The sequence below is a fragment of the Neolamprologus brichardi genome, chromosome 20, assembly GCF_056152115.1.
Source record: "Neolamprologus brichardi isolate AB-2024 chromosome 20, ASM5615211v1, whole genome shotgun sequence".
In the NCBI taxonomy this organism is placed as follows: Eukaryota; Metazoa; Chordata; class Actinopteri; order Cichliformes; family Cichlidae; genus Neolamprologus; species Neolamprologus brichardi.
Window position 1 is genome coordinate 29,274,271 of NC_142123.1, and position 144,179 is coordinate 29,418,449.

Here is a 144,179-nt window from a genome sequence, read left to right on the forward strand (position 1 = left end):
CCGGACTTACATTTTAATCCCTCTGTCCTCTAGTATTGCTTCGCTTTGAACGGGTTTCCATTCAATTTAGAAATGAGTGATTTGTATTTCGTGTTCTAGGCTGCTGCCTAAGAAGACAATATTGTAATTACAATAAGCTTCTTATACGCTGATACAATTATTGAGGTGAGGAGTTTATTCTGTTGCGTGAAAGTGGGACCTTATGCTCTTTCAATTTAGAGAACAACACAAGTTTGATGAGGATAAAGAAATTTGATCCCAGAGCATATGCCACGTCTTTGGGGAATTATTTTATGCCAGCAGAGAACAGCTGGCGATACATTTATCACCTTGCTACTGTCTGGGATTATGTGGTCAACATAGCAGTAGTGTAAGAAGTACACAAATCCTTCACATACGTAAAGTACTACAAATGCAAAATGCTCAGTTTCAAGTAAAAGTCCTGCACTGGAGATAGTATGAGTATGGCCCTTTTGACTTATATCTTCATGCTTTTCATTATTAGATAGCAAATGAAGGATATTACTTCTTTTATTGTGAGATTATTAATGAAGAAACAAAGAAAAAACTAAATTCTGCAGCACAAACCTTCTCTTTAAAACGTCTCTTATCCCAGCATTCTTGAACATATCATGGATTTCCAACTTTTTGGACCTTGTGAGCTAGTTAATGAAACATCCCGGATAGTTTCTACTACTAAACAGTCACAGACAACTGAAAAGCATTAAGGGTCCTGAAACAGACACAAGTCTTATTGTGAAAGGTCACAATCTATTTTTGAGGATGTGTTATAAGATTGTTACCTTACACTACACATATGAGACTTTAAATCAACATGTTGTTGATTCAGTTTACAGATTTGACTGTTTTTTAAAGCATCGCGATAGTTCTTTCTTTCTCTCAAATCAGCACGTCATGGAAATAATCGTTGCAGTCCTGCATGTCGTGCAGATGCAGCAGGGAGTTACTGCTTAAACATATCTGCATCAGTAACGCGGCACTCAAAAGTTAACAGTGGGAAGGGACTATTTTTGCATTAAATACTTTAACTTTTAAAACGTCTATCCGCCTAATTACAGTCCCATACACTGGCTTTTCAGCACAGACTTTTGGACTTGTCATGAAGTATCTTAGAGCTCAGTATTAGTTATTTCACTCCAACAAAGGGAGCTGAATGTTTCCTTTTCACCGCTGGCACAGAAAACGCGGAGGACGAAAATGAAGACGTGTGTCTTTAAAGGGTTAACGGGGGGAGGAGGCGCAGCAGCGGTCAGCTCGCCTGGGTGGAGTGAACTTTAGATATGTAGTACAACAAATTAGCCAGGAGGAGAGCGGTGTGGCAGAGTGAAAAACCCCTAAAAGACTAGATTACTCGCTTAAGAAAAACCCATCCTGGCCGGTAAGAGACGCTCCAAACACTGAGCTGAGATGAGTGATGTGAGCGAAGAGTCGCTGCTGGATTATTTCTACTCGGCCGGGGGCGACTCAGGCAGAGTCAAAAATGCAGACATACTGAGGACATTTAAGCCTTTTATTGGGCACAGTGACTTGCAGTTACGTGGTAAGTAACCAGAGGTTGTATCGTGGATTTAACCCCGTGGAAATATTAGGCGGAAAAAAAAAACCGGGCAGATGAAATGAGATGAGGTCGTGCTGCATCATTAGAGCGGGATGGCAAAATACCAACTGACCTCGTGTTAGTATGACAGTCCTCATAGTAAGACTAACATTTATCTTTTGGTTTGTTTGCGTTTTAAACACGCAACATCCCCTTTGTCTGCTTTAACAAACGGCTTTGGGGTCGTTTTCATTGTTTTCAGTTGGAAAGGAGACATCTGGTTTACATTAAAAAGCCCCTCCAATGAATTTCAGCAGGAATTGTGTCATTTCCTCCCTCGCGCACGTTTCTAACTCAAACAGAGGACCCGAGCCACCCCATCAACAAAACATGTCACTATGCAGTGTCACAAGAAGGCCCCGTGGCTCCTCCTCAGAAATGAAAACGACCAGTGGTTATAACTAGTTATAACTTGGCTTTTATGCACCATTTGAGCCCAGGATCAGTGTATTTGCCATAGAGATGGACTTTTTCTCCTGTTCTTCTCCACCCACCTACTCTACAGATGCTTATGCAATCATGTCCTGAGTCACTGCTGACACCACGATTCTTCTGTTATTGGGTTTCTGCAGAAAAAAAGTGTTTGGGAGTAAAGTTGTGTAACTCTATGTACTCATAGATATGCTTAGCTAAAACAACATTCTGACAAAGAACCTTACTTTCATAGAAGATATCGGAACTATAGAGAGAAAGGGTAACATTTTGGCTACAAATTATTTAAAAAAGTTACACCTTTAAGCATTAAAATATACCATATGCCTTTGGCAGACAGAAGGTTTGCTTTAACTGCCTTATTTGGTCTAGTATGGTGATAGCCTATATATAAAGATGGACATAACCAGCATGAAGTCATCCACTGTGTAGTGCAATCGTGTTATGAAGCCTCAAACCCTTTATTATACTTATTTTTTCCATGTCCTTAAGTGCACTTGCTGCCAGATGAGCCACCTCCTACTGGCCATTAAAATATGCTTCTGCATTGGCATCCCTTTGTAGACCCTGTATCCATATCCATGTTTTGTAGACTGTGGGTTATGACTATAATCGGTCCATAATTTAATTGGTATATTGGTATAACTATTTTTATCAGCCATGGGTTACCTTCAACCAATGACATCAATGACCCAGAGAGAGGATGAAGACGTAGTTGGTGCAGTTTTGAAAGGGTTGACTACACTCAGCATAGCTACGTAGTGAAAAATCAATAGATAATTACCTATGTAAAAACTATTTTACATAGAAGCACATTCATAAGCAGTCACTTTCAGAACCTTACAGATTTTAAGCTTCGTGTTCGTTGACACGCCCAAAATACCCATAGCTTTGAACTTATTGGCCAGCAGTTCCTCACAATGGCTTGATTAACATGCAACCATAGACTGTGTGGTAGCACTGGGCAGAGACAGATAATTGACAGTCAACTCTAGCAGAAGGAAAAGAAAATGGAAAGATGGATTTTTATTCTTTTTTTCAGATTTCTTATTTGTTAGATTCATATGGCTGCGTTATAGAAGATTTCACTTCCTGTACAGTGGTCATGAAGAGGAAAATTAGGTATAAATAACAATACCACTTTTGTTCAAGACTGTAAACATGTTTATTTCAGCAGTAAATCGTGGCATTTTAACATATGGGTCTCTGGAGAATGGCTTGCTAAAGCGGCCTCTGGAAGATCTCTTGGCAAATATGATTGGCTTAATTATTTTTAGACTACACACAAAAGTCACAGACAAAAGAAACAGAACTCTATGTAGGTGTGACTAACTGACATACATACCAGCAGGTATATAAAGCAACATCTCATACTGGTTTTGTGTATTGTGCAAACAGATAAAGCAAAGATTTAACAGCTCAGGGAGTTATGAACTAAACAATAACAGGCGTCTGTGTCATAGAGTGGCAGCACCCGAACTAAACGTGCACATCAAACTGGTTTGGTGACATAAACACAGTTAAAGGTGTCACTTGAAACCACTTGAAGTTAGTGGTTATATCAGACCACATGAAGCTGCAGCACGGTGTATCAACTTAATAGCACGTTAAGGTTTATGAATATATTTTCTCTTTTCTCTAACAGGAAGATTGTTTGTTTTTATTTTATCTTTTCAAAAGCTGTGCAGCACATCTCTTTTGTGTAGGCTTGCCTGCTAAACTAACAGCTGCGAGTAAGAGCACGTCTCACAAAGGCAAACAATGAGCTTGTAATGCTGTATCTAGCCCCTGTTCAGCAGTGATTTTACTTTTGTGACTGCCTGGAAATGCAAACATATTTTAACCTTCTCAAATGATTATCCAGAGTGACCTTGTATTGCAGTTGCCAGCATGCACTGTCCAGATGCTGCATCAGCACTGCAGTTGTTGACAGAGGTTTAGAGAGCTGCTTTGATGCTCTGCCATCTGACATCGCTGTCCAATTAGAAAAGTGCTTCCCACACATTTAGAGTCTGTCGCGGCATGCGGTTGCAGCTTTTCCTCGTGTAATTGTGGCGATAGTGTTTTAATCATAATTAAGTCCACATGCATGACTGGATGTAGACCTCTAATGGGGGCGTTTGTGTGTGTTTTTTTTAATCAGACAACAAATCTGGGACAGCTGGTAAAAGTGTAGCAGTGTTTGAGGGGAGGGGGGTACATGAAAGTGAGTTTGTGTGTGGGTTGCTTGTTTTTTGCAGACCTCTGGCTAACGAGTAGCTAGCACATACACGATGTTACCCACTGTGCCATGCAAGGAATTCTTTTGTTTAGGCAGATGTAAGTGGCCACTTCCTTTGGATTTCCTGTTGTTGCGAATGCGAACTTTGCGAACTGTCTCCCTACAAATGTTCTTTCCGTCCACACGAGGAAAAGGAAACGCTCCAATTGTCCCGAGCCGCATGCTCATATAAACACCTTGGCGTGAATGGAATACCTACGTCGGCGAAGCCGTCCTGGCTGCCTGATGATTAGTGTCAGCTTTTAATCACACTTTCTGCACAAGCCTGATATCTGCTCACTGGTGTAAACAAAGGGCAGGAAGCTTTATCTGATCAGCTCGTCACTTTGTTTGGTTCTCACAGGAAAGATTCACTGTAGGTTTTCAAGTGACTCGAGTTTTTGGCCTAAGGGATAAGTTAAATTCTGTTTACATATTTGGCTGGAGGGGAACATATTTTCTCTTTCTTTAAACTGAAGATTGTAAAACATCTGCTCTGCCAGTAGTGTTCTCATCCAAACCTCATTTGTCTTCTTACGTCAGATAAAGTAACAGAACCCAAAAGCTTTACTGGCAGACTTACAAACAACACATCTAGTATAAACACTAGAAATATATTCAGCTCCGTTATTGTGCTGTTTAATAAATATTACCTATTGTGCATCTTTGGGTATCTTAAGGTCTATATACGCAAAACACATTCTTCTCACTTACGTCCTGCATCCACATCACTACAACTGTGTTTTGTGTCCTTTTTTCCATCCTTATTTGACTTTTTGAGTATTGGAAGCACTCGTGTACCACTTAATGTTTTAAAAAAACATTAGGAACTATATTTAGTTTCCTGTTTTTGAACTTATTTCTTCTTTTGCAGCCAAATACCGGGAGGAATTCAAGCTAATCATTGACCGAATCGCTGTGGTGAAGTCTGAGAATGTAAGTAAACTACCCAAATATTTTTACCTTTTCTGGGAAAAGTTATGCTCTCATTGATTTTCCAGTCGTACGTCTTACACAGAGGCCATGCTGTGAAAGGCTCAGCGGAACCATCGTGACTGAACAAGGGGTTGTCCAATCTGTTCAATCTTTGTGTTTTGTAGAACCGTTTGTACCCACTGGTTTCCCCCAGGGGACACAGCTGCAGTTTGTGTTTCTAGACACTATTTCCATGAAGCGTTCTCATATGTAGACTAAAAATTCCTACAAGAATAAACAGTGTAAACTTATCTGAGTTATTGATTTGATGTTTCTTTCTTGAAGAAACAGTTTGAAATGAATAGCACGCTTATCTGTGTGACAAATGTGAAGATACAGAGGGAGGTCTGGACACTTATCTTAGCTCGCTGATCACTCTTTAAAAAGACGCACCTATCAGCAGCTTTAAAGTTCAGTAAATGACAAAATATCAAACCTGTGTAAATGTGCAAAAGAAGACGTTTAAAAACAAATTTTGGTGCTCTAACAATTTCTTTTGGCAAAGGCAGTTGCAAAATGTGAATCCCTGTAAAACAGCAATTACATTTATGTTTATCAGATTTAAACAGACTAGATGTAAAAGGTTATTTAATGGCTTACTGTGGAGTTTCATGCCTTTTGATGGAGCACGGTTGTAATTTTTTGTAAAGAAACTAATTTAGTCCTGGGTTTAACTTTGTACTTAAAATGGCACTAGATCTAATCTAGATGAGCCCTCCTCCTGCAGCTCCCCCAGTCTGTTCTAAACTACACAAATATTTATAGTACAGTACTGACCAGATCTGTTATGAAAAAACAAAAAACAACAATCCAAAAAACGGTTTGACCAAAATCTTCACAACAGTTAAACTTTATGAATCCTGAAAATTGGAAGAAGTGCTGGAGTGTTGCATCCTCTCAGATCACTTGAATCACAGCATGCTAAGAGACAGGGATGTGGCTCATAACTCCTGGTCCTATACATAACAGCCTCTGTGGGCCCCCTTCTTTTCTTGATCCATATTTCTCACAGATCTTCTGATAAAAACTTTTTTAAACAAAGAATAAGCCAACAACTGTGCACAACAATGTGTAGTGGTCCTAAAGATAGTAATCGAATGTTTGTTTATTTATTTTAATAAAATTTATGTCTATAAATCTATATCATTCAGTCCTCATTTCTCACTGTAGTATACAATCACTAATTGTTAAATGAGTTTTGCTTTGAGAGGTCAAAAAGTGATCACCTAGGCCACCGTGATTGTAGAAAATGTGCATATCTTGATAATATCTTTAGAATTTAAAGTAATGAAGGAATGAATGAAACTGTAAAGCTAAAATTGCAGTACCTTGATAAAGTATTAATAATAATAGTAGGTTGAAATGCAAAGTTAGGTTTATGATTTCCTGTTTGTGCTCCTTTTATGTTAATTAAGTACCCAGCAAACATTTAATTAATTCAGAAGCATTGTCATCGTGGCATTTTAAAATCCTGTTTCATCAGCCTGGCTGGTTTCCTCAGAAGGCCTTCTTTACCTCACAGCACAGCTGTTAAAAACAAGCACGATCTGATATCCTCGTGTTGGTGTTGTTCCCAGATCATCATACTAAAGGTTGTTCCAGGATCAACATTGCAAGTGACCAATCAGAATGTTGTGATGTCATACTTTTGCGACTTCGGGAAAAACCGGCGTAAAACAAAAAACTGTACTTAAGCTGCGAGAAACCGCCTTTGTCCGCCGATCAACGGACCCTGACCCTGACCCTAACCCTTTAATAAACGCTAAGCAGAATTGATATTGTCCTTGCAACATTGGAATTTCATAAATGCACGAATGGGTTGGTGCGCAAAAGAATAACGTCACAATAATGTGATTGGTCACTTGCAATGTTGAACCTGGAACAACATTTTCATGATGATCTGGGAACAACACCAACACGACGATATCAGATCATCCTAAAAACAATGGGTCCAACACACGATAAAGGCTAATGCTGCCTTATGTTAGCACTGCTAAGCTTTCTGTTGCTATTGCTAATTGCTATCGATATATGAGTAACTTTTAGTTGCCACTGAACAAGCATATTTTGTGTCAACATCATTTGTTGATGGACTTGTTGCTCTCAGTGGCTTTCTGAAATTAAGTGCCATGCATTTCATGATGGTAATTTGTGCTGGTGATTTTACCCCCACTACAACGGCCTGCTAAGAGATTATTATGGACTTTTTGTCTAATGATGCCAGCTGTAGATAGATGTGAGAGTACTATTGATTTTCCCATCAGAATCTTGGCATCATATACTTTACTAACCTACATAATAACAGTGCTTAGATTCATGTAACCTGGACAAAGTTTTTTTAGTTGATGCTACAGAAAATTCTTTAATATTCCAACAGGATTTATTTAAATAGTAAGGCTGTAGCTAAGGATTGTTGTAAATCAATCTGCTTCGGCAGTAAACAGTGTCTGGGGTTAGTATCTTTAAGTGCTTATCTTCTAGCTGCCCAACAGTCCAAAATCCAACGATTTTCAATACTGACAGAGAACAGCAGCAAATCCTCACACTGAGGAATTAGATTAGATCAGTTAATCAAGCAGCTGAATGATCACCTCAGCTGTAATTCAATGAAGCTAACTCAGCTTTTGAGGTTTAATAATTGGGTTCAAAGGGCATTTAAGATGTGAGGTCCAGCAAAATGATTAAAGACGTACTGATGAGTGTGATTAACACACAAACTACTTTAATGTATCTAATGGTTCTTAGTTAGAAGCTACAGCAAGTGCTCTTAAAATTCACCTGACTGTGTGGTAATACGGTTTCCTGCTTTATTTAACATGGATGTTGTACTGTTTCACTGTCTTTTACAGGGTGAGAAATATCTTATCCTCAAGAAGAAATACAGGAACTTGGTGCAAGAGCGAGAGGCCAAGCATCTTAGGCCAGATGGAGACCGACAGAGACATCTGAGTCCGGCGAGAACGACAGCCTCAGTGCAGTGGGAAGTGACAGAGGCCCCGACATCTACTCATCATGAGAAGGAGGAACAAGATGTGCCAATGTCATGTGGAGAAGCTGACGCCACAGCAGAGGTGAATTTGAAATCAGCTCACTATTCTTTACTCATTGTGAAAGCCAGAAAAACTGTGGGGCAGACAGGGCGTGGTTAAGCTACAACACTGGGTGCTAAAGTGTAAATCGCCAATGTATTTCTCACCTCAGTACTCTGTGGCTACTCTTTATGTTAGTGACACACTTATTTCTAAACAAGGGCGTTGCTGTTCGAGTGCTTCGGGTTTTTTCCCCCCTCTAATCTTAGCAAGTGTCAGCATTCACTGACAGAGCCGCTGTGTGAGAGAATAAAAAGCTGTTTTGTTTTGGCAAATCTAAGAATAAGCAATGTCCAAGGCCTTCTGTCTTTGCATAAAGGGCATCGTTGTTTAATACATACAAGCAACTGTCAACAAACATTATACTCCATAACCTCATAGTCATCATCCAACCATATTGTTCATGCAGTAAAATTACATTTATGCTATGCTGCTTTTAGTATTTGCACACATGACTGAAGTAAACATTATCTGCCCACACCAGATGGTGAAGGACGCTAAAAAGCAAGCAAAATGCTAATTCTGGCTGTTAACCAACACTCGACACGGCTGAATGTTTGGCCTGTAAACACTCAGCTCACAAATTAGGATCACACAAAGTTTATCAGACACTATATCTGTGCTCCTGTAGGACCAGCGAAAAGGTGCAGACCCTGTGCACCACTCTCCACGGCCACCTCCTGCCATCCAGATCCATGAAGCACCAGAGCAAAGCAAAGCAGAGGATGAGCTGGACAGAGATTCTGGGTCAAAGGTGACAGTTTGTTTAACTTAGAGGCACTGTTTGTTCTGGTATTTCCTGGCACAGAATAGTACCATCGGTGCCTTTCACACACCTGCAAAATGCACACCCACTCACTAGCAGAGACGTGTGTGCTGGACGGTCACGTTTCCAGGAAAACTGAGATGCAGTGTAAAAAGAAAATTTTAAAAAATGCCAGAAACTCATTTTAAAAAGTTGGGCATGTTTACAAGTTTGCATTTCTTTTAAAAAAAACACCTTGTAAGATCGCTTCAGTTGTAATATCAAAAAGTTGCCCGTTTATGGTTAATATTGAACCTGTGCTATGTAAACAACACATGCAGGAATCCAGACTGTAAGAGAATTGCTGACAGTGAAGAATTCAAAATAGAAAATGGAAAGGTTATTTTGTGATCATTTGAATTTTATAACAAGAATTTTAATCCAGGTAGAAACCAGAGTCTATAATTCTGTGAAAAAGAGTTTAGACTGGCACTAATACTGCTGGAGAGGCTTATGTCTGTGCATTAGTTCTTATAGACAGTTTTAGGTATCTGATTAATTGGAAACCGTTTGTATCTGAAGATCTTAAAATAAATGTAACGCCCTTTTGATAAAAGCTGCAGGCCTTTCAGAAGGACATTCACTGCAGGTTCATTCTCAACATTTAGCGTCTTTCACTGTACTTTGTCAGAGGAAGGGAAAGACTACAGGGGAAATGGGGAACACTGACTCCTTTCACCCACCAGGTGGTGCCAAGTAAATTAACTAGATTTGTAACCACATGTTAAATGTGAGAGGGAGGAGAACCAGTCGGGGGAGAATCTGCATTTAAACTAAGCCCTCTTATCATGGTAAGCAGCAACACGTTGAAGCTCATTAGAAAAATAATATTCATGTGTCCATTAAAGACATGGGGATTCATCGCAGGGACTTTCCTCGATGACCTGCACGACACGTAGATGAAATGTGTTGATGTGCGAGTGTGTTAATGTAGGACTTGAAGCAGATTAGGTGTGTTTATTTAAGGTGTCTTGATGCATGCTCAATCATCCCGGTAATCCAGGTAAGGAAATCCTAGAAAGTTGATGCTGGACGCTCCGTCTAGACAAATAGAATGAGTCTTATGGTGTTTATTTATGGTGGTAGCCACTACAACCTTTGATATAAGTACACCTATTAAAGTGTTGACAGTTGTTTCATGTTACAGAGACCATCTGCCAACTGTGATATTTGGTTCTTGGATTAGAAAAGAAAAAGATATTTCGATTATCACAGTTCCCAGAAGTATTTGGGAGGAAACCATCATCGCTTTGTTGTCTTATCCACTAAAAAAAAAAATTAACAACATGGTGTTGCGCCACAAAGTTGCTGGGTGTAAAGTTGATGTCCAATCTGATTTTCTTCCCACAGACATTACCCAAATGTCTGTGCTACCTTATAATCTTCTCAGACCTGTTGAAATTTGGCCGGCTACTCGAGAAGCGCTAAGGGAGGAGTGGCTCCACATCAAGAGGTTTTAGTGTGTCATGTGGTTCTCCGTAGGGCAGATCTGCTAAACTCATGTTGGTCACAACGGATTACAATTAGAGCTGAACTGAAAAAGCTGATTTATCAGTGCTGGCATGTGCGTTGGAGAGTTAAATAAAAATAAATTGATAAAGTTATTTAGAAATGGTACTTTCCATTACTTTATTCTTCAGAGAGTGCCGAAAATGTTAGTCACACTATGAATGGCATGGTCGTTGTACGACAATGATCCAGACTGACATACCTGTAAACCCATATTCACAAATTGCACTGCAGCCCTGAGCTTTTCTAGATGCCACCTGACTGAGGTATGCAAATGTTGAAGCAGTCACATTTGATATTAGCTTCTCTTTAACCCATCAGTTCTCTGGTACAAAATCTGTGAGTTGCCAAGTTGCTGGTAATAATGTGTCAATGCACCTCCCTCATCTAAACTTAAAGGAGTATTTTCTAGTAGTGCAAATGTGTGTGAAGACATTCCCTGCTGTGTGGTTCATGTGAGAAAGAACAGTTGTGGAAAATGTTGATTCTCCAGAAATGGTCAAAACTGAATGTGAAACAGCTTACAGAACAATTGGCTCAAACGTTTGGATAGAAATTAATAAAATATAATTTCTAAAAAGAAATATATATTTTTAGATTTAGACATGAATGTAGTCTTGAAATCATTCCCGATGCGTATGTTCAGCACTGTAAACCTGAACAAGTTAGAACTTTAAAAAAAAAAATTAGTTGTAAGTCTTTTTAAGTTTATGAACTTAACCTCCTAAGAGCCGAACTCTTTCATGGCATGCATTTTTTATTTTTCTTTGCTATATGGGCTGATTGGGACCTGATGAATGTAAAAACAAAGAATCACCAGATTTTTATTTTTACCTAATTTTTGTTTCTGAGAAAAATGAGATCAACATATGAGGACATTCGTTTTAAATTTTGATAGAACAGTGGCAGTATAATGTCCTCGTAAGTGGATATCATGCCCTTGTAGAGTAAAATTGGGTATTTTGGTCAAGACAACCCAAAATATGATGTCCACATATGTGGACGCCAGGTCCTAGGAACTTAAAAGTTGAAGCTTATCAGAACAACAATATTTTGACTACATTTGACATGCATATTTTGACAAAAGTTTAAAAAAAAGTTATAATAATTAAATTCAGAAATATTTAGCAAGTAGAACTTAATCAGTGATCAATGGGCTTTGATCAATGGGCCTTGATCAGTAGTTGTTGATCAATGGTCATGAGAATTTGCATATTAATGATGAAGGAACTGACTCACAGCCCATTGTTTCTTTCAATGGTGCTAGTTTCAGTCAAGTTTTAGTTTTTGTGCAATGTGCTGTTTATACGATTGGGGAAACCTGCAGTCAGCTGAGACTGAAGAAGTCATTTTCATGAGCGACGAAATGTTTCTCACACCGAAAACGCTACGCCCAGATAAACAGAATCAACATTTTGGGAACTAGAACTTTCATTTATGTCTCCCATGTGAATAAGTTGACAAAACTTAAAGGGAAGTAAAACAGAGTCACTTTTTAGGTTTACCAAAACTCTGTTTGAACTCCTTTGAAGGTTGGACCTCTGAGTACACATGCATTGGGGGGGAAAAAGTGCAATACAGCAGAACTACTTAGTCAGTTTAAAATTAATTGAAATATGAAGAAGTGATAGTTGTGGCTCTTCTCAATACAGTGCTATTTGTTCAAGTTCCTCCATACTAGTGTAAGAGATACCTGTATGGAGGTATCTTGGAGTATCCAAGAGATACCCCAAATTTTGCCTGCCAGCATGTTTGCTGCAGTGAGAACACATTTAGTGGCGTGGCTAGCATATTTGGTTTGTAGAAATATTAGACATTGTTGAAAAAGAAAAAAACAAGAATTCTCACTTTCAAAAGGTTGAGGTGCAGCAACATCTTCCTCTCAAAAAGCTCATGTCACTTACCTAACAAATACTCCTGCCCTTTTTTATCAGTTCTGAAATCTTTATGAATTCATCCCCTTAAATTTGAAACTTTGTCATAATGTCTGTATACAATAGCAGTTTGTCTCAGCTGCCGCAGCAAACTCAGTCAGCTAACTTAGTGAAGTGGCTCGGTTAGCTTATTAGCCGTTAGCTAACTGCCACTGCAAAGAATAGATTTGCTGACATTTCACTAAAATGCTTTAGAAAAGAGAGAAATCTAAAGAAAATTCAATTACTTACTATGATACAAACAATGCTGTTAAAGGTCAACAATGACTAATACAGAGCCACTTACAGCCAGTGTTTCATGATTTTCAATGAGTCTTCCAATTAAACAACTGCAGACAAGTGGATGGACCCCTATATTTGACAGGAAATGACCCCACTAGTGAAGTCTATTTTAGAAATGAAAAATCTAAATAAAAAGGTCTGTTGACTGTTTTTAAAGCTTGCAGATAAATGCCTCAATAAATTCATTGCAGTAAATTCATTATTTTTAAGTCAAATTGTTTTTTGATGAAAATGTCTATGAAATAATATTTAAAAAAAGAAATAAAAGCAAAAAAAGATAAAAAATTGTTAAACTTTGTCTATAATGTTAGTGCAACAACCTGTGAGCACAAAACACAAGGACATTCTAAATCAATCTAAATCAACCCAGCTGATATACCGACTAAACATGTATGTTTGGGATCAAATTAACCCCAGGAGTCAGATGTCCACCATATAATTTAAATAAATTAGTCAAACTAAATTATATTTTTTTAAGTAGCAGGTATCTAATATCCAAAATAGTTGAAGTTAATTCAAAATAATAAGTTGCATTAACTCAAATGAAAGAAAGTTAGATGAATTAAGCTTTTTGAGGTACTCAGACTGTTTCTAAAAAATGCATTTACATTACTTAATTTATTTAAATACTTTCAGCATTTGGGTTTACAGTGAGATTATAAAAGTTGATGAGCTTTAAAAGCCTTGCAAGCCCGTTCATCCATCCATCCACTACACTAGTCATCTGGCTGGTGTAGTGGCTTTGCCATGATTGGTTCCTCACCCTGTTTTTAAGCGAAAGCCCGGACACTCTTCGAAGGAAGCTCATTTTTTCTGCTTGCATATTATTTGGGTCACTACCCTCAGCTTGTGGCAATAGGTGAGGGTAAGAATGTAGACCGGCTGGTAAATTAGCAGCTTTGCTTTCACACTCCAGCTAATTTTGGTAATCAGTTGGCTTTTTCCTCTTACTCCCATTATGAGGTTAACATTTGTGGAGGCACATTTGTTTTAAGTGAAATATTTTTACTCAACTATGTGAAGATATTTATGTAACAATAACTTCAGGAATTCTTTGAAGAATACTGATATGCTAAGATGGAGAACTAACAATTACCTGCTAAACATACCACTGTAAACATGTAATAATGGGAAGTTTTTGCTCAAAGCATTTCTGTCTTTAAGTACATCCTCAGTGTCTGTTGACTCAGTGGCCTGTTTAACTGTGGCACTTCAATAAATATTTAGATTTTGGACAAATGGTCACTTTTAGAGATGCCACCTGGACCGCTTGATAATAATTTTAAAGGCGAGATGAAAATTCAAACAAAAACCATCATTTTGACAGTGAAATTAATGCGTTAACACCTTAAAACAGTGCTGAAATGGTCTTTGCTGAAACTGAGATTCTTTCATCCTCTTCTGTCTTTCCCTTGAATACACACCCAACAATGGTATTTTGTTTTGCCTGTCTGTTATTACTGGTTGCCAGCAAAAATAGGTAAAAACGCATGTGTGCCAGAGTGGAGTAGGCTGGATAAATATCATCCCTCCACTTTTCGTGTTTGGCAGAGTGACATGTGCAGTTTGTGCCACAGACATGAAAGGGCCGAGTGTTCTAACATGATGTCTCTGTGTGAGCTGAGAACAATTTGCAATTCTCTCACACATAAATCAACCACTATGACACTTTTATACACCGCTTTCATTATTTAAGAAGTTTTCTTCTTGACCTCTTTACACTAAAATGGTGACAAAAACATATGGCCTGACTGCAGGCGAGTTGTTTTTTGGGTTAATTGTTAATTGGATTGTTATTCATTACCCCTTATGTGTGAATGTGTCACCTCTGTCTCGCTGTCTCATTACCTATCTATCTGTCTCACACCCTTTGGTCACATCTCGCCGGCTGGAAAACGTCACAGCAGTGTGACCAGTGTGTGAAAAAGTGTGTGTCCTGTGATCTCGAATCATGTTGTGGGAGTGTTATGACTGAAACAGTAGTTAACTTTTATCAGAGCTCAGCTTTTTGTCACCTCTGAGTAACACTCTTCTGACTTTGTGTTTCAGTCTGAGTCGGAGCAAGACGAGGAGGGTACAGGCAGTATGGGCTCTGCTTCTGTCGCTGTAAGTGCTTCTAGCTCTTTTTTCTATTGCTTTATTATTAATGAAGACATATAAGTGAAGCATTTCAGGAGTAGAGCCGCTGAAGTTTCCTTTTTGTCTCATTAACATGTGTCAATCATGGATTTGGTCTTGTAAATACACATTCACTCTCCCTGTGGTTTCACTAAACCAACAGCAGACGTTAAAATCCAAACTGTTGAAACCAGCGTCATCATGGGCGTCTCCCACAATGTGTTAGCTGGCTGTGACTCAGTAGCATGTAGGAAATGGATTAGAGGTTTGTGGCCTCAGCACTATCAAAAGAGCCCATAACAGGATGTGTGTGTTTGTGTGTGTGTGTCCTAGCTGGATCCTTTAGAGAAGGAGTGGATCTATTCTGCTGCCGGTGCTCGAGTCCCTGACCTCTCTCAGCTGCTCAGACAGGACCGCGCACTGGCAAACAAGAAGGTAGTGCTGCCCTCTGCCTCAGTGCTTAAAGGATAAATCCAGTTTACTATTATCACTGGATTTGATGGGGCAAAAAACACAAGCAGCAAAACAATCAGAAAGTTTCACTTTAACACATAACTCATTTTCCAGACTTATTTAGAAAAGGGGAAAAATGGTAAAACTATTATTGAAAACTGTTTTGGAATTGGGTAACGCTGGTGAAGGACAGATATAATATAACAAAGTGGGCACAAGGTAAATTTTAATGAGGCCTCGCTAGACTGTCAACTTGTTAAGAAGGTATTCCATGAAGAAATCCATGAAAAAAGGTCTCTGATAAATTAATAATACTTCTCACAATCAAAAGTATAAACAAAGATACGAATGTTAATTAACCTGCTAAATTACGACAGGTGAAGTAATAAAATGTATCTTCTCACAATGCAACACGGAAAGAAGATCCGTTTTACATGGAAATCTTGGAATATAATGGTAATCGATACAAACCAAGTGCGCCACGAAGGTATGATGCATCCCATCACACCCTAAAAACGTGACAGATTATGCTAGAAATTCTGTATTATGTAATCTTTTACATATATATTTAGTGTCGACATTTGTCAAAAAGGGTACAAGAGATGTAATAAACTTAAATGATTTGTTCTTACTGAAGCAGATAACACTGATTACTCATTATTAAACTATAATTAAAATAAATATTAGGCTTAGCAGTGGGTCAGTGAACACCCGTTGATCTGGAAAAATTTATATTTCATTACAGTTTTGCTGAGGTTGCTGGCTGTTGCTAGGTAAAATCAGTTGCAAAGAGGTACGCGGTGCTGCAAAGTTGTGCTTTTGAAAAAGTGCAGCAGGGCAGAATTTCTACTCTGAAGGAACAATTCAGTTGGTGGTTGTTGGGCTTATGCAAAGAAGCAGTCTGATAGTGACCAAAGCAAACACAAGAAGGTTTTTGGTGATATGCTCAGCCAGCAACTACTCACCAACCAGTCGGGTGGAATACACATTTTTCCCTCGTGATCGGACATTGCCAGGGGTTTACCAAATGGTCTCGAGCCCTGTGCGACTGAAGTGTTACATTAAAATTGTAGTTTTCAGGAGTTTTTACCTTGCAGGTATTACTTTATAGCAGCATCACCTGACAGACTTTAGCGGTACTTAAAGAGTCTCCTGACATAGCATCACAATCCACACCCTGACCTCCTGATTCATGTTCCAACTAACGGTTGGTCATCACAGTGCAAGAGCTTTAGAGGAAATTTGTCTCCCCTTTGGTACTTAGAGAATAAATACATAACCTTCAAACATTACAATGCCTTCTTTACACAGTCTATTTATTTATTATGTTTACTGTAACAATTAGTCACACAGCATTAATACAGACAACAGCATCAGGGGTTTTTAAAAAACTACTCTTGGTCTCGTCTTTTTAATCCTCACAGTCCACACCTGCTGGAAAATTACAGCAGTGAGCAACAGGGGCTTTAAAACTCTGCTGGTTCTGTAGTTCCAGGAAGTACTTGAGTAAAGATAAAATCTGATTGCTTCCTTGCTTGTGTTTCTGTCCCTGTCAGAATTCAATGGTTATTCTAGTATTAAAGACATAAATAAATGATGACTGAAAAAAAGATGAGTAAACAAAAAGAAAACATATCTAACCGTTTCAAATGGCTGGAATAATATTTAATATTTGTTTTCACTAATACTTGTGTTCTTGTTCTATTTTTGGTGGGGCGGTGAATCCAGGATTTCACTTCAGTGAGTATTTGATACCCTATACGTAGCATGTTGCAGTATTATATCTACTTTGTGTTCGTCGTCGTTTATCGTTCCATGACTATTTCTGACCTGTTGCTTCTCACGTTCTCTTTTTGACACACAATGGCTCCTGGCTGTGACCGTGCCCACCTTTTCCAGGGTGTAAGTTTCACACATCATACTTCCATCTGCATCCTGTAGAAATTCGAAGTTGATTTCCAATGCCCTTTGGGAAAATTCTCAATGCATCTGCAATGACTTGTACTCAGATTTGTCTTTCGCTTTTGTAACGTTTACAAGCTCATCCTGCTGCAATTTTTTTCCCCTTAATAGTATTCTGAGAACCCTGTGTTAAAACATCCAGATCACGCATTTCAAAGGTCCACTATCAAAAGGATTATGAAAGATAGCTTTTTAGCTCCTGTGCCCCCCTGACAACCCAAATCCTTTTATTTGTCTCCCTGTGCGCTTAAGAGATTTTGAGCTCCTGTTTGTTGTCCCTCCCCTGTGTCACAGTTCTCACACCGTCCTGTGGCCATGGCAGACCACCTTCTAAGAGTAGCCTTAAGCCTTTGCCATCTCTACCCGGACAAGATAGCACGGCCGCCATTGAAGTTTAGGGAGATGGGGAGGGAGGGGGGGATTAAGGAGAGTCTTAATGCCCCACAAAGAGTTCACCCACTTAAAGATAATCTGAAAGTAATAGAGGAGGCTGGGATTAATTGTAGAACAATGCTGGTTGTGTCCCTGGGAAGGTGCTAATTCCCCCTCAGGCCTCTTTGATGTTCCTCTTTAGCCTTCAGCCTTTCCCTGCTCTGCAGAGGTAGAAGCATTTCCAGAGATAATGCACAGTGATACCGACAATCAAAAAGTCACACGACTGCTGGCGTCTTTAACACTGGGAATTATTATATTTGATCTTTTGCTGGCTTGATTTTGCTTAACAGAAGTTTAGCCAAGCGTAGCACATGGCAAGCTGCAAATCACACGTTTGAGCAGCACTGAAGGGATTACCCTTCAGTGTCGGGAGGACTTAAGTGTTTCCTGTTCTGACAAAATGTTTGTGAGGATAAGGTGGATTTATAGATATGCTCTTCAAACAGTGGCCTAAAAGTGAAGGCTTAACACAGGTCATCTCACCTGAATGCAGCACTTCTCACTCCAGAGTCTAATGGCCTTTCTCTCTTCCTGTTCTCCTCATTACGTGGGCCTCCGTTCCTGCCGTGATGGACTTCCCCTGCCACACAGTTTGTAAGTACATCATTAGCCCATCACTCCTCTCTATCTTCCTGCACATCCAGGGAAGTGTCAGGCACACAAGGCCTTTGTGTCCCCTGTCGATGTCCTCTTTAGCCACCACTTCCCTCACCGGAGAGCACGTGGTGGGGACAGAGCCGTCCCCGAGTGAGCAGACAGGTGGGGGGTTACCTCAGTGTGCAGGAACGGAAACGAGAGGTGCAGGAGGGAAAGACGCAGCATCCTGTTCAGCCTCGTCCATCACTCCTGCCCACTGAGGAACCCGCTGAGCCGCCTGTCAGAGAGCCCCTCGGCCAATCTGTCTTAAGCTGTGACAGGGGACAGACAAAAGAGATGGAGATACTCCAGCCAGACAGCATCTATCACAATCTGTCTCGCAGACGAGCGACACAGCTACATATGGCTTCCTCTCTGCCTTCAGTGGATAAGATAGATTTTTCTGTGTCCAGCTGTTGAACCAACTTGTTTTGCTATGAGCATTAGGAGTTCTGGACAAAATTTTAAGCACTGGTAGTGTCAGTTTCTCTTGATATTTAAGTCACAGGTTGACCATCAAATTCTCTGAGAAACTTTATCTGGTCCCAACATTTCTAAACATCTACTACATTAAAAAAAAGGTGTTGACAGCATTAATAAGACCGTTTTTACTAGTCTCATGGGTACAGAAGATTCTGTTTCCCATACAGATTGGTGGAAATTACACAAGTTACACAATACGCATATATCAATGCTGACAAATTTGACTGATATAACATTTTTGAAATATTCAGTGTGAAAATGAACATAATATGAGGATTTATTACTAATGGTGTATGACAGAAAAAAGGACAAAATGCTAATATATCCACTTAATTTGTCCAAAAGATTGAATTTTTATACATATTACACACATATGTATATATATTATACACATTTTTTAAACAGCTGCAAGTTTTTTTTTAAAGATCTGAGGCATTCAAAGACTGTCAGGTATTTATTTGAAAGAAAACAGAGATATTTAGCTTTGTAATGGAAGTGTACTGGTGGTTGTAATGGTAATTTATATAATGCAGTGTGCTTCTAATTTGAGAGAAAGAGAAGAAAGCCTTTAAAAAAAATCATCTGCAGATTTTTCGCAGCCACGTGTTTTTATCAAATAACGTCAGCATTTTTTATGTTATGTTGTAGCAGTGAATAGTAGTAGTGAGATCGTTTGATCATAAAATCTCATAAAATCATTACAATAAAAGAGTTTTTTTCATTTTATTTGATCCCCTGTGAAGCTGTTCAGTTAACCGAAGTAAAGAGGTTGCAGGGTTTTCATCTGTCCGCAGTTAACATGTAATTCTGAAATGGTTACTGTTTGATTTGCTCTGTTAAGGGTCAAACTGCTGAAGGGATGGATGTGGTTACTTAGCTGACATCTGCACCTACGCTGCTTTCACCTGTTGATAGCCCATAATTATGCAGCTTAAAGTGTAGGAAAAACAGAGGAGATCACAGTTCTAGTCAGACAGGTGGATACGGTTTGCATGTGCTGCGTGTACACATGCGTATTATTTTCACACCTATGAACATATTTTTGCACGAGGACCTCTCCGTGTATCTCTCAGACTTCTATCATGGGAGCTCTTGTTTCCCTCCTTGACGTGTGCTGACAGTAGTGCGGTGATGTCTGGGTGGGTCTCCCCTCTGCGGGTCACACTAACATCATCAATCTTCCCCCTGGTGACAGGCGGCTGGGCCCCCCAACTGTGGGCACAGGGCTGTGTTGTTTTGTAATTAGGCTTCGTTAGATGGCAGGAAACCATCCCTCCATCTTACCATCTCTCCACAGCCCTCCCCCCGTGCACAGCTGGCCCTCTGAACTCAGATAGCCAATAAGAAGCCCGGCTCACTGTGGACCACTTGTAATAATGCCGAATATTATCTGATCATATTTTTGGGAGTAACAAATGTTTCTCTATTCCAAACAGACAGCTCTGCACTGGGCTGCCAAACATGGCAATGAGGAAATGGCCACACTCGTGGTTAATGCCGGTGGCGATGTCAACATTAAATCAGTGAGTGCATTTTTTTTCCTTAACTTTAGACAATAACTTTAAAAGGGCACTGTTAACGATTTCATGCTTCACATTATGTATTTAAGTTCTAAAAAATGTATCCAAATAAAAAGAATCCCTACATATTCTAACATTCACTTCCCAGTATCCATGTCTTATACTGGACATCCACTAATGTAGAAGTCCTATTTATATTTAACATTATCCAAGTCACACTCGTATGCACAGAAAAGCATGAAACCCTGTTATTTGATTCATCGGTCCAAAACATTTAAGTACTATATTAGTATATACATACTTCTTTGATGATAATGTAAAAGGTAGAAGACGCATTATGGCAGTCTAATGCAAATCTATCAGCAAACAAGTATAAATGCAAGCAACAATATTGCCCAGAGAACTATAAATTGCACTTTAATGAATGGCTGTTTGGCTAGTTTAGCCTGAATGCTTCATAGTTCAGGCTCTTGGCTTACCACCAGAGACAAAGAATAAATTACAGCTGTTTTTATAAGCAGTGTCTCCATCGTGGGTGACCTGAAACCACAGCAGTGCCCTTGTAAATTTCATTTTAGTTATGCTTTAGTGTAAAATCACAGTCATTGTTTTCTTCTTTCTTGCAGCACGTGAGTAACCAGGCTTTTCCCGGGCACGGATGGGTAATGTACAGTAAATTATTTGTCTTGAAAGAACAACCGCCTCGCTGCTGGCCTCTTCTGTTGTGATGTAATGCTCCTAAAAGATCTCTGTGACGATCCAGCTGTACAAATGTATTACAGGAGCACGTGTTGCGGGGCTGCCGCGGGTCTACTCCGCTAATAAATCACGTCATGTCATTTTAATTGTTTCCCAAAACAGTGCATCAATGTGCCAGCATGCACAACTCTACAACTACGCAATTTTCAGAGAATTACATGCAATTATGTTTTTATCATTATCTGGTGTTTCCATAACCTTTGCTAATTTGTATATTCTTTTCCATGCTGTTTTCATTGGCTGTCCTTGGGCCTGGGAAACTCTAGGGGGTAGGTACTTAAACCTTCCAGCACTTTGCCAAAGTTATTCCCCTCAACTCCACACAAAGTCAAAATGTAAATTCGAAACTCTTTTTATGTGTCGGTTGAATGACTGTTTTTGGCGTGTTTGCATACCAAGCGGCCTCACCAAGAAATTACCTTCAAAATACACATGTACGTGCATGTTTTCATTTTGTTTTACACTTATTTTTGCTCTGCAGGGATACACACCTTTACACATCGCAGCGTTACATGGACATCGGCACATTCTTGACCTGCTCGTAGGGACATACGGTAAAAAGTGGTTTTGTTTAACCTACTGGTGCCACAAAAAATGCTTTGCAAGTTTTCGCCACTGAAAAAGAATCTTGCAAGTAATTTAAAGAGTAACAGCTGGTTACCTCATGTAGGTAGATTTGTTTACCTTTAGATTATGTGTCATTCCTTAAAGCTTTTGGTGTAAGATGTCAGTGAAGTATCTGCTTAGGCTTATCTGCTGCTTAGTCTCTGCTTTCAGTCATTTCTTTTTTGTCTTACCAGGGGCTAAAGAAAACTTGCGGGACTACAGTGGTCACCTTGCCTGCCATTATCTTAACATCAAAGAAGCAGAAGGTCCAGATGAAGACTGTGAGCTACGTGAGTGAATGATTCTTCTAGTTTTGCTGCTATAACTATTTGAGGACCTTCCCTGCCGTGGTTTTGTATTTTGTTTACATTCTTTATTTGGAATTAGCTCCTTTGAAAATAGGATTAATACACTTCAGGCTCATCCACGCAAATGTGCACGGTGTGAAAAGAAATATAGGAGAATATGTGCGTTATTCTCAGTCTTATGTTTTTCTTTTCAGACACTGGTGATCAAGTAAAACTGAACAATACAAACAGTGTAACGCATGAGAATTAAATCCCCCGTCCACTCGGTGCTTTTTTGCCAACTGTGTCATCTAACTTCAACATTTAATATGAAATCAACAACATCAGCTGCACAAAATAGAATCAATAATTATAAATAGATATTCAGCTGCATTACATTCCTACATATCAGACTTGCCTGAGATATGTAGTCTGCTTAGATGACAGATGTTTTCTGCTTCGTGCAGAGCAACAACTGCAGTGTGTCGGCCCTCTAATACCCACATCTGCAAACAGGGAATGCCAGTCAGGTTGGGGTTGATCGTTTCACACAGCAGTGTGTGTCTGTATCAGCCCATCACAGCAGCTTTACCATTACAAACAGTGATCATAATTTCTTCAGAGACACCCTGCATAGCAAGAGTTTGCCGCTGCAGGATGCATGTTAAAAATCAAGGTGGGGGATGGATTATTTAAAATATCCTTTTAAAGAAACTTTCCTGTTCACAATAGGAGTGTTTCAAAAAATGTCTGCATCCAGAAGAAGACACAAAAAGCAACAGGTGGCAATATAGAGAAGTATAGAAGTGTCGGCCAATCAGCAGCCTAGGAGGGATAGTTATTAGACAAACAAACACGCCACATGGAAGTACAAAAGAAAATCTGAAAATACAGCCGTATATGCTGACATCCATGTTCTTTTCTTACAGCAATACACACTGGGCGCATGAAGTAAAAACTAATTAGTTCACACATTTGACACTTACCTCCTCGTCCACACATAAGCAGTTTTTTAAAAGTTTTCAGTGACATTAAAACACGGTTATAACTTGACAACAGGACAAAAAGAAAATGATGTCCAAAATACACATGTATGTATGGACAGGCCCAAAATGAATAAGAAACTATTACTAGGACAACATTTGGTTTTGAAAAGGAAACCTTGGTTTATCACAAGTCACTGGGACTGTGTTTGATTTAAGCAGCTCTAACCACAATTTAAGTTGAAATAAATAAATAAATAATAATTTTTTTAGGAATAGCTCAACATTTTGGAAAACATGTAGAAATTATTTAAGCCTGCCTATCTAAATACTTGCATATCACTTTTCTTTAATAACATTTATATATTCTACTATATTCAAATTTATTCTACTAACTGTACACAACAGGTTTCATTTCTTTTAAATAACAATTGATGCAACTGCATATTTATGGACACTGACACTAATAGAAACTATGAATCCCCTGTCACTCCTCTGTGACATTCAGTAACCCCATCCTGAGTCATTTTCCTTTTGCCAAAGGGAAAAACAACACTTGCTCCTCATCCAGGCTTGTAGTGCAGCTACACTGAAGACAGTATTCAATGCAGAGGAAGTGATCAGGTTTTATTGGTTAGTAAATCTGTGATGTTTTGGACTCAAAAACGTACCTAACCGTCTAACCCCCTGCAAGCACTGTGCACTGAAGGATGAAGGATTAAATAAGGAATTTCTGGACAGCGGAACTTAAACTTGGACCCAAATCCAAATTTGAAAAGGCTGTTGGAAGACATCCATAGAAATATGCAGATTTATTTTATCCGCTTCTGTGTTTGAACAGAGGAATGTCACTCTGTCTGCACACCAACTGTGAAGTGGACAGTTACTGTAGTTTTGCATAACTATCTGGTGTAGGAGGGAACAGCAGTGTTCTGTGTTTATGATAAGCTAAGCTATACCACATTGGTGTTTATTTCCTTATCTAAACTCCACAAGACAGAGGAGAGGACTGTTTTCCCAAATGTTGAAATTTTTTTTATGCCATGTCCCGTCCTGAAACACCTCTCTACAGTTTGTGCCCATTAATGGCAATAAAAAAAGGATTTGATTGACTCAGAAATCATTTAACCTTGGTTTCACTACAAAGTTTCACCTGCATTGTTACTATGTATCAGCTACTATTAGTGTAACATCGGACACTGTATAGAACACTGTGGTTCTTTCACTCATTAATGAATTTTGTTTCTTATGCTTTCAGAGTTTCAAGTAACTCAGGCCAGGGAGCGGAACAAGAACAGGAAGTTGGCATCGTTGTTTCACTCCAAGAAGAAGTGGGGGTCAGCAGAGGATCTGGCTCCGATAGAGGAGGAGAGGACAGCGTCACATCAGCTCGCACTTCCTGCTTTTAGACCCAGAAAATTCTCCCGCTGAGGGAAAACAAACTCCAGGGTCAACCCTGTTCCCACACTCACTCTGTCACTCACTTTGCCCTTTCAGGCATTCATATTTACACACATGTACCAAGTATTAATGTGTATATTTATTATATGTACACAGACACACACACACACATAGGATTCACACCTGTGCTTACAGATCCAATCCAATGTTTGCCACCTAAACAAAATTAGAGAAACCAGATATACTTGTTCATGCATATAATCCATATTTTTCCTCACAGCTTGTTTAAATATTTTTTTGAATTTTTAATTTTGTTGATCAATGTTCTTCAGTGTTACTTAAAGTGACACACGCCTTACAAGTTTTCCTTAAGCTGAGGCCATGATGGTCAAGCTAGTGATTTTCTCTATTTTTCTTGTTTTCTTGTTTACAGATTCAATGAAAAGACCAAAAATGATAACGTCTTAGTCTCCCTCTCTATACTTGTTCAGCCTTTCAGTGGCTTTCAGATCTCTAACTTTTAAAAAATTGCTCAAGAATGCACATTTTTAAGAGTGACCACCGAATCAAGACTTTTGTATTATTGGAGAGTATTTTTAGTCGTACATCGGCTGGCTTAATAAGAATTTAGGGATTAAAATAAACTACAGTTTTAACGATAAATAATACACCACACTGATCTGTAGTTGGTAGGTTTTCAAGCAACGGCTGAGCATTCTGGCACAGAAAAAAAAAGTCTGACTTTAAGTTAAGAGATAATACTTCTCATTTCCATATATACAAATAAAAGTTACCAGACTCGCCCCTTAAAAGGATCATTTAATGGCTTTTGTATGTTTCGGCCCTTTAAATGCACCATAACTCAAGCTGAACATTGCGGTTAAACTGATTTCCTTCAGTCCTTGACAGCAGCTAACATTAATTATGTGGTAAAAGTATTATTTAAAACTTAACACTCTTAAGGGAATGTACAGAACAGTGCCTCACTGCAAATATAATTCACAAAAACACTAAATTTAACATTTAACCATTTCATTTCACTCTGCTTCTTTAAAAAACTTTGCTCATTGCCCTCCTTTCAACAAAAATAAAATACTAAATCTTCCCTCTTTTTCTCGCGCTCCTCCTCCTCCACCAGCTCACACTCAAATACAGAGTCTATAACACGACTTTATAAATGAGCAGCTGGAAAATTCACCCAGTTATGAGATAGTCCAATCAAAACAAGGATAAAGATTTGTTGTGTCCAAGCTGTCTAAAGCAGGTTTCTTACAAATGACTTTTCAGACAGTACTGAAGATTCGTTTCTTGAGTAAATGAATAAGCGTTTGCCTGTTTGCATAATATTTGGCACCTGTGCTTCTAATTTGTAGTAACTGGGCTAAACATACAAAACTATTATTTTTTTTCTTTTTAGATCTTGAGATTTAGTGCAAAGCAGTATTAGCATTTTTGCCAACCTATATCTCTGCTGTGCCCCTGCTGGTTACTCTCAGGTTAGAATAACTTAACTTTTTCTTAGTTTGGTGGTAAAATAACTCTGAGCACAGATGAGGTCACTCTGTTACTCGATGAAGGATTGTTAGGGAAACAAAAAGTGGCGTTTGCTGATTGTACTTGATTTGCTCACCAGCTGTTTATCAAAATGCCTGGTAACTTTTTTTTGAAAATGCGTTGTTACATTGTGTTCTAAAGATGTTGCCAGCTGCTTTTAATGCTTTAAAAGTGACATATTCATTACTTTCATGTTGTTGGCAAAGATTCTCATTTTGTGTCATTTGTTACAGTTATTTTTAATCTAATTCTAGCCTCAGTTACATTTTTGCACATTATTTATATAATGAAGATATTTTGTAATTAAACTGCCTTTTATATGAAGGTGCGTGTCTTTGAATTTTCTTCCATCAACATTGTTGAGCGTCTACTTATTTGCGACATTGAAATCGACTTGGCCGTTCACACCGCGGCTTCCCTGGCTTGTAATATTGCTTTGTTTTCTCTTTCTATACAATAACCCCGGTTTTTCTTTAAGCTGCCTTTGATCTTACTTCGACTACATGACTTGGTGGGCTACAGATGGAGTAAATATGGGCCCTGCCAACTCGCCATACGGCTTTAGACCTTAATACCTGATTAGCTGAAAAGGGCAGCACTTGCTTTTGGTTCTTGGATATCAGACAACACAGAGGGGAACAGAGGCAAGTGTTTTTGTGCTTCATTTTTGAAGCGGGGATGTTGCGGGGGGGATAAGAGGGAGTTTCTGTAATAGATACTTATCTTACTGCCCTCAAGCCCCTCAAACAAAGTCCCCCTCTGAAGAGATTATAACCCAGGGAGGGCACATTAACTTTAATCCGATGCTTTGAGGCCTCGCACCCCCATACCTCCCTCTGCCCCACTTATTTCAACCCTCCTGTTGTCGGGGGGCTACCTTGTATCTGGTGCATGTATGAGTAAGGCCTGTGGCTACACACGAGGGTTGTGTTTGTGCGCATGTATGTGTGTGAGTCAGGGGGTGGAGCGACTGTTTCAATAGCACGCTGACTCTAATGAAAAGCATTGAGGGGTGCATACTGCTGTGTAACTGATTCCTCTCTCTGAAGAGATTAGGCGCTACATTGTTGGTTCGGTTGCTCATTTCCATGAGAGCGCAGCCTCCCACCAGCGGCTGCTTGGCTTTGTTATTTTGAGTTGAAAAACACAGAGCCCAATGTCTTTGGCTTCCTTGTTACCATTGTTTCACAAATAGGCCAAAATGTAGATGTCACGTCACAGATGCCCAATAACCTCATTAGCTGCTCTCTGTTTGACCATAGAAAGAAAATAATAGATGTGTGAACTTCAGTTTGCTCAACTGGAGAGAATTTCTGCATAGCTCTGAGGTAACAATGCTGTTGAAACTTTTGTTACGCAGTAAATAAAGGAGAACACATTGTGTGCATGCAGTCCATCGTGGCCACTGTTGCACTGATGCTGCCTATAACATAACTTTGAGATGTCATCCTTATTGTTTAACTCTACATATCTACAGGGAAACTGGAGGATGATGTGAGATAACAAATATTAGTAATTAGACAAGACTGTACTTTAAATCCCAGTATTTAGCATTCATAATCAGTTTATAAACTACTTTAAGATACACACCCAGAGAAAAGTGCTTACTCAAGTATTTTAACATAATACAGTAAAGCAGCTAATAAATGCTCCTTTTGTTAACCGTTACATTGTGTCAGAATCCATTTATCAGTTGTTTATTCTGCTTATAAAAATGCAAAATAGGGGCTGTTTTTAACAATATACATGCTTGTAAAGTTCTCATCCTCTCACCCTTCATCTAACTTTGACGTTGTTTTTTCTGTTGCACATGTGTGGAAGAAATTTTCAGCTTTGGTGAAGAAAAAGTCTGCAATCAGCTAACAAGCTGATCTGCAACAACAAGCACACCGGGGAACTGATCTGACTGAGCTCACGGCAAACTGGGCCAGGCCTCTAGCTGAGGGATCCTGGGGGTCCAGCACCCACCTACCGGGGCCCGATGCATGGAGATACCAGCAGCAGCGCCAGCTGTCACACTGGCCGTCACTGTCTAACCAACGCCGCCTGTCACTCACCCAGTGGAGAGCCGTCAATCAGACAACACCCAGGAGGGAGCTGGGAGGCGGGCCACTGCCCGGCCCTAAACAAAGACATACTTACATTTGCAAGCGGTTTCAGCGCCACTACTATTTTGAAAGAATGATAGAGTGGTCCTGATAAGAGCAATGACAAAGGACAAAGAATGGAAGGGGGTCTGGGAAGAAGGGGGTCAGATAGCAAAGAGGTGGGAGAGCTTGATAACATTCACATTTTACTTACATCTCTCCATTTGTGTTGGTGCCCCAGGAAAATCCCATTAAGGAGTTCTGCCTGGAAAGCATTAAATAATTGTTGCCAATTGACCGTCTGAGATTCTTTTTTTTTTTATTCCACGCTTGGATTTGCTGGGATTTTTTTTGTGTGTGAAATGATACAAAAGAAATCGCAAACTTTGTCGTTTCATTTTGCTTCTTTTATACAAATACCTTTCAATATCTTACACGGTAAACTTATGAAACAAAACTGCCATCTTCTGATTCTACAAATCTCTGTCAACTTTCTCCTTTTTCCATATCGAGTGCAGCAAAAATAAACTAACAAGCAAAAGGTGTTAAAGCTGCTAAGGCTTTTATTTAGGCTTTTGTTGTCTTCTTCACACCTACATATGAGCTATTCTAATTGCATGTTTAGTCCCTTTGTCAGCTTGAGGGTATGGGATGGCCTGTAATTGAGGTCACACCTACACCTATTGTCTTGACCTGATCATTAGACCACTTGCACTGTCATTCAGCATTTTATGCTGCCAAAATAAGAAAATAAAGGGGTCTTATTAAACTTCACATCGTGTTTAGTGAGCTATAATATGAAATATGCAGAGGATTTGTTAATAGCAGGAGGATATAGAGCGTTGTTTCAGCACAGAGCACGGGCTCAGATGTTATCACAGATGAAGATGGGTTCATCCTCTCTGCTATCTTGCATTATCTCTCAGGGTACTGAGGACAATCGTTTTCCATTTGGTCACTTTTCTCTCCTGTAAATCACTGACATCCTAACAGCAAACAGTGCAAGCCAAACCTGTCCGAGCAAGACCAACACCTGTATTGTGGCAGAGTTGCCAAAAGAGGAAGAGAATGAAAAGACGTTCTTCAGGAGGGACAAAGGCTGCTGCCCTGAGCTGTTTGTGTTGTGAGATGTAGACTACTGAAGACATAAGCCCTCTTCTCCTTGCTCCCTAGTCAACCCATTGTTACTCTTGTACAAATTTGCTTTAGGCTATGTGGACCGCACCCAAATAAATTCCCCTCCCTCCCCCACCTTTCCTACGTTTTTTTTCCTCTAATGCTACCCCCAAGAGTTCCCACTCTCTTTACATCTGGACCTCTGTTTACATACTTACCCTGTTTAGCAAAATCTTACAAATACCTCTAAGATAATACAGAGTTTACCAAAAATAATAAAAGTAAGAGAGAAAGAACAGAAACATTTAAATTAAGTTTTTCTTTAAATTAATAATAACTAACTTCTATCTAAAATGATAAGAAACTACCAAAGAAATTGCTTCATCCTTTTCCTGCATCGCTTTTCTCTTACTTATTGCTTGAAAATAACCATTAGTTGAAATGCACTTATTTTTTTCTGGCTCCTAGTATCAACATACTCAGCAGCAGAACCCCTCATAAGATCTCTTACACTGTATTTAGCATACACAATAGTATTTACACTCAGAGAAATGCCATTCCTATTCGCTTTTGTCCATCTTCTGTTTTTAGTGTAAACTCCCAACTGTGATGAAACAAGTACACTGCAAGAATAAATACAAGAAGCTTTCAAATAAGTGCAGTGGAGTAAAAAGTTTAAAATTCTTTAATTCTTTAATCTGTGAAAAATATGCAGCATGTTTGCATAGGCAGCCTAGATTAATGTGAAAGATAAAGGAAATAAATACGTAGACAGTGCAAAAAGTGAGATAATTGCTAGAGGTTATTCAGATTTAGAAGAACATTGCGCTGCTACAGAAATGCATCATAAAAAACAAATTAAAGCAAAAATAGCAAAATCAAAGCTGACTGAAAGTAACTAACAAACAAACAAAAAACAACCCAAGAAGCCAAATGAAAACCAAAGAACAACAACAACAAAAATAACAACTTGCAGGTGAAAATTAAAGGTTGTCAATTTAAAATGAGAAGACTGTGAATTTAATCTTTACTAAAGTGTCAGCTCTGCTTGTTTCAACACTTATTTTACCACTTAATACAAGCACTCCTGCTATCACAACCAACACTACACATCTAATGCTGTTAATAAGATAGTCAAATTTATGCCAGATAACAGAGCTGCGCTCCTTTGAACACAAACACTCAGCTTTGCTTCGACTCTTTTGAAGGGCATGAAGGAGGACAGCAGAATAAGAGGTGTAATCTTCACCTCTTATCTCTAACAACCCCCTTACACACACACACACACACACACACACACACACACACACATCTGTTATCTTATAATTATCATATACATTAGTCAACACCTGTTTCACTTAGCCTCGTTTAATTAGAGCCATTGAAACGTTGCTCTGCGCTCAAAACAATGCCATCCGACATGAAGGGCAGTGTCTTATGGTTCAGTCAGTAAATTAACAAATAAAAATCCGTTGCTCCGGGGCTCGAGAGGTTAACGGACAACTATATTTTATGTTCATTTTCTTCATTCATTTTTAATTATTTTGTGAAAGACCTTCAAGAAATCTCTCGTAGTGACACTTTTACTCGTGCGTAAACGTCTCCTTTTGGCTTATTAGCGTAATTTATTGCTGGTGAGATGCTTAATTAAATTCACAAAACGACAGATCCGAAGGCGGTGACGTGTCAGAAGCGGCAATAAGAGACTTGCAGGATGCTGTTAACTGTTAACTGAATTCAGGTAAAAACAAAACAAAAAAAACCCTCTCCATTGATTAGTGCCAGACATGATAAGTGTTAAACTTGTCATAAAAATATATCACAAGAAAAACTAAAATAATGCAAACTACGGATTGAGAGGGTAAGCATTACAACTTAAACAGACAATATTTTTATTTAATTTATTTTTTAGTTTTATTATTATTTTTAGTTTTGCCTTTTTGGAGGCTGTAAAATATAAATAAAAATGACGAGTCACATCGACGAATGAACAAAAACAAACTTTGCTGGACTCTTTGATGTAAAATAAAGTATAAATAACAGATCTTTGCTTGTCATGTAGAGACGAGCGTCTTTAGTCACCTCTCCAAAGGGTCGCATTTGAATTGAAACGTAGGTTCTCTCCAGAAATCACAGCGTTGCGATAAGCAGAACATATTTAGCCTCTCCCCGAAAACGCTAAAAGGAACAGCGGAGGGCTTCTTTGATGGGATTTGTTGCCAGTGAAAGCTGTAGGTCTTTTGAACGTAGCTGTCAGTCAATGGGCTGTCAGTGGGATACCCCCCGTCTCCCCCCTCCCCTCTCGCCCTCCTCCGCTGGCAGCTGGGTGTAGCCTATATAAACAGACCCGGGAGGTTGCATCAAACTCAGACCTCAACAGCTTGGACGCAGAAAAGATGCCCGCATCGCAAACTGGATTTGGCAACTTCTTCTTGGAGAGGAACATCACTATGCCGACTGGATATCAGATCCCGGTGCTGGGCTGTCCACCGGGTGTACAGCAGCAGCAGGCTCAGCATCTGGCTGCGATGGCAGCTGGGATTCCCATACCATACTCAGGACTACAGGGATATAACTTTATACCCTACCCACACCACAGGCACATTGCACACATGGTGAGTTGATAATTTAGAGATTAACACTCTCACTCTGATCTCGAGTAACTAAAACGGATTTGTTTTAAATTGCATCTTTGTGATGCGTAAAGTCAAACAAATCCTGGGTGTGATGCTTGTGACACTGAGTCAAAAGTGTCGAATCTCTTCTTTAGTTCTTATCTTTCTTTTATTCTACTTTTCAGAGCAGCGGGTTTGACTTGAAAGCCGCCTCTCCCTACCATCACGCTCTCTTGGCTCGCAGCGGGGCTTTCTACCCTCCATACCGTCCGGGAGCAGCCGATGATCCCAGTAGGGTGGCCAAGGTGGCCACCCGAGAGAGTACCGGTGCGCTCAAGGCCTGGCTGAACGAACACCTGAAGAATCCGTATCCCACAAAGGGAGAAAAAATCATGCTCGCCATCATCACCAAAATGAGCCTCACGCAGGTCTCTACCTGGTTCGCCAACGCAAGGAGGCGCCTCAAGAAGGAAAACAGGGTCAGCTGGGCGTCAAAGGGGAAATCTGATGAGGAGGATGAGGAGCAAGAAGGGGAGAGCGATGAAGACGAGCAGAAGTGTCATTTGGATGAGCAGGACGAGGCAGAGCCTCAAGCAGAGCGCACAGATGCAGACGAGCAGGTCGAGAGCGCGTTGGATAGCGCGGGACCTTTGGATGCGCGTTTGGAGATACCGCGTCAGGAAGACAAAGAGCTCGGACTTGTCAAGAAGACAGAAAAGCGTGACTCTGACCGCACGCCATCAGTTTTGGAAAGTAAAGAAAACATCGCCAGTCCAAAACCCAAAATCTGGTCTTTGGCAGAGACCGCCACCTCAGAGACTGCGAAGAAACCTGTCGACAGTTTTTACCACCCTGCCGGAAAACTGTGGGAAGACTGGGCTTCAAGAAACGGACTGCTCGTTCCCTCGTGCTATACGACTCGCGAACTCGTCTAAGCCGGTGCTTGTGCACGAATAAAAAGGACACTTTCCCACAGCTTTTGCACTTTAAACTTTCAGACCTCAGGGATTTCCTGAAGTTTGCATTGAAACGAAAATGTGTCGTGAAACCAAAGAATGAACATGTTTGTGTTACTGTAAATAATGTAGATGTATTTTTCCACCAACAAACTGTAAATTATGTTTCCTTTGTCTAATCATGAAGAAATATTTTTTTGCTTAAATAAACTTCGACTTATGGCGAAATTCTGCAGTTTTACTGGTCTGTATCCCTACTTCTTGATATACTTTGCATACAGCTTTGACCTTTTCCGATCACACTGATGACAGCCCACATCAACAGTCTGATAACAGGACCACATTAATCTATCACTTAGAGACTATGACATTAGACTAAGAATTCAAAGAGATTCGGGGGAAATTTACACATCAAAAATACGTCTTTTGTGTCTTTCTCTGTAGGTTTTTTGATAGAATATTGCAAGTAAATTCAATTAAACTTTATTTAAACAAACAAACAAACTAACTATCTCCTTCCTAAATATGGCACTTCCATTTCCTAAAACTTCACAGCAGCGGGGCTTAAGGTCTTCTAGAGGTTCTTAGTATCAATCACACCAGTTTCCATGTACATTCAAAGGGACCTACCTCCATTAATCCACACATAATGAAAAAAGCTCCTGGGAGGAACTGGTCCGAAATGCCTTGTCTTCTGGCCTCAACTCTCTATGCAAATCCCTACAAACAGTAACGCACAGAGGCCAGATTAGCTCCAACCTGACTCCCAGATTTCTCACACAAGCGACACGAAATAAAATTGATATCATGTCATGAACCTTAAAAATATTTGATACCGATAAATGTATGTCTGCTTCGGATATTTACAAACGTCTTTTGCCTCATATTTCTAGTGTCGCACTAAAAAGTTACCATTTGAACTTAAAAACTGAATTTTCAAAGTAGAGTAATCATCTGGCGCCTCTCTGTGGAAATCAAGAGCAATTACAGCACAGTTTAGTCTACTAACCTGCAGGGTTTTAACATAAAGTCATCACTGAGAACAGAGCAGAGGTGAAAAGCACAAATGTACTCAGACACAGGTAAGAGGCAATTAAGGCTCTTTAAACTGTCAGCGATAAAACGCAATTCATGTTTAACTAAGTGCAAATATAGAGGCACAGCACAAACATTTTTAAATTAACTGTGACTTACACTTTCAAAGGAGAACGTAGGCTACCACGTCCATAAACCAATGCAGGAAACGGAAACAAGACGCTCCTTTCATCTCCGGAACTCGGTTGAAGATATCACGTTTTAATATTTTTATCAGCATCGTCACCGTGAGTACATAGACCATGCAAGGCCACGGTTCAGCAACAAACAGTAACAACTAATAACTAATTTGGATACGCTTAAAATTACCCCCGTTGTCAAAATGGCATGGTATAGCCCGCTGAACATTATACTTCCTGATCCCACAAAAGCATTATGGGAATTGTGGGAGGCTATGGTAACCAAGAGCAGGAAACAATGAACAAACTCATCTTATTAAATATCACAAATTTTAATGCAGAAACGGTGAACACTATGCCGTTTTCATGCTAAACGGCACAATTTGAGTACATGCAAATACTAACAAAGCATCTGTACAGAACAAATGAGATCACAGCATCAAATACAAGCTAACTGTAGGATGTAAGCATGCTCAGCATGGTGGTGTCCACTGTGGGGTGTTGTTTTGATCTTGATGGGAGTGGGATTGTGCGTACACGAACAACCCCACGGATTGTTATTTCCACATGTTGCATGTGTTTTCAAATTAAAAAAACAAACAAACAAACAAACAAACAAAACAGTGCTAATCATGTACACGGTAACAGTAGCTAGTGGTCCATGTGACATGTCATAGGAGCAGGACACCTGTCAATACTGTCTTAAAACCACACACACACACACACAAGCAAACAAAAACAAAACAAAAAATAAACAATGCATAACTTAAAAATTGCAACCAACCTCAAAACTAATGCAGGTAAATCACACACTACCCCACACTTTCTTTACACTTTATAATACATCATACTTTACATTTTATTGTTAACAGTTAGACTTATAGCTAGCTACTTTCGGCTGTTCACTTGCCACTAGGGGGCGCACTGGGCGCTTCATTTGGTGGAGATTTAAATCGCATGTCCTTCCTAGCTGGAAACAAACCAGGGACGTTTTGTTTGCCAGATGATAACGTCTACACCACGTGTATATATATAGTGTGTGTGTGTGTTTAGGTTTTTACAATTTAGTGCAAATGAAATGATTTTAACTTCATGTAAACATTCAAAATGAATTAGTAAGGAGACTAATTCATTGATTCTTATTCAGATCAGGTAATTATTTTTTAACTTTGCGCAGCACTTTGGACAATCTGTGTCGTTTTTTAAACTTGTTTGTAAAATTGATCCATTGACTGACTATCTTCTTGAGACTCAAACTGAGACTCCAGCTGAGACTCCTGACGAGACACGATTTCTTCTTTGCCTCGCTCTTGCATCACCTGGTTCCCTTTCTCTGTGAATCCTTCTGAGGAGAGCTCATGGCTTAGTTCATCCTCATTTTCCTCTGGTGTCATTTGATTATTATACGTTGTTTCTTTATGGGTTGTTATGTCTTCTTCACACATCTGTGGTTCAAAATAGCCATGTCAGAGTTAAAGAAATAACATACATTATAATAACGATAAAATCATTTTGATCAAGTCAACAGTTCTGGTGCTTTACACATTTTTTCCTCTCACAGCAAAGCACGTACAACTTTATGCTATAGTTCCTGTGTTGAATTATGCAGTGCATTTCTCTGAAACAGTGTCTAAAGGTGTGAAACAGGATTTAAGGTACATCAGAAATACAGACATGTCACACAATCAGCAGGATGTGTATATAAATCCACTGCAAACCTATTAAAAGGGACCACACAAAATGACCCAAGCTGATTAAACTTGAGGACAAACCTCAGCACTGATTTAAAAGAACAGGCTTTCATTTTGTGCAACTGTTTAATTTCTTTCTTGCTCAAAGTTAAAATCCACATATTGCTTTCACGTGTGTACATTAAAAAAAATGTGTTGATTGCTGTTATATTTTCCTGGTCAGCATTAAAGATTGGCAACAAGCAGTCTTACATTGTGAAAAGACTAAAAAAACAAACAAATATTTACAGTTTAATTTTTTAATGTATGAAATTATTATATTTTTAACAGATCCTTGTAGGTGCACCTCTTATGACTGGATTCATTAGCTGTTGCTTAGCTTAGCATAAAGCCTAGAAACAGCTAGGCTTTATGCTAAACTAAGCTAATCTTTCAGAATCTAAGATATCATCTTTAGTTTACAGATGTACACTGGAGTGCTAAAGTAACATATCTGAAATCGTTTTAGAAATTGATTACCTGGTCAAAAGACACTAATTGATTCTAAATTCCATTATTTCAATTATATACAAACACACACACATATATGTTAGGGGTGCAACAATACTCGTATTGATATTGAACCGTGCTTTCAGTTCAGTACGCATATGTATCGAACAATACAAAATTTGTAATTTATTTTATCAACTTTTCTTCTGACGATACTGTCTGTGTTGAGCGCTCAGTGGATCTGCGTTCGACTACTCCACCTAGGCTGCACTGTCGAGTGCAGATCCACTGAGCGCAAGCTAGCAAGACAGAAGCTAAGCTCGTTGTAACATGGCAACTGTCTCAACGCTACCCGAAATTGAACCTCCCCCACCCTCATTCAGATCTGGCGTTTGGAACTATCTTGGTTTTCATGTGAAGCATGACCCTGAAGGTAAGCGCGTCATGGACAAAAGTAAAACAGTATGTTGGATGTGCCACGCAATGCTCAATTGGTGGGAACTAGTGCGTTAGCTTGTTAACGTGTTGACGCCGTCCAGCCCCACGCACGGGGCGATCCGCGGTAACTTGTTAACGGAGATTTGCCGTGTTGTGGCGTTAATGTCATTTTAACGAGATTAACGCTGACAGCACTAGTGGGAACACAATGAATATGACTGTGCATTTACGCCGACATCATCCTAGTGCAAAGACAAGTGGAAGCAGACAAAAACAACAAGCACGCATGCTACAAACTTTACCCGAGTCATTTAGACAGCCGTTAGCACATGATTCTCCTTATGGGGACCTGATATGTTTAATATGCTGCTGAGAATATAGCCCAGAAGAAGCGTATAGTATAGCTTTTATTTTGGAAAGAGCCATTTCTCTGTAATAAACTCTCTTTTCCAAAGATGAGTGATTTCTTGATCAGATAGATTTTTTTTGTTGTTGTTTCAGCAACATTAAATTTAAAAACTGTACTTTTGAGTTAAAATATATATTTATAATTTTAATAAATGACAAATTAAAAAGGCATGAACATTTTTTTGTATCGAAAAAATATCAAACCGTGACACCAAAGTATCGAACTGAATTTTATGTATCGTTGCACCCCTAATATATGTGTGTGTGTGTGTGTATATATGTATATATATATATCTCAATCAATGGGTATCTTTTTACTGTCATTAAAAAGCATCTACGTAACAACAAATAAATACATTTTAAAAAGTCATATTTACCTTTGTCCTTTGTTTTATGCATCCTGCTTTGCCGATTCATAAAAAAGAAGAAACACAGAATATAAGTACATAGGAAGATTATTATTATTTATTTGTTTAGAGCTTTAGAGCACAGCTTACCTTGATATACTAAAACCAGGATTACAATAGTGACCACAAAAACTGCAGATAAAATAGAGAAGACGATTGTGTGACCCCGTTGTGTCCCTGCTGGTAGAGAAAAAGAAATAAAAACACAGTTAACATACAACAAGTTCTCTGATATTGTCTAGAACATGGGTATTTGTGCAGACAAAATGTAAAACAAAAGAGAATTTCATGTCAAACACGTAGTCACATTAAACAGAGGAAGCATAAATTCAGAAGCGTTGTGGAAAACTGAAAATAAATCCTTAATTCAGTTGTAATTCTAAAATTAGCAGTAAATTAGGAGACTGTGGAGTCTACACGTCGATACATAGTAAGTGAAAGCTGTCAAAGCCACACTGAAAACCACAGACCAACTAAGATTTATGAGACAAACCTTCTCACAGTTGACATAGTTTCGTTTTGAACAATGCACCGCATCCAACCACACAGCTGCACACGGCAGCAGCGAGAAAGGTGAGAAAACTTTGCAATTCATCTTCCTACATACAACTTACCACATGTGTTGTCGGTGGTGTGTGTTCCCTTTTCTTCAACTTGATATCCCTTTTCACATCTGCAATGAATTTCACAGTATTAGAGCAGAATTCCTGCCTCAGTGTTGCATTTGTTTTTCAATAATTTGTTATTGGTTTGTATTTCCACCTTGAATACCACTATTTACATTTGATTTGTTACCCCTACACAAAGATTAAAGCTTATGTAAGTTACTGTATTTGGGCCTAATGAAAGGTAAGTACGCCAGAGGTCATATTTTGGTTTAACCAACCGGTTGCGTCATGAAACACAGTTTTCTTCATTTACAGAATCTCCTTTTCAGTCAGACTCACACCTTTAATAAATCACTGCTAAAGTTACACAAACTTAAGAAGCAAGTCAATACAATGCCTCAGATTCGCTTTATTTTTTCATGTTGACAGATTTAGATAACACAGCTCTACAAGGTCTTCCTACATCAATAGTGAATAAACAATGGTCTCCGGGTGTCAATTACAAGCAGCATTTTCTATCATTGTCAGGAAAAATATAATCTATGGCACGGCTCTTCAGAAGAACTGAAACAACCACCTGATCCCTGTTTTTGAGAAGAAATTCCTGTAGAAAATTCCAGATTTTGTGGCCAAACAGCTCACATCAGCTTTTTAAATTCATGATAAAAAATTAAGGTGTTTAAATTGTATGTTAGTGCAGTAACTTTGCGGAAGGAGCATATAACCCCAGTTTTAACCTGGTTCCCTGTTCCATACAAGATCCAATTTAAACTCGTACTTTTTTTTTTTAAGTCACTTAACGGCCGAGCCCCTTCTTTTCTGTCTGAGCTCCTATTTATGCTCCAGAAAGAACCGTGAGGTCCAGGTCGAAACTAACCGGAACTATTCCACGGACTAAACTCAGTCTTGTGGCGACATCCTTCTCTGTGGAATAGTCTGACTCTTAATATTAGATCAGCACAAACACTCAAACATTTTAAATCGTTACTAAAGACACATTTTTCATGGTCTGGCTTTTAACACACTTTGACCTAAACATTTTGGTTTTAACAGCCTTAGTTGTTTTTATTGACTTATCTCGTCTACTTATTAGTTTTTTCTATATTTTGCTGCATCGTTATTGATTTGCATTTTATTTGTTTTAGTGGTATGCTACATTGTTAAGCACTTTGTGCAGCATTGACTGTTTGGAAATGTGCTATATAAAGAAACTTGACCTTGACCTATGGTGGATATTCTGCGGGACTATTTGTTGGCATATTCACAGGAAGAAGGAAAAATATTCTTGAAACACATAACTAAATTCAAAAGGTGAACAAATTATAACAAAATAAATGTGTACTTACTCTGTCCATTTGCGGCACTGAGCATACCACGACGTATTATTGTTAAATGTCCCGTCTGGACATTTTTCACACTCTGTGTCCTGTGAGTTGTTGCCTGAATATCAAAAATCATTTTCAAAAAAATGAGACTCAATCGCATAATAATAAACTTAAAACGAATTAAACAAATGTTCAGTCACAAGGATGTTGGTACCTATGACTTTAGCTCCATATCCTGGTTGACAGACTGTGTGTTCCACACAGGTAATACATTCTTCACTGGAGCAGTGGAATCCCACTTTACACTTGCAGATGGATCGCTCTGTCTTGCTTTTTGCGACTTGAGCCTCAAAGTTTTTATCTAAATGACAAAAAAGGTTTACGCTGTAAGGTGAGCAACATTAAAGAGAAGTCTCTCTCTGTCCCAGTATACACAGACTCACTATATCGGAACAGTTTGAGGTAATTCGTCACAATTTCTTACTTCTATCACAGTAAGGCTGCTTCAGACACTTGTTTTCCCTTGTGTATTTATCCTGGTAGTGATTATCCAGACAAGGTTGACATTGAGGATTCTTACAATCTTCTGTAGACATGCTAGTCCCTGCAAAACAAGATATGCATAGTTAGAATCAAGTATATTATTTGCAAGTACTTTATTTATCCTGAGTAATTAGTAAATTGGGATTTCTGAGTCTAGGTAATCAATGGACCTTTTAGGGAAATATGACAAAGTCAAGTCAACTAGGTGATGGTTGGCTTATCTGGTTCTAACAAACCCTAACACCTTTTAATCAACACGTTATATTTGGTTTGTTTACATGCTTCACATTGTCTGTGGGATTACGAGGGCCCCTTTTCCCAGTAGCAATTACTAGGTTGTTTTTTCTACAAGCTACTCTATTCTGAGATGTTAAAATACCAGGATCGCAACTTCTCAGTGTCTCTGCTGTCATCTTAAAATGTCTTTTGTGTTCCACCAAAAGTCCATAAAGCTGGAAGACACTCACACTGATAATAAATTAAAGAAGAGTAATTACTGTCGTTTGGAAATCTCAACCTAAAGTAATTCTCCTCAAAAAATGAATGAAAGGGTCTTTTGTCAAAATGTCTGCCTCCAGTGTAAGAAATCAACAGTTTCAGTTTCGCCTTCTTTTTATACAGACACATAGCACAAAACAGGAAAGATGAATTCTCACTTGGTGCAAATATTCAGTTTGTTTTAGTTGAGGGTGCTTCTAGTACAGACCATGAGTGAGGCATGACTAAAGGCAACATCTAGCTTGTTGGAAATGCACATTTGGCTATAATATGTATATCTTTTGAAATGTTTGATGTGCATGTTAGCCTTTTGTCCTGAGGAACATTTTCAGAGCTTGTGTAAAAGCAGCCAAAATGAAAGCAAAAGCAAAGCTTTAGTAACAATGATCATGCTGTCTGAAAAAGTTATCTACCACATGCTTCCTGCTGCTAGGTTTCCTCTTAAACATGCTACTTTAAATGTTTATTACTTTAAAAAAGAAAGATTGGATGCTATTAGTACAGTTATGCCTTCGATATGGCTCTTAATCTTGTATTTGTTGTTTATGTATCTGTCAAGTTCAATTTGGTGACAATATATTATAAATAACAAGAAAAAAGATGTTTTATTTTAATTTTGTGTTTTCGTACCTGGCTTACACATGAGACAGCACTGACCCCCCTTTTCATACTGTGTTTCTGGGTCACAGCTGGCCTGAGCAACAGTCATTCCCTGCAAAACAAAAGCATGACATTTAAATAAGAGGTAGTTAGCCCTTGTGTGATCTCGAGTATCGGTTGAGTTTCTCTATGTTGATAATGTTAGATTCACTTCCTCAGGGTAGACTGCGAGGGGCGTGGTGGAAAGTCCCAGAGATTCAGCCAAATGTTAACTGCTAAACTAACCGTGAATGCACGCAGCCAGGTGTACCGCTGTTCGTAACGTTACTAACAAATATTTGCAAATCAGGATACACATAAGGTCACGTCTTTGTCCAAACCCTCCACTGCCGGGAAATCGAAAGTGAAAGCACCTCATGAAATGTAACTGTAGCATTAGGTTTTGACTTGGCAGGGGAAAAGCAGGATTTTGACAATAATATAACATAGTAATGTAACAGATGGATATGATGATTAGCACATGTTATAGCGTATAATAACACGTTAAGAAGAAATAATCTGAAATCGTGCTACTTTAAGTTGTCGCAGGTCAAAAGCGATCCCTGTAAAAATAAAAACATAGCATTAATCGACTCACCATGAAAGACCCGATCAGTATAAGCAGCGCTATAAACTTAAAATCCATTTTGAATAGCGTCGAGTACAACAGTCACACCTCTGTAAGTGCACACATACGCAGACTGCGAACTTAGGCGACGTGTTGTGTTTATACGGCGTGGGAGGGGCTACGCGCGGTGCTTTTCCTTGACCGTTTCCTGTAAAAGCACGTGAAGCTTGTACTCCTCTTCAGCTATTTTCTAAAATACCCAGAAGTAGTACTAAATCCTCTTTAAATAGAATTCCTCTGCGACAACGCGTTGTTTCACACAACAGGAAGCACGCTTGACTGGCACATTGTTTGCACAAATAAAGAGTGGGTCTTTTTCTGATGGAGTAAGAAGAGCTACTCTGCTGCTTTACTCCAGTTATATTAAGTATAACTGAAGTATTAAGTATGTCTGAGTATTAAGTATGTCTGAGGACAAACTAAGGCAGTTCTGAAAGTAAAAGTAGGTCCGACCCAGTGAAATCATCGCAACCATTTGAAGATCACGCCTCACCAAACCCCCTTAGAAATAACAGAAAGAAATTAGAAAGCACAGTTTATTGGAAAGTCACCCATCTGTGCATGTAGAGGTTTGTAGCAATCTTTATTATTTTAAAAGCTTCCTACGTCTGGCATTTAAAAATTGTTCACAGCTGAACAAGAACAGTGCATTTTATGATATTTGGATTTTTGCTTCTTTGACTCAGATTGACATGTGACTTCTTGTGAGCATTTCTTCTCCAGTCATGTATTTATATACCAATACAGCTTTCTCTCTCCCACACTTTGCATCTGTTCTCTCGGTCTTTCCCTTCACCCGTTGCAGCACATGGCAGTCCCTGCTTGAGCCAGATTTAGTTTTGTTTTGGGGGGATTTTTTTTTCCCTGTTAAAATGATGTTTTTCCTGTTAAAAGGGATCATCTAATTGTTGGGGGTTTCTCTGTAGGGTCTTTACCTTTGCCTGTCTATATATCATATATAGACTGTAACAAATTTCCCTTTTAAATTACAACAAAGTGGCTGCAACTTTATTTCCAGTTTTTGATTTCTTTTTTACAGCCCAACTGTTAGAAGAACTGTTTCTTATTCTTGAGGCTGATGAAGCAGAAAGTACTGTTCTATTATACAGCAGCTGGCTGTTTTTCCCCCATAAAGGCATCAGCTTTTCTGTGTATGTACAGCCATTTGTAACAGGATCTGTACAATCCCCAAAAACTCATGTTTAGGATTCATGTGGCTGGGATCTATTCACAGACGTACCGATGTTACCATTACTTTTTCCATTTGTGTATTACCTGTGTATAACTCTCCTTAAAATCAGTGCTAATAGACAAATAATGCACCAGTCAAGCTCAGTCATATTGCAATCACCGAGTTATTTGCAGGGGGTGATACATTGTGGGTTAAAGCAGCTGCTTTTAGTTTGTTTTGGTCTGCATTTTATAGCTTTGAATCTTCCAGCATTTAGGGAGGGTTGCATTCCTGCCCTGCTCTCAGTGCGGTGCCAAGGTTTGGTCAATCAGAAGTGGTAGATGACACACTCGTCTGCTTTTACTACCCTCTGCAGATCATTCCAGGTTTCTGCCGTACAACTACTGTGATGATGGCTACTAATTATCAGTTGTTGCAGGGAGGTGGTCCTGTTTGAGAATTCCCAGGAAGAAGAGTTTCTGCTGAGCCTCTTTGAAATCAGAGGTGTGATGCGAGGAACATGTTGCACTTAAATCTCTCAATTTGCCCACCATGTTTACAGATAGCAGACACACCTTGATATTTTGAAGTGAATTACCATCTTTTTTTTTGTTTTTGAGATGTTAAGGTCCAGGTTGTTACAGGAACACCACTCCATCAGTCTTTATTAAAGCTTTATTTTAGGTAGCACAAAGTGGAAAAAGAAACATGTACATTTTTATTGAAAGATCTGTATTCTATAAATCTTTCAAAAATGCAATAATTTAAAAAAAGTATTGATGTCTCATATATGACATCCTGTCCTGATGTTGGCATGTGCAATGTCCTTACAACTGTTTCACACAACGTAATAGCAGTACTTTCAGATGAGCACCTCAGATTTTCGGTGACTTCCAGGACACTTTCCACTCCTTAGCAGGTGAATACAAAAACAGACTTCTATCACATTCTGAATAATAATAATCGGCACGTTGAAGCTCAAACACTCTTTATATGTTATACATATGATGCATGTGTTATGTTATATATACATATAAGCCACATGTATGGTACTGTTTTACTCATAGTAGTCATGCAGTATTTTGAAATGATGAGATTATTATTGTAAGGAAATAACAATGATTATTAATGGACTTTATATGCATCTAACAAAAGTGGAAAGTACAATGACTTTTGTTGTTTTGTTCGTTTTTGACCACACCTACTCTGTGATAGTTTCTTAAACCCACCACACCACCACCAGGGATTTCCCTGTAAGAGTTTCGTGAGCGGGCTTTCCCCAATGCAGCTGCTGTTGAACATTGTTTGTCTTAAAAGGCTGCTTTTCTCTGTTATATATAGATGTAAAATATTTATATGTAACGTTTTTAAAATATCTATGACCAACGCGAGCTGCTTCTTTGCCAAATCGAATGAAACAGCAGCAGGTGTCACATTCTGTTGCGCTATACTCTTGCAATTACGGTACAGGTACCGTAAGCAGCCAAAAATCATTGCGACGTCACCACGTCTCACAGCACTGCGATTTTTGGAAATTCCAGTACAGATTCTCTTTCAGTGTCCTGCTTTGTTCCCATTTTAAAAATGTCATCACTGTCCTTTAAATTTCTGAGGAATATGAACAAATTAACATTAACAAAACTAAATCTGGAATTTTTTGAAAGGTACTTTCTTCTTCTTCTTCTTTTTTTCTTTTACCCCATTTAGCTAACTCGTTTTACAGATTTCAGATTTACTAATCACAGAATATCTATCCATAGCAAAAAAGTACTTCTCATGAATTATACTTTAAGATACTATAACATGAAGGCTTTGCCCCCTTTTTTCCTATTTAAATGCACGAGGATTTGTGTGCCCAGAAAAAATCCCTGTACTTGCGCAACCTAATCATGTTCTGTATTCCAAATAGCCTATTTCACTGGTGAAGTGATGAAGCTCTAGATACTGTCTTATCTATTTTGCCATGTATCCATTTATCTGTTTTGAAGCTTTTTTCCCTCTCCTAAACTGACTATAATGGATTTTCTTCATAAAACTTTGTTGTAGATAAAGTCAATGCGATGAACTTCATTACATACAGTTTTTTTCAGTGTGAGTATACTTTCAGCTATCAATTAAAAAAGTAAATATGCAGTAAAATAACTCTATTGTACACTAGCTCTCAGATAATAATTTATACACAATACATACAATACAATAACTTTATTACATTATTTCTGATCATTTCATGGTCGGAAAAAAAGAAATTGTGACGGTGATCACCTCCATGCACGAAGTTAGGCTTATGGTCTCTGGGTATGAATGTGAGATAGCTGTCTACCTCTGTATGTTTATCCTGTGACAGATGACCTCTGACCTCTCCAGGGTGCTGTTACGCCCCAGTCTAGGGGTACAGGAACGTAACATAATAGTTGAAAAGATTGACCCCGCCCTGGTCCCCAAAACCATACACAGGGGAGAAACGATTTCTTAGTGAACAGTGGTTAATTGTTTAAACTGTAGCGTGACTCCAGGTTGAACAAAAGCCAACATAACAAACAAAACCAGCTTAATCAGTCAAGGAGGTGCTACCTAAACCCTACGTGATGAAAAGAACAAACAAAAGACAAATGCCACACCTAACTCCCTAACCGAATAAACAGAAAACAACAAGGCAGGTCACCCTTTTGGCTTCAGTGACTATTTACAAGATGCTATTTACAAGAGAAGGTTAATTTACACACTATATACAAGCTCAATAGGTCACGAGAATCACAAATATCAGGGTTTGGAGGCCAGGGTCAGGTCTGCTGCTGCTGTCAGTTGCTGCCCCGGGACAACTGCTGTTGAGGGATTTTGAAAGCAACCGCATGAAAAGGGGACCAATTAGCAGCCGTCAGCTAATCCAATCAGGGACCTGCAGAGACTTAAAGGCAGAACAAGAAACAGCCACCAAGACACATTATGGCCAGGGCCATAACAAGTGGACCCTGCCTTTCACCCTGTGACAGCTAAGACCGACTCCAGTCCCCTCCCTGTGACCCTGAACTGGATAAAAAGAGGAAACTGGATGAACAATGGATGAAAAAAAACAACACCAAAAAAAGCAATAAAGATTTATGAAGATTCAAACAATAAAAAAGGAACTTCTCAGATGCAATCTCTATGAAAAGGAACTACAAAGAAAAAAAAATGGAACAAAATGACATAAAATTGATGTACGCAGCAAATAAACAGTCCTCAAAGTTAGCTTTTAAAACCACAGTATAATGTACGCAGTGCAAAAAACACAATAATCAGCAGAGAACTAACCGAAATGTCTGTCCTGGTGCACATCCCTGCACTTCAGTTATTGAGCGTTTGTCACATAAACTGCCACATACTCAACATAAAGACATGTGTACAAACCTATGCAAGAAAAACACCTCACACTATGAATCCCAACCAGATGTTTACAGTCTTTGCACTGTGTGATTTGGAACTGTAAAGTTTTAAATCCTGTATATCTCAGAATATTTTAACTTTTAAATTAATGAACACATATTTTCAAACCTATGCTATAATAATTTAAACAAAGTAATTCTTTTTTTGAAAAAAGGAGATACATCTTTAGTACTTTTATTGCATTTCATATGAACACTCAAAATTATGGGTTCCCTAGCACTCTCCAATGGATAGAAAAAACAACAGAAGAGGTAAAACCATGTCCTGCCAGTTAAGACATGTAACCTGCCCTGAAATGTATGCTGTTTGGAGATAAAGTCTTTGTGCTGGCTGCTGTAGGTGTGGCTAAACAACCTAAGCAGGAACAAATTTAACCCGCGTTGAAAGTGGGCGGCGGTAGAAGGAATCCTACTAATCATAGCACATTTCTTTTTTTTCCTCAGTCGTCAAGTAGATCTCTGTTTAGGCTGCATGACAAACAAAACAAGACACAATACTGTGAATCTATATTTGCAGTAAAGGAGAAACGTCTTGCTGAAGTGAGAAACTGTAGCATTTTGTAGATAATCTAAACCAGCTAGGATGCCAACTTTAGGATCAAAGAGAAAAGACAACCCACCCAGGATGGAGAAGTACACTGGGGACATGCCACAGGTAAGAATCAACTTATGAATTAAGGAAGTGCCAAGCTCTTTCTGCAGATGAGTCATTAAATAACAACAGCTTTACTGTAATATGATTCTACAGAATAGCTGCCTTGCTTTCACTAACGTCACATGTGCAGACAATGCTCTGTTTTAGCACACCAGTGTCTCTTTAGCATTTTACTTCCTCAATTTTACTTGACTTCCTTCTTGATAGAAATTTCCCAAAGATAGGAGCAGACATTACTCAGAAGTGTGACAGTATGTTCCTGGAATAGACCTTTTAAACGGTTTCTGATAATGTTACAACACAATGGCTTATCAGTGTGGTTAGACAGACAGATGTTGGCATTGCTCATACTGAGATGCTGAGAAATCAGTGCCATCTTTATGCAAATCTAAAGGAAAACTTAAGCAGTGCACCTGTGGATAGTGCTTATAGTGAGAACGTGACAGCTCTTTGCAGTGATATTAAATAATTTATTTTTCTGTGGTCTTTAAATATTGTCACTTTTTTAAAATATGAAGAAATAAATCACACACAGAATGCTTGTTTTGAGATCGGGATGACCTTTGAAATGTGGGTGAAAAAGGAAAGAAAATCAACCAGACAAAGATAAAGTCTTCATCTTTTTACATTTTTATGTTTTCAGTTGAGCAATGAGATGCAACTAGACATCCTGAACAAGGTGAAGAGTGGACAGTTATCAATCGACGACGCTCTGCAGCAGGCAAGGATGGACAGAGAACAGAAGATGACAGATGACAAGGTAACCCTCATTTTTACTAAGCAGGTACACGGTTTTCATGGTGACTTCAGTTTGAGTATGACATGGGTGTGGTTTCAATGTTGAAAACTCAAAAAATGAAAAAAAAAAGAAGAAAAAAAAGGATCTTGTGGATAGAATTTGCATTGTTTTGTATTATGAGTCATGTGAAACAAGCTTTGACCATAATGCAGTAACATAACACAACACAAGATACCGTAAACAGGATCTGGGGTTCCCCATGTGTCCAGACCACCAGTATGTGACGAGATGGAGAGTGAAACCTGCAGGTTTTCAGTTTTCCCTGAAAGTGTTTAAATATTCACTATATGTAGATATGTGTAGTTTTATTTCATGCGCTCAACACTAAACAGTTCCAGATGAGTGGGGGATTTAGTGGAGTGTGTCGTAGTTAAAGCTAAAGAAAAATAACAGTCAGTTGGGAATTTAAAGTAAACTTTCCAGGTTGTTGCTCCGTTTATGTTAAGTGTATAATTTCATAGGTGGATTTTTTTTAATAGCACAGATAAAGCTTAAATTCTCACAAATATTACAAGAAGTAAACGATCCATTCAAGACAGCCAGATATGGTTTAAAAGCAAACCCAAAATGAACTGTCTAATGTCTAATTCACCCTCTAATGTCTCTTCTTCCTGGATAATTTCGTATGAGTGGACAACAGAACAAACAATATTCCATGTACTGATCTAACTAACTAAACTGTTATAGTCGACATGTCCCTGCAAATAACCAACATGCGACAGACACAGGTAAAGGAATGTAATTTACATGTAGATATCCTAAATGCACCACCAGAAACTTTGCAGATGGCTTTAAAAGTCTGATGCTGGAGTTAACCTGACTATATATAGTACTGCATCTTCGTCTGCTATTTATAAACGTGTTTTGCTAATAAGCTGCAAAGCCTGCTGGATCAGTTCAAACACAATTTTGTGGTAGGTAGTCCAAGGGCTCAGGAAGAAACAATAATCCAGTGTCCTTGTGTAATCCAGTATAGTGTAATCTAGTGATTCTACATTGTCCTTAAGTGGTGATTTCCTTCTAAGTATTCACATATGAAATGTTGTTTATTTGTTGTTTTTGCAGGAACTAGAATCTCAGTACAACTTTAGCGTTCACAAGCATGGCCGCTACAGGTGGCAGAAACGGGTTTTACAGGTGAGTTCAAAACAAAAGCAAAAAACTCGCTGTAGGCATTCAATTGTATAACAAATGAAACAGGAATGTAGACCGTGACCTCAGGCTTCAGGCTGCTCTTAGCTCTCTGAGGTGACAGAGCAACCCTTAACATGGTCAGCTGCGTGCTCTGGCTGTACTCCACCCAAATGTTGTTGAGAGGCACCAGAGAAGGAATCTTTAAGGGAGGGGGGCCTTAAAGAGAACAGGGGCTGAAGAAGGCACAGGTACAAGATAAAGAAGGATTATTTTACACTTTGAAACATGCAAAGCTCCTCTGGCAGAGTGCAGTAGTAAAAAATTTAACAGGCAATCCAATTAAATGTAAAGTTCCAGATTCTCTCTTTCACACACAAAAATGTTAGCATTGCTAACTAGCACTAAAGATAAAGTCAGGCTGGGCTGATGGGAATTGTACTTGTCGATTTGTGTAATCTAATGCAATGACCAAATTAGATTTTTTACATCACGATGGTACATTACTGAAATCAGATTAATCACTAAAGCGTGGCAGTAATAAATGTTTTAATGCCACACAATGCACACTTCAGACATGCTCATTTAATCGCTCACATTGTGAACATCCAGATTGATTTCAGGACCAAAATGTTGTGCAGCATAGAGAAAGGAATCGTCAAGCAGCAACTTCCCTTCTCTATTGTCAAGAGTTGTGATGATGGAGAGGGTTCCAGGTACTCTATTTCCTTTAAAGGACATCATGATTATGAATTGGAGGCCACGTCGCTGGAGGATAAACATAAGGTGACGATAAGATTGTTTCACCGAGGCAATTTCTGCGGAGATTTACTGAGATGTGATTATTGCTCTTTGAATTTAGACTCTTGATTGCAAACACTTAAGCTATAAAAATAAATGCAAAGCAGCCTTGCTTTTACTTTTATACCGTTTCATATCATTCATTGATGGTTTCACGGTGACTCTTTTCATTCGAGCAGATGATGGAGCTTGTCAATAAGATCATTTATAATAACATATACAATGATGATGGAGAAGAAAATGCAGAATCCCAAGAGCAATCTCAGGCACCACAGAGCATTCGAGAAGGGATGTTGTTGTTGCACAGAGGAGGCTTGGCAACATTTAAATGGATGAAGTATGTATGTCCGCTTATTATTGAAGCATCGCTCTCACAAAACAGCCACAGGACAAAATGAGAGTTTTGTTAGTCGTGAGAAGTTATTTGTCAGTAATATTTGTCGACTACTAGTGTAGAAGTCAACAGCTTAAAACATTAATTTGGTCTTATACTGGGCCTTGACATAAACCCTGAGTGATCTCAACCCAACAGAGCTCGATTTTCACTTTAAACTGTACAGAGACAGAAAAGCAAAAAGCCTCAGTTGATGGTGTCTGAAGCATCTCAGGTGGAAACCCAGCATTTAACGATGTTCATGGGCTCTACATTGACTCCAAAGAATTTTCATTCAAGTATTTAAAAAAATCCTCATAATAATAATAATGTGAGTTTGGACAAGTACCTTTGAGCCTTCAAAAGAGGGGGACTTTGTATAAGCACACTATGTGTCATTGTCAATAAAGTTATGGATATAACTGTATATGTGTGGCGAGGCGTGATTGCAGATGCCGCTCAGGTGCGTCCGCCTCCCCTACAGCGGCACCACAGACCACGCCCCACCACTTTATTTTATGGAATAAAATTAATGTACTGCATAATTGATCCCTTTTAATAGACTTTGAATCCTTGTGGCTCATGCTACAAGCTAATTCTACGATAGTTTTGAGTTTCTTAAGTTTACTTGAGTTTTATTTCAGTTTTACAGTCATACAAAATGATTACAATACTTCTGAAATGTTTATCCAACCAATTCTAGTCCACAATCCTCCATTCCCCCATTGCCCAAGAACGTTGGATCACTGCATATGCAAATAAAGTTTAATCAAAATCATATTTGCAATTGCCTTCCTCTGCCCTACAGCAGCGGAATGAAAAATGAATCCTTTTGTGCCAGAATCCAGACATATGTATGCTGCAAAATAAAGTCAGCGCATTCAATTAATCTAGGAATAAGGAGAACATATTCATTACCAGAGAGCAGTTTTAAGTGCATTCCTGAAAAATGCTTTCATTTTGATTGCTGATGGAAAATTGATACAATCTTTGAGCCAGGTGTTACATTAACCCGCTTCTTTTCTCGAAAGCCTCTTATCTGTTATCTTCAGTTAGAAAAGTTCCTCTAACTGAACCTTTCCTGGATTTGAGCCTACAACTGGCTCCTCCTCTGTGTTTCTTCATACATGACCCATTACTAGAAGGTATTAGCAGTGAGCAGATGAGCTTATCTTAGAATACATCCAGGCTGGGTATTTTATATTTCTAGCTGCTGTTTTATATTTTTTATATTTGTATTTCTTCAAAAACAGTAGACACCGGTAAATTGCATAAAGCTTACACATGACTCCTCCATTTTATTCCAGATATGAGGCCCGGCTCCATCCAGGACAACTAACGCTAGTCCCGTTGAGGTGCCGGGGCACCATAGATGGCGAGTTGACGCTCTCGGTGCCTGTTTCCACCGTGATTCACCTGTCAGACGGTGACACCAGAGTGCAGAAATGTAACGACTCTGACATTTTCAGTCTAATCACCCACAAAAATGAGTACCAGTGAGTGAGTTTTATTAAGATGTTGAAATATAACAAAAGCAAGCAGCTAATGAACTCTGTCACACCAGTTGTATTTGTTTGTGGGGCGACTGTGACGCTGGGGGTTGGGAAGCGCATCTGTAACCGGAAGGTTGCCGGTTCGATCCCGATGGCGCGATATGGCAGCCTCGCTTCTGTCAGTCTGCCCCAGAGCAGCTGTGGCTACAACTGTAGCTGCCTCCACCAGTGTGTGAATGTGAGAGTGAATGAATAATGGAATTGTAAAGCGCTTTGTTAATTAATTATCTGCCTTGCACAAGTGGGTATTCTCGATCAAAAGTCTATTTGTGTAATGTGTTCATTTTTACTGTAACAGTTTGAGTGATAATATCATAAAAGGAGTCTGGGACTGTTAATTACCACACTTTTGTCATCTAAATAAGAAATGCTAGTTAGGTTTTGCTTATTTATTGCAGGTTCAAGGTGCCAGATGAAACAGTTGCTCCGGGGACTGTGCAAAAGGAACGGGACGCATGGGTCAAAGCTATTGACAAACTGTGTTCAGAGTGGAAAAGGAAGTCCAAGATGTTCATGGAACAAATGTCCTTTAGACGCGTGAGCATACCCGAAGACACAGATGACAACGATACAGATCTCGAGTCCAGTGGTGAATTCGGTGCTGGCATCACTTATCCTCCAGCTGATAATAAAAATGCAGATCCCCCCCTGAGTGATGGAGATAATTTATCAGCTGATCACACAAAGCCTATTCCTAAACCTCGCAGGAGGAATTCTCCCCAAATAATCCGACCTCAGGTCTCATCACCGCCCTCTCCCAGTCCGACATCTCCCACCTCCCCTCCACCCAGTCTCCGTGCTATCCTTCACCCCCCTCCCGCAGTCCCAGAGTCTCCTGCCCAAGAAGCAGGGCCTCCCCCCCGAAACATCCCAGCTCCTCCACCGTTACCCCTCAACCTAAATTCAAAAAAAGCATGCACCAAGGCTTTCCACTGGGATCTTATTGGCCCAGACAAGGTAAAACTGTATCCATTCATTACAAGTCATTGAATTATCATATTTTCAGAGCCAAGTATAGCATTTACAAAGGCTCCCATTAGCGTGAGTCTTTCATATTTAAATGACATGTTTTATTGTTTCGGCAAAAACAGAAAGGTCAGTTTCAGCTTGTTTTTTCTTCATTATTGCTGCGAATTGTTCTTTGTTTTGTCTGTCAGTTATTTCTTTTCAAGTGCTGTTCTTTTGTAATATTAACATTGATTTCCTCATAAAATTAAATTGTTGCAGTACTGAATTCATTTGTTTGTTGGCAGATTGCAAAATCGTTCTGGATACAGGAACGCGTGGGGAGGATTGAAATCGACACATCACTCTTACACAAGCAATTTGCCGTTAAAGATCTTGGGACATTTGGTGTCGTTGAGCCAAATAATACCCAGCATATTATGCTGAACCAGAAGATTGCACACAACTTCAGTGAGTACAATAAATATGTCTATGACTTTTGACGTGAAGCTGCTCATAAATATTGCCAACGGAAACGTATAATTTTCAGCATTTTAAGAAGAAGATTAGATTTCCTCTGCGAAATAATAAGTATAATTTCCAAGCTGTAATGAAAAGCCATTCTTCCGGATTAAGTCAAATAAAGGAGCTTATTTCTCCAGTGAATTAGAAATTAGAACATGTGTTTACACAACCACCAGAGGGAAGCACTACACAGAAAGAGCAGCTTCTCTGCAGAAACGGCATTATTGTCAGGAAGTCCTTTGAATTTTTTATAAATTCGATTTTTATTAAGAGAAAGCTGACCTGACAACTTTCTTTTAGGGTTAAAAATGCTGCGAGTATTCTCTCTTCAAACAATAGTTGAGACACATTTTGTGCAAAGCAGATATATGATTTGTATTTGTGTCTGCAGGGGGCAGTATGTCACCAATCCAGCGGTGACATGACTGCCCAATGCAGAGTGATTGTGGACTGGAACATATTCTATTTCTCATCTAATGGCCTTTCACTTTTGATTAACTGAGTGTATGTGGCTTGTATATTTCAAGAGCCATGCCAGGGGAGAACATTTCAGAAGCTTCCTCTCACAGGTCCTCCAAGTAGCACAGTTACCGCGAACCGATACAGATGTGGTGGTGGGCTGCTAAATGGAATCAGCATGAATGTGCAGACTGGCAACATAATTAGAGTTCACATATTCATAAAATATGGATAGGGGATCTGAGCGACAACGGCAGTGATTTCCTGCCTTGATACAGAATACTGTATCAAGGGCTCCTCCCTGACCTGGAAACTTTGATTCTGTCAGGCGCAGAAGCTGAGAGATGAGAGCCCGAAGGCAACTCAAGGCCATGCATCTTTTTGCTGCCAGCTTTAAAAACATTTGAAGAACAAGGAAAAGCATCTTCCTTTCAGTTCCTATTTATTTGGTCCTATTAATACCACCAATGAAAGTGGAATTTTTACTACAAAACATTAAAAAGTTCAAAATGTCACTTATGTGAAAGGCGATAAGTATATTCTCAGGAAAGAAAAGTGGTTGTGCATGTGTGTTTTAGTTTTCTGTTACTGGATTATACTTATTAATACAACTATGCATAAGTGTAGAATATATATGAAAGACTGCTGTAGCCTTCATTATGTTGCATATTGGTTTGTGAAGCCTTGATTTGAAACTGTCACCAGAAGTGAGCACGTATGGAGAGGAGAGTGAAAATAAGATACACAGATACCTGCTAATTAGTGCTAATCAGTTTTGGTCAAGCTACTTTGAAAAAGTAATTAGTTATAGTTGCCAGTTACTTCTTCCAAAAAGTAACTTGTTACAAATGAGTTACAATATTATAAAAGTAACTAATTACCAGGAAAAGTAACTTTAAAAAAAGTTTAAATATGTAAAATAATTTTGATCCCATCTTAAGTAAAACACTAAAATATAAATTAGTAAATATACTTGAACATACTAAAGTGCATATTCAATTCTTTATTATAAAACTGAATATATAATTGAAATAAATGGGCCCTTTAGTCGAAGGAACTAACAGCAAACACTAAAGTATCTACATATTTGGAAAAAGTCTGCTTGGTGAGCTTAACGCTCCTTGGCAATAAGAGACTTAAAGAAATCTGACTATACTGTTGATAAAGGCAGCATGTTCTCAACAACATACTTGGCTATCAGTCTTTTTAACTCAGTCTGTGCTACAGATGTTTGCGGAGAAGAGAAATCAAGCTTAGACTGTTAGATGGCGTCGCTCCATCTCTGTTATTTGCTGAGCTCACGATAGCCTCACCTGGGTTTGGTCTGCGCCTGCTAGCATCAACACTGTCGTTATGGGTGACTAGCTTTGTTGCGGCTTTGACATTGAGAGGTGCAACAAAAGTAGCCGAATTGCTTACAGCTGATGTGGAAAAGCACTTTGTTCCAGGACATAAATCCCATTTCTCATAGAGATTCTTGACGTTTCTCTCTTTGAGAGAAAAATAATGTCTGGACTTCCACTTAAAAAAATGCTAAATTTGAACTAACTGGGATCTCCATGACTGTGCCTCTGTCTGTATATGTTTGTATGTGAACACTCGCCCAAGTCGTCCTCTGGTTGGTTTACCATGACTACTTCACTCTTCATCAGCAGCACTCATGCAATTGTTTGCCCCCCCAGCTCCCAGTAAGAGGAAGACAGCTTCAACCCATTGTGTGCTAAAAAAATAGTCATGTGTAAAGATAACAGCATTGTAATAATAGAAAAAGTAATTAGTTAGATTGCCCATTACTGAAAAAAGTAATGTCGTTTATTTTAATGAAATTATTCCCATCACTGGTAGCCAGTATGGTAACCACTGATCTATCAATCCCTCCATTTTCTGTGCAGTTTAAGCAGAGATGCCCCACATAATTACCTGAAAAACAGTTGAGAGGTACAGTTCAGTAAATACACTATGAAACTTTATTAGATGCACATTATTAGTCCCGGGTTGGACTTCCCTTTACCTGAAGATCTGCATAGATTCGACAAGGTTGCTGGAAACATTCCTCAGACATTTTGTCCCATATGTACATGATAGCATCACACAGTGGCTGCAGGTTTGTCAGCTGCACATCGATAATGTGATCCATCACATCATGAAGCGCTCTATCAGACTGAGATCTGGCGACTGTAGAGAGCATTTGAATGCAGTGAACTCACTGCCATGCTCAAGAAACCAGTTTGATGTTATCTAAGCTTGGTAACGTGTATCATCTTGCTGGAAGCAGACTGGAAGATAGGTGCATGGTAACATGCACCTATCTTCCCAAGGAATGGGCATGATCAGCAACATTCCTAGTGTGGGGGTTAAACATTTCTCGGTTGGTACTAAAGGATGCTCTTCTGCATATTTATGTTGCACCGAGTGGTTATTTTAGTTACTGTTGCCTTTTTATCAGCTCAAAGCACTCTGGCCATTTTCCTCTGACCTCCAGCAGGAACGAGGTATTTTCTCCTTGATAACTGCTGCTCACTGGATATTTTCTCCTTTTCAGACTATTCTCTGTAAAGATTGAGATGGTGCTGTAAACCTTTTTTGAAATACCAACAGCTATGCCATATTTAAAGTCACTTAAATCACCTTTTATCCCCACTCTGAAGCTCAGTTTGAACTTCAGCAGGTCGTCTGGGCTAAATGCATTTAGTTGCTGATTGTGCAAAATTTTAACCTTTATAAAACTCTAAAGGGTGACTTAAAAAAAAATCACCATTTTTTATTTGGTAAATGAAATGTAAGAAGAAATGTGTTTATGTAACTGCAAAACATTATTTTTTTGTGCTGTAACTTTGGTTTCAGTTTTATGACTTTGCTTTGGCTTCATCTCACAACACTGGATGTTGTGGCTCATCTGTAAATAGTATTTTATGGTCGCAGTGGGCCACGGTGGAGCCAAATTTGACACTTTGGATATATATCAATGCATTTAAATTATTGTATTGTGTAAGCCTAACATCTGAACTGCAGTGATATATGAGTAACATAAAATGCTAATACCGAAGAAAGAGCATCTTGAGAAGTAATGGTTAATTACCTTTGCTGCACTGCTGCGTTTTGTATCTGACTTTGAGGCAAATTTTAAACACTGAGTTTTGTTTTTGTAATTTAGAACAGACTTAGTCCAGAGGTGATTTCTGCCTGTTTAAAAACACATGATCTCCACCCAGATACATAAAACGGAATAATTTGGGAATCAGACTTCTCTTTCCTTCTGTCCCTCTCTATCCCATAGCACCCGTTCCTGCCACCCCCGACACACATGCACACATAAGCGACATGCCCCTCCCGCTCTTGTTTGCATGCTTATCACCTGCCTAAATTCCTGCTGTTTATTCGTCTCATATCTCATTCTTCGCCACACTATTTATTCATCTGATCCCATTAAACTGGGAGCCAGTGTGCATGCAAAGTCTCACATTCTTTTTACAAAGCCAGGAACACCTCACCTCAGTAGACAGTGAGACTCCACCTTAATATAATAACATCACAGATATGTGATCAATAATTAATTAACAAACCCAGAAGTGATAATTAGCATCAGACATACATTGGCTCCCTTACTGTATCCACAGTGCCTTTAAAAACAGTGCAGTTACGCACTGAGGCAGATGGAACTAGACAGCTTGAGCAGGCGGTTGTGTTACTATTGTTTTGTGTTTTTGAGGGGTTTAATATGGTAATCAGCATGATCCTTATGGGCAAGCCGGTACATCAGCTGCATCAAGCGTGCATAGAACAATGCTGCATTGATCTGTGTACTTGTGCACTGCATTTAAGTACTCTACAGAAATTCAGTAGACCCTTCACAGCAAGATTGCAGCTCATATTGATTTTTTTTGCATTCTTTTGAAAACTATCTTTAGAGCAGATGAAGGACGCCGATACAAGGTTTGTCTGTGAATGTGTGTTAGGAATTTCTGAACGCTAATAGCCGTGACTCCTCTCTGGATGCCACCACAATGTTAAATAAATTATAAAAGATTCTGAATGTTATCATACAGAATGGTTTATTCCCAGGTCAAGTGTTGTTTTTGATGTGAAAGATGGAGCCACAGCTTTCCTTAGGTAAATGTATCAGTACTCTTTGTAGTGTGTTGCCCAGTTGCTCCTAGTCTAAGCACTGATTTGGGCTGAATCAGGAGCCTTCAGCTTTCAGGCCTCCCCTCTGTGGAACCAGCTCCCAGTTTGGTTTTGGGAGACAGACACCCTCTCTAGCCTTAAAGCTTTCAGGTCTAGATCAGGTGACTCAGAATCCTCCCTTATTTATGCTGCAATGGGTTTGTGTACCACTCTGCATTTAATTGTTAGTTGTTAGTAAATGGCTCTCTTCCACAGTGTGTCTTGCGGCAAGTGACCTTAGGGCTGTGCGATATGACCAAAATCTCATATCCCGATATAAGAATTCTATCGTCCCGATAACGATATAAATCACAAAAATGCAACATTTTTGTAAATTCTGTGAATCTCGGGCAGCTCGTCTTGCGTGAAGTGTTTCCTGCTGTGCGTCATGTAGCTGGAGTCCAGTGTTTTAACCGATGTATGAAACGATACATTTTTAGACATAAATTGTAATTGTATTTATTACACGGTGTGCTGCGGGGAAAAGCCTGTTCTAACGTTTGAGTCTAAGGTTTATTTTTTTTAGCTCTTTTTTTACTTCTCATCCGTAAATAATCTGCTCTTTCACGTGATTCAGTTTATTTTGAAAAGTCTCAACAGGATCTTGAGCTTTATTGTGAAAGGTTTATGTGGAACATAAACAAGCGGACACGCGATGGTTTTACCGTGTTGTTGCTAACGACAACGCATAAAAAAGGCGCTTGTCCGTCTGTAGTGTGGTTATATTAAATATAAGAGAAAGAGAGAACTTTAAGAAATTAATATAACCACTACAGTGACCATCAAAACAATGAAAAAATATTGCCGTAAACAGTTTATTTTGCGACACTACGAAACAAACGATAGCGTAAAATGAAACAATAGACGGTTTTATATCATCATCCGATATATATCGTTATATCGAACAGCCTTAAGTGACCTCCTTCTTCCTGTTAAGAAGGAGTTCTTCCTTCCCACTATCGCTCGCTCACAAGGAGTTGCCACCGTATTATAGCAGGTTATTTTCCTTACACTATAAACCCCCTTGAGGTGACTATTGTTGTGATTTGGCACTATATAAATAAAGCTGAACTGAACTGAATCCATTGACTTGAGGGATTGTTGGCTGAATGGTGAAAATAATGTGAAACTGCTTTGTTATGTGCACATTTGGCTTCAAGTGAATATTTGTTAAAAAATAATATTAACTATAAACAATAAAGCTACCAGATACCTGGTCAGATAACAGAAGAGGAGTAAAAAGTGCCATATGAAATGGCGTAGAAGCAGAAAGTAGCATTAAATGGAGATACTCAAAGTACCTCAAAATTGTACTGAATTAATGTGATAGAGCTATACAGTTCCATAATTAGATGAGATCCATTGCAGATTTGTATGATCAAAGTGCAGTTCTGTTTAGATTGTGTGTCCGACTCATATGGTTATTTACCTTGAGAGCCCCACTGCATGCTGCCTATTTAATGACTGAAAATGTCGCACTCCTAATTAAAAGTACACCTGTGGCTTCATGCACCCGATGGGAAACACTCTCCATCTCCATACTCTAATTTGCCAGGGCATTGCCCAGTTTGTCTGAGTGCCAGCCAACAAAGGGCTTAATTTGCACTTGTGTGTGTGTGTGTGTGTGTGTTTCAAGCTAGATGAGACAGCCTAACCCTTACTCACGAGGAAACTAGTAGTTCTTCAAAATAGTTTTGGATGTTTGATGTTATGATTCGTCCTCTGTTGGTCCTGGTAAGGGAATTACTGTCTCAAGTCTTTAATGTCAAGTATTTAGAGACGTGATGATTACAGCTTTGTACCTCGGTGCTCCTCATTTAACATGATGAGCCCATTTTTAATCAGTTTGATGGTTTGGATTCAGCAGTTCAACTACTACTTCGGACTGCAAATGTTGAAAGTCACCCTTTTTATGAACAGTTGTTTAGAGTTACATAAGATTGACACTAGTTGCATCGTATGCCTGCAAGCAGCGGCCTAGCTTATCCTACGACTGGCTACATGCTGGAGGCAGTTGAATAGCTAGCCAAGCTCTCTACAAGCATAACAAGGGGGGCTTTTCAACTTTTCAATTATTGCTTTAATTTGTTATTTTTTAAACATTGTTTTGTGGACTTGGAGAGGGCATCGACCCTGTCCCTCGGGGGGTCCTGTGGGGGTGCTCCGGGAGTATGGGGTGTCTGGCCCATTGCTACGGGCCATTAAATCCTTATACAACTGTTGCAAGAGCTTGGGCCGCATAGCCGGCAATACGTCGGACTCGTTCCTGGTGGGTCATGGGCTCCGCCAGGGCTGCCCTTTGTCTCCGATTCTGTTCCTAATTTTATGGACAGAATTTCTAGGCACAGCCAAGTGGTGGAAGACTTTCACTTGGATGGTCTCAGAATCTCATTTCTGCTTTTCACGGATGATGTGGTTTTGTTAGCTTCATTGGCTGATGGCCTCCAGCTCGCCTTGAAACGGTTCGCAGCTGAGTGAAGCTGTAGGAATGAGAATCAGCACCTCCAAATCTGAGGCAATGGTCCTCAGCCAGAAAAAGGTGGAGTGCCCACTCCGGGTCAGGGACGAGTTCTTGGCCTAATTGGAAGAGTTTAAGTATCTCGGGGCCTTGTTCATGAGTGACAGAAAAAGGGTGCGGGAGATCGACAGACGGATTGGTGCAGCGGCCACAGTGACGCTGTACCGGTCTGTTGTGGCGAAGAGAGAGCTGAGTGTAAAAGCGAAGCTCTCAATTTACTGGTCGATCTACGTCCCTAGGTGAGGGACCTATGGTCACAAGCTGTGGGTAGTGACTGAAAGAACAAGATCGCAGATACAAGTGGCGGAAATGAGCTTCCTCCAAAGGGTGGTTGGCGTCTCCCTTAGAGATATGCTGCTCCTTCTCATTAAAAGGAGCCAGTTGAGTGGGTTCATCTGACAAGGATGCCTCTTGGGTGCCTCCTGGATGAGGTGTTCCGGGCATGTCCCATCAGAAGGAGGCCCTGGGGTAGACCCAGGACACACTGGAGAGATTATATCTCTCGGCTGGCCTGGGAACGCCTCGGTGTTCCCCTGGACAAGCTGGATGAGGTGGCTGGGGAGAGGAAGGTCTGGGCTTCTCTGTTTAGGCTGCTGCCCCCGCGAACCGACCCCAGATAAGCGGAAAAAGATGGATGGATAGACATGTTAAAAGCATAAAATACAATCCAGTATTAAGTGAATGTTAGAGGTAGACGTGTGTGCACATTTTAGAACAAGTCATTATACTAAAGATAAACCGCTGTTGCAGTTTCATATACCAGCAGCCAAACATGAGAGTGGTATCGATCTTTTCTACTGTTGAGAGCAAATGTGTGAACAGACGATCAAACTATTCGGTCAACATGTCTTAAACAACATGATCAGCATTCAGAGTCGAGGCTTTCTGTTACTTAGCCTCATAAAATATTAAATTAAAATTGCCAAAACAGAGCCCGTGCGTCAGACTGGCTTAAGTGAGTGTATTTTATAGAATCCACTGTTCATATTACATACATGTCTGAACGCTGATGCTCATAATGAAGTCTTCTCACAGCTACTGAATTATGCAAAGGCATTTCCTATAAAAAAAAAAAAATCACATCAGCTTTGACTTGATAGAATGCAAATTTGTTCATTTCCCTTAGGCATTTAGAAGAAAGTAATTAAGCAAAGGACCCTTTGTCTTCAGAATGCTTTTTGAGTCATTTCATCGCAGGATAAGAGGACTATCTGTCAAGAGAAAAGCTTTCATGTACCATTGAGTGTGTTGACTTTTTCTAATCTATTGTTCTCCTAGACATTTTTCTCAAAAGTTTTCCGGTGCAACCGGGAGAGCTGAAGGACAAACTGTTCATCATTAATGAGAAAGATGGAGGCCTGTCTGATGAGCACATCACCTCTCTGAGGAGGTATGACTTGGTGCCAAAAAAACGCTGATTTGTATTCACTCCTTATAGTGTCACAACCGAAGCTGAGAGGTGAACATCTTTTTGTGCCCAAGTCCGTGGGCGGTTGATGTGTGTTTTCATTGGCAGAGGTAAAGCCTTTGGAAACTAGATGCTAAACAAATCATCAACGGGGATGTGGGTCCATGTTACTGCCAGGACAATGTGAAACAGGGGAAACCGCTGCCAATTCATGTGAGGAAGAAACACAGCAGTATTCACTGTGTTTTAATGCTAAAGAGCAGATGCCAGAACCTTTTACTAGAGCAGCTCACTGATAAAAGTTTTATCTCGGGTTATTTGCAGAGATGGAAACTATTGACATGCCCTCAGGAATAAAACACAGCAAGTGGGTAAAATGCTTCCTGATTCTTATCTGCAGTTTACTTAGCGACTCTGTGTGCTGACCTCCTAGAAGGCAAAACTGATCTAATGTACTGTGGGGACGGTTTTATATATTCTGTGAAAACATAATATATATTTTAATGCGCGGTGGCGTCGTCCTGAGGAATACAATCTTGAAAGAACCACTCCCAACAGGTGCTGCAATATTGATGACCGGTGCTACTCCGGTGGCACATAGGCTGACTCGTGAGAAGGCGAATGTCTATGGTTTGAGGTCAGAACTCACACAAATGACAGAAGTAGGAAGCCCAGTTTAAGACGAGAGAGAGGTTCAAATTCAGTGCAAGCGAATAAATGGCTCTTCCCATCAACGTCTCACTGCTTTATAGAAGCTCACGAGGACCATCAGCGCTACTTGGCTTTTAATCACTCGCCTTTCCCTTGGCTACTAGAAATCAGTCTAATGGCATCGCTCCATGGGGCCAAGCAAGAAAACATGTGATGTCATACCTGAACAAAGATCAAAAGGGAGAAGTACATATGACAAAAAAAGGAAATGGAACATAAAATTTTAAAGTCAGTCTAAAGGTCTAAATGTATGCGTCTTTTTCTGATGCTTAAACAACGACTGATCTTAGAGATAGCTGCACTTGATGTTTTTTTACCTTTTTTGACATGGCGACACGTCATATTCAATTCTTTACTCTTTTTTAAAGATTAATAAGTTGAAATAATTCTCAGGTTCATACAGTACTACTATTCTTAGTCAAATGTCGCTCTAAATTTCCCACACGGGCCATGCTAACAAATATCTCTATCAAAATAAAAACAAAAGACTGTAAATATGTACAGCTGACACAGTGTTGTTAACCAGTAGAAAATAAATTCATAGCTCCACATACAGCATACTGTTTGAGGATGGGCGCTTTTCCCCCTTAGCAATAAAATATTCACCGTGGCACAGAAAAAGATATCAGTTCTGGGATGAAAATTTCTGCTTTTGATTGTTGCCAAGGTTTTCTTCATTCTTCATTCTTGATTTTAAGTTGTTTTTTTTATTTTTCCATGTTCTATGATTTTTTTTTGTTCATTTTTAATAAGAAAACTATAAACTCTGTTATGTGTGTGATGAACTGTCACCACTCTTACCTAATGCTTGCACTGGGAACTATATATGCATTAGGTGGACATATTGTAGCTCCACGTGTGGAAGACATTAGGGTGTATTTGGTGACAGCACCATATCAACTCAGAAAAAAAAATCTGCCTTTGTTCAGTTTATATATAATTGCTGATTGCTGTCGGTGGCAAGTCAATTTCTGAACATTCATTGACCTTGGACAATGACAAATTACTAAATAAATTGACTTAATCTTCATTAATTACACTTGCCTGTCAGATTTAACCACATAGCTTATCTTTTATCTTCAGCCCCTGAACACATTATGACTAAAAGACAAAAGGCACATAAAAAGCAAACAAATCAAACATCAAATTTTTTAAAGGAATGTACGTGATATGAATGTAGGTGAGAAAAATGTGTAAAATTGATTAAAACCGAGAGGCATAAAAGCCTAACAAGACTAACTGTCCCAGATGACACACACATACAGGCAAATATGAAAAAAAGGGAAATGAACATAGACATCTCATATGACATATGGCATATAAGCCCCGAGGCAAAAAATAAATAAATAAAAAAGAAATCAGACATCACTTTGGCACTGTTGTTTTTCCAGCAGCAGCAGATTTCTACAGGATGTTGCAGCAAGTCTCCCAAATCAGCTGGAACTTATTTCCAACCACATAGGAAAGAAAAGACTGATTGGCAAATTCACATAAAATTGAAGGACCCAGACTATTGCAGCCCTCTAAACGGGCTCCGTATTTATCCACCAGATGAATATTAATGACTAAATAAGCATAGAGTTTTACGAATATATTTAGGTATTACTGATTACAAATTAAACTCAAAAGACTCGGCTAATCTGAAGTATCAGGACTATGTGAGTGTGGTTTGATTAGACCGGACAGACAGAGAGCAGACAAGTGATTGATTAAAGCTCAAAAGAGTATGAAATCACCTTTTCAGAACTAAGCCTCAGAGGACAAAGGAGGGGGGGGGGGGGGGGGGGGGGGGATAGCAGGACAATGATATACTCAAAAAATGTTTAAAACTGTTTTTGGCAAGAAATGTTCATTGTGAAACCATATGATTGGTTATTTTAACAGGTAAATAGCATCTGTATGTTAAAGGACAGCAAACATTTTCTTCTTATTTATTTATTGTTTTATGTTTAAGGTATGTCCCCACCATGGAAGATGTGGAAATGTACAAATCCTACAAAGGACCTGTAGCTGAACTGCATATTGTGGACCAGTACATGATGGAGGTACAATTTTTAGTTACATGTATCATCTTCATATGCAATTAAAAATTAGGTATACAAGCTCATAACATACAAGCTCGCTAGCATAAAACAATAGAAATGGTTACAATAAGGTGCAGGCCTAAAACATCAGTGTTCATTAAAATAAACTTCTAACTTGTAGCTGATCAATACACTCACTGCATTTTAAATTGTACAAATGTTACCACTAAATTCATTACAAACCAGTTTTTTGACATCCTGCACTGACACTAAGCGTGACATTGGAGCTGCACCAAATGCAGTCTTATTTTATAAGTTGCACTTAAAATTTAATGAGAAACATGGGTTTTGTGCTTCATTGACGGCCTTCTTCATTCTCGGTGGCAGGGGAAACTGCAGTCATCAAACTGCTTTTGAGGCGCAGCCTGTTTCATTGCTTTGTAGAAATCCTCACACACACACTCGCACATGTGGATCATTTCTTTCTCTGTTTTCTGCTCTAATGCTGCAACGTTTCAACCACACATTTCGGATTTCTTGATTTTTTTTTTGCCTTTGGTTAAATGGCTAAAACTGAATTTCCACTCACGGGGAATGGAAATGGATAACAAACAACTGCATCAAAAACAGGAATACAGTTGAAAATAGAATATAGTTTATAACAGTTTGTTTTCGAGTTTGCACTTCATTGAACTAATTATAATTTATTACTTTAGGAATTGGGAACCAATAATTAGTCATTTAGAAACATGATATTCCAATATAGTGGCATGATGGTTAGCACTATTGCCTCACAGCAAGAAGGTCCTGAGTTCAGGTCTGCTCGTGTTTGTTTGGGTTCTCTCCAGGTACTCTGGCTTCCTCTAACAATCCAAAGACTTGTAGTTAGTGGGGTTAGGTTAACTGGTAACTCTGGTTACCAGAATGGTTTTCTGTCTATGTCTGTTAGCCCTGCGAAAGACTGGCAACCTGTCCAGGGTGTACCCTGCCTCTCGCTCTAAGATAGCTGGAATAGGCTCCAGCCTACTTACGACCCTGACAAGGAGAAGAGGATGGATGGATATTCAAATATATTAACAAATGAGACATAAAAAGATTTTTCTCACATTTGTTATCTGAAGAGTGTTTAATAATCTTAATAATCTAATCTAATAATAATCTTTACTTATTATTATTTTTATTATTATATTTTATTATTATTATTAATGCTGGGAGACATGCTCTTGGTACCCTGTACCTTAGCAGTGCTCTTGTCAACCGTGACGGGCAGCACCTGATGACTCTGTCCTTTATATTCTGTGTTGGAATAGCAGCCATACTACAGTTATAAAAAGAAGGATTGGTTATGCAAAAAAAAACATGACTTTTATTTAACCCGGTTTGAACTGGGATAGTCTAAAGCACTGATTTAGAGAATGATAAAGCAGGCTGTTGGCTATCCCAGCTGGTTACTGGGTAACCAGTTCATCACAGACCAAATCAGACAGAAAGAAAACCATTCACACTCAGATTTACACCTACAGCAATTTTAAAATCACCGCTAAACCAGTGAATGTCTTTATACTGCGCCCACGCGGGCGGAAGAACGTGCAAACTGTAAACAAAAAAGGGCAGCAGGATGAAAACCAGAACATTCCTGCATAACATAACAGTTAACTAACTGCACTAATTCTACCCTACCAGAATTACAATTACAAGAATTTAAATAGCAAATTTCAGATCTCACGATTAAAGCAGCATCCAGTGCATGCTCATTTAGCACTTCGCTCACGAGAACTTGTTGAGTCACCTGCCCTCTCAGTCACACACCACGGCTGTCATGGCAGGCATCATCTGGTTATCACTTTCCAGCAAGGTTGGCAGTGATATGGTGGCTCGAGGTTGCAGCAGGGTTAGCAGATGAACAGCCAAAGCAGCCCACACTGCCACACAGGAATATTTGACAGCGTGTTTTTTTAAAATGGGATTTCGTATGCAAGCCTGGGTTGAGTGGCAACACCTTCGTAAGCCTCATGTACTTCTGAAGGCTCTGAAGGCTCAAACCTCCATGCAGACAGGCTGGATTCTACTAAATAAACAACAAAATCAGTTCTATTTATTATTGTCAACTAACAGGTATTCAAACTAACATACCATTAACTAATGTTCTGCGGGATTTATTCATTCCAGACATCCACCCCATAAATCCATCCATCCAACCAATCTCTTACGCTTATCCAATACAGAGTCATGGGGAAGGTGGAGCCTATCCCACAGGGGCACAGGGTACACTCTGGATAGGCCAAAAGACTGTGGCAGGGTTCACACAGAGAGAAAAGCTACCATTCGCTCTCGCATTCACACCTTTAGCCAATTCACTGGGGCGACTGTAGCTCAGGGGGTTGGGAAGTGCATCTGTAACCGGAAGGTCGCCGGTTCGATCCCCGGGCTCTCTGTCCTGGTTGTTGTGTCCTTGGGCAAGACATTTTACCCTACCGCCTGCTGGTGTTGGCCAGAGGGGCCGATGGCGCGATATGGCAGCCTCGCTTCTGTCAGTCTGCCCCAGGGCAGCTGTGGCTACAACTGTAGCTGCCTCCACCAGTGTGTGAATGTGAGAGAGAATGAATAGTGGCATTGTAAAGCGCTTTGGGTGCCTTGAAAAGCGCTATATAAATGCAATCCATTATTATTATTATTAATTCAGAATCACAGGTGAACCTAACCTAAGGCCAGAGTACCCATAGAGAACCCACCCAGACACAGGGAGAACATGCAAACTCCACACAGAAAGGCCCCAGCAGCTTCTTTCTGTGAGCCAAACCAATCTAAACTACAGTGCCATCCTAACACAATTTGAACATGTGTTCTATGCAAGACATGGGATAGTCAGTATTTATGCTTTTGCACCACACCTTGTACACACTTTACAACATGTGTGGTCTTCTGGTGCTTTATTGTATTTCGAAACTGAACATTACGTTGGAACCTTCAAGCAACTGTTTAATTATTCTCTGTTTACGGAGTATCAATAAAACTACTTATTGGATACAGCTGGAAGCAACAGTTTGGGAACCCCTGAGCTAATTTGCTCAATTTGTTGATTTCTGAAGCGAAAAGAAAATTCAAGCCCTGCAGCAAGCAGACATTAAAATGGAATACTGTTTGCACTGCTGTTATTTTATCTGTGAAACTTCAGATCAGTAATTTTGGTGCATAAAACAGGCACCTTTTGAAGCCAGTCCTTCTGTACTGAATTAGGAATTCCTCTTACCTTTCTTGAATAGCTTATGATGGATTAACAGTATGTTGGATTTTGAAGTATGCAGTGTCTTGAGTGACTGCAGGACATCTGCATTCAGAAGGCACTGGTATTTAGTGAAATCCATTCTTTTCTTTATCCCTGCATTACTTCTTGAAGCAGAATTTTCTACCCAGTGTTTAACAGCTGACATTTCTCCCCATCAGAAACTGTTTAGTTTAATTTTTCTACAAACATAACATTGGCGATTGTGGCCAACCCCCCCCAAAAAACAAAAAAGCAACCCAATACAAACCCCTCAGTAACTAACTCAATTCTAACATCACTTTTTCTTCAGGCATTGACTTTTGTGATTAGTGTGTGAGTAAGATTTCCCACTGAAAACTCTTTCATACACAAGCGGTTTGTTCATCAGTGCTGCGCTGTGAAAAGAGGGCATTAGCACTATTGTGCCAGCATGACTCTTCCACAGTCATTGTTCCCAATCATGTATTGACCTCTGTCGTTTCCCTTAACTGACATTTCCTAATGGCGCTTTAAACAGCAGAAACAGGCTGCCGCAGAGATGACGTATTTTTTACAGTAACCTGGAAGTTGGAATCACCTTGATAAAATGATAAATTAGATTTTCTTTTAAAATAAATAACAAATGAGCTCTTGTGTTAACAGCAAAATAAAAAGTTCTGTGGGAGAAAAACTGTTTTTGATGAAACTTTATCAAATGTAAATAAGGTGCTTTTGGCTGCTTCCTTATTTATTAAGTTGTTGCCACAGTGGATGGATCTGCAGTTTGATTTTATACCCTTCTTGATACTATCTTCACATTTATTCCGCTTTGGGACTGGCACAAGAAGTAAGCCAGCTTATGAAGCTGAGCTTGTTTCTCTTTCCAATCTCAAACCCTTGATGTGTTAACCACTACACCATTAAAACATTAATATTAGGGGTATGTCATGGTTTGCGGGGCAGACTGTGTGGGGTGTGTGTGGAGGACCCGGGTGCGGACACAGACGAGAAGACAAACTAAACTTAAACAAAAGGCGAGCCATTTATTTTGGCTGATAAAACATGAATACAAAAGTAAAGTAAAGTAAAATTTTATTTATATAGCACCTTTCAAGATAAAACCACAAAGTGCTTTACAAAGGCAGAAAACAGACATTAAAATCTAAAACAAAACAAAATCAACCAAAAGCAAGTTTGAACAGATATGTTTTTAACTGCTTTTTAAAAGACATGACTGAGTCCACAGATCTCAAACTCAAAGGGAGCGAGCAAAGGCAACAGGCAAAATAAAGCAAAGGCAACAGCGCGTAAACAAACCTAAAAACTATCCTGGGAAAATTAAACTATGATAACCGTGACTGAACTGTGAAAACTATGGTGACAGACATGAACATGATTCAACCCAAAAACTATGAACAACAATAACATGAACCATGAACACGACCTGAGCAGAACCATGACATACATGGAACTTGAGGTAATATGGTGGGAGGAAACAGACAATTCATCACAGACTGAATGAAACAGAAAGACTATTCAATTCAATTCAATTCAATTTTATTTATATAGCGCCAAATCACAACAAAAGTCGCCTCAAGGCACACATGGATGATTAGGGAAGTGGAAACACATGAGGGGAAACAGCTGACACACATGAACCTAATGAGGGGACGGGAAGTGAAACTAAATACAATACACAAAGATTACCAGACTCTTTCAAAATAAAACAGGAAACATGAAGGACGGAGTCATAATACTAACTTGACAACATGAACCAACAAGGGCGACTGGAACAGAGTTATAATAATATAACTCAACAAATACCAAAATGAAGATAAAATGCTGGGTCACAGATCCAGGATATAAACAAACTACACTGTGGTCACATGACTTCAGCATCTCTTAACCTGGTAACCCATCAAAAAATAGCCAGAAAATTCAGATTTTTTGGAACTGACATGTTTATTAACCCTTACAACAAAATCCTTTTTTTTGCTATATCATGTTCTGTATCATATATTTTTGTCCGTAGCATTTTGAAATTATGGCAAGCATTGATCATGTTGATGAGATAGAGGTCTCAGAAACTCATGTATCAAATATGATACAAAGGGCATTAGACGGTTAAGCTTCTGTGTTGGATATGATGACAAACGTGCCTAGAAACTTGTGCATTTAACAAAACTGCTTTTTTTTGCCACACCCAACATCTGGTAGAACAACAGAGCTAAGAAGCACAACATCTTTTACAATCCTTACACCTTTTCTAGGATTCAGTTAGTTTAGACCTTCTATCCACTGTTTAGATGTACCCACAGCTGCAAAGTTTTAAGCAAACATTATGAATGTCTCAATTGTCATCCTACTAAGTAAAATGAGGCCAGAAACAACATCAGAGAGAGATGGGGAACCTAAAATCTATGGAGAATTTGGAAACAGCAAAGATGGAGGTAGAAAAACATTAATGGGAAAAAAATGCCTTTTAAAATCTTATTTTGGGGCAAAGACATCAAAGCTTTGAAGTCTTTTTATATCAGATTTGGATTTTGTGACATTTTTATATTTAATTGACCATTTAAATTAAAGGTCATTTAAATATGTGTGTGAGTAAGTGTGTGAATGTGTGCGTGAATGGGTGGATGACTGGATATGTAAAGCGCTTTGGGGTCCTTAGGGACTAGTAAAGCGCTATATAAATACAGGCCATTTACCATTTAAATATATCTTCAAATAATTGTATAGATGTGTCGAGATGGCTCCCAATGGCTTCTTCTAGAACAGCGGTCCCCAACCTTTTTTGCGCCACGGACCGGTTTATGCCCGACAATATTTTCACGGACCGGCCTTTAAAGTGTCGCGGATAAATACAACAAAATAAAACTAGTACCGGTACTGAAAAAAAAGAAGATTTATTCATAACACACGTGAAAAGACCTTGGAAAACCGACTTAATGATAAAAACGATAACAAAATAACGCTAAAAACCCTGAAAACCATACATTTCACACCCGAGCCTCAACTCTCGCGGCCCGGTACCAAACGATTCACGGACCGGTCCGTGGCCCGGGGATTGGGGACCGCTGTTCTAGAACATCAAATGAATTAATAAAGTTGTACAATCAGTCTTCTTTTAGTCCCTATATATACTGTAGTTAGATGGCAAACAGTGCCTTGTCCACTCTCTTTTTATTGTAAATATAGAGTACGTGCACTGTATAATAAAGTGAATTAAAAGTCTGTTTACAGTATATAGTTAAGTGCCCAGCAAACATTTCCGTGCTGTAAATACAGCTTTACAGAGCAGCTTGCAAAGCAGCAGAGTCTTGTCTTTGCTGTTGACAGTTGGAAATGGTCTGGTTATCTGCCTTACAGCTCTGAGTAATCACTTCCCTCTCAGGATGCTTGTGGACACAAGAGTGGCATCCTCGAAGCATATTTTCCATTGAGGTAAAATATATTAGGGATGAAGCGTAGGTATTTTTCTTAAAATAAATCAAATCCTACTCATGCTGCCTGTGTTGTCATACTCTTATATATAGCAGTCTGTCTCGCGCTACATTATATAGGAGGTTTTATCCGGTGTATGTATGAAAGCTGGCTATTTTTCACAAAGCTAAAGTGTGCTGTCTCACAGTAGAAAAGTTGCAATGTTTTCGTTTTTTTAATCAGATTTGGCGAAGATGAAAATTTCATCTTGTGCGTTCTAGAAAATGTTGTCAAAATACCTGAAAATCTGACAGTGACAAATAAGCAAACACTTTTCGTTTTTAGCCCAGGGTGATGTCCTTTTAGCGGTATTAGATTGACACAGAACCCCTCTAACAGTTAACCTCGCATTTGAAATATAAAACGTGACAGAAAGTGTGAAAAAATAACGAGCCCAACGCTTTCACGTGTGGAGGATGTGTCATCCTCCACAACAGGGGAAATTATTACATGGTATAGATTTCTAACACTAATCCTGATACCTATCCGTAACTGTCCGTCAGACCAGGTGCCCTTTGCCTTTTGGGAGATGGTACCTGAGCATCAGCGAGCCAGTCTGACAATGAAGAATGATTTATTAGAGGTTAGCACAGACACAAAGGTCGACTAGGCAGCTCAGCCAATCGTTTCAAAGTGTCAAGCCTTCAGGTTCTCAGTTAAATCAACCTGTCGACAGGCCTGCAGCTCTCTGCTTTTGCCTGCGGTAATCTTGAATCTGAGAACAAGCCTCAGCCATCCGATGACTGTATCTCCCTGCAGCATCTCCCAGCAGCTCTGCTTTTTAGATAATTCTGAATAATCACATGGAAATAGGCTGTGTGATGATGTGATAATTGCACTCTCTTCTGTATATCCACAGCTCATTACCCTTACATCTTTTCTCTGCTACAGATGTGCAACATCGCCTACCTGAGCACACAACTCGACCTGTTGTTGACTCTGAGAGAGCTTCCGATCAGCATGAACGACCTGCAGCCCGTGAGTTCACTTGATCACCAGCAGAGTCAAATCAAAGGTCGAATTAGATGTTGAGCTGTTTTTAAAGTCTGCCCCATTTCTACAGGCTGAAAAAGGGTAAAAACCACAAGACTGCACAGCACATAATCAAACACCTCCATGCAAATTTATTCTCTAATGCAAATGCTAATGCCCAGATACATCGTAGCTTTAGACATAAATGAAAAGAACATCTGTGCACAAAATACTATTAATACATGAAAGCTTTCCCCCCCTCTTCAGTTTGACTTTTAGGTTTTATGTGGCGGGTGAAGTAGTTTCTATTCTATTTGCTGGAATGTTAAGAGTCTTGAAAACACAAAAGCACGAGAAGCACTTTAAGACACTTTTCTTCATTCGACGGAGAAGAAAAGATGGCTCTTAATCAAATCAAGTTTAATTTTTCTGCAGGTGGTGTAAAACCACCAAAGTTTTAAAAAAAAAATCTTTATCAAAAAACCCAATGAAAACTCACTTTGGAGTTATCACAAAGGAAGAGATGTGGAAAGATTTATGACTTTTTCTTCTTTCTGCAAACTTCTAGACCCACTTCAAAGACATACACTTTAAAATTAATACAGGTAAAATCAAATGGAAAAAAACACACGCACACAAAGTTCCAACTCAAATATATATATATATCTATATCTATATTAATTTTAGTGTCATCTTAACCCTTACACGAGCACCTGAAACGCTTTTGGTTTGTGTAGTTCGAGTATCCAGAGATTCCTGTTCATCATTAGTCAGACTGATCGTTAACACTCTTATCGCGCAGTGTTGTTTATTGGCACTGGGGACTGCAGGGTGTAAAGATATTGCAGGCAGACAAGAATGCCCCCCAGCACCTCAGCCATTTTTCTTATGTGATTCTCTCAAGCTTCTGTTTCTTTCAGCATCAGTGCTTCAACCCTAATCTCTTGTCTGCTGACTGTCTGAGAATGAAGAGAAACAATGGATAAGAATGATGGCACTGTAATCCATTGACTGTGACAGTAATTTTTCTTTGTCTAACACACAGAGACAAACATATTGTGTGCCAGCAAGATGACTCGACAAGAAAGATTAGCAATTTCATTAAGTTTCAATTTACTCTTGGCTTTTTGCTTCTGATATTGTTTACTTTCTATTGTGTTAGAGTTATTAAAAAGGTCATTCAATCAAAAGCTTTGGTATTTGCGTACAGGTACACTGTGACAAAAAGGTAAGGTGCACTTCAGATTTAGGTCTTTCCTAGTACAGTGTGTTCAAACATTAGGGTCCTCGTAGTCGCAACATAGTTGCACATCCTTGGATTCTTCAACACGACAGGCTTCTTAAGGCACTAACATTAAGAAGGATTTACCTGCCACCTGATAGACAGGACTTGAGGAGGGAAAATGGCAAAGTCACCACTGTGGGAATGCTTCTCACCCGTGATGTGCTTGTTGGTGTTTCACTGCAAGGATGACAGCTTTTACTCTGCATTGTGGCCCTAGCTTTTTCTTTAAACATTTGCTGTGCTGTGTGTGCAGCTATTTCAAATATACATATAAGAAATGCAAAGTCGCAGAGCCAGAGCCGTTGATGCAGTAGACAGGGAGGCATCACCTGAAGCTGTGATGTACAGAATGATAAAACCAAATGTAGTATTTTCAGTAGATATATAAATGGTGAACTATTCTAAAACAAGACACAATAAAATCGTGTGTAATTTGACAGAAAGTCTTGCTGTAGTAAAAAAAACACGAATATAAAGAAAGTCTTCCAGACTTCATCTGAATGCACAAAACATCAAATATGAATATGAAACTTTAGCAACTTTAGCATTAAAGAAATGTACAAATGTATACCAGATTGACTTTATCCGTTAAAGGGAACTTATTATTCTAATTTTAACTCCATGTTTTTATTGTTGGATTCTACTAGACTTTAAATGATTGACAACTAAAAATAATCCTTATCACCTTATACTAAAGCTCTTCAGACCACTCTAGTTCTTCCCCCTTTAAGGCTACTGTCCTTTAACTGCCCTTTAAGCCAGGTTTCTTCAGTAGGTGGGCGGGGCTTCTGTGCCTGCCATAGCCATATTTGGCATACCCCTTTTATAACAACATACATCTCCTGGAGCATTGGTTCAAAGGGATTAGTTGTAAATACATTGATCCAATTATATGAAACTAAGGTTTAACGTGGACATTCACCATTGTAACAATGGTAAATAAAAAAGCACAGAAAAGTATAATAAGTCATCTTTTCTCCTCAGAAAATGCAGGGGAAAAACAGAGACAATCTGGGAGGCTCAGCTCTGTTTTTTTTCTTTGAGTTCAGGTTGGGCTAATTGTCTTCTCTTTGTAACTGCGGTTTTCAATTACCAGTGGGTGTTCTTGGCCTCCTTGCTTTTGGAGCCAGCAGTGAGCCTATTATAGCTTGCAGCATCCAAATGAAATAAAGAACATATATTAGAAAACGTATCTAGACAAGCCGCACACAGTTAGGTCTATAAAGTTTTGGACATTTACATAGTTTCTGTAGTTTTTCTTCTGTGCACCACTACAGTGGATTTTAAATCAAACAATCAAGATGTGACTGAAGTGCAGGCTTGCAGCTTTAATTTAAGGGGGTTTAACAAAAGCACTGCATTAACTGTTTAGGAATTAAAGCCATTTTTATACAAAGTCTAACATTTTCAGAACCTCAGGTTTATATTGTTAAATGGTGATTATGAAGCAGTGTGTTTCAGATATTACAGAGTAACATGAAAGCAATGTAACAAGAAATATAACAAATTACTTTTTGCAGGAGTAATTAAGTTATGTACTGCTTTACTTTTAAGGGAAGTGTTCAGGTAATATGTGTAATAATGACTTTTTTGAGTAGCAACTCCAACAGTGATAACAGCAAAAAGGGGAAAAACCTGAACAAACACGCACAAACATTTGACCCACAGCATGCAATTAATCTGCATGAGTGTAATTTCTTTATTGCTGCTTAGCGATGGTGGTGACTCTCAATGAGAACCCAATGACAATTGATAAGAGATTTTAAATTGGTAATCGAATCGATAAGTGATATCGATAATGGAATCGGAATGGCTAAATTCTTATCAGTTTCCATCCCTACTCGAGAACAGAAAGGCCAGATTAGACTTTGCCAGAAAACATGTTAAAGAGCCTGCTTGGTGGGGGAAAAAAGTCTTTGGAAAAGTGAAACAAGATTAATAAATTGTATCAGAATGATAAGAAGAAAGAAACAGATGATGATATGAAGTATATCACATTATCTGTCAAACATGGAAGAGGCAATGTTAACGGCATGGGTATGTAAAACTGTGAGGGAAACCAGGCTACTAGTGTTTAATGATGGTGAGACTGCTGCTAAAAGTAACAGGATGTACTGGGCTATAGTAAGAGTGGATAGCACTTCACAATGCAAATGGATAATGACCCAAACCGTGCTACAAAAGCAACTCAGTTTCTCAAGGAAAGGAAAGGGAATATTCTTGGATGACTACACTATTAAATACAAAACTGAAGGTAGAGAGACCCACAAGCATGCAGAAACTTAAGGTAGCTGAAGTGAGTATCTCAAGAGACACTGCTTTTGGTAATGTCACTTCAGGCAGTGATTAACTGCAAAGGATTTTAATCAATTTATTTAAAATGTATATATATTAAAAATTACTTTCATATGTCTAATTATCTTTGAGCCACTGAAAATAGGAGACTATGAATAAAAAGGGTTGTGATTCAATGTGAAGTGAAGCAATGTTTTTGTTAAACTTCTCGAATTAAAGTCTGCACTTTGCACATCACATCTCGATTGCTTGATTTAAAATCCCTTGTGGTGATGTACAGAGTTAAAAAAGTGTAAATGTCTAGCAACTTATGAGGATACTGTAAATGTGAGATTTATGCTGTAGTAATTTAATTTTCAAACTGTATTTTCTGGTTTTACATTACTTTTCAAGGATGAGAAGTTGTTGATTTGGAAAATGCACTTGAAGTTAACTTCCCCACCTCCAATAGATAACAGCACACAGCTGCTTCCCTTAGCTTTTCAATGGGAAGCATCCACCTCCCACACAATGAAGGAGACTGTATGCAGCGGGGCTAGCCTCCACTCGCTGCTGTTTGCTACATTATTTGATCACAAATTGTAGAGAAAGAAAAAAACAACACATGAGAAAACAATCATTTTTTTCCTTTTAAAAAGTAAACAACTCTTATGTCAACTTTCATGAACACTTCTGTGAGTGGTATCATGGCTATGTTTAAAAAAAAAAATAATAATTTCTGGCTTTAAAGTGATTAGAACATCAAACTGCTCAAGTAACACATTGAAAACACATCAAATCTCAATGGAAAAAATACCATACTGGATATCTATACTGGTATGAACTGGGTAATGTGTTAGAAAAGGATGGGCAGGCTTGTCCGTTTTGCTGAAATTTCTTTGCAGCAGCTCACAATAATATTCAGTATTTTGTACGGCCCTCACACATGTCTGAGAACATTAAGACATACTTCTAATGAGACGATGGATGATGTCCTGGGGCATCTCCTCTTAAACCTTGACCGGGGCATCACTCTGATCAGAAACCTGGCGGCTCAAGTTGAACCAGAGGTGTTCTGTTGGATTTATTATTATTATTATTAGCATTGGGGACAGCCAGTGGTGTCACTTCCTTCATCCTCCAGAAACTGCCTGCATATTTCCACCAACTATTATTGCCAACTATTATTGTGCACCAAGAGAAACCCAGGACTCTGCGTTACTTCGCCTGTAGAGGTTCGTGTGTCCCTCTGTGGATATGCCTTCCCTGACCATCACCAACCCACCACCAAACCAGACTTGCTGAATGATATTACAAGCAGCATAGCATTCTCCACAGCTTCTCAGCACCCTTTCATGTCTGCCACATTGTGCCAGATGTGGACCTGTCAATTCTACAATTCTGAAATTCTATGGCAAAAGGCATCTGACCTCTACAGATCCGGGCATTGAGCACAGGGCTCACAAGAAGACGCTGGGCTCTCAGGCCACCCCCATGAAGCCTGTTTCTGATTGTTTGGTCAGAGACAACAGCGGCCTTCTGGAGGTCATTTTGTAAGGCTCTGGCAGTGCTCAACCTGTTCCTCCTTGCACAAAGGGGCATATACAGGTCCTTCTGATGGGTTAAGGGCCTTCTACAACCTTTTTCCAGCTCCTTAATGTTCTTGACACTGTGCTAGGAGATACAGCAAAGCTTGTCCCATTTGAATGGATCGATGTACCCTCTGCTACGTAACCAACCAGATCAATATCTCAGATCTTTAACTGACGTTAATAATATAGTAAACATAAATAGCGTATATCAAATCAGAGGATCTTCTTAAAACAGGTTACAGTGCACTATGAGTTGGTCTTTATGCCACGGAGCTAATAGTTTTCCATGTTACAGATGGTCCTGTGCAAAGAAGGTTTATATAATATGTTCTGTATCTGGATATCTGCTTTCTGCGTTCTTTTCTCTTGTAACTGAGGTTGTCCCACTGGTAGATTTTGGGATGTTATTCTTAAAACAGGAGCATATGGTGGGGAGTGTTGTTGGCTGGCATGGGCTTATTTAGAGAAGCTAACTCTTTGTCAAGGACTATGATTCCCAGAGCATCAGCTCCTTTTTTCCCTCCAATACATCACTGGCAAAACCTAAAATCCCACTTTAATTTTTTCTCAATATGAATGCATATGCATATTCAACGGGATCTGTTTAGAGATAGTTAGACGCAGAAATTGTGTGATATTCTAGGGGGATATTTGTACTTGACACAATTGCATACCAAATAATAATCTTGCCAAACAACCAGGTCCTGATTATTCATTTTATGAGGTCAAATGAGGTGTAGCGAGATGGCTGTTTATGTTTAGAATATAAAATTGTAAAGCCTGGAGTTGTTTTTTTCGACTCTTTGTCAGTACAGAGAGCCTCTAAACAAGCTTCGGCCTTATTCCACTTTGCATTATTGTTGTGTGGCAAAATGAATGTGAGAGCCTGTATATGGGTGGATTTCAGAACAAATGACTTTGCTCTGTGCCCTTGTGTTTGTCTTCCAGCTGATTAACCAGAAGATCAGAATGTGCACGCAGCTGTACAACTGCAGGTCATTTGTTTCCGTGCTGGAGTACCTCCTCGCCATTGGCAATTACCTCAATGAGAATGCCGGGAAGGAAAAGGCCAAGGGATTCCGCCTCTCCTCCTTAACTAAAGTACGAGTCCACCACTGTTGCCTGACCTTTGATTGAGTTGCAGCACAGAGCTAATAAGACTACTCATTGACATACACAACAGGGCTTCTGTGCATCTTTCAGTTTTTCTCTCAGTCGCTCTGGATTACTCTGGTCTTTGAACATATTCACTCTAACAGTTGTGCGACTGTGTCGATGAATGGCTTCGCAGGAGGAATGAAACTTTGCACAAAATATCGCCTTTAGTGGCTCAGTGTCTTAGAAATGAAAAGAAGTGGAGCGGGATGAAAAGGCTTGAAAAAAATGTAGAGACTCAAATGAGAATATCAAAACTGCAATTTACTGGATATCACATGTATCTGGTAAATAGATGGCAGGAGCTGGTTAGCTCAGGCCTCAGTCACACAGGCCTAAACTGTCACTGGCCGGTGACAATCTGGTAACCGCTGATCATTAGGGGGAAACTGTGTACAGTATTCCTTGACTATTTGGTAGGTGGTTGCTGAAGATTGTTGGGAGTTCCTAGTGTGAAATTGATTGCAAAGAACTGTATGGTACTGCATCAAAATTCAGTTCAATTCACTTCAATTTTATTTATATAGCGCCAAATCACAACAACAGTCACAACGACAACAAGGGGGGGGGGGTTGCTGACCAGTGTCTAGACCTGTGTGACCGAGGCCTTATCAAATGGTAGAAACAGCCTTACTAGCTTTGCCCGAACCTGCCTCCAAAACGTAATTATTTACTTGATGGTTAGAAATATGATTCATCATGTCAGACTAGTGTACCAGCTGTTGGCTGCTAGTGGACAGTATATAAAAGGCAAATGGTAAGTATGTTCTGCTTTAAGCCTGTTTATCACATTTCATTTTTAGCATCCCACTTCAATGGGATCACAGTGAATACATTTGCGAACCATGCTTTTGAGCACTAGCATAGGCTAATCACCTGACACTATCTTCATAAAGAGTTACATTTGGTTCATAAAAACTAAAGTGACAACAACCAAAATGCAGCATTCAAGGCTTTAAAGCAGTACTTTCCAAGCCAGCATGTGCCATGTTGGTTCCTGTATCCTATATGCACTGTCTGTGGCTTTAAACTATAAACAGACGGATTAGCGAAAGGCATCAATCTTTTCATCTAACATGGGAAAGACAGCAAATAAGTTTGTTTTCCAAAAGGATTCCTCTATTAAACTGATGAATGCACAGCTTTTGTCTAGGGTTTGCGACACTGTCTTGGTGGGTTTTTTTAAATTTAGTTTGAATCACTCTTTTGTGTTTATGTCTCTCTGCTGGGAATGTTTAAGGGGCAATGCTCTTGGCACAGAAGTAAAACGTCCTCTGCTCCATTTAATGAAGCCGAGGCCTTGTGTTGCCTCAGAGGTGTTTCCAGGTCTAATTGAGAAAAGTAAACTGTTGCTGTTTCAGACAGACTCTCTTCAAATTAATGGCTGACTGCCTCCAAGAAAAATGCATCGAGGTTATCTCAGATCTTTTTTTGGTTCTTTTTTCTTTTACTTGTGAGCATCAATACTTTGTGCATGTCTCGTATACGCAGTCCTCAGAGGCTGGCCTTGGCCTTAAATTGGTAAACAACATAACCTAAATAAAAAAAAAAAATCACTGGGAGCTGCTTTCACAGGATAAGAGAGGTCGTTCTTGAATTTCAATTATGCGGCACCATCAAATGTAGCGTAGCTTAAATCCGAGAGTCATCATTACCATTTCATACCAACAGCACAATTTCAAAGTAGTCACAGATAGCTAGTAAGCCTCATTCATACTACTACTATTAAACTCCATTCAAAATAATTTCCATAAACAGAAGTGACAACCTGTTAAAACAGGTATTTCATAACAGAGTTTGAAATGGCATCATAAGAGCAAAGTTACACCAAGGTAAAAGATTTTATATAATCAATTCAGGCGTCTGAGTACATATGTTCGATATTAACCTCTTAAGACCCAAACTCTTCCACGGCATGCATTTTTAATTTCTCTTTGATATTTGGGCATATTGGGGCCCAATGAATGTAAAAACAAATTCAATTCAATTCAATTTTATTTATATAGCGCCAAATCACAACAAATATCGCCTCAAGGCGCTTCATAGATACAGAGAAAAGCCCAACAATCATATGACCCCCTATGAGCTAGCACTTTGGCGACAGTGGGAAGGAAAAACTCCCTTTTAACAGGAAGAAACCTCCGGCAGAACCAGGCTCAGGGAGGGGCGGCCATCTGCTGCGACCGGTTGGGGTGAGAGAAGGAAGACAGGATAAAATACTTTTTTTTGTCTTTTAAAAACAAAGAATTACCAGATTTTTTTTTTGCCTTATTTTTGTTTTTAAGAAAAATCAGAGCCACATATGAGGATATTTGTTTAAAATTTTGATAGAACAGTAGCAGTATAATGTCCTCGTAAGTGGATATCAGGCCCTTGTAGAGCAAAATTGAGTATTTTGGTCTAAATAACCCAAAATGTGATGTCCACATATGTGGACGCCAGGTCCTAGGAGGTTAAAAATCCCTATATCCTAGAGAATGCACAACTTTGACTTACAATGGAGATGTGCCTGGAAAAAAAAAAAGTGGAGCTACAGTTTGTCAATGAAGACCTGCAATCGGATGAATAAACACAAACAGGAATAAAGGAATAATATTTTGTGAAAATATGGACACCACACGGATATTTTAGCCACACAATTTTTGGGGGGAGCAAGACTGATATCGTGAAGTGAAAATAAGAAATAAGGTTGACAGGCAGAATTAAACTTTGTAGTTGTAGTTTTCTCTTTACAGATACACAGTCTGCCACTGTAACCACAAAGTAGCCAACTGTAACCAGCTGTGTTCCAAATTTTATTGGGGCTTGCAATATTAATTTGAAGGTTGGTGCTATAAATAGCTCTGCTTGATTGTCACATGCAAGAAATGCTGCTCTGGTGTTGCTGGTGTGTTACTGTTGCTCCAATCTTATAAAGATGTTAGTCGTATTTCCAAGACTTGCAAACATATTTCCTTCCTTCATTTTCACATTTGCTGCAAATCCTTTGTTTACTTTACAACATTCTAAAAATGGGTGTTTTTATATCCAATGGATGACGTAGTGTCTACATATATCCATGGTTAAAGTGTAAAATAGGCTTGTCTGCATGCTTGCTATTATTGAATTTGCATGGCTTTATAAATCAGACAAAGATATTGTAATATACATGTGTCTGCCTTTGTGCTACGTTTTAACCCTGAATCAACACAGTGTTTTATGCATCTGGCCCTGGGCCTTTTGGAATAATGTGATCTGGACAGACAAATAAAAGATAGGATTGCAGACATGCTTTGGGCAGAATAAACAGGTTTTCACAGAAATATCACACCAAGTGTGAGTGATGGTGGTGGAAACACTACGTACTGGGGTTATTTCACCGTGTCCGTGACTGGGCAGCTTGCAGTTATCGATACAACTCTGCATCATATCAAAGGGTACCCAAGGATAATCTGAGGCCATCTGACCAAGAGTCAAAATGGAGCTTTTAACAAGAATTTAAGAGATCAAAAACACACTAATAAATCCACCTAGGAATGGTTCAAAAAGAAGAAACTGAGGGCTGTGTAATTGCTTAGAAAAAAAAAGCCCAGATCTGAAATCCACTGAAGAGTTGTGGGGGAATTTGAAACACCCAGTAGATGCAAGATAAAACCTCTCAAACATCATGCAACAGAATAAAGTCAGCATGGAGGAGTCGTCAGACATTTCAGAATTAGATAACAAAGGCTGGTGAACAAGCCTGCAAATTGCTCACAAGAAGTTATTTCTGTTAATGCTCTCCTTCTGAGACCAAAGGGGCACCTACCTTTCCACAGAAGAATATTACATGTATTGACATTTTTGTTGAACAAATGACTGAAAAAGCTTTTTATTTATTTATTTTTGTTACTTGCAGTCGTGTATTATTATAACCTTGAAACAGTTTCAGATAAAAGTGGATCAAATGTATGTATAGAGACATGTTAAAACAGCCAGAAGTGTCCTTGGGAAATGACTGTAAATTCACACACACACAAACCTCCCATGGGTGTAAACACACTTTATGCATTATCCTCCAATTCTTCATTTTACCTAGAGTAAAAAAGCTGCGTGTTTGCATCAGCACACACAGGCATGGATATAAAGAACATACGTACATGTTGTCCTTTATGTTGGATTCAGTGTGTTGCATGGCAAGGGGACACAGCTATGTTCAGGCCACCTTCCCTTTCTCAATTTGTGTTTTCTCCTTCCCTAGCTCGCCCAGCTCCGTGGGACAGACAAGAAGTTCACCTTGCTTCATGCCCTTGTGGAGCAGATTATGTTGCATGAACCGTGCTTGGCCACTTTTCCCCAGGAGTTGGCAGAATTTGAAACTGTCCCCGGAGGTATTTGCTAGACAAGATTTGATCAAACCTGAAAGAAATCTGCGTGGCACTTTTTTAGTTGAGGTCTGTTAAATGAAACGTGTATTTTCTCTGTGTTTCACTGCCCCCTTTCTTGGATAGCTTCCATCAAAGGCTTGACCGCAGAAGTAGATGGTGAGTAGATCACATTTTACTACTGTGTCACATTTTACTACTGTGTCCAAAGACTGTTAAATTTGCTGAGATTGCTGTAATACTGACCCTCCTTTTTTGTGCCAACAAAGTTATTTGTGAGGAAGTGTGATCGTAACATTTACTCCATCTTCTGTGATTGTAGCTTCAGTATACTTTGTTGAAACGCCATGATCTTATTGTCTAGGGAGTGTAAGGTCTCAATCCAATATATTGTCTATATGATGACTTACGGAAACTTGCCACAAGCCACAAATACTGCACTCCACGAGATCACACAGGAGACAGCATCTGATTTAAAGCAGCTATTTACTTCGGTGCTCAAATATCATGGACGGTAACCAAGACGTGTGTGTGTGTGTTTCTTTTCTTCAGTCCTGAAGAATGAACTAAAGAAAATCACTCAGTATAGAAAAATGTCCAAGAAGAAAAATATAGCAGCTCAGAATCCAAACTTCTTCAAGGACCTGAAGGTAAAGTAGAAAACATTTTGCATACATAAAGATTAAATAATCATTTAAAATACGGCTGACAGTCATTTAAAATTTTAGGCCACATATCGTCCAAACAAAACTAAAAAAAATCAACTTTCTGTTATTGTAAAGAAGCAGAGTTCAATTCTGCAAAGAAAACAAAGTTTAGCTCGATTCTACTCAAGTTTGCTGGCTTATTATCTTACTTTTTGTGGTTTTGCAGGGCATGGATATTGCTTTTAGCAGTAAGAAATCTGTGAATCAGATGTAAGGCTCGGGTGAAATTGATCATTTTGGACGAACTTTCTCATGACATGGTCTATTGTTGACTTGCAATCCAAGGCTATCTGCTGCACAATATAGTCAAAAGTAAAAATGATTATGCTCCTCCTGTCAGTTTTGTTTCTTAATCTTGCAAAGCCATCCTGTGGCCCAGCTCAGATTCTTTCACGGGCTGGTTCCAGCCTACAGCTCATATGTGTAAATGCTTCGTATGTCGCATTATCATGGCAAACTGCTTATACGTGAAATTTCAGACATAAATTGTTCTTGTCCTTCAAAATTTAGTAAACATTTAGAAAATATTTAATAAGCCGACTGCAAACTGTTTGCAGTAACATAAACTTTGGCAACATCATAATTATTCAGCTTACCGGGGTATTTACAAAGGCTAAGGACGTAACTAAAACCACCCAATGAGGATTTTTCATATCAGGCAAACAATGCAGCTCAAAAGAAAGTCTTTTAACTTATTTGGCTTTGCTGCTGAGGTTGGAGCAGTGATGGAAGAGAAGACGCCTGCACAAATGTGTGTGTTCATCCTACAAGAAGAAGGCTTTATGTGAGAAAATAATTCATTTGCATAATGTCATCAGAATGGGTTGAGAAAAGTGTGGGAGATGTTTAGGAAATCTTTTCAACAGTTCTGACTGAATCATTTCTGCGAATGGATAAAAAAATATCTAAGTATTACTGGGTGCTTCAATCGTGTCGCAGTGGACTTGACCTTCTGTCAAACATTATAAGTTAGAAAAATACACAGAAAGACCCTGAGGAAAACCGAGTTGTAAACTTTTGCAAACAATAACATGTTGTTAAATTTCTGTTCACTGCTCTGCTAAAGCAATGTTATTATCTTTTCATTTCAATTTTCTCCCTCGGTCAATGTTTCTGGTAAAAAATTACTGTTTTTTTCCTCAGGTTAAATTTATCATTAAATTAAATCAGGTAGTAACATCTTATATACATTTTAACTCCACCGTTTCCTTACAAATGTGGTTCTTCAGAAAATAAACAAAATTAAAAGATTGACCATATTTAAAAGCATTTTTAAAATCAATATAATTATTGCAATCTAAGTTATAAAGACTACGAAGACAGTAGTTCCAACTCCAGGTTGGAAACTCAAACGTGCATGGAGTGACTAGATCCTCACAAAGGAAAGCTGTTTTTCACATGAACAAATGAAACCAGCCCTTTCTCACATGTAGACCACAGCAGGAGACAGTTTGCACCAGCCATGTGCTCCCTGCTGGAAATACTCTGTTTGTTTAGAAGAGGGTGCTGCCTGAGTAAAGCGCACAAGAGGCAGTACACGAGACGCTCATTCACCAGCTCTGAATCCACTTAACTAATATCTGTGCTGTTCTCACATCAGCACATGCAGAAATCACACAGGCTTTGAACCGGAGAACTGGCAGCTTAAAGCCCCATCTGTCCATGTGGGATATTTGCACTGACACGTGCACCACATTTGGCCAGTGTCTAAAGGTTCAGGGCTGTAGTGCATTTGTGGAAATGGCTTAAATATGTTTGTGTGGGACAATACAGGACACATCACTAATGCTGAGATGCAGTAAAATAAAGACCATTATGCAGTTTACAATTTTGGCCTTTAGGACTTGAAGAACATGTTTTTGTTTGAATGTCACTTTCTCAGCAAACCTGGATAGTCCTCTTCCATTCGCCTGTGTCATTCTTTTTCTGTTCCACTAACTGTCAAAACTGTTGACAGTTACTAGACAGAACCAGAGCTATTTCAGCTCTGGTTCTGTCTAATCTAATCTTTGAGTTTAAGAGGGGATGGATCCATATACGTGCACATCTCATTTTGACCTGTAAGTCACATTCTTCTGCCATGCAAAAGTTATAAACAACTCTGGCAAAAAAAGGAAAAAATATCTCTGTAAATTGCCTCCTGCACTTACCAAAGTATTTTCCCAGATTTTATTTTGCTGCATTCCTTATTTGCGGTAGTTTCCATCACATTCCACTGAAATCTGCATAACATGTTACCTTATTGAGACTTATTGTTGACAGCGAAAGGATGTGGCAGGTTAAGCTGCACTTGACCCATAATGACAGCACACTTTCTTCACAGCCAGTGAATAGAAAACAGACTTTTGTATCCTGCCATGTGCTGGTGTGCAGTCGCACATAAAGTGGGACACCTGGACAGCCTAAATGTGTCTCTTTAAAGCCAGCCTCTTATGCTTTTCCTAATGCTCTGTCATTCATGCACATATATACGCGCTGTTACAATGGTAGAGCCAGTTTTTCTGTTCTCGGCTTGGCTGCGACTACAGAAGTCTTACTCGTCTGCTCTTCAAATTAAGGGGCTACACTGAGGATTATCATGACATAAAGATTAATTTTTTAACTCTGACTGTAGTGAGGTCCATGAATAAAGACAAGGAAATCCACCTTTAATGAATCAACTCATCTATTTTTATATATTATGTACGTATATGCCATTGATTAACAGTACAATTATCCTTAAAAAAATCCAGGTAGCAGATCTTTAGTTTCCTCCTTTTATAAGCAGAATATTTCTAATTAAATGGTTAACGTGAAGACTGACAAACTTACCACCAAGTTCTTGTGCTTTTCCTTATATCCTAGATGGTGATTGAGAAATACAACGCAGATCTTTCGGCTCTGACGAAGACATGCGAGGAGATGAAGAAACTCTACTCTGACATATTGGTAATCCTTGAATTATTATTTCAATATCTCAGCGTCAAAGACAGATGGTCCCCTGTCCCAGTAATGTCTAGATGGCCCTCTTCAATTATTTGTCATCTCATCTTCCCCATGCTACACTGGGAGAGTACATTATTTCAAGAAGTCCACAAGGTTACTTCGTTTGCACCGCGTGTCCTTGAGGGCTTCCACAAGCACATATAATGCATGTGATTTATACCTTATACCAATGATCTTAACGTCGTTTAAAACCCACCACAGCTGATTTGCTGTTTTGGAGTGTTATACCTCCTTCATTGGATAATTTCAGGAGGATTAGTGAACATTGGTTTCCTGCAGGCGGAAAGTGTGAAAGACAAGTTCATCCCGACCCTTAATGTGCAATGTCACGTTGATTTAGGATGCTCTACAAATGATGAAAAATGACGAGATGTTGGAGCACCCCTGGTGGGATTCTCATGTAGTTTTTTTTTGAGTCATTTGTTAGACCTTAAGGGGCGTAGCATAAATTAAACATAGTTTTTGAGCTTCATACTGCTTCGTGACTCTTTGTATTTTGATGACATCTCATTTATATCTGAATGTACAATCCATTCGTACGTGAACCTTTTATGATTTAAGGGCTCTTATGTGTGGACTGGACTCTGGAAACGGTGATGTTCTTTAATGAGAAATGCACCTGCCTTAAAAGCTCTGGTCGCATCGTGAGGTCGACCATAAAGCGAACACCTCTGTCACACATATCATCAGATTTAGTGGAAGCACTGGTCCCTGTGTATTCTTTCATCACATTGTCCATAAAAGAGAACCTTTTCTTTGCTTACTAGCCTGGTTAAATTAGGTTTTCAGAGCTCAATCCCACTTTTGACATCTTAACAGCAGCTATGTCTTTTTTTAAGGAATCACCCACCAAAAACAATCAATACAAAAGCGGCGCCTATTTTCTCACCTTTCTCATATCTCTATGGACAATCCATCATCATAGAGTCCACTTAACCTTCCTGCTGTATTTGAGAGCTGAGATATGACGGCATGAGCTGTGAGCTTTAGGCCCGGTAGGAAATTTTGTTATACTAGAGAAACAATTAGATTCCTGTGCACTCAAATATTTGTTCACAAGTAAACAAAGGTGCCATTCAGCATTCCTCTAAATCCTTTAAAAGAATCATCTGCATCGATTCCTTTGTGTTTGGTGTAGATTTTATAAGAGATGGAAACAAGGGATCATTTAGTGTGTTTTACATGTAAAGGAGTGGTTTAACATGTTGCTGCGTCCTTGCCAGAGCAAGATGAGAAGACCAATACCACGTTCATGTTGTTGTATGGTAAATATGAAGCAACAGACAGCAATTTGTTGATGTAGCTTAGCACAAAGTTTGGAAACAAACAACTCGTCTGGCTGAAGCCGTTGAGTCTGGCTGATTTTGTCTGGCACAGACTCTTTGAAACTCCAGCCAGGCAGATATTGTTTCTCCTTCATTTTCCTTCTGAATCCTCACATTTGTCAAACAGCAGCTATGCTGTGATCACTAACGCAGTGTCTGAACAGGCTGGACAGTGAAAGCAGCACCTTTGTTGTGCAGGTTTTGAAGATACTTACAGCATAAAACACCGCAATAATCCAGTATTTATAATAATGGATTGCATTTATATAGCACTTTTCTAGGCACCCAAAGCACTTTACAATTCCACTACTCGTTCACTCTCACATTCACACACTGGTGCAGAAAAACCACAGTTGTAGCCACAGCTGCCCTGGGACAGAATGACAGAAGCCATATCGCGCCATCGGCCCCTCTGGCCAACACCAGTAGGCGGTAGGTGAAGTGTCTTGCCCAAGGACACAACGACCAGGACAGAGAGAGCTGGGGATCAAACCGGCAACCTTCCGGTTACAGATGAGCTTCCCAACCCCCTGAACCACGGTCGCCCCAGTATCACCAGATCAGACAAAATAAGTAGATGGATCTATACTTTTTCAATTCTATGTTATGTTGTGCGAACAGTTAGCAGCAGAAGGAGAGGTAGCAAATCATTTGCCAGTAGTCTGACTGCAAACAGTGGTCAGTGAGTAGGCAAATATTGAAAGGCACTTGGCTTTGCCAATTGGCTGCTCTCTGTCTTTCATTATATTACATCAGGGTTAACACCTGGCAGGAATTTCTTTTTGTAATTACTGTAACAAGTTGCTGTCAACTTGATTAATATCATGTCATGTCTCCGCTCCGTGTGTGTGAGGATGCAAATACTAGCACACTTTTATATAAGAGCAAAGCGCAGTGAAGACCCTGCAGGGCAGCAATTAGCTTAACATTACAGGGAAATCTTTTACAACCTGATACAAATGCCACAATTGGCACAAATGCTCTTTTTTGAGTACCCTTTTAAAAAATCTCAATTAAAAATTCAAGATCGTAGCAATTTCCAGGGCAGCCTTCAACTCTGGTAAGAAAATATAATTTTTTCAATATTTTTTCAATATAATATTCAATATAATATAATATTCAAGTAGACTTGATTTGTTTCGAATTATGTATGCTCAAAGAGAGGTCACCTTTTGGAGCCTAAAGCTGTGTCCAAATTCAAAGGCTGCATCCTTCGGAGGCCCGTTTGTAGGCCGATTACGTCACAGCGACGCAACGAAGGCTGTCCAAATTCGAAGAATCCTCCAAACGCGGCTGACAAATGCTTCCTCCTTTACCCCAGATTTAAAGGATGGGTCGGGTGTATCCTTCGTGGCCCACCATATCCCAGAATTCATAGCGCGGCCCAGCCAATTCCAGTTTCTAACAATTGCGGCAGCTACTTAGTTTTAATATTACTCTTATTAATCTTTCTGGGTCACAAAATAAACTTAACATATTTTCAGGCGAGAATGTAGCTGTGTAAACTTCAAATATCTGCTCGGGTTTATCAAGATATCACATATTTGCAAAAGTGCTCCAACGTTTTCGGAGCTGTCTGTTACCCAACAGCTCGATGGCTAGCCGGGGTTCAAGGCTCACAAGAGACGGTGAGATCACATCATTTTCAAAACTCCCGCGGTCTTTCGCTACTCAGGTTAAACATGATATATAAGTCACTTAGATAACTTTAAAATGTTATTGTTTGGTTTTTTCAGTGTTTTATTTGTTTGTAAGAAAAAATTGGTTTGGCTGAGATTACAGCTGAATAAACGTCAAACAGAAAACTGATTAAACAGAAGTGGGGGGTGGTAGAGAATTTACGCCAGTGTCCTGTTATATTTTAGATAGCAAGGAGCAAACGGCTGAGTTTATTAAAGTCCACCAAGACAGCTGGTGACACAAACCTGAAGGCTAGACCCTCCAATTTCACAGTCTCGCACTTCCAGCCTTCTCGGTCTTTGGAGGACCGTTGTGGTCTACGTGGGCCGGGTCCTCCGAAGACCAAAAAGGCTGGAAGTACGAGGTGGCCAAAGAATTTGGACACAGCTTAAGATTACTAAGAAGCTGCTATGTGTTCTGCTCAGTTCAGGGTTGTAGTAGTAGTGAGTCAATTATTATTATATTGTCCAAATCTCACCCATGGCTACAAGAAGCTGGCTATTCAAGATGGCTCAACATGTAGAGGTTCTTGTCCATGCATTTGTGTCCTCCTTGATTATTGTAATGCTCTTCTTTCTGGGCTACCAAAGAAAAGTTTTAGAGGTCTACAGATGGTGCAAAATGCAGCTGCTCGCATTTTAACAAGAACTGGGAAATTTGAGCACATTAGCCCTGTACTGAACTCTCTTCATTGGCTACCTTGTCAGGTTCGAGCAGATTTTAAGGTCCTGCTGCTCACCTACAAGGCTTTAAACGGACTGGCACCTTCATACCTCTCCGACCTTTTACATCTTTACGTTCCATCCCGTGCTCTCCGATCTCAGGACTCTGGCTTTCTAAAGGTTCCTAGAGCCAGAAAAAAGACAATTGGAGAGCGTGCTTTTTCTTTTCGCGCCCCGTTTCTGTGGAACACCCTCCCTCAAGATGTTCGGCAGGCAAGCTCTGTGGAGGTTTTTAAAACTAAGCTGAAGACACATTTGTTCACCTTATCTTACAAGTCTTAATTCTATGGCTTTTAATTTTAAAATTTTTACTGTTTTTAACTTGTATTGTGTCTTTTACCTGTATTGCTATGTATCTCTTTTATTATTATTTTTTTAATCTTTTTAGTTTCAAATAGTTGTACAGCACTTTGTTTGAAAGCGCTTTATAAATAAAGTTATTATTATTATTATTATGTAAAGTAGGTAATTTACCTTTTTGAAGGTCAGTGGCCTAAAATAGTAGTTACCTGAACTGGAATTGATGAAAACACAGTTTAAAAATTTCAATTTCTATCTACTTTGTACCAAATTAACAACTCCAGGTGGACAACATACTGAATTAGGGGGAAAGAATAGCGGAGTAGCACGAATACATTATTTATTGATGACTGATGATTTCAAGTTAAGCATGCTGTTGCTTTGTTTCAATGTCATCACAGTAAGTGGGAGTTCAGCTTTTGAATTTAACAATGGGAAAGAATGAGCCAATATCCACAGATCAGGTTACATAAAACCTGTAAAATGTTTTGATTTGATTGTGCTTATGTGGAGGAAAAAAACAGTTTTAATCAATCCAGCTGTCTAAACAAGCCATGCATCTTTTTTGTAAGCTGCACGAACATGGATGACTGGAAAATCAATCTCCAGTGTGTCTCTGCCTTAAGAGAGCTAACTGTTGATGCTCACACCAGCTGCAGTTGATTTGCTCTCACAGCCTCTAGTTTGTAAAGGCTCTGGTCATGACCACTTAATCAATGTGATAAAGGTCCAATGGATTTTTCCAGTTAATGTAATCCCACAACGAAGTTTAAAAACCAATGAACCAGGTTTTCCACAGAGGCGTGCCGCTTCCTGTCAGGGAGGTTAGCGTCTAATTTGGGCAGGTAAGCAGGTCATACTGGAGTAGCTGGTGTAGCTGGATCAAAAGTGCAAAAAGTCTAAGACTAAACTTGTGAAGAATGCAAAATGCATATCATGCGTTTCTAATTTATACATAAGCTCATGTAGAAATTGAGAAACACCTCTTACATACTGATGTAAGCCCAGCTGCAGCTTTTCATTTAATGTGCAGATATTAGAATCATATCAGTATCATCTAAACCTCAGCAAGAAAGCAAATAAGCATATTTTTCTAAATGAGGAACATTTTAAATGAACATCCTTGAACAATAAATCCTGATTTACCTCAATATTATCCTAATCCAATATTATACCTTATTCTTAACATAAATCACTCTTTCACTATTATTAAAAATGTTCTGGTGGTGAATGTTCTGTGGCCTTTTTAAAGTTTAACTAGCTGACCTTTAACTGCATTGTCCCCTTCAGGCAGGGAGTTATATTTTAATCATCAGGCAGTGCTGCTTAAATGTAGCATCATCCCTAAATGTTTGATCAAAGTTTGGAAGCTTGATGTTAAGAATAAGCCACATCTGTCAATCCATTTATCCACCTGTCCGTCCATCTCTCCAATTTAGGGTGAGAGGTGAAGTACACCCTCAAAAGCTTGCTACTTTATTGCAGATAAATAAACTCTTACGCTGTCGTTTTCCCTGGACTTTCAAAATTCAATTCAATTTAGTTTTATTTATACAGTGCCAAATCACAACATCAGTCGCCTCAAGACAACAATCATATGACCCCCTATGAGCAAGCAATATGGCAACAGTGGGAAGGAAAAACTCCCTTTTAACAGGAAGAAACCTTCAGCAGAACCGGGCTCAGGGAGGGGCGGCCATCTCCTGCTATTGGTTGGGGTGAGAGAAAGAAGACAGGATAAAAGACGAATGACTTGTCAAAGTATGGGTTCTACAAGATCTTGCAATGCAACTTGTGGTATCAGGAACAAAGATGTTATCAGTAGATCCTACATGAAAGACTGTGATCTGCAAAAAATATGGCATTTGGAAAATTATCTTCCACATGAATGCAACGATTCCCAGCAGAACACTCCCAGAGTGTCACACTGCCTCTGCTGATGTGCCCTCTGACCATAAGTGCTTTCTCTAGTGGACAGGGATCAGCATGGGAACTTTCAATCAGCCTGTGGCATTGGAAGCCCATACAAAGCAGGCTGTGATAGACTGCATGTTGTAACATCTTTCAATCATTGGCAGAATTAGAATTTTCAGAAATTTGTGCCACAGCAGCTGTTTTGTGGTGGACCAGTGGTGGACTGGACCAGCCTTTTAGCTCTCTGGTCCTTTATTAGTACCTAATTTTCTTATAAGGGGAGGGGAGGAGATAGCTCAGTAGGTAGGATTAATAAAGTATACAAAAAAAATTATATTTCACATGTGTTGGCAGTTGAATAGGTGAACAAAACTGGCAGGAGGCAGGAAAAAGATAAATTCATGAAAAAAAGAAATAACAAAATACAGAGAACAGGGGAAAACCTGTACTAGTGCTGAGCACTAAAGCACTAAGATTTTCTGACAATAGGAAATAGTGGATGAACTGGGGTGATAGATGACTGGACTGGATGAAGGTGTGCCAAAAAACTGAGTAAAAGAAAGATGTGAAACTGACAGAAGGATAAAGAGACCAAGAAACACAAAAAACAAGAAATCTAAGAAATAATTTCACTTGCTAAAGTAAAATGGTAAATGGTCTGTATTTGTATAGCACTGTTAAAAGGGAAAACTGAAGCTGCGTTAATTTAAAGAAGGCAGTTGAAACAGCCTGATCACTTAGATCATTATGCAAACCCATTCTCTCTTTCTTCCACCTTTAATAACTGACTGGTCACTTTCTACATAATATATATATATATATATATGTATATCCCAACCTGTGACAGGTGCTATTGTTACAAGATCGTTAATGTTATTCACTTTAGCTCTCAGTGGTTTTTAAATGGTGGTGCCTTTCATATACCTTATATTTGAAATGTTTTTTGTTGAACCATTCTCAGGCTATTCTCGTAGTCTTCTTTAAATACAAGACCACAGAGCAATCAAGCATCCTTTTTCTTAAAAAAACAAAAAGAAAAGACCAATGTCATTTGAGGATTAACACAGGACAGTCTGTAGACACTTGCCCCACTTGTGTCCCATCCATGCTGGATCATTTTACTGAGTACTAAGACTGTGCCTCTGAAACGTCCTGAAAGTACAATAAACCCCTTCAGGAGCGCTGGAAAAATGATTAAGACTGACTGGGCTGTGGCGTAGTGCAAGGGAGCAGCAGGTTGGGGAAAAGGTGTCATATTTAGTCACATCTTGTCAAATGGGTGGAAGGAGGGAATTCACAATGATGCCCTGAAATAGCCAACATGCAAATGTATTAAACATAGAAGCAGCTCATAAAATTTTGGGGCAGTTGATTTGCGGATGTCCCCAGACACTGGAAGCATGTTTTTAAAACCACTTCAAGTACTAAATAAAAGGAGACATTTTATATAATATGCTATAAAACATGCACTCCAGTTTTTCTAATACATAAAAGCAAAAATAAAAACATGAAGACTAGACGCTATCAGCTGTGTCACATTACCAGGCTCTTTTCATACAATGCACATGTTTAATGCACCATGTCAGTGAGACATGATATGAGAAAATCAATTCCACCTCAGCTTCTGCAGATAAAAAGTTTTAATATTGCTTCTTCGAGCACAGCTCAGACCTACAGGTTAAACATTATCCAAGACCCACCTGTCGGGTGTATAATGAACATTCCTGGGTCTGGTTTTGTAACTTCATTTGTATTAATAAAATCAACAGCAGGCATACTTTAGGTATGTTGATATTTTTATATAAGGATAGTTCAAGTGTTGAGTGAGTAACTGTGATATAGTATACAATTTACAATGTCGCCTTGTAATCGGAAGGTTGCCGGTTCGAGCCCCGGCTTGCGCTGTCTCTGTCGTTGTGTCCTTGGGCAAGACACTTCACCCGTTGCCTACTGGTGATGGTTAGAGGGCCCGGTGGCGTCAGTGTCTGGCAGTGTGCCCCAGGGTGGCTGTGGCTACAATGTAGCGTGCCATCACCAGTGTGTGAATGGGTGGATGACATATTTATCCATATGGGTTAGTAAATTGATTTTATTGGGCCCAGCATGTGTTTGTGAAAATACTCATAAATGTTCAACGTGCACAAAAGACAAGGAAGCGAATCAGCTAAAACACTGTTGAGAGGATTAAACTTCTACACTTTACCAAGTAAAAGAAAGTCTTTTGCTCCAGTTATACATAATTTTGAGCATCCCTGGCAGACAGTGAAAAATGTGAGGATAAAAGTATGCAAATAGACTAATCTGCACATCTGAGTGTAATATTTCATGGTGAGAACAGTGTTAACCATTAGCTAACATCTTCCTTTTGCTGCTGGGGACTTTGCTAAATCTTACACCTGTGGAACTGTTTCTACGAACTGAAAGCACACAGTAATACAAATGCACTGACTGTCAGCTGTCACGCTTTAAGTATTTGGAAGAGCAAGGCTTGTGCTACAGCGCCAATGTCCTCCTTCATTTTTATTCCGAAACAGCAGCCACTACAAATACTCTTTGTCTTTAAATGTAGATCTTTGGATATATTTGCCATGGGAATTTTCTTATTTTAGTCCGAGGTCCTCCTTCATGAAGCTCTCAACTAATCTCAGCAGCAACAAGGTTTCTGCTGGGAAACCTAATTCCCCATCTACATAAATACAAACATGAACATTACATTTTTACATTGTCATTAAATCTACAGTACCAACAAAATAGCAGATACTATGAGCAACTAAAGATGGGATGCTACAGGGAGCTACAAAAACAAGGGCTGGCGTTAGTGCATTAGCAGAGCTAAAGTCATTAGTGTCAGCTCTAATATACATGTTGTACATCTGGGTGAATATTAATGACTGAGTCGGCTGATAGCCACACAGCTGTGAATAAGTGTGAAGCATAAGATGATGCCAATCACATTGTGAAAGCATGAGCTAGCTAACGGTGGCAAATTGTATCATATTCCAACTGCAGTAAATAAGTGATAACAACGGGAAGCTCGCTTTTTCTTAGGCTGAGTGAGAGTTTTACACGCAGAGATATGCAGCTTTGCTTTCGCAGCTTGAAATGTGATATCTTTGATAGTGGCAACCTCTACGTATGGGGGTACACAGTCACAAGGAAAGCGCTGAAACAAACACTAGTAGTATTTGCCGTTAAAGTAAAAGAAAAGGTTTCAAAAGGTGCGACTTTTACTTTGAAGACAAACTTGGATACACAGTTTCAATACTGCGAATAGTTTTTGTCTTCCATGCAAATGTCAGGAAACTGTGGCAATCGGGTATTAATTGAAGGGGTTTCTGTGTAGCATGATATACCTCATTTCCACCAATTTTACCTACTGATTGCAAGTGGCCAGTTCTGCCAAGTGTTCAGGAAACACGCAATTTTCCCTTGCGACCAGTGTTTGCTAGGGGATCACTGGCCAGTCTCTAAGACTGCATGACTGGGGCTTTAGTAATTTCTGACAGCTTAGCACAAAAACTGAAAAGACTTGATCATTAGAAAAGGTAAGAAACTCGCCTTCCAGCGCAGCATGTCTAATACTTAATAATTTGTAATGTCTTTACAAGAGCAAGATGTAAAGGAAGAAATTCAATTAAGATGAAGCCCAACTGTGCTGAAGGCTGTTTCATATTATTAGTGAGCACATCCTGTGTGTGTTCAAGTCAGCTGTTTGGTGTGCGTTATAAGATTTATAGTACATAATATTTGCTTGTAAGTAAGCTTATGGTTAATTTCATTAGAGAAATTACACATTTGTAAAACATAAGAAAAATAATACCAGGAAAGAGTAACAGCATACGGCTTTAGTCTGAACTTTAACCTGCACAGTCAACAGCATGCAGTCAGCAAATTAGTACGTTTAACCACTGTGACCCTTTGTAATAAACTTTGGCTTCAGAATGACTAACATTAGTATGCCAGTGACCCTTTTAACCACCTAGGTCTACGTATTAATTTGGCAGTACATGTCTGCGTCATTGTATAAGGGCACTCAAGGATTGGGATGCATGCTGAGGCAGCATATGAGCTAATTAAATCAAAAGGCTATTGTTAAGAAGAACATGCGCGGGCCAGGCACCACTTCACAAATGAAAGTGATTGCAGTTGTTAATTGTAAAACAATTTTTTTACAAGTCCTGTGGTCATGGAAAATGTAACTGCTACCACATTATTTTCATTTTATTTATTTATGAATCAGTAAACCTTTTTTTTTCTCTTCTGCATAGGTGAAATTCGGAGAACCGGCGGATCAAGACTCTCAGGAGCTCTTTGGCTTGCTTTGTCAGTTTGTGCATGACTTCAAAAGGGCACATGCTGAAGCTGTATGACTTACAGAGTTATTGCACAGAGTACTTACATTAGTGAGGGCAGAGACTGCAGTGTTGCTTACTAAATGAAACTGATCCATCTTTGTTGCGACAATTATAGAAGTTTGAGGTACAGAACTATATGACACAGTGTAACTTAATTCGTTTTTTCAAACTGATGGTTTGATTTAGTTTTGTTTTTAAAAATATATATATTTCCTGAGTTGTACAGATATTTTATTAGATAATGGACAATACATTCATTGTAGCAAATCCTATCCCTGGACAGCCTGACAGACTGACTATGTCACGGAAATCAATTTTGTGAATACAAACTGATTTATGTCACATCGTATCGTATCGTAGATTGGTTTGATTTGTGTTTACTGACATTTATTTTGAGACAAATCAGTAATGAAGGATGTAAAAGCCCTTGGTTGGAGCCAGATGCTGAAGTGTGCTGTGAAAACTCACAGCTCTCTTTGCTGGCAGAAGCACACACCCCCACCCCCTAAAAACAACTCATCAGAGGCCAGCGGAGGTGGGCATTCTTTGGGTGTGTGATTATTTTGAACATTCGGTTGTTCTTTGGTCGGGGACATTGCCTGTTCTGGTTCTCTGTTAGAAACTCCAAGGCTGGCTGTGATTCACATCTGCTATGTGAAAAAAAACCCTAAAAACATGATCAGCAACATACATTTCTCTTTCAAACAGAAGAAAGGTCTTCTTATTGCCAGTTGGAACTGATTGATGTGCTTTTGTGTGTTTGACATTTTAATCAGTTAACAGAAAAAAAACACTGTTTATACCCATAACTGTGAACGGTGGTGGCATAATGAAGAAGACCCCTCGCTGAGATGGAAAAGTTGCATATTTTTCCGTTCTAAAAGGAGAAACCAATTATTTTAATTAAAACGGCATCTGTAGAAACGGGTGATTCATTAGCAGGAAACATACAAAACGGCTTTATAAAATATTTATTTCATGCAGCTTTTTTTTCATACAGAATTGTAACTGGCTTTTGTGTTTTTGTGCTCTTCACATCATGCTCTTGTATTGCATTTGAAATCGAAAAGTGATAAATCTCATAACATTTAGCATATAGAAAAAAATCAATACTAAAAGTTATTTCAGATTATGTGGCCTTCTACTTTGTTGCTCTGAATTAGTTTTAGTTCTAAAAACTAAAAGATAAATATAATAACTATATTTTTTTTCTACCCTTGTTATAACCTTGTGTTTCTGCAGCTTTCATTCATTTAACAGACATTTAACCTGAATTTGGGTTCTGGGAATTGAAAGGCTGTGCAAAAAAAATCCTAACTGATTGGACATTTTTTCCCAACTATTACTCCCTTCAGCCGTGTGACATCTAAGATACAGTAATGTGCAAAACTCTTGAGCCACCTGTTTTCTTCATATTTTGCTTCCAAGGAAACAGATTTTCTTGGATCTTTTTAAAAGTGGCCTTGAGCAATAGCTCTCCAGGCTTTCTGAAGTTCTTTCAAAGCTTTTCTTTGGACAGTGGCTGCTTTTTCCCTCAGTTTGGTGCATTCCTTGTATCTGACAATTTTCAGAGGAATCCTTTTTTGTTTGTTTGTTTGCACTTAACACCGATCTACGAATCATTCAAGCATAAATAAGACACCCAAGTCAAAGGATGAATGAGTGTTATGTCTAAAAAATAAACAACTTAGCAAAGAACTAATTTAATACACTGTTTCTTCCCATTTCTTTGGTTGAATTATATTTCATGTGGTGTACCTCGTGTGTTTAAAGAAATGAAGGAATCTGGACAAAAGTAGTAGTAGTAGTCAGACCTAAAATAACTGTCAATGGAAAATAATGTTTTTAAGAAACATGAAAAATCTTACAACCCATCTACTGTCTAATGAAGCCTCATCAGAAACTGTGTCAGCGGAAGGGTGGCTTTCCAGAAGCTATTTTTAAAGAAGGGAAACAGGGAGAAAAGGCTGAGGGAAGTGTCACAATAGCTTAATTTTTCAGCATAACAATGATCTTAAACGTCTGTTAAGGTTCTCAATCATCCAGATTTAAGTGTCCCCCCCACAGGGCTGTGATTGGGTAGAGGATCATTAGGGGGTCCATTGTTCCTCTTGGGGGGGACACTCCCACAGGGCTTAAATCCAGGACTCTCCACCATTTGACCCTAGAACTGAAGAAGCTTCTCAGATGAGAGGTGAAACTGTCACGGTCTGCCGGGGCAAGCCGTGTGGTAGTTATTTAGGACCCGGAAGCGGCAGCTCAGGTGCAGATGAGTATTTATTTACAAAAGGGAATACAACAGCAATGGCGCGGGTGAAGCAGTAACAGAAAACCTAAACTGTGCAAACTAACAAAACAAACCAGAAACGTGGAAGCAGGGAAGTCCGGGGAAATACACACAGAGAGACGGATGGAGAGACGCAGGGAGACCGAGGGGAAACAACACAGACGAACCAGCAACGACTCTGACAGAAGACACGACTTAAAAACACTCAGAGAACACAGGGAGATTACACACAGGTGGGGGACACAGCTGGGAGTGATAAACGTGACGAGACTAGGGAGGCAAATTGAAAACACTCACATGAGACGCAGACCTTCACAATAAAACAGGAAACACACATACGCAAAGACACAGACTAGGAAACGTGGACTTAACACAGGAATAGATGGCAGAACAGAATACACTAAACAGGAGGAACAGAACCAAAATCACTAACAGAAAACACAAAACGCTGGGTCAACAGGACCCAGGATCATGACAGAAACATCTTCAAGCAGCTTAAAGAAGTCCAGACGCTTTTCTTTCCAACCTACTTAGACAAATGATCTTAAATACACCGCCAATACAGTGAAAACCTACATGGACAGAAAAGCTTACACACTATCAGTCATGTATTGACCTCCCCAGAGACCTGTGGGGTCATCTTGACAGAGAACAAAACAAAAGCAGCCAACACCCAAATAAGAGCTTTGAATAACTATTCCTGAAGACTAAAAGAATGCTTGTTTAAATGAGTTCAGGCTATGTTGAAGAATAAATGTCGTCATACCAAATATTGACTTTCAATCAATCTGTTTTTACCTTACACACTATATTTACACAGACGATTGCGCATGTTTTCCTAAATCACGGGCCTATTTCCCATTTTCTTAGCAAAGTATAAAGAAATGAGGTGGCTCAAGACTTTTGCACAGCGACGTAGAATTAAATTCTGTTTACAATATATATAAGTCTTAAATCCTGGTTTAAGCGAGGCACTCTTCACCTATGAACTTCTGTGGAGAAAGTTCATTAACAGCCCGAGCAGCGCTCGTGTGAAGGTGTTCATTATTCATTTTGTTGTTGCTGCTGCAACAACAAACAATTTGGCAACAGTTTCCCTTCAGAAAACAAAGCTTCACATTTGTTTCAGACTCCGTAGTTTGTACTGCTTGAATCCCTCAGACCTACTTTCTCTCCTCTGACTGTTTCCACAGGAGGCGGCATTGTTACAGAGGTTTGTCCACTGGATCACGGTGACTTCCTCCGTGTTTGTGCGCTGCGGTGACATGGTGTAAATCCATTTAAAATGTTAGCAGAGGCACATGCTGTGAAAATTTGTTTTGTGGTGCCATGTTGGACCGCAGTTCTATTTTGGGAAAGTTGAGTCTGAGTACGCCGCCTGTTTAATTGGCAGCAGAGGGAATAAAACAAATTCGCATTGGACCAAAAGTAAACTTGTTCAGGGTCACATCTCGGCGGCTTCTGTGTACCTGCCTAAAACTTTAAAGCTGCATTAATCAATACTTTATGTTAATACTGGATCAAATGACTTTCTAATGTGAAACGTGTCACTTATATCAGAAACCTTCTGAGAATTATCTCCACAGGTTTTAAGGGCTTACATTGCGAGGAAAATGAGATGTGAGATCAGAGTAACAAGGGAGAGTACAGGTGTGTCTTAGATCAGGATGGAAGCTATGATTATGTGCAAGCCTTTCTTATCAAGAGATTAAAAACTGTCTGCTGGCATACTAATCTGATAACCCATCCCCTTTTGCCTGACAACTTAGCCCCTGGGGACTGTGGCCAATGTTTGGGCTTCCAGTGCTGCCAGTGGATAGATTCCACCATGACTCAGACTTCCTGTTCTGAGTCATGGTTTATGAAAGCACAAACATTTTTTTTTTTAAAGCTCATAGAAAGGGTGGTTCTAAGAAACTGAGAGACTCTGTGTTGGCATATAGTAGACACTTGACACTCCAACACGTTCTCACTACCAAAGCATAAAATTTTATGCTAGGTGACAAATCGTCGATATATTACGCTTCCGGGGACCCAACACATCCCTATATTACGAGATCAGAAAAATGAGGAAACATGCAAACACTATCTAACGTTATTAAAGTGCTGGTAAGGCTAGGGATAAGGTTAGGGTTAGGGTTGGAATACACGTGATTAACCATGGGAGCGTCATTCTACTGGATTTCATCCATAACCCGACGCGTAGCATAAGAATGCGGCCGCGTCCACCTTTTGTGTTCCCCAGAAACGCCGCGGGACTTGACAAATCGTCATTATTTTACGGCTCTGGACACTCTGAGCTGAACACTCACAAAGTATACCTAAAGTTTAGCCTGAATTATTGTCGGTCTTTCAGCAATGAAATCTTGTTGACGTCAATAAGACTTCAAGCCAGTGATTGACAACGTGAACCTATCAGAGAAGCCTTACTGTTGTCACAAAGTGAGAAGCAGGGTCATTTTTGTCATAGACTTCAATCGTGCAATGTCATTTAGTTTGTTTCTTGGGTTATTTAAGCATTTACTCTGTAAGTCATAACACACACACATCCAACATGATGGGGCTTTAACAGCTAAGTGCAATATAGTTTTTTAAAGAATTTCTGCTACCTAAATACACCTGAAAGAAAGGTTAACATTAAAAAAAAACACAGAAACTAGGTCTGTGCAAATGGTAATAACAATAATTTCACTGTGGTGTTAAAAGGTTCTTGTTCTGCACCAAGAGGGACAAAAACTGCGATTATAGGGTTGGGTTTTTATAATGATTAAGCAGCAGGCATCACTGCTGATCAAAGTTATTTTTACCCAAAAATTGTTGTGTCCAATGAAAGCACACGAGGCAGGCACTCTTGAGTCACACGGCCTAAACAAATGCCTGCTAATGATCGAGAGATACATGCCGTGCAGTTAATCACACTTTGATAACAATAAGTGGTTTCAGAGTTGTTGTTTTTTTCTGCATGTTAAAAAAAACCCCACACACCTGAAAATCCAGGTTGATAATAGCATCCCACTTCTCCACGAAGGAGCAACCTGAAGACATTTCGCTGCTACCTTTTAAGTTTACAAGGTTCAAGACTCAAAAGAGCGCTGAATAGTGTGTCTGGCTGATATTGATTTGGAGACATATACTCCTAAATTGTTGATACAACCCCAGAAAAATATCCTTAGACAAAAGTTAAAAGATCGCTGACAGACCCAGGCGGCCTCTGTTAGTGACTGACAGCTCATATCCCTGATCGCCTCTGGCCTGCTCTCTATTTTATTACTTTGAAAAGTGGCATATTTATGCTTAATTAGTTTTATATCATATACAATGACAAATGAACATGAACTTTTCTGAAGAGTAACAAAGTGGTTCCTTGTGTGCGACAGGGCTGTTCAGAAGTGTCAATACAGTAGCTTAAATTCAGACCCACTGGTGGGACTTTTTCCATGTCTGATAATGTGACAATTTAAGTCCCCTATAGACAGCATTTGTTAAAAAGGAAACAATTGCTGTAAGGGACAGGTAAAATATTAATGTGATTTAACCCTATAATACCATTTCTATCATATTTGCTACATGAGTTTCTGAGACCTCTATCTCATCAACAATATATATACTTGCCATAATTTCACAATGTTATGGACAAAACTCTTTTTTGGACTAAAATTAACATTGTTGTTAACAAAAAATTGCCAAAAAACACCCAATGTATCAAATGCGATACAAAAAAATGACGAAACGTTTCTCCCACTGAAAACGCTACATCCAGATGAACAGAATCAACCTTTTGGGATTTACTTACCTGGATGATTGAGCATGCGTAAAGACAAGGGTTAATAAACATCTCAGTTACAAAAAATCTGAATTTTCTGGCTATTTTTTGATGGCTGGGTCTTACAGGGTTAAGCCTTTGTAGAGACATCTTCTCATCTTTAGGGCGAGTTTAGTTGCACCGTGGTCTGCTGAAACTGATGAAAAGTGTTTTAGATTCGTCAGGTTTTTCTAACACTGAATTACTAAAGTTCATCTCTGCCTGACACCGATTTACAACATGACACGTTTGAGATAATGTTATGTGTGCTCCATTGTGAAGGGCTTTTCACAGCAGGAGCACGGCCGTCACTACTGATGGGAACAGCAAGGTCAGACCCAGGTACTCTAATAGCTGCTGGTGATCCCCCCCCTCCAAACATGACAAAGGCTGTATACAGTTATTTCCGAAAAATTTATTCTTTTTCCACAACATTTACACATTCAAATGCTTCTTCAATCAAATTTACAATTATGTCCCAGCGAACAAAGAAAGGGCCTTGAGTCTCTTGACCTTGGAGGACTTGGTTTTGTTCCGCTGGCAGAGACACTTGAAAAGATTTCTCGTGGATATCCAACAAAATATACAATAATTCATTTTCTCGAAAATAATTTAGAAATCATCGTGGCGAGAAAGTGAAAGAAGGATTATGAGAGCAATCATGAGTTCCACTTCTCATAAATAGAAAAATTCTAATTCAAATAATTCACACTGGAGAGGTGACACAGACGTTTCGAACACAAATCTCTGAGAGAACATCCACACAGTCACTTGTGTACACAGCCTGCGCAAAGATAGCTTCAGCTTTAAGCTCGGTGACTGGATGTTTACGTGAAGACTTTACCTTTGGCTTTTTTATTTAAAGAAGTAGATATATTCTGTGATCATTTAACCAGGAGACTTTTCATGCCGATCCAAACTATCGAAGTGATCCAACTGTGAGTCATGTGGCATTGCAAGAAAGAAACATATTGAACATTTACTTCTAGATACAGGCCCACTCAAAGTCACTCAAGTTACCTGACAGTGTTAATGTGGGAATGGAGAGTGCAAACTACAGGAAGCTACTGTAACTCGTTAACTGTGTGTCACCGACATTTTTGTTTCACAATGTGTAAACAGCTTCATAAACAAGGGGCGCTTTGAGGACACTTATGAGACAATAACACATCGGCTTATTTTTAATAAACTGTGTGAACTCGAAATTCCATTAACAAACAAGCCAACAGGTCTCCTTTAGTAAGCAGCCAACAAAATCATTAGCCCAGAGAGGTTTTCTTTTTTGTTTGTTTGCTTTTTTATGTCCTTTGCATAAATTCTTAATGGAATAAAAAGGAGGCGGATATGGATAGGATTTTATTGATGCCAGTGCCATTATTCGTTTCAATCCTTTATTAAGAATTGAAAAGGCATACAAGGCTTTCTGCAGAAACATCACTGCTGTTTCAGAACTACAGTCATTTATAAACACAGTTCCCAATTTTTAGAGGTTCTAATAAATGCAGTTTCTTCCTTCGCTGCAGCAGATCAGCTGACTCCATCTGACCTCATCCTCCTTTTGTCATACCAACCGTCTGTGTGTCCTCCTGCACTACATCTTCTGTGTAATCTGCCTTTATCTAATCATCCTTTATCTAATATATGCACTGCCCGTCTCAGCTTTTCCTTTAACTTTGTTTCCAAACTGCTTAACCTGAGCTGACCCTCTGACATACTCATTTCCAATCCTGTTCATCCATTGGTCATTCCCAATGAAAATCTTATGTTAACCCTTTAAAACTTGAACCATGGAATAACTGCCAGAAATCTTTAATTTTTTCATAATGGAGTGTTTGTTGAACCTTTAGACAAAATATATCAAATTTTAATCTGCATATATGAGTTTTAATTTGTATCACATTTGCTACATTAACCATATTTAAGCAATTTAGCTATTAAAAATATGTCAAATTTATATCATTTTTTGATGATGCAGAAGTCTCAAAAACTATCAAAACTGTATCAAATATGATATGCTTGGCTTTAAAGGGTTAATCCGCTTGAATTAAAGATGAGAGTATGCACTTTCATCAAATCTTTATTTTTTGACATAAAAATAGAGACCTATTACTTTAAATTAAAATTACATAAAGATTAAATTAAATTTAAAAAAAAAATATGGCACCTAGGCAGCTGATCCATCTCTGACATTCAGTATTTGTATTTTTATTAATAATAGTTTGGGGAGAAAGTAGCATGAAATGAGATTTTTACAACATTCACATGCACAGATGTACTTTGAATATTTAGCTCACTGAAGCTTGACTATACACAGCACATTTTCTGACTTTATGCTGATCATTTGTATCTGCAGTTGCTTTTTTCATAATCTCTATAAAAAGACATCTGCATACGAATATTTAGAACTGAGCAACGGAGTACAGAAAGTTTTCTGGTTTCTGTTTATACTCTGAGTTGACCAAACATGTTTAAGAAGGCTTGTAACAGGGCGGCCCTTAGCGGCTGGAAACACAGTGAGATGGACCAAGGCAAGTGTAGTGGAACAAAAAAGCATTTATTTTCTATACAGCTTTCCTTACAACAATTAACTCATCGAGCTTCTTCACAGCACAAAATTCCCCTCTAATGACAACTGGCAGCCTTAAATATGTTCAGCTGTCACAGATTAACCATTATTCCACTCTCAGGTAAATTCTTAAATCCCAACCTTCCACCACAGTATACAATATATCAATAAGAATAAATACATTTCACATTTTCATATTAATAAATAGTTTACACTTTAATGTTACACCAAACCCAGTATTATAAAAACCCAGAAACCCAAGCACAACAAGATTCACCACACTCTCTTTACCAATGGGCTCTACCGGAACCTTTAAATGGTGTCTGGACCCCCAGGGACACATTTGCCCAAACACCTTGAAGAGGACACAGGCAAGAAAGGTGAGTAATCATCATCTTACAAACACTTATTTGCACCACTTTTATTCCTAGATTTCACACGCACATTTGCATTAGTTTTCCTTACTAATAAACCTTAATCACAATCTCAATCACCATTCTTCTCTTCTGACAGACAACCACCACATTCCTTGATGAGGAGCAGCTGTGCAGGATCTGAAATAAGGCTACCAACTGATTTTAAAATTCCCAATAAATAGTCAATAAATATTTAAACTTCTTGTGTGCAAATCCATGCTTAAAGTGCAGTACTTGATAAGGTGCTTTTAATAAAGTGAAAGGTGTGCTCTAAAGTGCTATACAGATAATATAATATAAATAAATATAGTAAGGGAGTCCTGTTCCTTACAAGGCTAATGAAGCTTTATTTTAATAAGTGCTTTTTTCATAATGCATCTACATTTGTTAACAGTGACTGTTGGTTAAAACACAAATCATTTGCCCAAATATCCTGCTGATAGACCGGAAGCCCTGAAATATTGGACAATGCCTCCAGAGACCAAACGATGTTTTCTTCATAATATGATACACTGGAGTTGTATTTCACAGCTCTTTATTAAAATTTTCATCATGCTAAAGTAACCCGAAGCTCCTTTTAATTCATAAATTCACTTCAGGTATTAATGGCTAAAGTTGGAGTCTCGGTCTGTCAACAGAAAATCTGGACAACTTTGCTGCCTAGTGAAAAATTTCAAAGGAAAGTGGTTCTTAGCACATTACAAGCCATCCTCTCCCAGCTCTGCAAACTCCATTGCCATGGAAACATATTGACATGCACGACATTTGGCACGCAACCATTTGTCAGAGCTTGGTGATGACACAAATCTCACACAATGGCAGCTACTACTCAGGTTAGGGTAGTGATGTCCTCAGGTTGTCAAATGGACTGATGCCCCAAATGCCTGACAGGTAAAGACAGATTCATCTGCATTCACAGATCTACAGCTTTCAGTCCAGACAGCAAATATTTCAGTCCGTTTTCAGATTTTAAAATAAAACCCACAGACTGTGTCACCATGCTCTTTTGACAAAACCAGATCATATTTTTTTTCCATTTGTTCCATTGGCAGAACAAATATTATGAATATCAGCTTTTTTCCATGTGCATTGCACCTGAAATCTGTTAATGACAAGCTCTCAGCATGTTCTGTTTTTAAGCATCATTAATATGTTAAACACTTGTCACCATATTGTCTATTAGAGCGGGCTGATTTGTCAGGGTTCAGCTCCATTTGGTTGTTGGATGCTTGCTTGATTTTACCATTTAATCATTTTTAACAGTGCAACCTTGTGATCTCTCATTGTTCAGCCACAAAGATCAAAAAGCGGCTTTCATAAGCGAGGATTTAATGATAAAGCAAATGAAAGCCTAACACCAAATGTGCTTTTTAGAATTCAGGCTTATTTTAGTTTAACGGCACTGTCTACAGCTTTCACTATCTAGCAATTGCACTGTGGTATATTGCAAGGCTACTGTCTGTAATGGTCTCAACTGATTCATTTTCTGTATAGTACTTTATCCATGTAGCTAAATGAATCGGTTTGCAAAGCCTGACTTGAATTATGAACCCTCTCCTCAGAAAAATTTGAAACTAACTGAAACTCTAAGCTATTTATTGTTGACTTTTAAGGTGCAGCAAGCTCAATTAAAACTGAAGGAGACAGGCCATGTAACACTTTGTAAGTCAGAGGAAGGACGTTAAAATTGATCTGCTTTTTTATGGAGAGCATATAGTGACACAAGGACAGAGGTGACGTGCTCACATCTCTAATCTCTTGTCAATATTCTCTCAGGACACTTTGGGTGTCTTGTTGATTTAATGCAGCATACAAAGACAGACAAGTACAATTTTACATCAGATGATGATGAGTGATAAATGTATGAAGCCCAAATCCTGTTATACCAAATCAAAACAGCCATTCAGCTCACAAGAGATGCAGGTGAAATTAGTGAAATTAAAGTAGAGGTCTGTAAGTAAATGGTAAATGGACTGATTCTTATATAGCGCTTTTCTGCTCTCTCGGAGCACTCAAAGCGCTCTATACAACATGCCACATTCACCCAATCACACCCATTCTCACAAGCACTTTATCTATACTTAGTGCTATATTTAACTACATTCACACACATTCATACTCCGATGGATGCATCGGAGAGCAACTTGGGGTTAGTATCTTGCCCAAGGATACTTGACATGCAGACTGGAGGAGCCAAGGATCGAACCACCAACCTTCCGATCAGTAGGTGACCTGCTCTACCTCCTGAGCTACAGCCACCCTACAGTAGGTGTGGAATGTTTTTGCGTGTTGAATTTTTTAAATATATATTTTTATTTTTATTTTAAAGCTGCAAGTAGTGAAGACAAGAACAACATAAAAGTCCCATCAGTGACTTATGTGAAAGATCATAGTACCATGAGTCAAATTCAGCCCACCTGTGCAATGAGATTATGATGAGTCACCACATTACAGTGAAACCTGCAGCCGGAGTGGACAGAAAGATACCAGGGAAGTGAAACTCCTGCTTGGTGACAGATGCAGCGATGTACTTCCATCACAGAGTAATTTAAAACTGTGAAATCATCAGAAATATGTTTGGGGATAATTATTTAAGGAGTTTGTTTCTGGATCAGAGGAAAGGACCGGAGGAACTATCAATATATGTTCAGTGTCTGATCAATTTTCATCATTAATACAGTCATTTCTTGAATGTATACTTTGCTTTGTGGTTATTTAATGAGGAAATAGAGGAATGAAAGCTTTAGGGAATTTACGCAGCGACCGTTAATTATAACTTCTAGCACACGTGCGTGCGTAAAGTGGATGGCTGGGCGCGCACACAAGCAGCATATCACTGCGGGAACAGATATTGTCAGACGTGTTATTTGGAGTGGGAGTGAAGGCTATGGACGATTTATCGACTGATCCCGTCACGCACTGGATGGTCTACTTTTTTCTGATCCACGAGCTTTTAATAAAGTCTACCTGAAAATGAGACGCATAGAAAACAATCGGTGATTTTCGTGTTTTTCATTTTTTTTTTTTGTGGGGGAAGATTTAGACTTTAAAGGGATTCTGCTTTTTTGTTTGTGTTTCACTTGGATATGGCATATCTTTGGATCCAGTAAGCGAATTTTACAGCGTCAGACGCGTCTGCAGCGGGGGAGAGCAGTGGAGGGACACGGAAACTTGTGTGGTGCAGGAGACTGTCTCTGAATCTGCGCTGCCACAGTTGTCACAGACAGAGAAGAGCCATGGTTACTTCACTCCTACTGATGCTCAGCTGGACTGTGATCTCTGAGGTTGTGAGAGCTCAGAATGACACGGAACCGATCGTCCTGGAGGGCAAATGTCTCGTGGTCTGCGACTCTAATCCGACAACGGACTGGAAGGCTTCATCCTCTCCGCTCGGCATCTCGGTGCGCGCCGCCAACTCCAAGGTGGCTTTCTCTGCAGTCCGGAGCAACAACCACGAACCGTCGGAAATGAGCAACAAAACAAGAATAATCTACTTCGATCAGGTTAGGACCGTTTTTTTGTTTTTATTTTTTTAATGAACAACACTAATGACAAAAGTGGTTAAATATATATTAATAGCACTTTCCAAATCTTTCCTGTCTTTCCCATAAAATTTCCCAATGAACGAAGGTACTTGGGTCTATTGTTTTAGTACAAATATTTATCTTTAAGCCCAGTTTTGACTTTGACAGAACATGTTTGCAGCTTTAAGTATAGCTGCAGCTCAGTTTAGTTTGAAGCTGGTTTCTGTTGGCATCGGTTGGCATGTGGACACTGTTCAAGTGCACATAATCACACGCGAGCAGGTTTGAAAGTGACTGGATTATGTTTGAGGGCGGGCATCCTGCAGAGCCTGAACACGCACCCATCATTTTGCCTCAAGCTACCCCCGCCACGCACGCGCGCACTCGACTACGCGCGCCATCCACACACATTCACCTACATAAATACACCCAAACAAATCAAGCAGCAGCGAAAACAACAAGAACTCGATTAGTCATGCATCGGTGGGCAGTGTAAGGTGTTGGTAACCATATCACACAACTGATCCTCTGCCCTCTCATTTACATGACATTACATAACGTGATCTTTTGGTGTCATACTGCACTACCAGAGATATGATTGGTGTGGATCATGCATGCTGTTGCCATGAAAGCAACCCATGTCAAAGGTCCTGGCTGAGTCTTAACAGGTGGAATTCAAGTGTATGAGATTCTGCAGGAGCCTTTCATGCCTACAGCGATAACCCAGTCAAGTTCACATTCCATATTATTTTAAATATTCTATGTTTATATTAATGTAGGATGAAAATATCTCCTTCATATACCAGTGTGTTCATTTTGAATTGTTTTTAACATACAGAAGTAGTCAATGTTATTTCTACTGTATGTATCATATTAGAAGTAGTTTCTCAGTCACTTTAAACCTGAACAAAAGAAATTCTCTTGTTTTTGTTGCTGTAAAGTGGAATTAATCTATAAAATCTGTTGTTGGGTTCCAGCTATCATCTAGTTTACGCATCACTTGTTTTTTTGTGGAGTTGGAAATTCACTTGCTAGGTTTAGGTCTCTCGAGAAGGAAGCCTGGATTAAATGTTTTTTGAAGTGTGTCACACTCACTTTGTGTCTGATCAGGAAAGCGACCTGGTAGCCACAACAGTGAAGTGCGCTTGGCTGATGTCCTATTTAAATATTTAATCCCAAAGCCCATTTGAAATTAAAACCTTTATTGAAGAGCTGAGTATATAAACACCTTTGTCGCATTCTTTGTTTCCCCCCCTCCTTTCACAGGTTCTTGTGAATATAGGAAACTACTTCACATTTGAATCAGTATTTCTGTCCCCGAGGAAAGGAGTCTACAGTTTTAACTTCCACGTGATTAAAGTGTACCAGAGCCAAACCATACAGGTATCACTTTATGTTCATTTTACACATCTGTGCAGTTGACTCAATTGTAAAACCCCATTTCAGTGTCTGGCTGGGACAAAATATCTTTCTCTGGGACAATAAAGAAATTATTTGCGCAGGTAAGCACACCTTACTTCTGGAAAAGGGAAAACAATGAATTGCATTATTATTCCAATTTATTATTTGGACACTACCACTGACTCCAAATCCCCTCACACAAAATCTCAATAGAAAAGCACTGGCACCAACTAATACTACGAACAACTACTAATGAAGGCAAGGTGGACCTAAAATTCAGCTTCATTCTTTACCCAGAATATTTTAAGATAATTATTTCTATTTACTTATTTATTTAATAGATTTTTGCATGTAATCTGCAATAGAAAACATTCAGCGACATTTGAAAAAAAAAAAGCTGTCTCATTATCAAAACCTCATTGATTGGATTAATTGTTTTATTCCATGAATCACCACCACCGCATTTCCACACCCACACACATTAAACAAAAAGCACAAACACCTCATACTGATATGACTTGAAAAAATGTGTTAGGTTAAAGGTTTGAATAAACCTGCTCGACGCCAAGGTTATATTTTCAGTGACTAACTAACAAGAATTTCATTTGAATTTAAAATGACCACGTTGAAATATAATGGCTTACAATACAATTACCTCTGCAAATATTTAATTGTACAAACGCCAAAGTTCATCCGCCTTGAAAAGAATATTAAGTAGCTAAAGTGAAAAAAAAAAAAGAACTAACGCACAGTAGTTGGTGATATGCATCATTGCTGCTCTTGGGTTTCTCAGATACACGTGCTACATTCCCATGTCAGTGCATTTGTTTCATTAGTATCATGAGCCTTTGTATTGGCTCAGTTTGAAGCTTCTTAATAAGTAATTTGCTGTCAAATTCTGATTTTAGGTTAATCTGGATCACACTATCTCACCTAGTGATTCCTCCATTAAAGTATTATGATGGAGAGAGATTTTATCCCCATCAGCACACATGATTTTCTTTGGTGCGATAACAATTTTGCTTTTTTTGGAGGATTCTGATAGGCAAAATTCATGTGTCTATGAGCACATCTGTAACCAATTCGCTTGATGTTATATTCCACAATCAGCTTTAAGTGGCATTATTAAAAACTGGAAGCATTTAGGAATCACAGCAAACCATTTAAATGGCTGAGTTATAATGGTGCCTAAAAGCCACCAACACACTGACTCAGTAACTGCAGAGTTTCAAACCTCGTCTGGCATTAAAATCTGCCGGGAGCTTCGTGGCATGGGTTTCCAGGGCTGAGCCGCTCCTGTAGGTGTAATATGCAGGTAGCCCTCTAATCTCACTAATCAGCATACATCTGCCATAATTAGCATCTTCATATTTAAAGACGATAGACCACAGACAATCAGTGACATTCAGTGGCATTGAGTGATAATTGGTGAAAGAACTGCTGTCAGTGCAAAGCAGACCAGTCCCGAGCTAAACTCTAGAAGAAAGTCAGCTTTTGAATAAAGTTAACTTTATTTAACTTTGCAACAGTTCCTTGATGGTTGCAGCAACTACCATTAACACAAAAATGATACTCCGATTGACACATGACGGGGTGCTAAAAACATTAGAGGATAAAGCGATCCAAAAGGCGAAGTGCTCCTAAAGTCAATTTTGCACTGTTTGTTAGCCACTGTAGCTACCTTATAAAACACATGCAGATATAATCTCATGTACATCTCAATGTTGCCTTTAAAAAACTCACTGCTCCAAAAGGGGTTAAAAAAAAAGGAGAAAAGACTTTATATTCCTCCCTCTTCCACTCTGTACACAGTAAGTGCACTTAAGTGTTTGTATAGTGGGTTTAACATTACCGTCTCCATGTAAGAGGTCAAGTGACATAATTACAAATAAGAAATAAACTATGCTGACCCACATCTTAGATTCCGTTTTTCCTGCTGTACTCTTGCTAATTGTTACTTCTGTTGGATCATCCAGGTGAACTTGATGTTGAATGGGAAACCAGTCATCTCTGCCTTTGCGGGTGACAAAGATGTAACTCGTGAGGCAGCCACTAATGGAGTTCTGCTCTATCTTGAAAAAGAGGACAAAGTCTACCTTAAGCTGGAGAAAGGAAACCTAGTCGGTGGATGGCAATACTCAACGTTTTCTGGCTTTCTTGTGTTCCCTCTGTAAAAAAGAAAAAGAAAAGAAAAAAGAAAAAAAAAAGAAAAGAAGATTGTAAGCTTACTGACTTCTTCATAATGTGTTGTCACAGTATAATCAAAACATTGCTGCTGCATCAGTTGGATCTTGCCAAAATGTTGAAAAATGATAGATGGAAATGGATCCCAACATAGAGAGGAAAATAGGACTTTGGAAATGGTTCACGTTCGCTGGAAGTGCTGTGTCCCCGTCCAGATGAAAGAGAGACTTGAAATGTTCCCTATCGCTACTGTATGTTCCTGTCACTCAAGCAGCCTCAGAGAGGAACACTAAAACATCTCAAAAGTACTTTTCAGACTTTCACTTGTCGGAATATGTTTAGCATACTGATGTTTTTTCCCATGACAACGGTTGCATTCAAAGACATCTGCCTTTTGAGAGTAAACCGTACGCCTGTTACCTGTGTAGCTTGTCATCAACCAAGTATTTGTATTGCTAAGTAATGGGGAATGTCTTTTCTGGAGCTAATTGTTCCAGGATACGTGAGGGATAGCAGTAATGTAGGTCACCGATTGCCTAAAACAATGCTATTGGAAATTCCTTAATCAAACAAAGTAATTTAAAATTGATTTAAAAATTGCTGAAGTGGCCACAAGCCACAACACCTCGTAGGCTTAACCTTCAGAATTTTACTAAACGAGGCCCACGAACACAGAAAATTACCACAAAGGGCTTTAAATTACCATGAAGATAAAAAGATCAAATGATCCACAAAGACATGCACAAAACCACAGTAGCACAAAAAGATACAAAATGAGCACAAAACGTACAAATAAACAAAAACAAACCGATTGAAAGGACACACAAAGAAAATGTGAGGTGTCTGCTTTCAGTCGGATCTCATTCCTGGCACATTGACGCTCGAGTTGTGAGATAAGTACAGGGTGTTCTTTGGTGTAGTGACGCATCAGGTCACAGGAGCTTGTTTAAAAGTGAAACCATGATGTTTTTCTATACCTAACCGAGTTTTGGTACCTAAACTTAATCGATCAACAAGCGAAAACAGAATAAAACAAAACTCTCGTTTGGAACACCTTTGTCAGGGAAATATGATTCATGCCAACTGTTTTAATAGGACACTTTCTTCTCCGTGTTCAGTTACGCCAGGAAGTCAGACTTATTTTAGGTAGGAATTTGGCTTTCTATCTAATAAATCTAATAAAACAATTCTTTTGCATTAATCGTTTTGCTGTGAAACTCTCGTTTTGTTTGGTGGTATTTTGCTTTTGACCCTCTGTAGAAGCCAAAAGTTTTGTGCTGTTTATTTCAGCACAAGCTTAAATTAAGAAACGAGAGCTTTTAGTCAACAATAGGAAGAAGTAAAAGTCCTTAAAGGTTTCTTTAGGTGAGTCAGCAGAAAGACCATTAATGATTGCTTTCAGCTGCTTTTGTCTCCAAGGCTCTCCCAACCAATCTGCTTTCAGCAGTGTGCAGCCGAGGTGGCGGTTGATTGCTTCAGCTTTCCATCACTCTTCCTGTGATTACCGCGCAGATCTCAGAAGGCGCAGAAATCCTCTGCTGCCTGGGCCTTTTGTTGTGCCCTGTGTGTAACTTCTTATATCTTGTGATGGAAGTTTCTGGCCGGTTGCCTTTACAAGAAAGGCTTCATGGTCAAAAACACTCCCTATTCTGTCCTGTAGGAGATCCTGGTATCCCGAACCAACTCTATGCCTTTATTTTTTGTCTTTTATTTGAATTTTAAATAAAGGACTTTTTTTTTTTAAAGTAAATGTTTGTTAAGTTGACCATGCTAAATAGTCAAGATAACATAATAGCATAATCAAGCTGTACAGTTTTGCCTCATCCAATGCGTCAAGGCACCACTGCTAACCCAGAGTTAATGGAGAACCAAAGCAGAGCAAAAAGCAAGAAAGATGGTAGACTTAAATATGTCAGGTGATCAGAAGCATGACTTTAAATGAGGACTAGTGCTGCTCTCGATTTGCTCAATTGTTCAATTAACTGGCAACTGTGTGCCAAAAAGCTCACGAAATCAACTACGATGACGGCATAGGTCAGTGTTATGTTTACAGTGTGTTAGTTTTTCTGCCCACAGGGCAAAAAAGAAAATAAGAACAAAATAGAAAAAAAAAAAAAGAAATTAGATACTGCAGTAAGGGAAAGATTATGGCTTTGGTCAAATGTGAATAAAGTAAATCGTGCTTCATGTCTCTGTTGCCTTTTTCTATCGTGAACAAAGACCATAATCTCTCCCTGACCTTAACCAAATGCTGAGTGCCTCCACACAACCAAGGAAAGTGTTAAGAATGAATCAGTGGCGACTGCAGATATTGTGCTGTGAGAGCGCATAGTACTCGAAAACAAATATGTTTCTGAACCTGCAGATAATTGGATTTGTGTTAAAATACACTCGTTCAAATTTCAAAGCGTAAAAAACAAAATTCCTACATGTGCTCTCCTAATAGATCTTACACAAGTCAACTGGTTTATGGACCTTAATAAAGTTTAATGGGCATCTGAGAACCTTAATTAGTTAACATGCTGATAATAAACAGATTCCTGTCACAGTCTGTGAGCATAAGCCGTTTCCACTGGGTGGCCTGGGATAACTGATGAATTAATAAACTCCTTAATTGTTACTCTCCAGCTCAATGTGCGCTTACAGTATATAATGGTTCCCCTCTTCATCTCTACAGTAGTTACAGCCCTTGCTGCAGTGTGTGCTGCTGGTGCAGTGTGCATCTGCACTGTTAAAAATCAATCGTAGGAGAGCCTATTTCCATCATTATTTCGTCCTGAAATGAAAAGCTACACCCTCATCAGCTTGAGCCTCTCTGAAGTGTTCTAGATGTTCACTTTCACTCTTCGAGCGTACGTTTCTGCCTGTTGGTTGTTCACGTATTATTTGTCAGTGATTGATAACTTTCCCTTGGCATCACTGTCACATTTTGTAACCAGAAAGGGAACATTGAAGAGGACGATTTTTTATCTTTCAGTTAAAGCTAAGAATGAAAAAAGCTCAACAAGGCTCCTGAAAATTGACAGTTACAGTTGTGTAACTGTCATGCCGACAGCTGCACAAGAAAATAATGCCGAAATTAATACTGCAAATATATTCACCGAGAGAGTTCTGTTTAAAAGTTTTTTTAAAAGTACAAGACTGGCAGCATTTATTAAATTCCACTATGTATATTTATTTTGCTGAATTGAAATAATATTTCTGGTGTCTAAATTACATTTGTGTTTGCTCACATTGGTGGAATCATAATGACTGTGGAAGCTGGACTGTGCCCCTGAAACGCTTAAAGCTTCAGTTGGTGATAATTTTACTCCTTAATTTTGTATTTGAACATATAAATGTAAATCTATGGGTTCAAAAGTTTTATCCTGATCATCATTTTTTTTAATCAATGTATTAATTGTATACATTAATGTATAATTAATGTATTGACGAATCTGCCGTTAAATAACAAATAAAAATTGTGTTTTTTTTTAAAAGTCGTAGCATTATTACTTTTTTTTTCCAAAAAAACCTGGAAAAATCTGAGTTTATGCTGCTGTTGCTTGTGATGGAGTTCTGCTTTAAGAAGTCCAAATCTATGGATGCGATGGAAAGACACAGAAGATAAGAACAGTAATAGCACTCACTGTGTATAAAAGATGTGATATTGCCAATTTGTTTGTGAAGTGGGAAGATGAGCGGGTCACGTTTACAATTTTTACTTCTGGAAACCTGACGTAATTGCGCTGACAGAGAAACTAAGGCACTCTGTATGCTCATAGGCATATGATTTATCATAATGTAAAAAAATATAAAACTTCCTGTTGTATTCATATGACTTGAAACTAATGAGCCCATAAACCCATCAGGAAGGTGGACAGTGAGAGCTCTTTGCCATAGACTTCTATACTACCTGGTTGTTCTTTTACAGTGACAAGAATCACCCCTATCTCACCATTACAAAGGATGCAGGCTACACTGGTTTCACTTTTCAACCATGAGTTATGTCCATCATTTATAAACAGTATATGTGAAATAAGTATAAAAGAAACCTCATGTCAATTTTGGATAAGCTTTTAACATCTGTCCACAGAGTCACGAAGGAAATTGAGCTTATCCCAGCTGTTGAGCTGTTGCTAGTGAGAGGCAGGGTACAACACGAACAAGTCACCACTCTACAGCCAACTGAAAATAACCTAAGTTATTCTAAATTTCCTCACAGTCTTTGGACTGTGAGAGGAAGCCAGAGGTCCAGCAGGCGCAGGTAGAACTTGCAAACTCCAGAAAAGCCTCAGACCATGTTCAATCCCAGGACTTTCCTGCTATAAGGTAACACTGCTAACCACCACACCACCATGCTGCTCAATCAATAATGAATAAAAAACTGCACACATGAAATTTCATGAATTTTCATCTAACATGTGCCAGACTCCATAAATACAACACTGTGTGCAATTACTTATTTAGTTTACATGTTTATTTCAGTATGGTATAATAGACTGTACTCATTCTCATATGACCCATTAGATTCTGAATTCCCATTCCCATGAAAATTTTCACCATCTTCATCTTGATATTTTTTTAAGGAGTGGGTTTAACTGTGAAAACTGCATACTTATTGGTTAATGACTTGTCAGTCACACTGGTGGCCATTAAACATGAACGCAGGGTTAAAGAACTTTTTCACTGGCTACACGTAAAACCACAAAGCTAAATCCATCCTTACTTTTACAAAACTAAACTATCTCAGTATATTTAAGTACATTCCATAGATCAGGGGTGGGCAATTCCAGGCCCTGAGGGCCGGGGTCCTGCAGGTTTTAGATCTCACCTTGGGTCAACACACCTGAATCACATGATTAGTTCATTACCAGGCCTCTGGAGAACTTCAAGACATGTTGAGGAGCTAATTTAGCCATTTAAATCAGCTGTGTTGGTTCAAGGACACATCTAAAACCTGCAGGGACACTGGGCCTCTGGGCCTGGAATTGCCCACCCCTGCCATAGATGGTATATTATATAAGTAACGAAAAGGCAGTTGGATGTGGTGTGGTGGTTGGCATCTCACACACTGTGGTTGAAACTAATTTTGTGCCATCTGAAAACTTGAAGGTCATGCTTTCTTTTCCAGGTAAGGCGGGCATGCTAATTTGTGCAGCTTGCATCAGGTCAGATAAGTAAATAGAAATCTCTCTTCATTCTTGTTGCTCTTCAGCAAAAATCTTTTTTCTTCTTATTAAAGGCGGACATTTATTTTGTATCTTCACAGAATTTTCTTGCACGATAACTGTAATTCACATGTTTTTTGAAAGTATTTTACTTTGCCGTTTACCACAAACAGAGCAGTATTGCATTTTTTTTTTGTTCATTCATTCTCAGCAGAAATAGGCTGTCATGTGAATGAATTGCTAGGTGATGATGGCATTTTCTTCATCCTCTGAAACAAGAAAAGCAAAAATGTTGATTCATGTGTGGTTGCCTTTTCTATGGGCTATAATGGCTTTTCCCTCTCAGAGCCAAATCACACAAAATATGATTAAAATATGATTTTATTCATTTCAAAGAACTTAAAACGATGTGAGGTAGGCCAGGGTTATTCACTTCAACCAACGATGTGAAAAAATTGAGCTCAGGAAAATGTCCTAAATCAAAGAGGAATAAAGGAATATTCTAACTCAGGCTCTGTGGAAACTATTAGTCTATCTCTGTATAGTCTAATAGTTTCCACAGAGCTGTTTTTATAAAATGAAATTTTAGTTTTTTCCCTGTTGTATTGGATGACAAATGCAGTGTGGCATTTAAAACACAAGGAATGGTGTAAACATGCTATGAAACAACCACAGGGGGGTTTAAAATTGTCATTTTTAAGCGATTCTCAAATGACGTGAACAACAGCCTATGAGAGGATGATATTTTGGAAATTAATGACACAGTAGAGACAAAATTTCTTTCAAGTGCAACTTCAGAGGGAACAGGCTGACCTGATGAATTAGACCAAAACAAAGAAGATTATATATCACCACTCCGAGATAACACGCATATTCATTAAATAGCTCTAAGTCAGTAATCTGACATGAGTTACATTGTCAGCCAGTGTTGTTTGGTGCAGGAAAAACTGTGCAGCTATATCTCTATGAACAGCAAACCGTTTGAGTTAAAAGAAGATGTGCAAGTCGTGTCATTTGTAATTGTTATGTCGTATGAGTTAATGGACAAACACAGGTTTCAGTGGCCTTTTATCTAACGTGCAATTATTTGAAATTCAAGCGGTGGCAAACATGTTGAATCCTGCTCTCTAACGTTTGTGTTATGTGTTGAAACAACAACAATACCTTCTGCTAATGAATCTGATCCCAAAATCATTTGCAGAGAGATTATCTGCCACTGCAGCTTGATTTGTTTCTGACTGTGTTCAGGCTCTAGATTGACTGTTTACTAGATAATAAATATCCTGCCACAGAGTCAATTTTAGGTAAACTGCATATGTCTCGAATTACATGAATTTCATTAAACAGCAGACAGAAGGGCATCCTGAGAACTTCACACTCCAAATGGTAATTTTATGTTTGTGTAGCTGTGGGACAAAACTGCTGCAGAAAAGAGGATTTAAGGAACACAAGTTGTTGCTTTGCTCAAAGCTATGGTGGCAGGTGTGCTGTGTTGAATTTCAAACCTAATTCTGACCTTTACCGGCATTTCAGAGGACAATATTGAGATGTGATTGAATATACTGTCTCTAAATAGTGTAGCACTTTAAGAAGATTGTTTTCAGCACTTGGGTTTAGATATGCAGAGCACTATTCACTTTGATTGTATCCATTGGGACACATAACCCCTGAACTGAATTATAACTCAGCATTAACCCGAGTAAAACAAAACACGAGCTTCTTCTAAACGTAAAAAAATCATCCTCAGTGTGAGAAAAACCTTTACAAAACAGTATTTTTCATAGGTTTTTTTCCAGTACGGGTCTCTTTTCATAGCTTCACACAATAACAAAGAACGGTGCACATTTTAAACATTTCTGTATGCTACTCTAAGATTTCCTTCCTTATTGAGCATCAAAGTAAAGCAAAGTGCAGACATTGCAAAAGACCTTTAGTTCCTTCTTCTATACTGCCTAGCAGATTTTTCTTCTTTTACGTTCTACAAGCATTCAATTGACAGTTTGTTTAATGCTCCTCCTGGACACAGCTTTCACCAGGCATAGAAAACAATGTGTATGGCCTATAACAAGCAGCAGCATATACTTGTTATGTGAGGAGTTTGGAGAGCATATGGGAAAACTGGCTCTTCTATTTTTACGCTCATTTTAGCAGAAGAAAGCATAATTTTCGAATGGCTCAGTCATGGCCCAAATGCATTATTTTAAAGATATACAAGTAGCAGTAAGAAAAGTCGACAAATATAGATTTTAGAATTGTGATAGCTACTCTGTCATGTGCTTTATTCAATTGGGACAGCAGTACATTTCTGAGACTAAGTGATATGTAACATAGCATCTTGACCACTGAAAGTACTTTACATTATAAGCTGCATCATCTGATTCACACTCTGATTCCTTCTGAACATTTTAAACACGAGCCAACTTAGAGTCCCAGTCATGGAGCCCGAAGAGGCGAGGACTCATGAAGGCATAGGGATCTTCACTAGCTCCCCGTCAAATACCGTATCGTTTTTAAAATCCTTTTGTATACTCTCAAAATTCTAAATAACATGGCACCTAGTTACCTAACCGACCTCCTTGACTTGTATAGCCCTAAGAGAGCACTTAGATCCTCTAACCAACTGCTATTAGTGCAACCTAGGCCTCGACTAAAGACCAGAGGGGACCGTGCTTTTGCTATCGCCGCACCCAAACTTTGGAATAATCTTCCACCTGATCTCCGCATGTCAGAATCCATTGAATCATTTAAATCATGCTTTAAAACCCACCTGTTCAATCTAGCCTTTGAAGCTAATTAGTTCGGACTTCCACCCGGTCTGCATTTGTATTCCATAACTGTAATTGTTACTGTAACTATTACTGTATTTTCTTTTCTTTGTCTATTGTTGTAATCCACACTACGGCACTTGTGCGAAGCACTTTGATGTACTGTGGTCTTTTTAAATGTGCTATAGCAATAAATTTTGATTGATTGATTGATAGGAAGAACGTGCAATGTGTACACAGAAAGGCCCGGAAAAGACTGGACCCAGAACCTTCTTGTTGTAAGGCGACAGAGCCTAGGGCTGTACCACCGTGCCTCCCAAGTATGTTTTTAAAAATAAAGCACATTCAAATTTTATTTTACTTGACATACTCACACTGTGCTAATGGAAACAATTAGCCTGACCTGTAAAATCAAAAACAATATTCTTACTGGTTACATAACAAACTCATTTTTAGCTTGTGCTCTTTGTTGTCATGACTGAGACACCTCATCAATATTTTAAAAAGTCATCAAATCAGCAGTTTAAATTTGAAATGTCCACATCTAGTTTTTTAAGAGACTTACATGCTGTTAAATAATTGAATTACATGGTAAGGGTCTTAGCAGACAGTCAGTTAGCATATTCTTGATGCCAGAGACTCAAATGAAATATAGGTAAGTTTCTTTATTGAAGGTGACTTTTCTGTCCTTGAACCTTCAAGACACTGTATGACAGTACAGCGGTATGACGTTAGGCTTAAAACGTGTTACGTACATTTACATGGCGGCAGTTGTTTTCTCTTTGGGTCACATCCTTGACTGAATCCAAAAAGGACAATCCCAATGGTGTTTTTAAAAAAAGTGTTAATTCCTTATAATCTTCTCCTCTCTATGACTGGAGGCATCACTCAGTTCTTGAATAAGTAAACAGCTTTGGAGATAAGACAGCTATGTGCTTCAGGTAGCAAGAGATGAAGATGAGGGTTACATGAGTCATGAGTAGTATCTAAATCTTTGTGCTGCCTGACTCAATTTGAAGGGGGGTGAATACAATAGCAGGAATAAAGGAACTTGTTAATGCAATCCAATTCAACTGCTCTACAATAAACACTACCATAGAGAAGCTCATTCTTTTGAGAATATAAGAGTAGACATGACCACCTTCCCCTGGATTGTCAACTACCTGACAGACTGTGGGTCGTCTGACTAGGCAGAGCTCTGTCTGATTGAGAAAGTGACCAATACAGGAGCTCCACAGAGCACACAGTGTGCTGTGCCCATCCCCGTTCACCTTTTATACCTCAGACTTTTAGTGTTACTCAGGGCCATGCTATTTGCAGAAGGTTCTCTGATGGCTCTTTAGTTGTAGGATGCATAAGTGTGGGAGGGTTCGGAGGTGGAGTACAGGGCACTAGTAGTGGATGATTTTGAGGAGTGGTCTGGGAAAAATCGTCTGCTCTGAACGTGGATAAGACCAGGGAGAGGGTGATTGTCTTCAGAAGGAAAAGGATGTCTACATAGTCTTTGTGTATTCTGGGAGGCAATGTTAATGTGGCGAAGGACTGCAAGTACCTAGGCATCCACTTTAACAACAGATTGAAGTGTAAGAACACCGAAGCTGTGAGGCAGTGGTGTCAAACATATGACCCAGACATCAGAAACAACCCACAAAAAAAGGTTGTATCTGTCCTTGAATGATTTCTTTTTACATTTTTTAATGAAATGCACTGCTGTTTATTTTGTGTATAAATAAACATTTCCCTGTACTTTTCAGGTAGCTTGCCTCCACCAGTGTGTGAATGTGTGTGTGAATGGGTGGATGACTGGGTGTGTAAAGCGCTTTGGGGTCCCTAGGCGGGACTAGTAAAAGCGCTATACAAATACAGGCCATTTACCATTTACTAATACATGCCGCTGCTACCCCATTGTTTGGTCGGTGATAATATATCAAGCATAACTCAAGTTTGGTGGATCTAAATTAGATGTTAGTGTCATGACTTAAAATTATATACTGCCTTTATAAGATGTTATATGTGCGTAAATGCTACAAATGGGTCACTTTAGGCAGTTGCCTGGCAACATGATGACATGATAAAATCTGATATTAATACCTTTAAAATTCTTTTTTTTTTTTTTAATCTAAAGAACAGAGGAGTTTGGTTTTACTGGTCTGGCCCAGTAAAGAAAATGCTGTATAGAAAAGATATCAACTTAAATTAACTTAGTGTGCTATTAACACACCAATTTGTTAAGAAAATGAGATCTACATGTGTAGAAAAATTGTAAAGTGTTTGATTTTGCATGACCAGCGGAGTTTAACTTCCTGCAGTCATCTGGGGAAGCAGCATCAGAGCCGGCGACACCAACAGACTTAAGAAACTGATCAAGAAGGCTGTCTTTTTGATGACTCAAAGCCAGATGCATTTGCAGTTCTGGCGGAGAAGAACACTTACAAGCTGTTATCCGTCGCGGATAATCCTAAAAAACCTTATCCACTGCTTACGGCGAAGCACAGCTCAGTACAGCTAAAGACACGTGTCGGACAGAGAATATATAGTACTCGTCAAACTTATGAGGCTATTGTATTTCGTGCACTATTATTTAAGAAAACAAATAGATGGACTACTCATTAAGCCATTTTACTATCTATGCTACAGGTATGTTATTTTATTGGGCCATTTTGCTTTTTCGAGATGCTCTGTTTTGTTAATGGTGTGGTGTTTTCTCTTCAGCTACTGCGACAGAATAATCTCCCAATATGGAGATGCAGAAAGTATGTCTGTGTCACTAAACTGTTTTGTAATGGCGTGCGTGCATATTGTAGAATTGTTCCTGGAGTCAAAATTACAATCCTCATTGCTTTAAAAGAAATCGAAGAAAATTCAAAGATGAAATGACCTATTCTAAAAGAAAATAAAAGCCTGCAGTTTATCTCTCTGCTCAAAAATCAGCTGCAGCCAGCCAGCCTTCCAATGTTCATTGTTAGAAATGGTGCCAGGTCACTTGTGAGATTTGAAGGCTTTGATTTCCTCCTTGGTGGAATAAAGACTCACCACTGCACAGCTGTTGTCATGGCATCAGTCTGTAAAATACTTGACTGTTGTGAAGGAAAAATACCACATTACCACCTGACTTTGAAAATGAGTACATGGCAAAATATTCTGAAGATTGTTTTTACAATTCTGCAGTAGTGAGGCAGCTTTAGCGTCACTTGAGTAATAGTAATGTTGATGGCAAACCAGATTTAAAGCAGGTATAATACACATTTATGACTAACTATGTGTTCATAAAGCCACAGAGAATTACACCTGATTCTGCAGTTCCCTTAGGCTTCGCTGAGCTTTATGATGCACTTCAGTTCGTTGCTTATTTGGTTCACAACTCTGCAGATTTGGTTCACTCTTGCAGCTGTCATCTGTGCCATTCTCCCCCCAATAGCAGATGGTAGCTTTCAGTGAAGAAACTCTAATATCCCACTTTGCACTACCTAACCAGCACCAGATGGAAAACAGAGATTTTGTGACCAGTCTGGTAGTCCATCGGCTATCATCTGACGATTCGGCCTCTGGGGGCAACAGCCAAAAATCTCTGGAAGGTGAACATCTTGCATGTGAGTTTTTCATTTATTTTTATTAATGCGGATAAAATTTCCTTTCTTACTCACAAATTGTGTTGCAGTGAAAGCCAGCTAAAACGTGATTGGTGTAGACTACAAGTGGAATACAAGTGCAAAGTGTAGCCTTTATCAGAAACGCCCAATAGAAGTTCATCAAATATTACGTTTGCTAACAAGTTCCGAGATCTATTAAAATGTGTTGTGCTTATTGAGAGATTCTTTATTATAAAAAAAGAGCAAAATTAACTTATTATTATAAATTCCACCTGTTGATGTTCACCAGAATAATTCTGTGATGCCTCCCTCATCTAAACAAATTACCTCAGCACTTCTTATCCTTATTTAACCTTTCATTTTTGTTTCTGTAACTCGTATATTAATAGAATCATTTCCAATTGTATCAGCTTTAGAAAATTTTTCGGTACTCACTACCTTAAAATGTGGCACTGTTCAATCAAAGCATGAATGTTCGGCGGATTCCTTTGCCAGCATACTCCAATCAGATCTGCTAATCTTGGTCTTTAATACCATTGCATTATACATTAGCCAAATCAAAGTAATGGTCATTAAATAATAACGTGTTTTGCCTTCCTCAAATCCAGACAAGATATGCATGAATGTGTGTATAGAACCTCATATCAGTCTAAACTGAGTTCCAAACAATTTCATAGGCATCAAACAAGGCTGCTGTGAAATCTGTACTTTCATGCTGTGCTCATAGGCAGAATATGTGAATATTGTATGCAAATAAGCTTGGAAGAGAATTGCTAGTTTGTTGGGCTTAAAGATTGCAAAGCCACGTTTGCATGCAGTGCAATTTTTCAGAGCACCTCTGTGCCTGCAACATGTCTCATTCTGATTTCTGAATAGCAAATGAAAAGCTCATTTGGTGAGGCTCAGAGGCTGGGGTTAGGGTCACGGGGGCTTCACGGGGGAACTCAAAGTCGCTCTATATGATGAGATTTCAGTTGGTTCATTACTCACATTGCTACCTTTGTATTTCAGGCAGCTGTCAGTATCCAGTGGGACTGAGTGCTGAGGAGAGGATGCTAGATATTTTTGGCAAGGCGTTTCTCAGGAATCGGAAAGCAAGAACGAAAGAGCTAAATAACAATATGTCCATCAGTTCCAGGAGGGGTTTATAGAACTGTGAATATTTGTGAAGTCTCCATGATTTACCAGGCCAGAGAGCAGAACATACAGAGAGTTTTGTGTATATTGCATTATCTACCACTGTTCTTTGCTTCTATTTCAGGCTTTACAAAGATATGAGACATGCTGCCTTTGTCATGGTTATACATCTATTAAATTTTCTATAAATCAGAAAGAAACAAAGCAAACACCCCTGCTAAACCAATGAAAAAAAATAATGTTTAGCATCTGTTTATCTAAAAAAAAAATGTTTAAAAGACTGTGAAATCCAGGTTGTGCACTGTGTGGGCTCACACAGACACCTGAATTGGAGTGGGAGTAGAGCAGCCGCAGAGGATTGTCCCCACAGAATAATATTCTGTGTTTTTTTTATTACATTTTGACAGTATATACACTTCATGTTTCTATATAGGCTATTTTTGAAATTATATTATAAATCTTATTGCAATATGATTTAGCTGATTTAGTTGGAAATCTCGTGTTAAATACACATATAAAACGGACGATTTTGGGTAAAACAGCTCCGTCGTCTTCCGCTTGACTCCCTCTGGATGTCTTGATGATAATAACCACAGATGACATACCCAGCTCTCAGGATATTGTACTTTTCCTCTGAATGCATTTGTGAGCAAGACAGGCCGCATTTCATAAGGAAAGAAGCTGCGCATTAATGGTAATGTGGATGCCACGACGAAGATGAATTGCCATTGTCTCTTCATCTGTCTCCTGTGAAACCCAGAACCCTTGAGGTAGGTGGGTGGTAGACGTTGAGGTGGGGGTGAGGTGGGTACTTACTGACATGGGACTCAGTAATGACTCAAGTCAAAAGTGCATTAATGGCTTTGATGGACAATAAGACTAAAAGTTGTGAAAGGTGGTGAATACATCAACCAGCCTGAAAAGACCAACATTCAGACAATCTGGAGATGGATATATGAGCAAATAGCAATAGCATTCAAACGATGACCTTTAAGACTACGCCAAAGCTGAACAGGATGCAGCCGAGTAAAAGTGGAGCTCGATGTTTGTCCTTAAGCAGCCTAACAACTTTCTAAACTACAGGCCAGAGTTTAACAACTAATTTCCAATTCCTTGCGCCGCATATCATCGATGAAAACCATCTCTTACTCGCTCAAATGACACACATTTAATCTTAAAAATGTAAAACTAAATCTGAATTTTAAAGAGCTTTTATCCAAAGATGCAAACAGGCCCTCTAATTTCTTGCCCTGTGACTGCGTTTCCACATGGTGTCACAGACCTAATTGCAGCATGCTGTGAATGTCTGCAGCAGGTCCTCGACATGATGAGCTTAGAGTGTACTGACACACTGAGCATCTCGACGACACTCTTTCAACTTGAGCTGATTGCAGTGATCATGTCTCAGCTGTAATCTCATACATATTACCAATTTATTTTTTTACTTTAACAGATCTTCGCAACGCGCCGAGATAAAAACTTATGCAACACTGTAGCAAGTGTCATTGTTCCAGTGTCGTCTTTAAAAGATTAACTCTTGATAGTTTTGCAGCATTTAGTTTGTTCCAGTACAAGTGATTCTAATGAACTGATCAATTCTGAATCTCACAGGCTTTGTCCCTAAACATTTTTTGTAAATAATACCCCGTGTGCCTGTTTGAGGTGGTGGGAAAAGTGATACAGTATATATACTTTACTTGGTGTTATGTATCAATACAAAGACACTAAATGTTGATTTAAAAAAATATATATATTAAAATAAGGGAATACCAGGAACAAGAGGGCTCATCTCCTGCATCACCATCCTGACATAACCAGCAAACTTGCATTAGCTCAAAAGCAAAACCATTCAAAGCTGAACACACTTAGCTTGACAAAGCTAACTCCTAATTTAGAGCAAGGAAATGGCTCAATCACACAAGTTGAAGAAGACGACAACCTCTCTGCATCTACAACAAATAAAAAAACAAAACAATAAAATTGGTTGCTGCCTCGAGAGTTGAATCGAATTGTTTTGAACATTTGTGCCATTTCTCTAAAATTAGAAATATCCTGTCTCAGAGTGGCGCTGAAAAACTAGTTCATGCATTTATTACTTCTAGGCTGGACTACTGTAAGTCATTATTATCAGGATGTCCTAAAAACTCCCTGAAAGCCTTCAGTTAATCCAAAATGCTGCAGCAAGAGAACTGACAGGTAGAAAGAGAGAGCATATTTCTCCTGTTTTGGCTTCCCTTCACTGGCTTCCTGTTGAATCCAGAATTGAATTCAAAATCCTGCTCCTCACATACAAGGTCTTAAATAATCAGGCCCCATCTTATCTTAATGACCTTATAGTACCATATCACCCCATTAGAGCACTTCACTCTCGTACTGCAGGCTTACTTGTTGTTCCAAGAGTATTTAAAAGTAGAATGGGAGGGAGAGCCTTCAGTTTTCAGGCCCCTCTTCTTTGGAACCAGCTTCCAGTTTGGATTCGGGAGACAGACACTATCTCTACTTTTAAGATTAGGCTTAAAACTTTCCTTTTTGCTAAAGCATATAATTAGGGCTGGATCAGGTGACCCTAAATCCTCCCTTAGTTATGCTGCAATAGGTGTATGCTGCTGAGGGATTCCCATGATGCATTAAGTATTTCTTCTACAGTCACCTGTTTCACTCACTATATGTTTATACACCTCTCTGCATTGAATCATTTGCTATTATTAGTCTCTTGCTATCTTCCACATCCTGTCTTTTGCCCTGTCTTCTCTCTCGCACCCCAACCCAGTCACGGTAGATGGCCGCCCCTCCCTGAGCCTGGTTCTGCCGGAGGTTTCTTCCTGTTAAAAGGGATTTTTTCCTTCCTACTGTTGCCATAGTCCTTGCTCATGGGGTGGGGTGGGGGGGATCATATGATTGTTATGGTTTTCTCTGTTTTCTTTGAATTATAGTAGGGTTTTTATCCTACCCTACAATATTATTTCCCTATAAAATAGGAAGGTTAAAGCCAAATTTCTCTTAAATGTCTGTTGCTGATATGTGATTTTCAATGATTAATCACTTGTAATTGCTGAATAATCAGAAAAAATGCATGAAATTGTCAATTTCACCCCAATCAGTTGCAGACTGATAACAGCATGACTCTGTCTTATGGCTACATTTAAGTTTTAGTGAGAGTGTTTGCATGCTTGATATTTTCATTTTGCAGCAAAAAACAATCATTATGAGTAAACAGGTTGCTGGTTCTTTTCTTTTTTACATCCACGGCATCATGAATTCATCCATAGTCTCAGTCTCCCATTGCAGAGTGATACTATGTTCTGAACATCCATTGCATCCATTTGAGTTCCCATTATGAACTGGCACACTGAGCATTGCCAGTTCAAAAAAACCTTCTAATTTCATCATCACAATGGTAACTAACAGTGGTAAATGGTGCAGCCATTGAACTGGTGGACAGTTATAAGTATTTGGGGGTTGTTCTTGATAAGTCTCTGTCCTTTGAGTCACATCTTGCTGCTACAGTGAAAAAGGTTTTAACAAAGACTGTACTTTTTAAGGAGGTTGAGAGGTTTTAATAGTTCATCTGAAATGATGACTCTTTTTTATAAAAGTTTTATTGAATCTGTTTTAACCTTCTGTATCATTGCTTGGTACGGTAATATGTCCCTGAATAATAAGACCAGACTTAACAACCTGGTTAAAGTGGCTGGCAAGATTTCAGGGAGGTCTCAGGTCCAGCTTGTGGACTTTTATAACAGGCAGGTGCTGAGGAAGGCAACCTCTGTCCTGTTGTGTTCAGATCATCCTCTCTTTAATGATTTTCAACTGCTTCCATCAGGTTGTCGTTATAAAGTGCCTGCAGTGAAGACAAAGAGACATAGATTGTCTTTTGTACCTAGTGCTATTATCATAGTTAATAACACTAAACCATAAGTGTTGTTGCCATTGCACATTGCACTTTTTTGATGAAAAATCTAGGTTGTTTTCTCAGGCTTAGATTATATTATATTATTTTGGTGAGTGTATGTGATGTGTTGGTTGTCTGTTTGTTTGTTTGTACGGACATACTGCAAATCAATTTGCCGTTAGGGACAATAAAGTTACCATTGACCATTGACCAAGACTATAAGAACAAGTGGTATAGTTTAATATTGTAATGCCAAGTGTATCATACTTGAGTTTTTGTGAGTTCTCTAGTCATCATGAAACAGGAATAAATTGCACAAAAATGCCTGTTATAACTAATATAACACAAATAAGTCATATATGCTTTTTTGTCAAAAGATTCAGTAAATACTGTAATACAGTTAAAAAATCAAAATTTGTGGCAATTGTTTCATGGGTTAGGCTTAGAAACAAAATATGCAGCCATGCCCACTCAACTGATAAACATTTTTCGGATAAATGTTGGGTGATCATTAGTTTGCAAGTTTATGTAAGGTCATATTTTTACAATTTTCAAATATTAAAAAAAGCTTATCCAACTAGTTCTCATAACATTTTTAATTTCTCTCAGTTGATGAGTGTGGTAGTACATGACGTACAACTACTACCGCTGCTCGTGGATTGTTAAGTTGAGGTTGGTAGGAGTGCTCTGACTTTCTGAGTTGGAAATCCATCTTGAGGGGGCATTTTGAATTAATATTCCAACTGGAAACTCAAAAATTCGGACTTCTGATGTTAAATGGACTGGACTAAAAGCTAAAATGTGTGTTGTATGTAAGATTAAATAATGCTACAAGCAAACCGGTCAATTGAAAACTCTGCCAAGTAAAGCTACCATTACGTTAAAATAAGTTTTTTGTTTAGATTAGGGGAGCTCATATCACGGTTACAATACTAATTCAAATTCCTTTACAGCTTGAATAAATATCACTCAAAACTGAGAGCTGCTGAAGTCTGCCGACAATTTACTGACACATAACTGCAGCATCACACAGGGCACAGCACCTACAGTATGTGAGAGTCTGATGGAACAGCATGATTTGGGATCTTTTAATGATGTGCCTTGAGAATACTTGAGCCATGCAAGTAAACATCTGAAACCTTTACCGCAATCTGTAAAAGATGGTCTGCTCTAAAGGAAAGTATTCTTTGAATTTCAATAACAGATTACTCATTCTCCTAGGCTTGGCAATTACCCACACTTGTGTTTGAGAGCTCAAAGTGTCTCATAACCATTCTGAAAATCAATACAGAAAAAAAAAAGTTCAAAAGCAGTCATACATGGATTCCTGTAACGTTTTCAAATCCAACAATTAATCATTTTTCCTCCAAAAATAATTCAACCAACAAAAAGATCTGAAGTTCTAAAGCTTGAGTCGATAGATTTGGCCGAAAGTTTAGCACAAAACCGCTTTTCTCTTTTAAACCTACCCACTGGACTCGTGCATTCATATCCATTTGAAATAGAAAAAGGACACCTTTCTTTATAACAATCTTTTTTGCAATCCATCTAACCTTACACTGTGGTTTGACACCCATCTTCCCAGAAAAGTAAATGTTATGGCGATGCAAACTACTGTGCAGCAAGAGTATCGTATTTTTTGGACCATAAGGCACACTGGATTATAAGACGCATTAAGTGAAACAAAACAGTCAGATAAGTCAAACTTTACTCAACTCATTCTTCTTGCTTCCTCCACGTCCGTACCATTGATTTATTAATGTTGAATCCTCTCGCAGCTGCTCTATTCCTACGTTGTTGCAGTATATTACAGTTTTTCTCAAATGCTAAAACACATTTCACAAACGTTTCCACCATGTTCACCAATGTCTGAACACAACACCCTTTTCTAAAGCTACATAAACACAACCACACCGTCCCACTGCAAAACTCAAACTTTCACACCAAAAGAGCAGCTCGAAGCTTTCAAAAATGTAAACACTACACACATCATTACACACTACAGCAAAACAATTGAAAACACGATGCTCAATTTGTGAGAAGGTTCTTTGTTTCATAACTGCCAATGCATATTTTTAGAAACCATACAGTAACGGATCGTCGTAGATCTCTGCAGAGGATTAGGCATTTAGATTTGTGAGTTTCATATGAAGAGTATAAATCTATAGAAAATCCTGCATGTACGTACACTACTGTAACACAACTCAATGCAAAAACAGAATCTATTGCACACAACAGTACTCTTGAAAACATGATCAGGGTGTGAAGTTTTTTTATTTACGTTATTCACACCACACACACATCACAATCACTGTGCTGCATCATGTCGCTGAGCTGCATCAGGCCTCATCACCTCATTCACATCGCAGGCTATATTGTCACTTGCCAGGCACCGCGGGAAAAACGCCCTGGAATGGCGAATCCATCCTTGGAAGGCCTCCGCTGGGATGTCAACACAGGCTGGCTCCATTGCCCCTAGGAGGTTCTCTCTTCTGTATGGTTGTCTGTCATAAACCTTCCATCTCCACGATGAGAAGAACTCTATAGGGTTCAGGAAAGGGGAGTAGGGTGGCAGACAGACGTTTAAAAAGTGGTCACTGTTGGTGGTGAACCACTGTCTGATTTGGTTTGTTCTGTGGAAGCGGACATTGTCCCAAATGATCACATAAATGTGATGTGTGGGCCCAGGATGGTGTTGTTGGCGGTCCAGGAGGATGTCTTTTAGCTCCTCTAGGAATGTGAGGAGACGTTGGGTGTTGTCAGACCCAAGGACAGCATGCCGGTGGACAAGCCCCTCCAAACCCATGCCGCACAAAGGGTAATATTACCCCCCCGTTGGCCAGGGACCTCAGTGATGGCTCTTTGGCCAATGATGTTACGGCTTCTTTGCCTTTGTTTCTGCAGGTTGAAGCCATGAGCTTCCATTTGAGAATATGAGCAGAGTTCTTTTGCAACTTGTGTTTTAGCAAGGAAAGCTGTGTTTAGATTTATGACAACGGAGGATTGTGTTCTGTGAAATGTGTCTTCATGTGACATGTGTTTATGCTTTTGGTAAATGATGGCTAGATTTAGTAAATGTGTTTAGACAACTGGTCATTTGGTTTAGAGGATTGGCTTTTGTGTTTTAGCATTTGAGAAAAACTGTAATAACTAACCTCGTATTGTGGATGGATTATCTCAGTTGTTCTCCTGACTGAAGTTTGGTCCGTTTACAGCATCCTGCCATGTGATTGCATTTGTCCCTAACCATCGGGAAACCGTTAACTTTTATTGAGTGGAAAAAAAGTTAGCTTTCATCCTCCAGCTTCACTGTGTTTATATTATGCAACATAGCTGTGTTGCTAACAATCACGTAGCACATCATTATATACCAGCTAGCCCAACCCTACAAAAGTGCTGTTTAGTTTTCTGTCTTCATTTATGTTGGAAGTGGTAGCAGAGCTGTACGTTTTAATTTTTTCACAAGTGTCTCAGTCAGAATATGCTATATCATGTTTAGGTGGAAGCTAGCGAGCTAACTTCCTGCTAACTTCTAACTCCTTTAAATGTAATAAATTCTGTTTTCATGGATGCCTGGATGTTAAACTTAATTGTTACACCTGGTAAAGCAGCAACGCTGATGATTTTATTAAAGATGAAAGAATTTAGACCGTTTTTAACTCTCAGTGATGCTGCAGTGTGAGTTTGACTTTGGGATCTGAAGTGAGTTTGGGCCCAGATTACTCCGCGAGGCTCCTGACTACGGCAGCCGTTGTGGAGACGTCGCCGGTCTCGCCGATCCTTTTGTCTTGGTAGAGATCATGCAGAGATGTTTCTGAGTTTCACACAATCCTTTTATTACGGTATACTAATTAATGCAAGAATAAACAACAAACAACATGAATATTACAACAGGCTGCTGTATCCAGCCTGTATAGACCCAATGGATTCTGAAGTCTGAAGTCCTTTTTCTATACTGCATTTTGGAAAAAGTAATTTTAATATTTCTCATCTCTTTTTAACATGATGAGCTCATTTTCACTTTACCTCATGCAGACACACCAGAGCAAAACAGAGCAAAAAAGGAATTTGATGCTGGACTATAAATCAAGACTCAGCTCTTGATTTTAATTTATCTTTAAGATTCAGACTTTTTTTTAATTGAAAAAAATATTATTTTCTCGCTGAGTGACAGGAAGCTAAAATATATAATGGAAACTTGTGCAAGAAATTATAGAATGTAAATGTAAAATAAGATCAGAGAAAAGAGATTTTATTAGTCCCCCAGTAGTGGAAATTCACATTATTACAGCAGCGGAGTGGACAGAGCAGGGATAAATAGATGTTTCATAACCTAACAACAATATTTAATAGGAAAAAAAAAAGAATTACAACATTTTTAAGCTGTTGTGGAAACAACATCTTGCTCCAAACCTCAGGATGGATATTTCCCATGATAGCAGTTAATATCTTACAGCAGTTTCCATCTGCACTGTGTGCTACTGACTTGAGCACACAATAACTCTGGTTAATTTCTAATTATTCATAGAAAAATTCTGAATTAAAAATGCCTCATTTTTCTTTCAGGTCTACACTTATGACAGTAAATTAGGTACCAGTCCATTTAAACTGGAACCTCAAAAAAAAAAAATTAAAAAAAATCAGGAATTCAGTGTGAAAAAATAGCCGACTGCTTTAACCTGGCTCTTGTTTCAGGCTTCGTACAGTCACCGGCTGCTTAATTAGGCACACTTGTTCTACTGCTTGTTTACATAAATATCTCATCAACAAATACATGGCAGAAACTTTGTGCATTTAGATACGCAGACATAGTCAAAAGGAAATTTAAGTGACTTTGGTTGTTGGTGCCAGATGGGCTAATCAAAGTATTTCAGAAACCTCTGCTCTGCTGGGATTTTCCCACACAACCATCTCTAGGGTTTACAGAGAATGGTTTGAAAAAGAGAAAATATCCAGTGAACAGCAGTACTGTGGGTGAAAATACCTTAATCATGCTGGAGGTCAGAGAACCATGGCCAGAATGCTTTGAGCTGATAGGAATGCAAGAATAAGTAAAATAAGCCTTGTACTCAAGGTATGTGGAAGAGTATCTCTGAATGCATCACTGAACATTTTGAACCTTGAACCAGATGGGCTACAGCTGCAGACGACCACACTGAGTGCCAAATCTGTCAGTGAAGAACAGGAAACTACTGCTGCAATTCACACAGGCTCCCCAAAATCGAAAAATTTTGCCTGGTCTGATGACCTTCGATTTCTGCTTTGACATTCGAGGGTCAGGGTAAAAATTTCCAGCAGGAGAACACAAAGCTTTGGTTTGTTGAACATGACAATCAGATCACTGCACTCAAATGGCCTCACCACATCTTAGTCCAAAACAGGAACTCTGGGATGTGGTGGTTTCACAACAAACAGGATGTTAACTGACAAATTAGCAGCATCTGTGAGATGCTATCATGCCAATATGAAAAAACTACTTTGATCTGAGGTACAGTGTTTTCTGGAAAACAGCCCAAACAGAGTCCTTAACCTCCTAAGACCCAATTTCTTGCAATCATTTTTAATTTCTCTTTGCTATTTGGCTTAATAGTGTTCGATAGAAACAACAATTGTGCCCCTTAGAGCAATATGGCTCATTTGAAAGAGCAAAATTTGGTATTGTGGTCTAGACCAGCGGTCCCCAACCCCCGGGCCTCAGACCGGTACCGGTCCGTGAGTCGTTTGGTACCAGGACGCGAGAGTTGAGGCTCAGGTGTGAAATGTATAGTTTTCAGGGTTTTTATTGGTTTTCAGCGTTATTTTGTTATCGTTTTTATCGTTTACTCGGTTTTCCTTGGTCTTTTCACGTATGTTATGAATAAATTTTCTTTTTTTCGGTACCGGTAGTAGTTTTATTTTGTTGTATTTATCCGCGACACCTTAAAGGCCGGTCGGTGAAAATATTGTCGGGCATAAACCGGTCCGTGGCACTAAAAAGGTTGGGGACCGCTGGTCTAGACCAAAATTTGACGTCCCCATATGTGGATGCCAGGTCCTAGGAGGTTAATGTTTAAGAACACTAATTAACAAGATGCTGTCAGAGCTGAAAAGACCAAATAAATTCTTTGAAGTTTATTACCAAACCTTTCGCCTACTCCATACTTAGCTCACTAACAACACTGAATAGTTCAATTAAAAAGGTTACAATTTTTCACGCCGACAGCCTTTCACTTCACTCTAGGATCCTGGAGTGACACTTTACATTCTCACAAAAGAAGCAGATCTTTCTTACCTTGATTTTTTTCCCCGTTAGCACTGATCAGTACCAACACCATTACAGTTAACAAACTCTCTCGGCAGGCTGGTTCAACACTGTAAAGGTGCGATTTTAAAGCATACCATTTTCAAGAAAAGTGTTTTGAATTTAAATAGAATATTATAGATTGCTCACACATGTATTTCTATAAAGTAACTTATATAACATCCACTTAATAATCAGATGTGACTCTTGTACAATAGTTTCCAGTGACGTTCAAGAGTTGCGGTTCATGGATTGTGATTACTGGAGCAATAATCTTAATGGTAAATAAAGAAACGCTCCACCACAGGCAGTCACTTACAGCACACATTTTCACAGGTTTTTATTGCTTCCTGTGGTGTTCTCCTCTGATGGGGGCTAAAAATGTGACTTTAATACAATAAGAGCCCAATTATACAGCACCTTCTGTTAAATTAAAACATGTCAGAATTTGCATTTGGGTTTAACATAATTCACCTAAATGTGGATGTTCTTGTTAAGCAGGAATGTAAATGAGAAAGTGAATAACTATCGAGACCTTTCTTGTTAGCGGTTTCGGCAAAGCCTCATGGAGACAGGCTTGTCAACTACTAAATCTCTGACACTGAAGGCTTTAGTCATCAGGCTGATAGCTATCCAACATAAGTATATCCCTCCATTTGCGACGGCACTTCAATCTAACATGCCCCCAGGATCAATGACATCGCCTCTGTGACTCCTAATTTAGGTTAATATCAATTTGTCATATAGTAAGCAAGTTTGCTGTGTCTTCCTTCACCTGCTTAGGGTTAGAGCAACCTTGCTGTTGCCTCACCATATTACTAAATTAAAAATGTGAGTAAACAAATTCAGTGTTTAATCAAATATATTAAGCACTTCCCCGCACCGGCTCTCTCTCTCATCTACTATCTTCTATCCCTGCATTGCACCACACGAAAAGAAGCAGGTTAGTTGAGTGGTGTCGAGAGCCCCGTCAGTTTCAACATCTAGATTTGGGCTCCGTTATTAGGAATCAATCCATCCTGTTGAAGTGTCCTTCAGCAACACATTGCATCCTAAACTCGCACGTCTCTAAAAAGAGAGGACAAAAGAGAACCTCCCCGTCGGGACCAATAACACATCGTCAGATCATTATTATTATAATTGCCAACCCAAGTGGGATCTGAGTCACACAATATGAAAACAATGTCAGTAACACTTGGATACTTTCATTGTGAAGCGTATTGGCTCAGCTTTCACTGACATAGCTGCAGTATTTACGCCGTGAGGTGCGTGCTGAGTGGATGGCAACACAAGCTCTGAGGTCTCCTACTGTATGTGCCAGGCTGTCATAACTTTATAGTAAAATTAAAACATCCTGTGCAGAAATATCATGCTCGTGGTGAGATATCTTAAATGGCACAATAAAAAGGGAAATATCAGCTAATACCAGAATATCATATGATACAATACAGCCACATAAAAAGGATGGAAACTGAGAAAAGGCACTCCTGAAAGTCTAGCTTATTGTTAAGAGACGAGCAGCGGGAACGCAGGTCTGTTATGGCACAGAATGCAGTTATTTTCTGTGCTGTTGAGAGCTAATTTCCTTTTGTTTTTCCACAGAGATATTTATAAGGGTAGATAACAGTGTATACATGTGTTTCTATTGTTGTTTCAGACTGATAAACCGGCCAAGATCAGTTCAAACGCTTGGAATGCTTTGAGGAGCCTCGCCTCAGTCCTTTTATCGCACTGTTTACCCCAACATGTTTTCTCAGGCTTTTCACAGCAATGTTTTACTGACATTGAGAGCACTGAAATGTATTTGTACTTAGTTATGCAGAATAAACAATTTTAGCAGCTATGGGATGGATTGCTCTGAACCCTAATGGTTTTGGTGACATTGTTCTAAGCTACATTGTTAAGACACAGTGGATACAGATGCATTAGCGCCAACCTCCAAAGCTGAAACATTAAGCTTCCAGAAAAGTAAAAAATGTAAGTCCTTGTGGCCACTTGAGACTTGCTCAAAAAGCATAGCCTCACATCCTAATATACCCCATTGTACAGCATTAAAAAGGATGTTTGCAGCCTGGTGCTAATGGACATGTGCTAGAGTTAGGGGCATAGCTGCTTTATGTAACCTCTCTGTTATATTTCAACACAATGAACTGGACCTTCTTAAAACAAATAGGTGACATAACAGTGGCTACATCCATGTTTTATACAGTTTAGATACACATGCACTATATGAACAAAAGTACAAGGCCACCTGCACATTGCACCTGCAGGAGCTGCTTGGCCATGGAAACCATGCCATGAAGCTTCTGACATACAATTTCTGTGCTGATATTAATGCCAGAGGTTTGGAATACTGCAGTTATTGAGCCATCAGACCATGTGCCCGAGCTCTTGGTGACCTCACTCTGTCACTTTACATGATCTGCCACTTTGTGGCTAAGCGGTTGTGGTTCCTAAATGCTTGCACTTTGCAATAATATACATGTTATTGTGGAATAATCAGGAAGAACGAACGTTCATGAACTGACTCGTTGCAAAGGTGGCATTCTATTATATCATTTTAGAAAAGGAAATGTAATCAGAAGATTTGAGAAGCTCATGAATGAAGAAACTAGCAGAGAGCGGAGGGAGGATGGAGGAAAGTTAGTGAATCAAGAAGTGCAGAGGATTAGTAAGGAGGAAGTGAAGGCAGCTATGAAGATGAAGAGTGGAAAGGTGGTCGGTCCAGGTATGGTGATGTCTAGGAGAGAGAGCAGTGGACTTTTTCTGTAATGATGAGTGCTTGATACAAGAAGAAGGAGAGTACTGGTACATATTTTCCAAAACAAGGGTGATGTGCTGGGTAGTAGTAACTAAAGAGGAATAAAATTGATGAGCCATACCATGAAGGGAAATGGTTGTTGGAGGTAGGTTAAGGAGAGAGGGGACGATCAGTGAGCAGCAGTGTGGCTTCATGCCAAGAGAGAGCACTACAGATGAAATGCGAGCTTTGACGGTGTTGATGGAGAAGTACAGAGAAGATCAGAGTTGCACTGTTCCTTTGTGGATCTAGAGAGTGCCAAGAGAAGAACTGTGGAAGAGTGGCAGAGAAGTATGTGAGGGTGGTACAGACCATGTACGAGGACAGCGAGACAGTGTGAGGTGTAAGGTAGAAGTGGCAGATGGGTTCAAAGTGGGGGTGGGATTACATCAGGGATTTGCTCTGACCCCCTTCTTGGTTGCAATGGTGATGGACATGCTGACAGATGAGGTCAGACAGGAGTCTCTGTGGATTATGATGTTTGCAGACGACACTGTGATCTGTAATGACAGTAGGGAGCAGGTGGAAGAGAGCCTGGGGAGGTGGAGATATGCTCCGGAGAGAAGAGGAATGAAAGTCGGTAGAAGCAAGACAGAATACATGTGAGTTAGAGAGGTGAAGCTGAGATGTTTTGGAATGCAGAGGACGGACAATGGATACATTGGACAAAGAATGTTAATGGTGTTGCCATGCAGGAGGAAAAGTGGACGAGCACAGAGAAGGTTCAGAGATGGAGTGAAGTAAAAATGCAGATGGTTGGTGTGACAAAAGTGAACACTGGGAATAGGATGAGACTCAAATTCAGTGAGGTCTCTAGAACGACTTGTTCTTTGACAAATGTTTGTAAAGGCAGACTGCATCATTTGGTTCTTGGTTTTATACATTTGTGGCATTGGGATTGAACACACCTAAATTCAATGATTCCAATGTGTGGCTTAATCCAGCGGTCCCCTTCCCCATGGGCCACGGACAAGTCATTTGGTACAGGGCCACGAGAGTTGAGGGTCGGGTGTGAAATTTATGGTTTTCAGGGTTTTTATTGTTAACTCGGTTTCCCTGGGCCTTTTCCCGTGTTGTAGTTGTGTATCTTATTTTGAAAGAACTATTTACGCATTACCATAGCGACCAGGGAGCATTAAGGGGCAGAGAGGAGGATGTTACTCTCAATGTTGTTGGCGCATTTCAGGAGGATGCTGCTAATAAAGTTACACAATTACACAGTGAATTTGCATTTATACTTGCAAAATACCACAGTTTTTGTCTTGGTCGTATCATTTTATTTTGTTGCATTTATCGGCAACACCTTAAAGGCCAGTCCGCGAAAATATTGTCTGACATTAAACCGGCCGGCGCAAAAAAGGTTGGGGACTGCTGGTATAATCGTTTTGTCCATGTAGTGTTCATGCACAACAAGCACACCATTTACCACCTCAATTCTGTATTTGCTAAGTAGGTAATAAACATCACTGTCAATTCTTTTTCTTTCTTTGTACCACATCCAAGGATGGACACTTTGTAGCACTGTTTAATCTCACCTGATCATTCACACCACCCCTTCACTTATCAGTCACTGAAATGCTTTGCATGTCTTGCTATTTTCTACTAATAACAAGTTTTTTGTTTTATTTTTTTCAATTTTAAACATAACATTTCTTCCCATATGAGCAATTTGTTAGAGGAAAAATTATAAGTGTTACAGTTGTCTAAAACATTTTAATGTTAATATGTGGTAAAGATGCTACGTCGCAACATGAAGCTTGAAGTTACTGAATTATTTTGGAATTTAGTTATATTGTCTTTTCCTCCTCTTTCTTTGACATGTTTTTGCAAATATTCTTACTTTGCACCTCATGAAATTTATAGGTCAAATCATGTCAGGGTTTTGGGCTTATCCAGTTTTGAGTTCTTTTTTTAATTAAAATCCCTGCAGCTAAAATTTTCTAACTTTCTTAAAAGTAGTATTTCCATTTAATTTGACAGAGATATTCATGTTCCCTCACATGATGAGCTCTGATAACTTTAGTGCTTGCACGTGATCACATTAAAACATCAAATAGCTCTCCAAATATTGCTAATTTTGAACATTTCCATATTTAATGTGAGCAATATATATGAGAGAAAATAAATGTAACATGGACCCTTTAGTCTGTTACTGCAGTATGATCTAGAATATTTACGTTAATAGTGTGCCTCTTAATTGTAACCCAACATGCATATAGTAGGCTATTTTAAACTTATTTCACTCTTAGTGGCACAATGAGCCTATAGTTCACATCATGCTGTTCTTTTTAAATCATTATAGGTTTTATAGATTTTAATCTTAACCTAATTTTGAGGACAGTTTGCTTTCTTGGCAAAACTGCCTGATTATTTGCTAATCCTCACAAAAATCCTAAAGAACACTATGAGATGAGATCTAATCACTTCCGTTACATAATTCTGTGCAGTTCAGAAAACCTTCGCCAGTTTATAGACTGCATAAAAGTCAGACATGCAGAAAAACAGAGCAAATTTAAGATGCAAGTGTGGCCAGTGTACAGTGGTTTGTGTGTTTGACCCTGAGGAGGAAATGTGACTGATGATGCCCCTCAGATAGTGGTTATTTTAGTCTGATCAGCTTTTTCCATAGTCATGAATCAGATGATGGGATGAGAATAACAGAAAAGGAAGCCTGCTGTGTGGAGGTTACAAAAGCTGCAAGAGAGGGAAAGTTTCTTGCAGCTTGGCAGGAATCACAAAATATGTCCGGCAACAATTAAGTCTCCTGAGGAGTGAGCAGGAGGATGTGCTTATTCAGGGTCTCTCGGCTCGGACTCAAACCCACTGATGGTACACAAGAAGAGATCCAGAGCAGACAATGCGGTCTCTTTGCAGCACGCAGAATTTGCAAATATCAATCTGTCTATTCTCTGTAGCTGACTCCCAGGCTGCTGGGTTGCAGTATGTTGTCTTTGGGTAATAATCGTGTGTTTTCACCTCAGAGCACCAGCGGAGACAGTGTTGAGGTGTAGCTTGGTCAAATTAAGTGGAATTGGTGGGGTGGTACAGCTTTACAGTGGGACACAGACAGAAACGGAGCCAGTAAATGAAGGATGAAGGTTTGTCTAGAAATCTATGTGTGTCTTGTGTGTGACAGCAGTGACAGTGAGTGTGTGTGTGTGTGTGTGTGTGTGTGTGTGTGTGGGAGGATAGATGGGTGGGCTTTCACCCAGTTGGAGCGCGAGACTTATTGCTGTATTTTGAAGACAGTGTCTCCACCATGCAGGATTGCTTGACTTGCAGTGTTATATTTCTGGAAATCATCATATTTATTTTGCAGTATCATGTCAGCATATTTGCTTCATGTGCGAGTACGCAGCCTAGTTATTACAAAAGCAAATTTTCCTCTGATTTTGAGATCGAACTGTGGAAACACCATGGAGAGTCCTTCACACCTCTAAAATATTTCAGCTACAGTTCCAAAGGCTATCAATGATGTCAATAAATGCAATACTTAAACGTATGCGATCAAGAATAATAATTAAGACCTTGGTTTGATTGTGTCATTTAATTGTCTTACAAGTGTTTATATTGGCTTGTAGCCCTCTAGGTGGGGGTGGTAATCTCTGACGGCTTGGCTAGAGAGAACAATCTGTCTCCTTATAAGCATATTCAAATCTCCAAAGATCCATCACTGTCTATTGTTATTATTAGTTTTGGCATAAAAAACTAATTTAGCAATCACAGTCGGATAATTAAAAATCCAACTAAATCCATTCCCGCAGGAGTGAGTGCACTGGATGGCTGAGACTGCGTCGGGATGCATTTCATTTTCTGTGATGTGAACCTTTTAAAACCCTGGTTAATCTCTGTACATTGCTGGAAAAGTCTTTTTTTCCTGTTTTGTTGTATTACACTGATAAATAAAATCTGATTTTGACAGTGATCAACACAGAAGACCTGCTAAATACAATTTATCACAAACAATATCAAATACACTTTATTTATTCCAGAGTTGTCAAATTCTTTGACAAAACAAATGATGTGTTTGAATAATTATTTATCCCCTTTAGTAATGCAGCACATACTAAACTGTGTCATATATTAAAAGTGACTTTTTTTTTTTATAAAAGGGAAGTTTTAAATGATTATAGTAAGCATTAAAACTCACGACAAACACGAGAGAAAATGCAAGCTCCACAAAGAAAGACCCTGGTCAGATGGAATCCAGGAGCCAATCCGGTCTTGAAGTCTGACGTCATTAGCCATGTCTGGGCCCAAAGTCTGCTGCAGGTCCCTAAGTCAGACAATCACTGCAGCATTACTGAGAGTTGAAAAACTGTCTAAATTCTTTCATCTGTAATAAAATGATCAGTGTTGCTGCTTTACCAGGTGTAACAATTAAGTTTAACATTCAGGCATTCATGAAAACAGAATTTATTCAATTTAACAGAGTTAGAAGTTAGCAGGAAGTTAGATCGCTAGTTTCCTCCTAAACATGATATAGGATGTTCTGACAGAGAGATTTCTGAAAGAATTAAAATGTACAGCTCTGCTATCACTTCCAACATAAATGAAGACAGAAAACTAAACAGCAGTGACGTTTGTAGGGTTACTGAAGTTGGACTAGGTGGTATATAATGATGTGCTACGTGATCGCTAGCGACACAGCTATGTTAGCATAACATAAACACAGTGAAGCTGGAGGATAAATGCTAACTTTTTTCCACTCGATAAAAGTTAACGTGAGGGTTCTCGATGGAGGATGCTGTAAACGGACCAAACTTCAGTCAGGAGAACAACTGAGATAATCCATCCACAATACGAGGTTAGTCATTAACATACTGCTGCATGGCTGAGCTGTAGTTACATGTAAGGTTTTAAAAACTGAGCTTTAAAATGATTAGCGGTAATAAAAACCGAGAGAGGCCAACAGTGATCACTGAGTGTTTTTAGGGGCTTGTTGAGATTAAATAGAACAAGATTCAAACCATTAAAATATGTTAAAAACACAAAAGCCTTATTAAACGCAGAGTAGTTTGGGCCCGGAAGCAGGATTCATCACGTCATCACTTAAAGCCCAGATAGCGGCAACCACCATGTGGCCTATTGTTTTATTATATTGAAATTAAAAATATTTTACAATTATGTTATTCTGTTATTATATTTGTATTCATCACGACTTAATGCATAACAAAATCTTGCTGCAACCTCAAAAGCTGAGGACCACTCAGGAATTATGCAAAAACATACAGTGCAAATATATTTGCAAACATGTGAGCATATATGGATTGCATTATTTTCAGATAACTATATGATTTTAACAACAACACCAACATGCTGCCCACTGAAATATTTAGAAAAATCTAAACAAACAAACAAACAAACAAACAAAAAAAACTCCATAATATTTAGTGTTGTTACCTAAGTACTAGTGCATAGTATAGCATAATTTCAGGAACAGAGTTGCAACTTTATAGTGATCTACCTCAAACTGTCTGGATTCCGCCATTTGGTAAGGCGTGTAATCCAAGCAATTATGAAATCAACAAACTTTACAAGATAGAAAACACCTTTACACTCTGAGTTTCACTCAGATACAAGAAGAATCCCCTTTATTAAAATCTTCCCTTGTTAGAAAAAAG

General features: G+C 39.0%; 5 protein-coding genes across 6 annotated transcripts; 4 read left to right on the forward strand and 1 right to left on the reverse strand.

Annotated features, from left to right (window-relative positions):
• The first annotated feature begins 1,279 nt into the window (after positions 1–1,279).
• On the forward strand, positions 1,280–26,425 carry LOC102780123 (uncharacterized). Its single transcript, XM_087834365.1, has 11 exons — positions 1,280–1,561; positions 5,185–5,246; positions 8,135–8,356; positions 9,006–9,128; positions 14,954–15,010; positions 15,356–15,457; positions 18,537–18,551; positions 20,428–20,520; positions 21,752–21,824; positions 22,071–22,166; positions 24,405–26,425. The coding sequence occupies exons 1-11, from the start codon at positions 1,429–1,431 to the stop codon at positions 24,575–24,577; spliced, it is 1,149 nt and encodes a 382-aa protein (XP_087690491.1). The 5' UTR covers positions 1,280–1,428; the 3' UTR covers positions 24,578–26,425.
• Positions 26,426–31,682: 5,257 nt separating this feature from the next.
• irx7 (iroquois homeobox 7) lies at positions 31,683–33,086 on the forward strand. The gene is made up of 2 exons (XM_006794024.3): positions 31,683–31,919; positions 32,105–33,086. The coding sequence occupies exons 1-2, from the start codon at positions 31,701–31,703 to the stop codon at positions 32,852–32,854; spliced, it is 969 nt and encodes a 322-aa protein (XP_006794087.1). The 5' UTR covers positions 31,683–31,700; the 3' UTR covers positions 32,855–33,086.
• A 1,316-nt stretch (positions 33,087–34,402) lies between these two features.
• On the reverse strand, positions 34,403–41,861 carry cd40 (CD40 molecule, TNF receptor superfamily member 5). Of its 2 annotated transcripts, none has more exons than XM_087834195.1 (9): positions 41,734–41,861; positions 41,127–41,208; positions 39,940–40,059; positions 39,670–39,816; positions 39,477–39,570; positions 38,137–38,195; positions 37,613–37,702; positions 37,492–37,515; positions 34,403–35,551 (listed from the first exon to the last, which is right to left on the reverse strand). In XM_087834195.1, exons 1-9 carry the CDS (start codon positions 41,779–41,781, stop codon positions 35,292–35,294), a joined length of 924 nt encoding a protein of 307 aa, XP_087690321.1. In that variant the 5' UTR covers positions 41,782–41,861; the 3' UTR covers positions 34,403–35,291. The 2 variants fall into 2 exon arrangements, with proteins under 2 accessions (XP_087690321.1, XP_087690320.1); XM_087834194.1 differs by having other exon boundaries at positions 37,492–37,518.
• Positions 41,862–46,939: 5,078 nt separating this feature from the next.
• Positions 46,940–98,408, forward strand: LOC102779843 (uncharacterized). The gene is made up of 17 exons (XM_006794284.3): positions 46,940–47,011; positions 47,655–47,771; positions 48,876–48,947; positions 49,554–49,727; positions 49,922–50,079; positions 51,423–51,611; positions 52,067–52,625; positions 52,922–53,084; positions 61,558–61,669; positions 64,353–64,443; positions 72,044–72,130; positions 78,224–78,376; positions 82,650–82,779; positions 82,900–82,932; positions 83,326–83,423; positions 86,325–86,408; positions 96,675–98,408. The coding sequence occupies exons 1-17, from the start codon at positions 46,940–46,942 to the stop codon at positions 96,774–96,776; spliced, it is 2,394 nt and encodes a 797-aa protein (XP_006794347.3). The 3' UTR covers positions 96,777–98,408.
• Positions 98,409–108,683: 10,275 nt separating this feature from the next.
• Positions 108,684–116,388, forward strand: cbln4 (cerebellin 4 precursor). Its single transcript, XM_006794021.2, has 3 exons — positions 108,684–109,335; positions 110,623–110,739; positions 112,734–116,388. Exons 1-3 carry the CDS (start codon positions 109,069–109,071, stop codon positions 112,929–112,931), a joined length of 582 nt encoding a protein of 193 aa, XP_006794084.1. The 5' UTR covers positions 108,684–109,068; the 3' UTR covers positions 112,932–116,388.
• The last annotated feature ends 27,791 nt before the right edge of the window (positions 116,389–144,179 follow it).

Bases quoted from the DNA above. Each gene is read 5' to 3' on its own strand.
- LOC102780123 (XM_087834365.1), top strand. From the start codon at position 1,429: ATGAGTGATGTGAGCGAAGAGTCGCTGCTGGATTATTTCTACTCGGCC. The intron at 15,011-15,355 runs GTAAGTGCTTCT...TGTGTGTCCTAG, and splicing joins TGGGCTCTGCTTCTGTCGCT to CTGGATCCTTTAGAGAAGGA. The intron at 20,521-21,751 runs GCATTTTTTTTC...TTTGCTCTGCAG, and splicing joins TCAACATTAAATCAGTGAGT to GGATACACACCTTTACACAT.
- irx7 (XM_006794024.3), top strand. From the start codon at position 31,701: ATGCCCGCATCGCAAACTGGATTTGGCAACTTCTTCTTGGAGAGGAAC. The intron at 31,920-32,104 runs GTGAGTTGATAA...TCTACTTTTCAG, and splicing joins ACAGGCACATTGCACACATG to AGCAGCGGGTTTGACTTGAA.
- cd40 (XM_087834194.1), bottom strand. From the start codon at position 41,781: ATGGATTTTAAGTTTATAGCGCTGCTTATACTGATCGGGTCTTTCATG. The intron at 41,209-41,733 runs GTGAGTCGATTA...TTTGTTTTGCAG, and splicing joins TACTGATCGGGTCTTTCATG to GGAATGACTGTTGCTCAGGC. The intron at 38,196-39,476 runs GTAAGTACACAT...AATTCATTGCAG, and splicing joins CAGTGCCGCAAATGGACAGA to ATGTGAAAAGGGATATCAAG.
- LOC102779843 (XM_006794284.3), top strand. From the start codon at position 46,940: ATGCCAACTTTAGGATCAAAGAGAAAAGACAACCCACCCAGGATGGAG. The intron at 49,728-49,921 runs GTGACGATAAGA...TCATTCGAGCAG, and splicing joins CGCTGGAGGATAAACATAAG to ATGATGGAGCTTGTCAATAA. The intron at 51,612-52,066 runs GTGAGTGAGTTT...TATTTATTGCAG, and splicing joins ACCCACAAAAATGAGTACCA to GTTCAAGGTGCCAGATGAAA.
- cbln4 (XM_006794021.2), top strand. From the start codon at position 109,069: ATGGTTACTTCACTCCTACTGATGCTCAGCTGGACTGTGATCTCTGAG. The intron at 109,336-110,622 runs GTTAGGACCGTT...CTCCTTTCACAG, and splicing joins GAATAATCTACTTCGATCAG to GTTCTTGTGAATATAGGAAA. The intron at 110,740-112,733 runs GTATCACTTTAT...TGGATCATCCAG, and splicing joins ACCAGAGCCAAACCATACAG to GTGAACTTGATGTTGAATGG.